Here is a 144,179-nt window from a genome sequence, read left to right as displayed (position 1 = left end):
CTCACCCCTCGTGAGATAAGCTTCTACATCCTGACATTTGTCCTCTAGCCATCCCTGCTTAGCCATTTTGCACTTCCAGTCGATCTCATTTTTGAGACGTTTGTATTCCTTTTTACCTCCTTCACTTACGGCATTTTTGTATTTTCTCCTTTCATCAATTAAATTCAGTATCTCTTCTGTTACCCAAGGATTTCTACTAGCCCTCGTCTTTTTACCTGCTTGATCCTCTGCTGCCTTCACTATTTCATTCCTCAAAGCTACCCATTCTTCTTCTACTGTATTTCTTTCCCCCATTCCTGTTTATTGTTCCCTTATGCTCTCCCTGGAACTCTGTACAACCTCTGGTTCTTTCAGTTTATCCAGGTCCCATCTCCTTAAATTCCCACCTTTTGGCAGTTTCTTCAGTTTTAATCTACAGTTCATAACCAATAGATTGTGGTCAGAATCCACATCTGCCCCTGCAAATGTCTTACAATTTAAAATCTGGTTCCTAAATCTCTGTCTTACCATTATATAATCTATCTGAAACCTTTTAGTATCTCCAGGGTTCTTCCATGTATACAGCCTTCTTTCATGATTCTTGAACCAAGTGTTAGCTACGGTTAAGTTATGCTCTGTGCAAAATTCTACCAGGCGGCTTCCTCTTTCATTTCTTAGCCCCAATCCATATTCACTTACGACGTTTCCTTCTCTTTCTTTTCCTACTGTCGAATTCCAGTCACCCATGACTATTAAATTTTCGTCTCCCTTCACTACCTGAATAATTTCTTTTATCTCATCATACATTTCATCAATTTCATCATCATCGGCAGAGATAGTTGGCATATAAACTTGTACAACTGTAGTAGGCGTGGGCTTCGTATCTATCTTGGCCACAATAATGCGTTCACTATGCTGTTTGTAGTAGCTTACCCACATTCCTATTTTTTTATTCATTATGAAACCTACTCCTGCATTACCCCTATTTGATTTTCTATTTATAACCCTGTATTCACCTGACCAAAAGTCTTGTTCCTCCTGCCACCAAACTTCACTAATTCACACTATATCTAACTTTAACCTATCCATTTCCCTTTTTAAATTTTCTACCCTACCTGCCCGATTAAGGGATGTGACATTCCACGCTCCGATCCGTAGAACGCCAGTTTTCTTTCTCCTGATAACGATGTCCTCTTGAGTAGTCCCCGCCAGGAGATCCGAATGGGGGACTATTTTACCTCCGGAATATTTTACCCAAGAGGACGCCATCATCATTTAATCATACAGTAAAGTTGCATGCCCTCGAGAAAAATTACGGCTGTACTTTCCCCTTCCTTTCAGCCGTTCGCAGTACCACAACAGCAGGCCGTTTTGGTTAGTGTTACAGGGCCAGATCAGTCAATCATCCAGACTGTTGCCCCTGCAACTACTGAAAAGGCTGCTGCCCCTCTTCAGGAACCACACGTTTGTGTGGCCTCTCAACAGATACCCCTCCGTTGTGGTTGCACCTACAGTACGTATCGTTGAGGCACGCAAGACTCCCCACCAACGGCAAGGTCCATGGTTCATGGGGGAAGATAATCATTTTGTGCTGACCATAATAGATAATTTTTCTTCTTATGTCTGGATGGTGCCAATGCCGGACCAACAGGTAATCAGTGTTGCACGGGCATTAATTATTATTGGATATTGACATTCAGAGTGCGACAGACTATCATAACGCACCAGAGAACGAACTTCATGTCAGACCTGATGAAGGAAATGTATATGTTGCTTAGAGTGAAGAAGTTGAGGACTATCCCACTACATCCGCAATTTAATGGAAGGACAGGGAGAGTTCATAGAACAACTGGGAAAATGCTTTGTTACTATGCGGATTCAGATCATTCCCACTAGTACACATACCTAACTTTTGTTCTAAATGCGTATAACCCTAAGATACGTACGACCACCTTTCGAGGTAATGTTTGGCAAAAACATGCCGTCACCTTTAGACATGATTGACAAGAATACTGACAGAAAGGGAGAAGCTGTCCATGATTTTGCAAGAAAAGTAAAGGAGGTGAGGAACAGGGTACAAAGAGCAAATATGACGGCTTTGGAAAAACAGGAAGAGGCAGTGAGACCCGTGGGAACGTGGGAAAATGGGTGATGTTATGGAGTACATATTTGCCCAAGGAAAAGACACAGAAGTTTTTAACATGGTACCAGGGCCCATGTTAAGTAAATGAAACTACATTAACAGTGAATGTGAAGCCGTGGTTACCAACAAGGGCGACGATCGTGCATGTCGGATTTCTGGGACCATTCAAGGGTGCGCCAGAGGCGATTACTAGTAAAGGTAAGGAAGGACATTAAGAGGAAAAGGCGAAACGATGAGTAACAGGAGAGGGAAGTCCAAATACCTCAGACTCATTATACATTAAGGACAAGAGAGTAATTACGTGTATTGATTTTGTGGAGTTTATTTGTAGGTGTAGCGGAGGACGTAATGTTAATAGTAGTAGGAGTAGATCTATAACTTTATTTGTTGTGGTCTTATCAGAAGAACAATAAGCTGATCGCTGTTTAGAAATAGCAGACTTCCTGGGAGAGGTGAGGTAATATGGATCCCTGTCTTCAGGTTGCCAGGCGATGGAGAAGAAGAATGCTAGCTTTGGCAGTACTGTACCTCTTCGACAGAGGCGGAGTAATGGAATTGCAGGTGCACAACCTAGACGGTGGTGTGTTATTTTCCAGACGGCCAGATGTGGTTTTTTCTTGCCACAAATGGTTTTGGAGTTTAGTATTTAATGTGCGGGGGACTACGAAATGAAATCAGGAGCCTGGAAAAAGTATTTTCAGGCGAGCAAGAATTGGCGATTAGTAGTGGAGAGCAGAGAGAGAGGTCTCAAAGGAACACAGGAACTTGCTCGGGGTATATGCACGATTAAAGGAGCAGTTTCAAGAGGTGATTGAAGTAGTTCTGTACGAGCTTGAGACAATAAAAAGGAGATGTGTAAATGCTGGGGGCAGAACAGGAAGACAGTCTTCAGGAGAGCAGAAGAAAGCAACGTGAACGAATTGAGTGAAACAGCAGAAGCCACAATAGGGTTAGCAGAAGCGAATAAGGTGACTATATACTGGTATCCCACGCAAATTATAAACTTGGAGAACAGCGTGCTGAACAAGAGATGCTTGCTCCACCATGTGACTAAGGACGTCATGGATTATACCAGGACTTCGGCTAGTACTCTGAACCGGGATCTGGTGGCAGTGCAAGCACGCATGCAGGTGTTAGGTGCAAGGTAACCCTAGCAAGGTTTTGCAGTCGCTAGGTGATAGCATCTGGGACGCAGGAGTCGAGTTGAAAAATTTGAAGGAGGCAGTTCACCAGGCGCTACATGGCCAGTTAAGTCCTGCCTAGTTGTGACTACCGCAATTTCTGCAGAGGTTGAGAATGGTGCAAGGAGAGCTGCCATAGAAATTACAACCAGCAGTGGAACCGAGTAGTCAAAATTTATAATTTTATTGCCATAGTACAGCAGTGGGTGCAATAACAGATAGCGCCTGATTGTACGTGTCGGTAAAAATGCCATTAGCTGAGAAATACGCAGTATTTTGGTGTGACACAGAGCACACTTATGCGGTAGTTGAAAAATTTATGCAAGTAGGGGAGGAAGGGGTGTTACTACTTGCAGAAGCATGGGATCGACACTTCGGGTGGGCGTGGGTAACCTCTAGAAATGTCATACGCCCAACTCGCGAGGTTGAAATGAGTAGGAACATATGCATCCTGCAACTATTTGAAGGAAAAACAGGAGAACATCTCTGCCCAAAGAAGTTGACTGAACCAAGACCCTTATGTTTCGAGAACTGGGCTCCGCTGGATATATTCAGTGTACAACAACGCCATGGTGGTTGGTAGTTGTTATGAGAAAGGGAAACTCATGGGGCAGAACGTTTGGATACCCAAGGCAGCGGACGATTAATTAACGGGACTAGGTGTGATATGGTAGGCTCTAGGTTTAATTTACTAATGGCTATGATGAGAGTTACTCTAATGTGAGACAGCCACAGCTGTACTGCCCAGGTGAACCACTAGAGATCTTATCCAAAGAGAATCTTACCTTTCCTAACAATACTTGGGACCCAGGTCTGCACCACTCCTTAAGCCAAATGATAGCAGCCTAAAAAGGCGGATACCTGTGGAACAAATGTTACAGCATGTATAGCAGTATCAGAATAGGAGACGTCAAGTATTTCTGACTTGCAGTGTCACATTTCTCAACATCATGGCGATTCTAGTTTTGTTCTGGCTAGTTTTTTTTTATATTTGAGACGACGTGGTTTAAGGAAACCTAATCCACTGGCGATGCATCTACCGGCCGATTGGAGTCGCAGGGCAAGAGATCACAAGCAGGTCGACTTATTTGATATACACTGAAGCGCCAAAGAAACTGGTATAGGCATGCGTATTCAAATACAGAGATACGTAAACAGGCAGAATACGGCGCTGCCGTCGGCAACGTGTGTATAACACAACAAGTATCTGGCGCAGTTGTTGGATCGGTTACTGCTGCTACAATGGCATGTTGTCAAGATTGAAATGAGTTTGAACGTTGTGTTATAGTCGGTGCTCGAGCGCTGGGACACAGCAACTCCGAGGTAGCGATGAGGTGGGGATTTTCCTCTACGACCATTTCACGAGTGTACCGTGAATTTCAGGAATCCGGTAAAACATTAAATACCCGACATCGTGGCGCCCGGAAAAAGATCCTGTAAGAACGGGACCAACGACGACTGAAGAGAATCTTTCAACGTGAGAGAAGTGAAACCCTTGTGCAAATTGCTGTAGATTTCAATGATGGGCCATCAGAAAGTGTCAGTGTGCGAACCATTGAATGAAACATCTTTGATACGGGCTTTCGGAGCCGAATATCCACTCTTCTACCCTTGATGACTGCATGACGGGAAGCTTTACGCCTCGCCTAGGCCCATCAAAACCGACGTTGCCTGGTCGGACGAATCTCGTTTCAAATTGTATCGAGCGGATGGACGTATATAGGTATGAGACAACCTCATGAATCCATGGACTTTGCATGTCGACTGTTTAAGCTGGTGGAGGCTCTGTAATGGTGTGGGGCGTGTGCAGTCGCGGTTACGTGCAACTCCTGTTACGCCTAGGTACGACTCTGACAGGTGACACGTACGTAAGCATCCTGTCTGCTCACCTGCATCCATTCATGTCCATTGTGCATTCCGACGGACTTGAGAAATTCCATCAGGACAATGCGACACCCCACACGTCCAGAATTGCTACAGAGTGTCTCCAGGAACACTCTTAAGAGCTTAAACACTTCCGCTGGCCACAAAACTCCCCAGTCATGAGTATTATTGAGCGTATCTGGGATGCCGTGAAACACGATGTTGAGAAGAGATCTCTGCCCCCTTGTACTCTTACGGATATGTGGACAGCCCTGTAGGAATCATGGTCACAGATTCCCCCAGCACTACTTCAGACATTAGTTGGGTCCATGCCATTCCGTGCTGCAACACTTCCGGATGCTCTCGGGGGCCCTATGCGGTATTAAGCAGGTGTATCCTTTTTCTTTGGCCTTTCAGTGTATTACTTATGTAATAGTTAGGAACAGACAAGTTGAGGTAACTGTACAGGGAAGCAGTATAGATGTAATTAAAGCAGAGTAAAGTTTCGGAGAAAGAGTTGAGGAACTGGGTCTTCTGTATGGAGGGAGGCTGTGTGGTGGCACGACTCACTATTTTAAGTAAAAGTATTAAATCTTAAGTGTGAGTGACTCCAAGTACAATGGATGCCGCCGTGGAGAAGTTCGGTATCATGACTGGCCGTCAGCCACGCTATGTCGACATTATAGGGCACAATAATAGATGTGCAAGTGAGGTGCAAAGCGAGTACAGCTGAGCGCAGTGATAAACTGCCGTGTACCGCAAAGAACTGTGTAGTGCGCTGCGGCTGATCCCGCGCGGAGGTTCGAGTCCTCCCTCCGACGTGGGTGTGTGTGTGTTTGTCCTTAGGATGATTTAGGTTAAGTTGTGTGTAAGCTTAGGGACTGATGACCTTAGCAGTTAAGTCCCATAAGATTTCACACACATTTGAACATTTTTGAATTGAGTGGTAAACAGGTCGTTGCCACCACGCTCGAGCGAGAGTCTTTGTTATGGGCGACATAATTGGACACCCGGTTTTAGAGAAACGAATAGACAGTAACGGAGTGCAAATGAGGCTGAATTTGAGGATGGGACGTGATTCGTTTCGGGGACTTGGTCATCGCTGAGTAGGCGCACCATGACACCAGAGCACAACCAGACCATGGGATGACTAGGCAGTGCCAGCAGCAGCGTTCGGTTGAAGACCAGGCTGCATATGCTGGTATACTGCATCCTCCGAGGGACTTGTTGCCACAGCCCCACTGCCCTGCTGTCTGTGTCTGATGCCGTCGACGCTGAGGTTCAAAGAAGGACTCAACGTCACAACACATGCCGCTGCCCGTCACCTGTCTGAGGGGTGTGGGTTGAGACCTGCGCACAGCCTCCTCCTTGGGCGACCTGAGCGAGGCATGTCATCGACAGTTCCTGTCTCTCTGTATCTTGTCCATGACCGAACAACATCGCTTTGGTTCACTCCGAGACATCTGTCACTTCCCTTGTTGAGAGCCCTTCCTGGCAAAAGTAACAATGCGGGCGCGATCGAACCGCGGTATTGGTTGAACTAAAGACAACATGAGCCGTGTACCTGCTTCCTGGTGGAATGACTGGAACTGATCGTCTGTCGGACCCCCCTCTGTCTAATAGGCGCTGCACATACATGGTTGTTTACATCTTTGGGCGTGTTTAGTGATATCTCTGAACAGTCAAAGGGACTGTGTCTGTGATCTGTGATAGAATACCCACAGTCAACGTCTGTCTTCAGGAGTTCTGGGAACCGGGCTAATGCAAAACCTTTTTCGATGTGTGTGTTAACATAGTGTTGATTAACAACGCCTGACGTGAAGTGGGCACAAAAATGTACATTGCTACTGTGTCTGTGAAATAAACTCAGTCTCACAAAAGGCCTCATGGACTGAACGTTGCCGAGCACTTCCTGTGCAAAACACATCCAACTTACTAGCGAATTCGCATGCAGAAGTTACAACACTATACGGAACGGTACAAAGGAACAGGTAACATCTCCAACAAGGTATTATGGCAGAAACATCACTTCAGCGGAGCTCATTGAAGCGGATAAGGATTATTTCCCAAAACAAAATGATAATGCTTGTCAGTAGTTATGCAGCAACTTCATTAATTACATGAAATATGCATGAGGTTGAGACTCAACTGAGGGTTACTAATCTTGCACTGAAATTTATTTCCATACAGACTGCACTAGACGAAAGGCAACAGAAAATTCGGTAATATGTCGTGAAAAACATGTCATAAGCAAGACACATGCAATTTAAATGTGTATCATCCCACTTCTGGTCACCAATTGTAAATGTATACTGGGTTTGGGAAAGGGGGGAGGCGGTTGTTACATATGCCTCGTGACGACAGGGTGCAGGAAGTCGAGCGGTCAGGATTAGAGAGTGGGTACCAGGGCTGCCGTTAAATGACAAAACAGGAAATTAGGTACAATAACGAGAATATATATCAATGTAAGGCGTACAAGGGGCGCGCCTAGGGTAGGAAGTTACTAGGTTTAGACCAGTCTAGGAGGTGGAACAATTAATTGAAATGGGCAACGGAAGGAGAAGCGGTTCATGTTAACTTACGTTGGTGGCCGGTCGTGAAAAGCAGGCGAAGACGTCTGGATTATAAGAGAGAGAAGCAACTGTGTTCTGCTCCGCAGAACGCTCCAGCGTCCACACACGTGATCGGTGTCCCACGATCCAACCAATGGCGTGAATTCGCTAGCAGTTTCAGCAGAGGGCTCAGGGCGTCTCCTGTCAGCAGCTCTAACTGGACAGAACTGCTTCGGTTTTGAAACACAAGCGACTTGTGTCACGTAGACACGGCGTGAATTACTCTGGGAGAATACTTGTAAAGATTTGACTGAGCCTTTGAAATACATTTTTTACACCAATTCCCTAAAATATTCCTTGACTGGCTGCCACTATGTACAGCAACTAAGGCGTAACAACAACCTGAAACTATTGACCACTGACATACACTGTGTGCTCAAAACTTGATTTGTATTCTATTCAAAATTTATCATCCGTCAGTGCCTGCTTATCTTTATTGTTATATAACGAAATTTTCTTAGAGCAGACTAGAAGGAAATGGAGGAATAATGGTTTATACAGGGTGTTTCAAAAATGACCGGTATATTTGAAACGGCAATAAAAACTAAACGAGCAGCGATAGAAATACACCGTTTGTTGCAATATGCTTGGGACAACAGTACATTTTCAGGCAGACAAACTTTCGAAATTACAGTAGTTACAATTTTCAACAACAGATGGCGCTGCGGTCTGGGAAACTCTATAGTACGATATTTTCCACATATCCACCATGCGTAGCAATAATATGGCGTAGTCTCTGAATGAAATTACCCGAAACCTTTGACAACGTGTCTGGCGGAATGGCTTCACATGCAGATGAGATGTACTGCTTCAGCTGTTCAATTGTTTCTGGATTCTGGCGGTACACCTGGTCTTTCAAGTGTAGCCACAGAAAGAAGTCACAAGGGTTCATGTCTGGCGAATAGGGAGGCCAATCCACGCCGCCTCCTGTATGTTTCGGATAGTCCAAAGCAATCACACGATCATCGAAATATTCATTCAGGAAATTAAAGACGTCGGCTGTGTGATGTGGCCAGGCACCATCTTGCATAAACCACGAGGTGTTCGCAGTGTCGTCTAAGGCAGTTTGTACCGCCACAAATTCACGAAGAATGTCCAGATAGCGTGATGCAGTAATCGTTTCGGATCTGAAAAATGGGCCAATGATTCCTTTGGAAGACATGGCGGCCCAGATCAGTACTTTCTGAGGATGCAGGGACGATGGGACTGCAACATGGGGCTTTTCGGTTCCCCATATGCGCCAGTTCTGTTTATTGACGAAGCCGTCCAGGTAAAAATAAGCTTCGTCAGTAAACCAAATGCTGCCCACATGCATATCGCCGTCATCAATCCTGTGCACTATACCGTTAGCGAATGTCTCTCGTGCAGCAATGGTAGCGGCGCTGAGGGGTTGCCGCGTTTGAATTTTGTATGGATAGAGGTGTAAACTCTGGCGCATGAGACGATACGTGGACGTTGGCGTCATTTGGACCGCAGCTGCAACACGGCGAACGGAAACCCGATGCCGCTGTTGGATCACCTGCTGCACTAGCTGCGTGTTGTCCTCTGTGGTTGCCGTACGCGGTCGCCCTACCTTTCCAGCACGTTCGTCCGTCACGTTCCCAGTCTGTTGAAATTTTTCAAATAGATCCGTTATTGTATCGCTTTTCGGTCCTTTGGTTACATTAAGCCTCCGTTGAAAACTTCGTCTTGTTGCAACAACACTGTGTTCTAGGCGGTGGAACTCCAACACCAGAAAAATCCTCTGTTCTAAGGAATAAACCATATTGTCTACAGCACACTTGCACGTTGTGAACAGCACACGCTTACAGCAGAAAGACGACGTACAGAATGGCGCACCCACAGACTGCATTGTCTTCTATATCTTTCACACCACTTGCAGCGCCAACTGTTGTTGAAAATTGTAACTACTGTAATTTCGAAAGTTTGTCCGCCTGAAAACATACTGTTGTCCCAAGCATATTGCAACAAACGGTGTATTTCTATCGCTGCTCGTTTAGTTTTTATTGCCGTTTCAAATATACCGGTCATTTTTGAAACACCCTGTACATAAGCATTTAGAAAGGGAGAAAGATTTGGAATGTCCTTCTCTTTGATTTACCAGATTTAAATTGCCGCTTGTGTCATCGTTCTTTTTTTTAGGTTACGTATTATTGAATAAAAACTACTATGTAGACAAAAAGAAGTGTTAATAGAGTGTTTTTTGACAAAAAAGTGTAAAGTGTAAAAGTTGTTCTAATAATGAAGTCACTGGTTCGTATCTCACCAATAGCAGCTTTTACAGTTTTGTTTAAATACCATGTTTATTATAAATGGAAACACATCTTAACAAACACATGTTCATATTTTTCAACAAAGAACATCTATTTGTTTTAATTACCTTTCATATACAAGGAGCGGTTCAAATGGCTCTAAGCACTATGGGACTTAACTTCTGAGGTCATCAGTCCACTAGAACTTAGAACTACTTAAACCTAACTAACCTAAGGAGCCGGCCGATGTGGCCGAGCGGTTCTAGGCGCTTCAGTCTGGAACCGCACGACCGCTACGGTCGCAGGTTCAAATCCTGCCTCGGGCATGCATGTGTGTGATGTCCTTAGGTTAGTTAGGTTTAAGTAGTTCTAAGTTCTAGGGGACTGATGACATCAGATGTTAAGTCCCATAGTGCTCATAGCCATTTGAATTAACCTAAGGACATACACATCCATGCCCGAGGCAGGATTAGAACCTGCGACCGTAGTGGTCGCGCGGTTCCAGACTGAAGCGCCTAGAACCACTCGGCCACACAGGTCGGCTACGAGGAGTGTTCAATATGTGACGCAACACTTTTTTTCTGAAAGCAGGCTGGTTTTAATCAGGAATCCGATACACCATATTATTTCCCACTCTTTCGGCTAGAGAACCATATTTTTCAACATAATCTCCGTTCATTGCGACCGTCATACGGCATATCGCTGGGGTGCCTGTATGCCAGCATGGTACAACACTATTTGTCGACGTTGCAGCCAACGTCTTGGTGCATCAATAATCTTCCCATCAGTCACGTACAGCGCGGTTGCAGGAGCTCTTGGGACGAGAGGATATTCGGTGAATGGACTGGCGTGCCCGTTCCCTGGACGTATATCCCAAGTATTGGGTACTTTAGGGAGACGTGGTACACGAGGTCGCTGAACTGAGGTCAGACTTTAACGCTCCGAACACTCCTATAGGTGGGGCTCCGCAGCCGGCGACGACTCATGCATGTGCCAATGATATCACCACGACATCGGCAACTACGGCTATAACGGAATGTGACTATTTGGCACTGGGTGTTGGTGCAGTGGCACTGCGTTCCATGGTCTCTTGAATACCGACACCTTCTGGATCTTGCCAATGGGAGAGTGCGATTTCGTCGTCTTCCACGGAAACAGCTCGTCGACGCCTGTTGTGCGGCGGGATAGAGACAAGCTGGCGTCGGATCCATCATCCTCTGGGGAACATTCGCGCCTGCATCCATGGAACCATTGGAGCTCGTGCAAGGATTCATGACGGCGAAGGTGTATTATGCCCTCGTTGTAGAAAACCTACAGCACTGCACGACGATAATATTTCCCGGCGGCAGTGGTATGTTTCAGCAAGATAATATGTAATATGCCATGTCATACGGCTACGAGTGTCATGGAGTGGTTCGAGGAATACAGTAGCGAGTTACAATTGATACACCACTGCGTCGGCTCGCCAGATCAGAACACGATCGTACACATCTGGGCCCAATCCCAATAATTTACGGGACTTGCGTAACTGCCCAAAGAAAGCAGGTGTTGACAGATGGGAAAAATACCGAACTATCAGTTTAATAAGTCACGGCTGGTCAGTGTGTTTTAGTTTACAAATATTAAAGTTTTTAAAATTTAAAGGGACAAAGGTTGCTTTGAAATGATAACGGTTCATGCCATTCACTGTAGTTCGTAGGCACCTCACGTCCTAACAATGGCTAGACCGATCCACGCCCATATTAGGACCGTGAAGATAACGGTTCATGCCATTCACTGTAGTTCGTAGGCACCACACGTCCTAACAATGGCTAGACCGATCCACGCCCATATTAGGACCGTAAATTTAGTTCCACTTTCATACTAGGAGTTTGTTATTGCAGTATTGTTTTTCTCCAAATTAAATTAACACGCTGTTGCAGTTCGCTGTAGATTTGATTATACGGCAAATAATAATTTACTACTGACCTGTCCACTGATTTCGAGAGTAATTACGTGCATCCTCTGACAGTAAATCGACTAATCAATTACTGTGGCCCTACCATGCGATGGAAACTTCCACACCGTATTTTATCAACACCTGCAAACTGTTCATTTGTTTTTGAGCGGCTCGACAGAGGACAGATGTTCCATGCGAAACCTGAACGACTGCCGTCGCCAGCATAAAAGTACTTGAAGATAACGCCTCTGCATTGTACGAAATAGCGACGCCACAGAGTAGAAGAGAGTATACAGCAAGGAAAGCTGAGAGCGGCTCCTTTGTTTTGTAAGAAGCCAAATAAATGAACCTCACTTCCAACAGAAACAGCTGTTATTGAACACACTGCAGGAGTTTCGGGGTGTGCATCGGGGCTAAAATTTTAGTTCATGTTTTCAGCAGGAAAGTGACGCATAGGCGTTACTTTAAATGAAGCCAGTAGGCTGACTGAAATTTAATTCAAACAAATGTTCTGAATTAGGCCCAGACCTACAAGTTCACTCTAAGGTATTACGTAATATGAATTATATTCGTTTAATAAATAACGCTTGATAAGTGTCGTAAAGAAACGTTTGTCCAAATTTGTCGTAAATGTGAGATGTTTTCAGTTTTTCCGTTTTGTAACTGTTGGTGTAGAATGTCGTCTTCTTAAACATTTTCTTCCAGCAACAAGTGCTACAGAAAATTACGATCACTAGTTTGAGAAACGTGCATATACTGCTTGTAAACTGTTCACAACCCCAGCAAGTGCAAATCATCAACTGTAAAATAATGAAAGCATCTAATTTTATACACGAAATTCTCGCGTACAGCTTACAATCGCTTCCTGGAAATTGTATGTAATCTCCTTTTTTTTTTTAGAGTAAGTAACGTAGAAATTGAAATAGTTTCCACAGTCGGACTCGAACTCACGGATCTTGGCTTACCCTCCACGTTCTTTCCACTAAGCCACACACAGCTTGCAAATTGGTCCGCCATAAATGGTTACTCCCTCGTCGAAGCCGCGCCGCAAAGTGCTACTTTCTTTTAAACGCCTGGCCACCTGGAGCTCCTGCTTCTGTCCCTATTATTTCTGTCCGAGCCCTATATATGCCATAAATTTGGACAAATTCGCTGATGATGAGTAGGCGCGGTCCCCTTGTGAGATGCAGACTACTTGTGCGTGGCGCACTCGGGAACCGAACTCTATTTTCTCCATACTGTGTAAGATTGGCTTTCCTGCCAACTTTAAAATTACTAACGATATGTTAGCTACATTTAGTATACAGCAACGTGCACCTAAAATGAACTAAATATACCGAGCGGTTCTAGGCACTTCAGTCCGGAACCGCGCTGCTGCTACGGTCGCAGGTTCGAATCCTGCCTCGGGCTTGGATGTGTGTGATGCCCTTAGGTTAGTTAGGTTTAAGTAGTTCTACGTCTAGGGGACTGATGACCTCAGATGTTAAGTCCCATAGCGCTTAGAGTCATTTGAACCATTTGAACCAAACATAAAGCAGCTATCGACCACAGTTTTCATTGAAAACCCTTCAAATTGTGTGCTAATAGTACTTGGAAATTAAGCATCACACTAACTACGATCCGTAAACAAAACAACAGACACTTCATCATCAAACTGCGGTTTAACATCACAATAACCGAAAGAAATCAGTTTTATACGCCAGTCGTATTCCTCAGGGTCAAATGAGAGGTATTATATACAGCAGTGGGGAAGACACGCAGATGTGAAACATGTCGTTTTTAATAATGTAAAAGAAAAGGAGAACCTCTACCAAAAAACTAATTACGGAACTGATGTAGCTTTGCTTCATTTACATAGAGGATTTTATTCAGTTTAAGGAGCTTTTACTGTTTACAGCAAGGAAATTTTCTTATGTATCGCTAACAGACACTTCGGGAACCTCTCATCACTTTCCTATGTGTTTTTTCTCTTATTGCTGCTCATTACACGTTTATAGGTTTTACAGTACCTGAGACAGCTCTTCACTTGTGGATAAGCCAACAGCTAAAACACACTGTTAATAAATTATACAAAACGTGTCCGTTCGCCATTGGCTTCAGACTCAGCTTTTTACTCGGTTTCAATAAGGCAGACTTCAAGCATGCGTACCAAATTTTGGCGCATGGATTTCAGCAGAGTTTCCATCCTGTACTCCTACAGTCTCTATTCTGTGGCGAGGCAGCGACTGCTGCTCGAGAAGGCGCGCTCGGTTCCGACTTTTCCATAGAACTAGCGGAGTGTAGGGGGTGTTACGACAACCTTGTACGTTGTTCGATGTGTCGATAGTAGTACTCCTCAGATAAAGCAGGACGCACAAAAAGCGTAAAACATGAAAAAGTGAAAATATCGTTGCAGGGGTTTTAGAATCTAATCCGAACTGCATATAAATAGCTGTTTTTCATTGCTTTCTAAGGAGACAGACAGTAACTTCAAGTCAATTCCAGAGTCTAACAACACTTGTGAGCAATAATGTGCCCACAACACAAGGCGATAAGAGCAAAGTTAAATAGCTAAGGAAGCATAGGTCTATACACTGCCCGGTCACATTAATCTCACTACCTGACAACAGTCTGAATAACCACCTTTCGCAGCGCAGACCACTGCGATATGTTCAGCAAGAGACTCAGTGGGGTACTGGAGGGTAACATCATTGATGTTGAGCCATACCGACTTCTCAGTGGAGTCGCCAGCTGCGCTTGATTTTTCGGTTGAGGATGCATGTCTCGAACGCTTCATCGAGGTGATTCTACAGATTCTCGATTGGGTTTGGTGGCCAGGGAAGTACGGTAAACTATTCCTGTTGCTCTTTGAACCATGCATGTATAGAATGAGCACTGTGAGAACGTTGCATTGTCCTGCTGATAGTTGTAATCGCAGCGAGGAAAACAGATTGCACGTAGGGGTGGACATGGTCCCCATGGATAGATGCGTGCTTGTGGTGATCCATTTAGGCTTCGAGAATGAGGTAATCACCCAGGGGATGACACGAAATCATTCCCCAGACCACAATGCTCTCTCCTCTGGCCTGAACCCTTTGCTTTGAGACATTTATACATCTACATCTACATCCATACTCCGCAAGCCACCTGACGGTGTGTGCCGGAGGGTACCTTGAGTACCTCTATCGGTTCTCCCTTCTATTTTAGTCTCGTATTGTTTGTGGAAAGAAAGATTGTCATAATGACTCTGTGTGGGCTCTAATCTCTCTGATTTTATCCTCATGGTCTCTTCGTGGGATATACGCAGGAGGGAGCAATATACTGCTTGACTACTCGGTGAAGGTACGCTCTTGACGATTCAACAAAAGCCCGAACCGAGCTGCTGAGCGTCTCTCCTGCAAAGTCTTCCACAGGAGTTTATCTATCATCTCCGTAACGCTTTCGCCGCACAAGTGTACTGTAACCTACTTCCTTTGTTTTCGGATTGCATTTCCGTAGGATTGTTCAAATGAATCTCAGTCTGGCATCTGCTTTGCCGACGATTAATTTTTTGTGGTCATTCCATTTTAAATCACTCCTAATGCCTAGTCCCAGACAATTTATGGAATTAATTGCTTCCAGTTGCTGACCTGCTACATTGTAGCTAAATGGTAAACGATATTTCTTTCTATGTCTTCGCAGCACATTACACTTGTCAACATTGAGATTCAGTTGCCATACCGTGCACCATGCGTCAATTCGTTGCAGATCCTCCTACATTTCAATACAATTTTCCATTGTTGCAACCTCTCGATATACCTCAGCATCATCCGCAAAAAGCCTCAGTGAACTTCCGATCTTATCCACAAGGTAATTTATATATATTGTGAACAGCAACGGTACTACGACACTCACCGGCGGCGCACCTGAAATCACTCTTACTTCGGAAGACTTCTCTCCATAGAGAATGACATGCTCCGTACTGTTATCTAGGAACTCTTCAGTCCAATAACACAATTGGTCTGATAGTCCATATGCTCTTATCCTGTTCATTAAACGACTGTGGGGAACTGTATCAAACGCCTTGCGGAAGTCAAGAAACACGGCATCTACCTAGGAACCCGTATCTATGGCCCTCTAAGTCTCGTGGACGAATAGCGCTATCTGGGTTTCACACGATCGTCTTTTTCGAAACCCATACTGATCCCTACAGAGTAGATTTCTAGTCTCCAGGAAAGTCATTATACTCGAACGTAATATGTGTACCAAAATTCTACAGCTGATCGACGTTAGAGATATAGCTCTATAGTTCTGCACATCTGTTCGACGTCCCTTCTTGTAAACGGGGATGACCTGTGCCTTTTTCCAATCTTTTGGAACGCTACGCTCTTCTAGAGACCTAGGGTACACCGCTGCAAGAAGGGGGGCAAGTTCCTTCGCGTACTTTGTGTAAAATCGAACCGGTATCCGATCAGGTCCAACGGCCTTTCCTCTTCTGAGCGATTTTAATTGTTTTTCTATCCCTCTGTCATCTATTTCTCGCTATACACGCCAACGGCAATCAGTACAATGGGGCACAGAACGTGATACCTCTGTAAAGGCTATCAGTCGGCACACAGTGGACGTCCTGTTGCGATGATGGCGTGCAAATTCCAGCTTTCGTCGCTGATGGAAAGCAGTCAGCATGGGTATATGAACGAGGCGCTTGTTTTAGAGGCCCACACGCAGCAACGTTCGTTGAACGGTCGTTGAGAAGACACTGTTGGTAGCCCTCTGGTTATATGAGTGGTCAGCTGCTCAATAGTTCCCCATCTATTCGCCCGTTCACATCTCTGCATCTGCCGTTCATACCTTTCGTCTATGGTCCCTTGGTGCAACATTTTTGCCTCGACGCCGGTTGTGCGTAGAGCCATTTTGCCATGCACGGTATACTTTAAACCATGGCGGCACGCGAATTGTTTCCAAACTTAACTATTTCGGGAACTTTTCCACTCTGTTCCTGAAAGCCATTTGTCATGCCGTTTTGGACGGCAGTTAAGTCTCTCCGTTTCTGCACTACGATCATGACGGCACTGTTTTCCGCGTACCGTGGACACGCTTTGTATACCTTCCACTGGTAGCACTTCCACCTGCATGTTGATGTCGAACGTAGGCAGTAGTTACGTTATTGTGTCTGGACAGTGTGCGAATATTTTAGCCCTTCAATTTATTATTCAAACATTTTTAAATGTTTTAAATGTATTTCAATAAATACAAAATTTTACTGAAAGTGAAACGGCTTTCATCACAACGCAAACTACAAGAGCTGGAAACTGGTCAATGAAGTCGGTAGCCTGTAACTATATGGTCTCTGCATTGTACAGTGACCTCAGATAGGCGCGGCCGTAGCAAGCGAACGTGGGCCTTCGTTTAACTACTCAGCTTATGAAGGTACACCAAATTAGAACTGCAGACGTCGCAATTTGTTATCATGGAGTCCGGCCCCGGTAGCGGAGTGGTCAGCGTGACGGAATGTCAATCCTAAGGTCCCGGGTTCGATTCCCGGCTGGGTTGGAGATTTTCTCCGCTCAGGGACTGGGTGTTGTGTTGTCCTAATCATCATCATTTCATCCCCATCGACGCGCAGGTCGCCGAAGTGGCGTCAAATCGAAAGACCCGCACCAGGCGAACGGTCTACCTGACGGGAGGCCTTAGCCACACGACATTTCATTTTTACAGCTTACAGGAGATGTAATTAGTACAGTTACACCCCTAATCGCTTATGTAGGATTTCCCAGACTGTTTGGTGAGGCAGGTACCCTTTGTGGGACTTCGCAACGTCAAGTTCCTTACACGATCCTCTGTCTGCTCTGAGATGCCCCCCCCCCCCCTCCACTCACTCCCCCCACCTCCCGAACGCTTTGCGTCTCACAAACGTTGGTCATACTTGAGCTCCTCGTGCCACTTCAATATGCTGTTGTAAACTGAAGGTGTGCTGTGAAATTTGCCACGTAATGCTCCATGCACGCTCACTACTGATTGGCAGTGGGCAAATTCTAGCACAGTAAATCCTTTCTTGGCCTGCCTCGCTGCGATTTTCAGGAATAACGATCTGTGGCGCCTGTCGTCTGCTTTCTAAACTTAACCTGCTCGTTATTTTAAGGAGCAGTACTATCTTATTTTTCGCTTGAGCGACGTTAGGTAGTGAAAAGCATTAACTGAATTTGCGTTCAGTGTATGTAATGCGTATACTAAATATGTATTTTTCTTTCTGTCTCGTCTCATGTCGAACGAGCAGGTTTCTAGCAAATTGATAAGGTGATCCGGTGGTGGGCTACCGAAGCACCGATCGGCAGTGCGGGTCACTGAACGAAAGGCGGCAAAGGTTCGATAGTGAGAGAACAGCTGGGGATCATTGTCAAGACATTCTATGCTGTCTATTAATAACAAAACGTTCAAACGAGATTAGGAATTATGTATCAAACTTATAACTGTCTTGAGAAAATCATTCATACACTATGTCATCAAAAGTATCCGGACACCTGGCTGAAAATTACTTACAAGTTCGTGGCGCACTTTGGCCCACCCTAGGCCTTGATGACAGCTTCCACTCTAGCAGGCATGCGTTCAATCAGGTGCTGGTAGGTTTCTTGGAGAATGGCAGCCCATTGTTGACGTAGTGCTACTCTGAGAGGTATCGATGTAGGTCGGTGAGGCCTGGCACGAAGTCGGTGTTCCAAAATACCCCGAAGGTGTTCTATAGGATTCAGGTCAGGACTCCGTGCAGGCCAGTCCATTACAGGCTGTTATTGTCGTGTACCCACTACGCCACAGACCTTGCATTATGAACAGGCGCTCGATCATGTTGAAAGGTGCAATCGCCATCCCCGAAATGCTCTTCAACAAGGGGAAACAAGAAGGTGCTTAAAACATCAATGTAGGCCTGTGCTGTGATAGTGCCACGCAAAACAACAAGTGGTGTAAGCCCTCTCCATGAAAAACTCGCCTACACCATAACACCATTGCCTCCGAATTTTACTGATGGCACTACACACGATGGCAGATAACGTTCACAGGGCATTCGCCATAGCCACACCCTGCCATCGGATCGCCACATTGTGTACCGTAATTGGTCACTCCACTCAACGCTTTTCCACTGTTCAATCGTGCAGTGTTTACGCTCCTTACACCAAGCGAGGCGTCGTTTGTCATTTACCGACGTGATGTGTGGTTTATGAGCAGCCGCTCGACCATAAAATCCAAATTTACTCGCCTCCCACCTAACTGTCATAGTACTTGCAGTGGATCCTGACGCAGTTTCGAATTCCTGTGTGATGGTCTCATAGATGTCCACCTATTACACATTACGAGCCTCTTCAACTGTCAGCGGTCTCTGTCAGTCAACAGACGAGGACGGCCTGTACGCTTTAATGCTATACGTGCCCCTTCACGTTTCCACTTCACTAACACTTCAGGAACAGTGGACCTAGAGATGTTTAGGAGTGCGGAAACCTCGCCTACAGACTTATGATACAAGCGACACCCAATCACCTGACCACGTTCGAAGTCCTTGAGTTCCGCGGAGCTCCCCATTCTGCTCTCTCACTATGTCTAATGACTAATGAGTTCGCTGATATGGAGTACATGGCAGCAGGTGGCAGTACAATGCACCTAATACGAAAAACGCGTGTTTTTGGGGGTGTCCGGATACTTTTGTTCTCATAGTGTATGTAATGATCTACGTAACGCCTACCACTGTGTGGTAAAAAAAAAGTATGTCTTTCGTAGCTTGTGTCGAGTACATCTCTTGAGTAGAGTAGCACCTCTACAACGATAAGAAAAGCAATAATTGCTCAGTTTACTGGAAATTGATAAATGTGGCACAAGTCCATTAGCGAGTGATTTTAAAAGGAATTCTTTATTTATGGGATGATTCTGAATAGTCAATCAGCATTCAAAAGCTGTTAGTGAGGAAATTCTAATTTGCGAAGTATTACGAACTTCAAGTAATATTGCTGGGTGTATTGGTCCTTGGTAACAGATTCATAATGTAACACAGAAAGAAGTGCTTTACTTGCAATAGTGACATTTTAAACCGTGACAATTAATTTCTTAAAAAATGATAGCCAGGAATCCGGTCCATAAAAATATTTCAGTTAATGATGCAAACTGTAGTTCGAAACTCTTTGTATGCAAACCAACTGTTCATAGAACGTTATGCGTTCATTAAGTCTACAACGAACTATAACATCTCTGGACGGTTACTGATGACTGATTTAATGTTCAAAGGTTTCCTGAAACCTATTAACTGGGGAGAACTGGCAAGAATGTCAAATATTAAATTCTACGGTGAAAGCCAGAAAAAATTTCTGGCAGCGAAACCGTCTCAAATAATATACGGAAATATCGAGCAGCAGTTCAGTTAAACACAATCTGTGCAGTATCGACTGCTGATGAGACCTGTCCGTGTTATTAAGAGAAAGCTCACAATTTATACTTCAACGGCAACTTGCGGTATCTTTGTGATACAATCGATTCTCCTCTAAGAAGATTAAAGACCCTACCTGATATTTGACGAATTATTTACCCTATTCGCAGTTAATAGGAGCGCTGAAATATAATAGGAAACACATAGTTTGTGTTGAACGTACGATACTTATCATGGTCGGACTACTGCTTCAAGACAGTCTTTCTATGTGTTATTAGCAAGAGGTTGAAACCAAATAAGAGAAGATTTCGCACGATATTATTTATACAGCAATCATCCTAATAAAGAAAAAGCAATGAAGAGATACAAAATAAACTGGCGATGCATCACAGGAGACGTACGTGCATGCTTTATTCAAAAGTATACTGAGTGATTCTTATTAATGTTTAAAAATCTTCAAAGCTATGTAGATGAAGCTCAGAAAAGTAATTAAATATAAGTCCCATGGGGTCCTAAGTATCGAGAAATAACCCAAAGAGAGATGACAAATATTGACCATGTGACGTCACCACATGAAGTACCTCTCCGCTCCTGCAGAGGTTGAGCCTATCAGTCTGTTTTGTCTCGTCATCCGAATTTCAGTTAAGTATTCACGTCTGTTTGACTCCAGGCATACTTGGGTGACGTTAGCACGTGGGGCTCAGGGTTCAAATGTTGTGTCTAGCAGGCAGCGATTTTTTGCATTGCATTAGTCGCCGGCCGCGGTGGTCTAGCGGTTCTAGGCGCGCAGTCCGGAACCGCGCGACTGCTACGGTCGCAGGTTCGAATCCCGCCTCGGGCAAGGATGTGTGTGATGTCCTTAGGTTAGTTAGGTTTAAGTAGTTCTAAGTTCTACGGGACTGATGACCACAGATGTTAAGTCCCATAGTGCTCAGAGCCATTTGCATTAGTCAGTTATATGTTTACATTGAGGTAAGATTTATTATTTTATTTACTGGTCTCATGGTCTTCAGTGTTTCCTTGCAAAGAACAGTACAACAAAAACATACCATATGTCATCACAAGTAAATAATTATAAGCTTCCAAATTGTATTGTCACCACTAAATGACCTACGATTTCTTTGCTAAATAGTAACTGTAAACAAAAAAAGGACAGAAGGAAAGAAATGCAAAATAAGAACAGCTTTTACTTGGTTACAGAGAGGACAATAATTCTGTAATATCTACATCTACAGCAGATAACATTTATGAAAGGTGGTCGAAATTTGCACCATTTGCTTAAATGCAAATATTGCATTTCTCAGTCATCCCTTCATGCCCAAGCCCAACAGCTGCACTTGCGGCAAGGTACATAATCTGGTGAAGTCACAAGTTCCACATTTCTCATCCGCTTTTGGGATATTAACCGACATTTACGGCTCCATCTGTGTCATATTAAATTACTAGTTTCAGTGTCGTCCACGTGGCTTCGAGAGTTTTTAAAAGTTGATAAGAATAAGCCTTCATAAACACGTACCGCACATGGCGTAGTCCATAATGCACTACTGGCCATTTAAATTACTACACCAAGAATAAATGCAGATGATGAACGGGTATTCATTGGACAAACATATTATACTAGAACTGACATGTGATTACATTTTCACGCACTTTAGGTGCATACATCCTGAGAAATCAGTACCCAGAACAACCACCTCTGGCCGTAATAACGGCCTTGATACGACTGGGCATTGAGTTAAACAGAGCTTGGATGGCGTGTATAGGTACAGCTGCCCATGCAGCTTCAACACGATACCACAGATCATCAAGAGTAGTGACTGGCGTATTGTGACGAGCCAATTGCTCGGCCACCATTGACCAGACGTTTTCAATTGGGGAGAGATCCGGAGAATGTGCTGGCCAGGGCAGCAGTCGAACTTTTTCTGTATCCAGAAAGGCCCGTACACGACCTGCAACAAGCGGTCGGGCATTATCCTGCTGAAATGTAGGGTTTCGCAGGGATCGAATGAAGGGTGGAGCCACGGGTCATAACTCATCTGAAATGTAACGTCCACTGTTCAAAGTGCCGTCGATGCGAGCAAGAGGTGACCGAGATGTGTAGCCAACGGCATCCCATACCATCACGCCGGGTGATACGGCAGTATGGCGATGACGAATACACGCTTCCAATGTGCGTTCACCGCGATGTCACCAAACACGGATGCGACCATCATGATGCTGTAAACACTGTAAACAATGACGTTTTGCCATTCGTGCACCCAGGTTCGTCGCTAAGTACACCATCGCACGCGTTCCTGTCTGTGATGCAGCGTCAAGGGAAACCGCAGCCATGGTCTCCGAGCTGATAGTCCATGCTGCTGCAAACGTCGGTGAACTGTTCGTGCAGATGGTTGTTGTTTTGCAAACGTCCCCATCTGTTGACTCAGGGATCGAGACGTGGCTGCACCATCCGTTACGGCCATGCGGATAAGTGGCTGTCATCTCGACTGCTAGTGATACGAGGCCGTTGAGATCCAGCACGGCGAGGAGCAATGTCGCGATACGATAAACCGCAATCGCGATAGGCTACTATCCGACCTTTATCAAAGTCGGAAACGTGATGGTACGCATTTCTCCTCCTTACAAGAGGCATCATAACAACGTTTCACCAGGCAACGCCGGTCAACTGCTGTTTGTGTATGAGAAATCGGTTAGAAACTTTCCTCATGTCAGCACTTTGTAGGTGTCGCCACCGGCGCCTACCGTGTGTGAATGCTCTGAAAAGCTAATCATTTGCATATCACAGCATGTTCTCCCCGTCGGTTACATTTCTCGTCTGTAGCACGTAATCCTCGTGGTGTAGCAATTTTAGTGGCCAGTAGTGTATAAATGGAAGTCTTCGAAAAGCAACAAACGTACAAGGTCGCCATACTTGTTAAGAGAAAACTATGACTGTTTGTCTTTCATGTACTAAATCACTGTTTACATTATGTTTAGTTATTTAGGTATACAGACTTTATAAAATGTTTAGTGGCCTTTGTAATTACCCTGTAAAATCGTTGCCGGCCGCGGTGGCCATGCGGTTCTAGGCGCTGTAGTCCGGAACCGCGCGACTGCTACGGTCGCAGGTTCGAATCCTGCCTCGGGCATGGATGTATGTGATGTCCTTAGGTTAGTTAGGTTTAAGTAGTTCTAAGTTCTAGGGGACTGATGTCCTCAGATGTTAAGTCCCATAGAGCTCAGAGCCATTTTTTTTTTTTTTTTTTTTTTGTAAAATCGTTTGGAAAAAGTACCAAAGTTGTCCCATGTGCGAAATTGCCCAGTTACGGTAAGTGTCGTCTGTGTAGATGCATAAATAAGAAAGGCTAACCTGGGCTTCGCAACTGCCTATCGGCAAGTGGACGACTTTATCCGATGTGTACTGGCGCCATTACGCCGTTCAGACGGACGGTGTTCACGGTGGAGCAGGGGGCGTGCTGCGGACGGCTGACGTGCGGCAGCTTGCCTGGACGGCCGGCAGAGGCGCTCCAGTAGGGCGGTCGGCTCATTTAGCGCTGGCCGGGGCCCGGGATACTTGACCGCTCATTACCGCTGCCAGGCTAATTAGTTCGACAATGGCGAGACAATGGCAGGCGGCCGGAGCGCCGCTTCAAGAGCTCGCTTACTCAAACTATTCAATTTGGGCGCTGCAGCGACGGCTGGTCCGCTCCGGCCTTGGGCCCTCCAGCCGAGCGTCTACGGCGCGCCGGTGTTGGCCGGAAAACTCGTCCATTCAGCCCCTGCGGAGTGGTATGCGCGCTACCTGGCAGCCCGGCCGGCACTACAAGTGGCCTACATTGGCAGCGCTGGCTGGCGCACCATTAAGACCCCTCGGAGCCGCCGGAATGTGCTGCGCTGCGCCGCCCACGCCGCTTGTTGAAATAATCCCTCTCCGGGTGGGCGGCGCTACACGCCGGCTAATTCGCGCAAATTGATCATACACTCGACCCGGGAGCCGGCGGCCACCGGCCAGCGGCCAGGGTGGGACGCGGGGAGCTGCGCCGTCCGCCAACTCCGCCGCGCCGCGCCGCGCTGCGCTGTTTACCGAAGTTGGCCGTCCCGACAGTCGGAAACGCACCTGCCGCGGCCGCGCGCCAATTACGGCGCGAGCTCGGGCCCTCCTCCAAAGACAAACTGCGCTGCCCGTGCGCTGCCGTCTATTACAGGGCGGTTATACCTTCGGAAAAGGCCACTTTACGAGGGAAAAGGGGAAATTTCTCGATCTTGTCCTTCACAAGATGACTGAGAAAAGTAATGAGACTGACAGTATTGCGAGCGATATGGCAATACTGTATTGTTCTACTTGAGTAGACTGGTGTGTTCATCTCTTCCAAACCCTCAGTCCGAGTTTCAGCTCCGTACAGCAATAATGTAATTTTTGTGAGCGTCATAAATGAAGTTGTGTTTTTATTGTGTGAAACGAAAATAGAACAGCGGGATTTAGAGCAACATTATTCTATCAAGTTTTTTTATTAAAATTGGGTAATTTATGAGAGTGACCTTTAAAAAGCTGAAACAGGCCTATGGGGAGCATTCCTTATCAAGAGCACTAGTTTTTCGCTGCCACAAACCATTTTTGGATGGTCGAGAACACGTTGAAGATGAATCTCGCTCAGGGAGGCCTTCAGCGTCAAAACCGAAGAAAACGTTCAACGTGTGCGTGCTCTTGTGAGAGTGTTCTTCCATGACACATTGTCAAGAAAGTGTTTTATAAAAAGGTCCTCGGAGGGCTCAAGAAAGGACGAATCGAGTGGGATCAGACTCTGTGGACAAGTGGATGCTATATAATGGTAACGCCCCATGTCACACGCCCACTTCCATTACGGAATTTTGATCTCAAAATGCATTCCTGTTGGTCCACACCTCTCTTCCCAAAATTGAAAAATGCCTTAAAAGGACGTAATTTTGGCACTCCGGAGAACATTCAAAAGAATGAAGCCGACGTGTTAAAGGCACTATCAGTTGAAGCTTTTCAGCGCTGCTACCAAAGTTGAGATCAAAGACTCCACGGGTGTACAACTGCGAGAGGGAATTAGTTTGAAGCTAACAATATTGCTGTCTGAAAAAAATACAAAAATCGGAAGATAAAAAACCAGTCTCATTACCTTTTTCACAGATCTCATAATGCTATTGAATTCTCTGCTCTTCCTGTAAATCAAAAACCAATTGCAAGTGTTCGACATACATATAGGGTGACTCCCGTGAGGTGTAACACCCACTATATTTCGGAAACAGTTCAAGATACCGAAACATTGGTTTCGGCAAATGATGGTACACACAGGGGTAAATCATTAATACTCTCTTTCTAACTGAAATGAAAAAGCAAGTATGGTTTTCTTAAATGACAAAGATTACTTATTTGACTGTATTCGATAGCTCTTGACAAGACGACCTGAGATGTACCGAGTAGATTCTGTATCTCTGGCAAAAATGACAAAACTGCGCTCTCACGTTCACACTCACACTAGGCTCTGTCATTATATGCAGCAAAGAAGACAGGCCAGTGCTACTAAGATATTTATCCTTGAGTCTTACTTCATACGACTTAGGTACAGGATGAAGTAGAATTTTAAACACGTTTTCATTACATCGCTTCCTTCTCTTTCTGTCTGTTTGGTACAAACTTTGCAACTGATTTTAGGCAATCATCAGGATGCGCTAGAGGTTTGAAATTTTAAACTTAGCTCAGAAATGGATGAGAATGAAATTCTGACTCGTTACGTTGTTGGTCTGTTCGGCAAGCTTTGAGGTTGAAAATGTTTGGTTACATCTCACATCTCAAGTGCTCTGCAGGACTATCATGTTGTGCAGGTAGTATCAGAGTGTCTTCTGTGTGATTTTTGAGCTGTCAGGCACAGCTGAGCAGATAGATGTGGTGAAAGAAATAGGTAGAGAGAGAGGGAAGGGGAGATGTGTGCAATATTTGTCATACACATACGTGGGCAAAGCTGTGGATAAAATTCTAGTTATACTGCTCCACGGAAGTTTGGAATACGATCGTAAAATGTAGTCTATGATTCTAGAGTTTTATTGATCAAGGCACTTCATGCATTATCCAGTTACAGCCCACATCTTGGATGGCATGCTTTGTGGCCATTTCCCAGTCATGTAAACATACCGCTGCCACAGCGCCACACCGCAAGCGGTCCAGTTCAAATGGTTCAAATGGCTCTGAGCACTATGGGGCTTAACATCTGAGATCATCAGTGCCCTACAACTTACAACTACTTAACCCTAACTAATCTAAGGGCATCACACACATCCATGCCTGAGGCAGGATTCCAACCTGCGCGGTTGCGCGGTTCCAGACTGAAGCGCCTAGAACCTCTCGGCCACATCGGCCAGCAAGGCGTCTAGTATCAACAACAGTTTCAGTCAGGTTGTGTTCAGCACTGCCACGTAGAGGCATGCAACACTTTGATAGTCAGGTCATACACAGCAAGACTCTGCTGATAGGTTACATGTCACTCAAAGTGGTATGTCTAAGGTGTGGAGAAAGTAAGAGGCATGTTAAATGTGAGCTACAGAGCTCGCAGTGGTCGTCCTCGCTTGGCTACACCAATACAGACGGGATCGTTTCATCCAACTGTCGTCTCGCCGGCGCCCAGCGTCAGCTGCTAGAAATATTGGAAATTACTTCTCCCAGGCAACTGGGGTTCATATCTCAGACCAAGCAGTGTGTAGAAGATTGCATCATGGTGGTCCTCATTCCAGAAGACCAATGAGAAGTTTTGTACTGAACCAACAGAACCGACGCAATCGAAGGACCCGGGCTCTTGCACGTCAGCATTGGATCATTGCACAATGGAGTAACGTCTTGTTTTCTGATGAGACCGGGATTGGTATGCGACCAGACGCTAGACAGTTTGTAGAAGTGCTTGACGACACCAGGGATGCATTTCGGAAGTCCGTCTGTTTTGGTGGAAGTGTAATGTTGTGGGCGCCAGTTATGACAGGACGGCAGAACCCTCTAATTCCCATCTACAGAAATTCGAAAAGTCATCGATGCCTCCAAGAGGTCCTACAAACGACTGTAAGGCCCTACATACTTGAAGTAGGTGACAAATTCATCCTAGTCGATGAAAACACAAAGTCTCGGTGTCTTCAGAGGAGCAATATCAACCGAATGCATTGACTAGCACAGTCCCTTGACAACAATGAAACTGAGCATTCACAGGACCTGTTGAAAGTGACCATTGCATAACGTCCAAATCCCCCTGGCAATCTTCAGCACCTCACCGAAGCTGCCATTGAGGAGTAGAACCTCATACCCCAAGATAAACTTGATGGTCTCATCCAGAGCAAGCCTCACAGAGTGGAAGAACTCATCTGTGTGTGTGTGGAGGGCATACTCACTACTAATGACTGATAATCATCATCATGAGATTAAGATATTGTTTTTGTTTTCAAGATGTGCACTTTGTTTTCTAATGATTTTTTGTAACTAACGAAAATCGTTCTTGTTTTCAGAAGGAATTACGATTAGTTTGTTAATGAGTTATTGTACAAACCTCAGTGGGTGTACTATCAGAAGTCAATGTGGTGAAATCTGTGTTATTCTAAACTTTTGTTGAGGTGTGTATATAGAAAAAATAATTTCACCAAAATGTTTCAAATGCATTAACAAACTTCACACACACCAGAAAAAATTATAAGATAATTATTTAAACAAAAATAAATTTTTAATATAAAATGTTTTTAAATTGGGCTAAAAACTACAAAATCCCATATAAATAATCCTGAAAATTTATTCTTGTGAGTTTTTAATACCTATGACAATACTTGTAAGATTTTTAACGAAAACCATGGGGTGCATACAACAGACAATAGTTAATCGAACTATTCTTGCCTTAATTGTGAGTTGCAGGCGCTCGATGTTTTTTGATACAAATATTACAAATATTGTCATACCTATTAGGAATTCACAAACACAAACTTCCAAACCATTTATATGGGTTAGAGGTGTGTATGCGGAGACGAGATACTACTTTATACTTTTTAGTCCGATTTAAAAACGTGTCATACTAAATATTCATTTTCATTTAAAGACTTATCTGTAAACTTAACTGTATATTAACTTAAAGGGTGTCAGAAAGAACTTACAAAAACTAATTCAAGTGGTCATAAATAGACACTTTTAAGCGTGGATGCTTGTAAACATTTGGAAGGCTTGAAACTTCAATACTAAGGGACACCTTGGCGCTGTCTACACTGCAGTAGCCGATTCCGGCTGCCTCGCCTTTCAATTTCAGCAAATTTCTCATATATATATATATATATAAGTGAAAATTTTCAACTGTAATATTGACAACTGTTATATCATGATACTCGCCTTATGAAAAGTTTTCAAATGCCGTTAACAAAGTATATCATTCTGTTTAAGAAAACCTTACTTGCTGCAACATCTCTGTTCACACAAGAGTTAAGACTATTAACGACACACCAGTATCTCGTGTACCCTTCCGTATTATCATTTCCTGAAAATATGTCTACGATGCCATGAATCGTTAACAAAATATCAGTTATGTCACACCTTACGCAACTCAGAAATGGACAAAACGTTGTGTCTTTTTAAATATTTTGGCTGTGACAAACGTTTATAATGTGATGTGTTTTATCCACTTGACATCATGTGCAAGAATTCAACGTAAAATGAACATGTTTTACCACAGAAAAATTTTGAGGACCTGAAGATTACAGCTATGACTGCTGAAATCGGTGAGAGGTGGCATGAGCCCCCTCTCATATTTCTATCTTACGATTCTCCTCTCTAATTGCATGCAGTGGAAAGTTGCTATTCCTTCACACGCGGACTTCCCACGCAGCGTCTCTCGTCACCCAGGTGGTCCGGTGACAGGCGGGCTCCACTGATCTCGAGAGGGTTAAGCCGACGGGTCGAGTGAATGCTTTCCAGACGCCGACATTGTCAAGAGACACGCCCGCCGGGGCCTGATGTAGCGGCTGGGCTAGAGGTTCCGTTACTTCGCAGAAACTTAGCGAAAACACTTTCTGGCGGGCTACCAGCGAGGCGTGGGAATGACTTGTGTACCCAGGCAGTTGTGGCGGGAAAATTCCCGCGCTTTCTGCAAAATAGTAACTGTGATTGGCTTGCTCAGGGCATAGCTCCGTGACGTAGCAAAATCAGCGCAGAAATTGGCGCCAAGAATCTCCATTGGTGGAATGGTAGTGCTCTGGCAATGGAGTGGAATTTTCCGCCGGTTTTCGAGTTGCTGATTGGAACGTTTAACCACGGCCACTGTCGTGGGGGCGGGAATGTTCTGTGTTCGGCATGTACGGGTGCTCTAAGGTAGTGGGCTCTCCCCTTTCGGTCGAGGACGTCGAAGCAACCAGCCATCGCCTACGGTACGCCAGATCGTGCTCTGGCAGTTAAGAAGACAGTTTGGTAATGTATGTCCGCAGCACCGGCAGATAGGGTTTTTCCTAGGTGATAATCAGAGCTCAGCAGAGCGCGCCTGTTCGTCTTTTTCTAACTTTGTTCTGTCTTGAGTACCAGCAATTAATGTTGGGTTAGTTGTGTGTCTCTCTTATGATTTGAGTAGCAAGGAATTGGCTACACATACCACTTCGTCTTAAACCTCACAATCTAGTTTAGGGACAACTTCACCTTTACAGTGTTTGTATGAGTATCCAATTTGAGCCAATTTGATGTATTGTAAATGTTTCATGTGTTTTGGTTTAGTATTTTGTGTTTAGTCTTAATAAATCATACTGTTATTTTGGACAGAACTTTCATTCTGTTAATCGGTAGAGCAAACCTATCATTCCTCACTATGTTAATGAAACCTTCGTTTATTCAACTTATTTATCAAATTAAATTATTGCAGGTGCCAAACTCTTTTCTACTCCACTTGCAGGGTTGATTACAGTCAGTTCGCGTATATTTTTTTATCCTTGTGCAAGAGCTAAAGTCGGAGTTAGAATAGGGGGGGGGGTTTAGAGCATCATTTACATATGTAGATTCTAGAATTTAGTGTTAAATACACTGCTAGCCCCGGCACCTCGCATAAAATGGCGACCCTTAGCCTCGGATCTTTCCTGTGAATCGCTGATAAGCTAGTATTATTAGTAGTAGGGACATTCAGAAACTTTTTGCATAATTTTTTTTATTAATACCCAAGTTTTTTTCTGGTAGTTCCGCGTTCAGTTTTAAGTAGCGGTGCATGATTACAGTTTTTGTTTTCAGTGTATATATTCTTGTGTTCATTGTGTTTGTGTTCCTTTGATGGTGTGTCCGTATCACATCACGCTTTGTTGGGTTTGTGTGCGGTTTCTGTACCACAACAAATAGTGCGTATAATTACAGCGTTGGAGAGGTGTTGTTGAAATTTTATGTCTATGTGCAAAAAATATATGGAGTAGGTTAATTTTATTGTGCATTTTAGATAAATTTGTTTTTCGTGAATGATAACGAGAAGTAAGGCACGACTATTGTCGAGCGAAGCTAAAACAAAAGAGGATAGCATAATGGATAAGGGGCAGTTTACTGACGGGAATAGGTTCAGAGATGAGATGGGCACATTTTTAGCAGGACAGGACGCCAGGGTCATTAATGAGGAAGGTGATTTGGACGCGATCTCAGAGCAGCGTTGCGGCCGTGATTATGATAGTGATTTAGAGGATGAAACAGAGACAGGCACACAGGTCGAGACGGTAGCAGAAGTTTATAATCAAACGAACGAGAGCAGACAGGGGCTAGCTCGGCCACGTCAGAGCTCTAGCGCCCAAGTGTCCAGAGTTACATCGCCCACGTTTGAAGAGGATCAAAAAGATGACGTAAACCCAGTACTGAGCTTCCTACGATCAATGAAAGAAGAAGCTGACGAACAGCGTAAGAGGGAGAAGGAAGAAGAGGAGAAACAACGTAAGAAGGAGAAGGAAGAAGAGGAGAAACAACGTAAGAAGGAGAAGGAAGAAGCTGACGAACAACGTAAGAAGGAAAAGGAAGAAGATGAGAAACAACGTAAGAAGGAGAAGGAAGAAGATGAGAAACAACGCAAGAAGGAGAAGGAAGAAGCTGACGAACAGCGTAAGAGGGACACTGAGGCAATAATTTCGCATATAGGGGAAATTCGTGAGGAGTTACTAACAATAAAGAAAGAATGTGGAGAAGCAAAACAAATGTCAATGGCTGCACAAAAAGTAGCATGCCTGGCCAAAACGGCAGCAATAGGGGCAATGAAAGTCGCGGAAGCAACTTCTAAACTCGCAGGGCGCTTGCGACGTACAACACAATCCCACTCAAAATCCCTATCATTCTTAAAAACCCAAGGTAATATCGCGGTTGCGAACACCACGAAACGAATGGAAGAAGTAGAGAGTCGGATAGCAAAACTAGAGCAAAACGGGAACACGAGCACTGCGCGTTCGGATACCAATGATGGAATACACAGAATTGTGTCTCCGAGGAAAAACCCGCCGTGCTCTAGCCCAATGACCGAGTGCGGAACTGACAATGCACACGCAGAAACAGCGAGTAATAGCTCCAATAATTATAGCCCACTTAGGAGAGTGAATTCTGAGTGCCACTTCCACTGTGATACAGTGGTAGCACATTACAGTTATCAGCAAGATAGAGCAGGACACTCAGCAGACGTGCAAGTATCGGAAACGAGTGACAACACCAGTGCGAGGATCAGACAGGATTTTGATCACAATCACTTCCCGTCGATACTAAAATTCCAGAAGTTCAAAGAAAATGGAGGGTCGATGCATCCGAAGAGCTGGGTGATGCAGTTCACAAATTCATTACCGGCATCATGGCCAACCCAGGCAAAATTGGAATTCATGTGTGGACACATCGAAGGCCAAGCCGCGGAAAAGATGCGGGGTGTGGCAGCGACGTGTCGGACTTATCAGGAATTTGTTGGTGCATTCCTGCGGACCTGCTGGTCAAAGGAAACGTAAGACAGGATTAAAGAGGAAATAATATTTTGTCCTGAACTGGAAGTGTCCGGGCATAGGAGCGCAACCAAATTTCTTGATGAGTTACTCAAGAAGAATCAATTTTTAGATAGTCCATATAGCAACGGAGAAATCATTAAATTTTGCTTTTCCAAATTGCCAGTTAGGTACCAACAGACACTTGTCGGGAAGTGTGGATCTGACATAGAAGCATTCAAGAGTCTATTGCGCGAACTCGAAGTAGTCTTTGATAAACAAGACGCAAAGGACAGGAAGAAAGGGCAAAGTAACAAATACCACGGGCCAGGAAGGGAAGACGACAACAGATCGCATAATCGCACTGGTCAGTTAGGAAACCAGGGTTACGGAAGTCAAGGTTACGCTATTCAAGGTTATGGAAACCAAAGACACGGAAACCAGAACGTCAGGGAGCAGGGTCAATCTAGACAAGGAATCTGGGATAGGAGGAATAACGAACGGCAAAGCGACCGTAATTGGAGAGAGCGAAACCAAGGACAACAGTGGAACCAGGAGATTGAAACTAGACCCGCAAATCCTAATGCACGTCAGAGGAGGGGGAGCTTAACAAGGGATTGACGCCAGACTAGTGCGAACACAGGCCGCCGGAATTTCGCACGTAATCTCGGACCTGGCCAACTACGGATGATACATTACGAAGATTTATCAGAAATCCTGCTCGAGGAACATTAAGCAACTCCTCGACAAGATCGGCAGCCTCTTATCACAGTAGCAATAGCTGAAAAGAGTATGAATGCGATAATAGATAGTGGAAGCTACATAACAGCAATATCGGAGGCAGCATACAAGAGGTGCTCTCAGGAGATTGACTGGCCTGTCCTATCGGTTAAGAAAACCAAAATAAAAGGGGCATTAGCGGGTAAATATACGGAGGTCACCCAACAAACAAGACTGGAATTCTCCTGCCAAGGACACAAAATAGAGTCTAACTTCTGGATCGTGCCAAATCTGGCGATCGACATGATAATAATGAAGCGATAGTTGATCTAGGACGAGGTGAAGTGATTTTGAGGAAAGGGAATCCCGTCCACATTAAGTTCGACGACCAGCTGATCCCAGCTCAACTACCGTCTAACTGTGTGCGGATAAACTATGCGTGTCTGAAAGACAGAAAGGAAGAACAGGTCGACGTTGCGGGTAGGGGAAAGGACACGGATGAGAATGAAGTCGGAATAATGGGAGAAATAAAGGAGAAAATAGGAGAAAAAGTGAAAGCAATAAAGAATATAAGGTGCGACCACCGCAAAGAACTTCATAAATTACTAGTAGAACATGCGGAGGTCTTCCTTCCCAAGACAGGATCAATAAAGAACTTCCAATATGAATTTCGTGTACGTCCGCACAACCAGTTTCGTGTGCCACCCTATCCAATCCCCTTGGCATATCGACAGAAAGTAGCAGCTGAAATTACGCGAATGCTGAGTGAAGGAATAACAGAACCTATGGCTTCAGCCTATAATAACCCGTTAAGAGTAGTCGAGAAGGCAGATGGTAGTATTCCTTTAGTCTTGGACTCGCGACAAATTAATACCATAATAGAACCCGAAACAGACAGACCGGAACGATTAGAGGAACTCTTACAAAACTTCCATGGAATATCAATCTTCTCATCAGTTGATCTAAAATCGAGTTTCTGGCAGATCGAGCTCCATCCAAATTGCAGACAGTACACAGCCTTTTTAGCATTTGGAAGATGTTACCGGTTTCGTCGTCTACCATTTGGTTTGAATGTTTCATCTGCTGCATTCATTCGGGGGCTGGACGGCATACTAAGCGATAATTTGAAACGTCATGTCACCAGCTATGTGGACGATTTGCTGATCGCGAAGAAATCTTGGGGAGAGCACAATGCGGTCCTCGGTGAACTCCTTGCGACATTCAAGGAATACGGAGTGACTATCAATATCGAAAAATCGAATTTTGGGGCGTCCTCTGTCAAATTTCTAGGACATATCATCACGGGTGTGGGCATTGCGCCAAATCCCGAAAAGATCGAAGCGATTGAAAAGTTTCCCATTCCTACGACAAAGAAGCAGTTAAGGGGGTTCTTGGGGATCATAAATTTTTACAACCGCTTTATACATGTCAAAACTCAGAGCAGTCCTAGGTTGCATCAACTTACAGGAAAGAAGATTCCTTGGGAATGGGATGAGGCGGCCGAATCCGAATGGAAAGCATTAAAATTCGCATTATTACAAGCACCCATCCTATCACACCCTAATTTAGCAGAAGAGCTTTGCATAGTAACGGACAGTTCATACTCAGGTCTGGGTGTTATGGTGTTCCAAGACTATGTACATGAAGGAAACAGGGTGTGGAAGACAATTGCGTTTGGTAGCAGAGTACTAGCCAAGAGTGAGAGGAATTACTGTGTAACCGAGTTGGAGGCGCTGGCTATTGTATGGGCGTTTGAAAAATTCAGATACCTTCTGTTTGGTCGCAAGACGAGGGTCTACACAGACCACAAGGCACTCGAGTTCTTGATGACTGCAAAGCTTAATCACAGGCGGCTCATTAGGTGGGCATCATATCTGCAGCAGTACAACTTTTCGATAGAATATATCCCCGGCAGTCAGAACATTATTGCAGACGCCTTATCACGGTCACCGATCGGATTTGAGCACAACATGGAAGAAGATCTGGAGGAAAATCACTAATGCCTTTTCTATATGCAGAAAGTAGCCTTTGAAAATTTTATTACCTGTAGTATGCAGGACATCAAGAAGGAGCAAGACAAGGACCCTGCCCTAGTGTTATTGAAACAGAAATGGATAGACAGAAGACACGCCACCATCAGGCAGTTCTACCTCTTGCGGAAAGGCATAATTTTCCACCGAAATTATGCCAATGACACTGAATGGGGGGTATGCATCCCTGAACACCTAATAAACAAGGTTATATGGCATACTCACCTCAGCTATGGACACTTCGGACCACGCAAGTGCAATCTCAAGCTAAGGACCATGTGTTACTTTCGAAACATGGAGCGTCGAATACGGAGGGTACTGTCGGTGTGTAAAGACTGCCAAAAGGCTAAGCACACCACTGTGAGCATGCAGGCACCATTATACCCAATCGTACCGACCAAATTAAGACAATTAGCAGCAACAGATTTGATGGGACCTTTGCCAAGAACAAGAAGAGGATATACTTACGTATTAGTGTTTGTTGAACTAACGTCCAAATACGTTACCTTTACGCCACTGAAGAGGGCGACAGGACGAACTGTATCACGAGCCCTAATCCGGGATTTCCTACCACAGGTTGGTCATGTGAGTAGAATTATTTCTGATAACGGGCCACAGTTTAAGTCAAAAACATGGAAGGAGACGTTGCGTCGATGTAAAATTGATCCCATTTTTATATCTTCACACCATCCGAGCTCGAATGCTGGAGAACGGATTATTAAGGAACTCGGAAACTTGTGCCGGTTGTACTGTAACAAACAGCACACGACATGGGACGTTTTCCTTAAAGACTTCCATGAGGTGATCAATGAGGCACCCCATGGGATAACAAAATTGGCACCCATTACAGTACTGAAAAACCGGATTCCTAAGGACTTGATAACCGAGGTCGTAAACTCCCCACCAAGGGCGCGAACGCAGCACCAAGCCATAGTGGATTTGGCTCTCAAGAGGATACGGGCTGCAGCAGAGGTCAGGAAGAGGCGTGCCGACAGGGGAGCTCGTCTACGTCACTTCCAAATTTGGACAAAAGGTGCTCGTGAAGTCTTTCCGACTTTCGAACAAACAAAAAATGAAATGCCAAAAATTCTATTCTGTTTACAACGGCCCGTACCGTATAAGGAGAGCAGCTCACCACAATGCTTATGAATTGGAGACGCTGAAAGGAAAGAAGTCCATAGGACTCCACCACATCTCTCACATAAAGGAGTTCGTGGAATAGTAGTAGTGTAAGTGGTGTACATAGTAGAATGGGCAAATACATGAACCTTGCTATAGTAGTAGTGGAAGTGGTGTACATAGTAGAATAGGCAAATATATGAACCTTTCTTCGGGGAACAATAATCGTTACATTAATAGATTGAGATTGCTAAAGTATTAACACGCTGCGTTGTCTCGCATAAGAATTTACTGCTGCTATCCTTTTTTTTCTGTTCGCGACTTCCAATGTCGGTGGAGTAGGAGACACTATCTTTCCATGATGCAATGTTTTTGCCCTTTCCTATCTGGTGTCCATGTTGAGGGATAATGATGAGTGACGAGATGTCGCACAAACGGGCGCATACAAGAGCGTGCTCTTAGAAGCGTTCTGAGAAGTCGTGATACGCTCCATAGCGGCCACAACCAGTTCGTGAGACGTTCATACCAATGCTTGCAGGCACGCGTCAGTGCACTGCAAGATTGTGGTATATTGCGTGATTTCGAGGATGAACATGTGCAGTATAGTTTTTACAGTGATGCGCCAGCATCGTTGTCTTGCAAGTCGGGGTGAACCTGTGAGCGTTTGACTCCAATGGTGCCCTAGGGCCTAGACGGTAGAAATGCGGGCATAAAGCCTACCATGCCAATGTGCTGGTTGGGGATTTAGCGTGCTGCTTGTGACTGTCACAGATGAATAACCAAGGAATTATACTTGGAAATTCGTGACATACTGTGTAGCTGATGTGTGGTGGGCGAAGGAATCCTCAACAGGAACCAGTCCTGGCTTTGTCATATTACATTGCCTCTGGAAAGGTGTGCTTTGATCGCGAATACGGCATAACATAGAAAAAGAAGTTGCAACTATAAATTTATTGTCTTGTATAACCATGGCTAACCCAGTCTCTGGAGTTTCAGTGAGGCGTAGTGAGAACTCGGAGGCCATGTCGTACGGCGCGCACATCACTGTCGTCAATAGCGGCGAGCAGCGAGACATCTCAGCGTAACAGGAATTATGTAAGAGTGTTGTATAAGGCAAAAAAAAAAAAATAATAATAATAGAGAGAGTACCATATACTAGGATAAATTAAACTTTAGGATTTTACAATAACTAGATCCTTAATATTGTGGCGGTTTTCTACCACAAGTGTTTGGCGCGCGCCTGTTGAGATGTTATTTTTCAGGTCACCAAACCACAGACCCGAGATGGAGGGACGACGGGCGAGCGAAAGTAGCATAGTTGCATGTTCTTTATAGCACAGTAAAACTTAGACCTGCATAACAACATAATTTAATTAAAAGACATAGAATGTAGATCGTTGGCAAATGGTAGTCAATTCTTGAGCATGTCTACTGTCGATCTATATAATTAATAGTAATATTAGTGCGGGCCCGCACATTTAGTTGTTCATCCATTACATAGCATCAGTTATCACACACCATGTACAATACTGAGATCGGTCTCCACACATATATCAAAATAAATTATTTCCATGTCTAGATTAGATGTTATAATGATAGCTACAGATAAATAACTATAAAATTAAAATAAGAGTGTCTGAAATGACAGACCATCAATGTGTCATTATGTAAATTTATTATAACATAGAAGGTCATGGGGAAAAGTTAGGCATAAGATTTTTGTAAGAATTGTGCAGATGACGGGGATCGAGGCAATGCAGAGGCCAGCCGGAGCAAAAACAAGAGGTCATCGGCTACCTGCAAGAAGTGAGCGTCAGCGCGCCACCTGATGTGAAGGGCGCGAGAGCATCCGGTCCTACAAGCTGTCAGTCACCGGGCCGTATATCTGAGGGATTAGGCGGCAGACAGCCCTCGCCGGGCCACAAACGAAAGTGAGGCTGGCCTTTGACCCTGACACGCGACCCACACGCGACAGCCTGCTAGCTCTCCGGACGCGGCAGCCGTTTGGAGGGATTCCCTGCAGCAGACCACGTTGTCGTGAGTACACGAAGAAGATCACATATCGTGTCAGAACCTGCGCCTCATGCGCCTCAGGACAGAAAGGGACGCTCTATACTCACCTGTTTGGGTTTTTACAACTCACTAGCATTGGCCGATCTGCATACACAAAGCAGTATCGTGCCACACTAACAAATGTATGGTCTCATTTCTAACTTCTCCTCTCTATTAGAGAGCAGTTTTAGCAATCGTCGCTCCTAGTTCGATCCTGTATGGATGACCTCACACACTTGTGGAGTCACTTCACGTGCCATCATCCCTCGTCGAACTGCAATATTGGGAAACGTAAAGTACTGTCCAGCGAGAGAAGAGACCTAGACTAGTGATGTATCCCAACAAGTAGACCTCAGAGACAATTAATCGACGTGAGGAGAGCCTATCACTGCGTCTTCCTACCGTACTGCCGTGATCATATGCGTGGGTGTTGGTGCAATCTCAACAGAGTACTGCAGATGCTCCAGCACACCCTATTGCCGTTGCAACAACGTAGCAACAACACCCGACGTTTAGCCCTATGTGATGTCAGTACTGTGGAATTTGTGAAGTGCTTCGAATATTTCTAACAATGTGATTTAGTGCCTCATTCTGAGCACAGTCATGAACTTTGTGCAATGTGCACGCACAACTTGATGCCACATGAACCTTGTTTTTTTTCTTAAATTTCTTTCTCTAATGTTGTTTTTGTAATGTATGTTATACCTCGTATGTGTTTGTGTTTTACACTGTCATTCTTATTACAAATTGCTGTATTGTTCTCCACACCATGTTTTTTTTTGTATTTTGTATTTATTGTTGTGTGTATGCAAACAGTGTGCCTGAAGTCCCCATAAACTGAAGCAGATACCACCACTGTCATTGTGAATGGACCATCAGTTCAGGGAACATTTTGTGAAGGTTATTCTTGCTGCTGGGAGACAGAATGAATCGGAGGTTGTAACTAGATTCTGAAAGCTCACAAAGAGATTGTTAACTTAAATAGTATCATGTGTGAGTGAGTTCAGGTTAGTTTCATGATTCAAATTGTTGTAAAATCTTGGGCATTTAATTGCGGAGCACTACAATCTGATTGTAAGGAATAAACTGCTCCATATTTGGCTCACATGCCCGGGCCATATTTAGAGCGTGAATGTCTGCGTGAATCGGTGTTTGGAAGGGGCTCCCTGGGTATGGATGTGTGATGTGAGTGTTAGTGTTCCATATTAAGAAGGTGAAGTTGGCTACATCATAAATAATCCTCCCTCTATGAGCTGCATTTTTCGGTTGCAGTGATTCTTTTGTAGAGTGCGGGATGTGGAGTCAGTTTGTAAGATTGTTCTTGGGTGACTGACTCACTACCTTGCTCCTAAGTGAGCCAACCGCTCACCAATTACAATCTAAAATGGCGTAGGGGCAATGAGAGGTGGCATGAGCCCCCTCTCATATTTCTATCTTACGATTCTCCTCTCTAATTGCATGCAGTGGAAAGTTGCTATTCCTTCACACGCGGACTTCCCACGCAGCGTCTCTCGTCACCCAGGTGGTCCGGTGACAGGCGGGCTCCACTGATCTCGAGAGGGTTAAGCCGACGGGTGGGAGGCAGTCGAGTGAATGCTTTCCAGACGCCGACATTGTCAAGAGACACGCCCGCCAGGGCCTGATGTAGCGGCTGGGCTAGCGGTTCCGTTACTTCGCAGAAACTTAGCGAAAACACTTTCTGGCGGGCTACCAGCGAGGCGTGGGAATGACTTGTGTACCCAGGCAGTTGTGGCGGGAAAATTCCCGCGCTTTCTGCAAAATAGTAACTGTGATTGGCTTGCTCAGGGCATAGCTCCGTGACGTAGCAAAATCAGCGCAGAAATTGGCGCCAAGAATCTCCATTGGTGGAATGGTAGTGCTCTGGCAATAGAGTGGAATTTTCCGCCGGTTTTCGAGTTGCTGATTGGAACGTTTAACCACGGCCACTGTCGTGGGGGCGGGAATGTTCTGTGTTCGGCATGTATGGGTGCTCTAAGGTAGTGGGCTCTCCCCTTTCGGTCGAGGACGTCGAAGCAACCAGCCATCGCCTACGGTACGCCAGATCGTGTTCTGGCAGTTAAGAAGACAGTTTGGTAATGTATGTCCGCAGCACCGGCAGATAGGGTTTTTCCTAGGTGATAATCAGAGCTCAGCAGAGCGCGCCTGTTCGTCTTTTTCTAACTTTGTTCTGTCTTGAGTACCAGCAATTAATGTTGGGTTAGTTGTGTGTCTCTCTTATGATTTGAGTAGCAAGGAATTGGCTCCACGTACCACTTCGTCGTAAACCTCACAATCTAGTTTAGGGACAACTTCACCTTTACAGTGTTTGTATGAGTATCCAATTTGAGCCAATTTGATGTATTGTAAATGTTTCATGTGTTTTGGTTTAGTATTTTGTGTTTAGTCTTAATAAATCATACTGTTATTTTGGACAGAACTTTCATTCTGTTAATCGGTAGAGCAAACCTATCATTCCTCACTATGTTAATGAAACCTTCGTTTATTCAACTTATTTATCAAATTAAATTATTGCAGGTGCCAAACTCTTTTCTACTCCACTTGCAGGGTTGATTACAGTCAGTTCGCGTATATTTTTTTATCCTTGTGCAACAGCAAAAGTCGGAGTTAGAATAGGGGGGGGGGGGGGGGGTTTAGAGCATCATTTACGTATGTAGATTCTAGAACTTAGTGTTAAATACACTGCTAGCCCCGGCACCTCACATCGGTTGTCTTGAATAAAACATATTTTGTGCTATCTTGGATTTTGAATGATCGAGTGCTTCAGACGGTAGGCTCGTTTCCCGTCAACTGTAGAGTGGAAATGGAAAATGTTCTAAGTACCATATCTCAGATGGTGTATCTCTATTCGTACATAACTGATTGATATCGAAAAAATGGGCAAGATATTCGGATTACACAGAACTGTGCTGCTCTCCATAGCACTATAAAAATAATGAGACAAATTAGACAGTCAGTACTTTATTAAGAATGTTCCAAGTGCCATCCCATGAAACTGGATGTCAATGAAGAAAGCTTTTGTTACCAGTAACACTACTGCTGAGGAACTAAATTTTAATCGTGCCAAGATAAGTACAGAAATAAAACACTAAACTTTTAACTAGCAGAACTGTAGTAAACAAGAAAAATTTATCTCCTCTTTTACATTTTGGAATTCGAGAGGGAAGCACAACTTGGCGCAAACGCAGTGCACCGTCTGCTAAAGCATGTTTGCAACGTTTTCTGCATTATCTGGCACCTGGATCAAGTCTAGGGTCATGAAACAGAGTAACAGAACTGAAAACGCGTTTTGTGAAAACGACGCTAGCGCATTTTCTATTGCGGCTCTTCAGCTAATCTCACAAAGCGCGATGTGAGAGCACTACTCAACTTACTTTTCAACACTTCCCACAAAAAAAATACTTCTGAATGCATCACATGCGATGCGTGAGGTCAAAATACCTTGATACACAAGGGTTGCCCAGAAAGTAAGTTCCGACCGGTCGCAAAATGGAAACCACAGTGAATATCAGAGACATTTTATTTGCAAGAGTTAGCTAAACTTTCCAGATACTTCTCTACACAGTCGCCAGCACCATCGTCATAGAAGGCAGCCACCTGTGCTTTCTGATACTTCTATACGCTGGTGTATAGCGCGTAGCCTGCGCCCAAGTGTTGTCTTCGTATCCAGCGTTTCATGTGAACAGAGATGACACTCAGGACGATACAATTAGGGCTGTGTTGTGTGTGATCGAACACTTCCCATCGAAAAGGCTGCAGGAGCGTTTTCACTGCCTCTTCAGAGTGCGATTGAGAATTTCCATGAAGAAGGAAGTGCGTGGCAGTTGTGTTAGGTAGGCTGCATTCATTAAGGTGAATCCTCTCAGCGGGCCCTCCTACTTGGCGGCAGACATAGTTGTTCTAGGCACCTATAATCGCTCACAGTGCGCTCACAACTGAAAAGAGCGTCTTGATGCGATCGACTACCCAACACATCTGTGCAAAGTTTCATCGGATTTTCACTGTGGTGTCCATTTTGCAATTGATCCGAACTTACTTTCTGCACAACTCATGTATGTATGTGTGTTTGTGTGTGACTGTGTGTTTGTGCGTCAATCAGTTTCAACCAAACCTGGTACACAGACTGTGCGTTATTTGGCAATCAGTAGTCTAAGGACTAGAGTCTCCTAGCTCCCCTAGGCGTGGAGATATGAATGAAAACGTTTTTTTTCCACTTTTGAATATAGGTTACCCAGCACAACAGAAGTGTTGTATGAGTAGTATTGTCACACAATGTAGGGGCTGCGTGTCTGGATGGACATGGCTGAGCAGATAGAAGTGGGAAGAGAAGATGGATAATGAGGTGGGGGAGGATGAGCTGTACAGAGAAAGGGGGAGGAGTAGATGGACAGAGAGACGTCACATGTGCTGGACTGCTGTTCAAATCGCTCGCCAATATTTTCAAAGTCTTATAGGCTTCAGATACTTATTTTAAAGATTATATGTGTTAATATTTGCAGTAAAAGTAACTTATTGGTGGATTTTCATTCATCTCAATCTTTCTTTTCTGTTTTATTGACTCGAGAGGTCTGTTGTTCGGAAGTTGCATATGTCGTTCATCGAAGTCGGAGCAGTGTGTTTACATTTTGTGGCGTTCGGTTGCAGCTGTAGCGGTTCTAAAGCTAAGTACTGACAAAGTTGTCCGTGCGCGATATTAGAATATTAAATTTAGTAGCTTTTAATCGTTCATCTAAATATTAGCTGTGTGTTTACATTTCGGGGAGTGCAGTTGTAGCTGTAGCGATTCTTAAGTTCTGACGAAGTTGTTTGTGCACTGTTAATCGGTTTTTAAATTTAGTAGTTTTCAATGGTGTCTCACGCTGTTTCCAGCGAAATAACGGTTTAATAAACTTTTTGAGGCTTTCGCCCACTGTGTTTTATAGAGCTGTTTGAGCGTTGAAGTCATTTACTAAATTTAGTACGGCAGTTTTCACTGACGTTTCTCTTCGTTTGCAGTGAACTGTTTCACTAAAACTTACGTTCACTTTGTTTAATTTCGTTGAGTGTTCCAGTGGTCGCTTGGATTTTTGGTTTTAGATCAGAAATTGTGCGAAGTTTTTGTGGTATTGCTATTAGTTGCGGCCTAGTAGTATTATTAAAAGTAGTTGCTTTCATAATAGAGAGCGAAATTCAAGATCAGTATTGTTACTTCTTTAAATAATTATACTGTAGTAACTAAACTGAGGTAACGTAGACATTTATTTTTTTCAGTAACTGTTAACAATTTACCGCGAGTGAGAAGTGTGGGCTTTGTTGTAGGTTTGGGAACAGTGGGTTACGGTGTGAGGTTTGTTCAAAGTATTTTCTTTGAGGGGAGTGCAGTGGGAAAGCTAGTGGACATTCTGGCGAGTTCCTCTCCTGGAAATGCAGAATTTGTAGCAGAAATAAGTTGTTAGAGAAACAGGAGCGTAAGATCTGTGCCCTTTAGTTGCAGTTACCAAAAGGAAATGAGGAACTAGATAAGTTGAGGAGAGTGAAGGACGTTGGGGAAAGGGAACTGGCAGTTGGTAAGAAGGCAGCTAGGAGCGGTAGATATTCAGATACTTGTACTTTACATATAACCAGTAGATTTGACCAGCTGTCAAAGTTTGGCGGAGAGGTGCCTCTTGTAGCTGTAAGTGTAGGAAACATGCAGCTGTCTTCAGCTATTAGGAAGCCTAAGTCATTCGCAAATTCTAACTGAAAGGAAAAGGTTCTGGTCCTAGGTAGTTCGTGTGGCAGAGGTGTGGGCCAGGAGCTACAGGAAATGTTGAGGAGTGAGCCCTAGGTCACCAGCATTGTGAAGCCAAGAGCAGGGTTGTCTCTGGTGACTGACAACATGGGGGAGTCATGCAGGAATTTTACGAAAGAAGATCAGGTAGTTATTGTGTGTGGAGCTGAGAATAGTCGTGATGGGGAAGGGGAGTATGATGTAGCTGTCGACCTGGTAAAGATAGCTACTCAAACTCGTGGCTCTAATGTGCACTTCATGTATCTGTTTATGCATCATGATCGTCCTCATCTCAGTGCTGCTGTTAGATGTGTTAACATGGGGCTAGAGAAGGTCCTGATGGCGAAGGGCGTGGTTCACATTGCAGTGCTGCCAGTTGAGTCTATCAGTGGTTCAGTAGGTATGGCAAGTGGAGACAGGGAAATCTTGTAGGTGACAATGTAGTGCGCGGTGGTGGGATCACTCGTGGGAAAATTCCTGTAGTAGTTGGTGTTACAGCTGCACCTTTTTTTAGACTGAAGTCAGCTGATAGGTATCCATGCCTCTGCTTAAAGGAAGTTTCTCTAACAAAGGAATCACCTTCAAGAGAGGGCAGGTATCCAAGTAGTTAAGGAATTAGAACATTTCGTCAAAATATAAGAGGTATTAGAGATAAAATTGTGAACTGCTTATAATGTTGACTCTGATATTATTGGTATATCGGAGCACCACTTAAATAATTTGACAATTCAGGGGATTCGTTTAGCAGGATACAGATTAGCTGGCTGTTTTTCAAGGAGTTCCTTGAGGACTGGGGGAGTGGCCATGTACGTAAAAAACAGTACTCCATTTGAGTCCGTAGATGTATCTCGCCACTGCACTGAACAGGTATTTGAATATTGTGCAGGAGCAGTTGAATTTAGTGGAACTAAATCCCTAATTATTGCTGTTTATAGGTCCCCTGAATCTGACTTCAGAGCGTTTCTGCTCAAGCTAGAGAGGGTCCTCGGTTCACTTTATAGGAAGTACCAAAATTTGTTATATGTAATAACTTAAATATTAATTTTGTATGTGATTGTGCAAGAAAAAGGATGTTGGAAGAACTCCTAAATTCATATGATCTGATTCAGGCTGTATTTTTTCCAACCAGTTTGCAGGGAAACAGTGGCATGGTCACAGACAATATTTATGTGCATTCATCTTTACTAGATGGACATCCTGTTATTAAAAGGGTGAATGGCCTTTCAGGCCATGATGCACAAATTTTAACACTAAAAGATTTTTTTATTCAAACAACTCTTTTACAGACTATGTAGGAAAGCTAATCCAACAGCAACAGAAAGTTTTTTGAACCTTGTAACGGACCAAGAGTGGCAGGATGTTTATACGTATACATACATGACAAACATAATGCTTTCCTTTACACACTTCTCATGCTCTCTGAAAGCTGCTTTTCATTAGAACGTTCTAAACAGGGTAATAGCAGTAAACGGCAGCCCAGGCGACTGACTAGTGGGATAAGGATATCATGTAGAACAAAGTGGGAATTATATCAAAATGTTAGAAGTGGTCACAATTGAGCTACAGTAATCCCAATACAAACAGTATTGTAAGATGCTTAAAAATGTTATTAGGAAGGTGAAGAGTATGTGGTAGGAAAAATGGAATACCGTAGCTAATTCACAGGATAAAGTTAAAACAATATTGTCACTCGTGAAGGAAGTGTGTGGTCAGCAGCACAAGGTCGACGATGTAAAGTCTGTTCGTAGTAAAAATATTTCTGTTACTGATAGGTCAGATATATTTACAGTATTTAACAATCGCTTTCTGAGAATTGCTTGTAAATTAAATAAAGACTTAGTTCCTACTCTCTTGGAAAATGCCTTTCCGAGATCGTTGTATGAAATAATCCTCTGTGATACTGACAAAGGGGCGATTGAGTCAATAATTAAATCACTGAAGACTAAGGACTCTCATGGGTATGATGGAGTGTCCAGCAGAATATTTAAGTACTGTGCTGCACACTTTAGCCCCGTACTTGGCCATATTTGTAATTTTTCCTTTCAGAATGGTCAGTTTCCTGAACGATTAAAGTACTTAGTAGTAAAGCCGCTTTATAAAAATAGAGAAAGGGAAAATGTAGACAATTTTAGACCTATTCCTACGCCATCAGTGTTTGCTAAAGTTATTGAAAAGGTTGTCTATGTAATGAGAATTGATAATTTTGTTTCACTTTATTTGCTGTCAATTGTATAGTTCGGTGCTATGTTCTCTTTCCTCTGTAAGGTACTGGATGGATTAAACTGAAGGCATCCTTTTTGATTTAATTAAGGCATTTAATTGTGTTGTTCATAAAATATTGATCCAGATGCTGGACCATTATGGAATACGGGGATTAGCTCCAAAATTGGTTGACCTCTTACTTTAACAACAGACAGCAAAAGGTCATTGTCCACACTGTTGAGAATGGCTATGATGTGGAGACTTAGAGGGGCAATGTCAAATGGGGACTGTCCCAGTTATCAATGCTGGGACCTCTCCTGTTCCTTATTTATATATATGACATGCTCTCTAGTATTATAGGTGAATCTAAAATATTTCTCTTTGCTGAAGACGCTAGCTTGGTAGTAAAGGATGTTGTGTGCAACACTGGCTCTGTTTCAAATAGCGCAGTTCATGACATATGTTCATGGCTTGTAGAAAATAAATTGATGCAAAATCACAGTAAGGCTCAGATTTTACACATCCTAACACACAGTTCAACAAAACCCGACGTTTCAATTTCGACGAATGGGCATATGATTAGTGAAACTGAACAGTTCAAATTTCGTGGTGTTCAGCTAAGTAGTAAACTTTCATGGAAAGCCCACGTTCAGCATCTTGTTCAAAGACTTAATGCTGCCATTTTTACTATTCGAATGGTATCTGAATTAAGTGATAGTTCTACACGAAAAATAGTATTAGCTTATTTTCATTCGCTTATGACGTACGGTATTATATTTTGGAGTAACTCTTCCAATTCTCAAAGGATATTTTTGGCTCAGAAACCAGCGGTCCGAGCGATAAGTTGTGCAATTTCGCGAACCTCTTGTCGGCCCCTGTTCACTAGTCCGGGTATTTTGACATTGGCTTCTCAATATATATATTCTTTACTGTTGTTTCTTGTATCACCTTATTCCCAAGAATTAGCAGCTTTCAGTCAGTTAATACTAGACATATATAGCACTTCCTTAACTCTCGTGGAGAAAGATTTGCAGTATACTGCTGCATCCATTTTCAACAAATCGAAACTGAGTAGTTTCCTCATGAACCACTCCTTTTACTCTGTCTGGAGGTTCCTTGAAAAATTAAGCTGATTCCTGTGTCATATTGTTGATTGTTGATTACGTTTACATGAACTTATGGCTTGTCTTTTTTGGGTTCATAAACATTTTATTCTATCTGTTATTACTTTTATGTCGTAATTTCATGTACTGACACGTTCCATTACCTTGGGGTTTTGCGCCTCATTTTGCTCCGACGGAACTAGACGTGTAAGATAAATTAAATAAGAAAGAGGTGTTGCGCAGAGAAAAGTGAGAGGGGGGATCTAGAGAAAGAATGGGAGGAGTGGATGGACGGAGTTAGGAGGGAGGATAAAACTGATGGAGGGAGGGGGGAGGAAACGATGGTAAGAGAGAGGGAGAGAGAGGTGACAGGCAGAGAGAGGGGGCAGTGGTGGAGGAGGAGATGTTAGCAACATGTGTTCCGTATGCACATATCAACAAAGCTGTTAATTTGCCTATATTACTAAACTGTTGCAACGTTGCACGATGCTCATTTCAAGATGTAGGTTGCCTATGTAACGGATTCCACTCAAAACAAAAATTTTATTTTAACATTTCATATAATTGCCGACCGAATTTAAAAATGTAAAATGCTCTCATAATTTACTCCTCAAGAAGTATAATCGTATGGTAAACGTTTAACAAGGAAGTATTAGAAGTTGTGTGTATGTCCTGAGGAAGTCTAGCTCACGGCGCACAAATTACTCAGATTGTATTCATCCAACACTAGAGCGTGAGAGTAATTAGCGGCTTTCATTAAACTTTACACATAATTTCAAACTTTTTCTAAACTTTTTGTCGCTGACTTGCTCTCACATATTAATGAAAGGGACAAAGTTTATCTCTTACTACATTTTCGCTGTTCGTACAGTAACACTTCAGCATCAGGCATCACGTTTGAATTTATTATTTCTCTACTACCATCTCTACTCGCAGAGAGTATCCACACAGCTCACTGAATGTACTTGTAAGATTATTTCATTTTACGGCATGTAGTTGAGCAGATATGACGTCATAAACATTGCCGACCTGTATGGCCGAGCGGTTCTAGGCGCTTCAGTCCAGAACCGCGCGACCACTATGCTCGCAGGTTCGAATCCTGCCTCGGGCATGGATGTGTGTGATGTCCTTAGGTTAGTTAGGTTTAAGTAGTTCTAAGTTCTAGGCGACTGATGACCTCAGATGTTAAGTCCCATAGTGCTCAGAGCCATTTGAACCATTCATAAACATTGAGGTGGTTCAAAAACAAGCTTTTAGTACAATGTTCGGTTCTTTAAAAAATCGAGGGTGGGACTGGGGATTACTGTTTTCAATTAAACGACTATAGTTTAATGTTAATCAATTTACACATCGATATAAATGTGCCAATAACTTACTAAATACTCGTTATTTGACATTGTCACATCAGAAGACAGCTGGTGTCTCATCTTATAAAGTATGGATAAAAATGGTTGATCAAGATCTTGACATAGGTTTTTTACCTACATGTTGCAAACACTTCGACTTTTCATATTCTTTCTAGTTTTTATTTTAACATTTCTCTCGTGATTCTCGTTTTCATATGTTTTTGCCCTTCCACGTCCAACGCAATCCGGTTAAATCAAAATATTACGGAGACCTGCTGAAAAGTAATGCCCTCGAATTCTCTGTGTGCCAACTCTTAAAGCTTTTTAAATAAAGTAAACGTTATTAACATGCGACACCTTTTACTTCATATCTGTACCTCTCTGCCGCTAGAGGGCTCTGAGTTGTATCGTGTAAAATGAAGATGTATAACGTAACTATGTGTGAAGCGTGGCTGTAGCCGAGTTCTGAATTCGAAGAGTTCGTTGAGACATGGAACACCGTCCCCTTCAGCATGTTAATGCCAGACCATTCACGAGTGCTGCGGCATCTACAACAAGCCGACGGCCTGGGCTCACTGTCATCGATCATCCTCCCTAAGGTACACGTTGTAGGACTTCACAATGACAGTGATGAGACGGTGCAGGCAGAGGAGAGGTTGTGGCTCCGTCAACAAAGTCAAACATTTTACAGTGACGTTACCAACAAACTGATAATTTGTTGGGGGAAATATGCTCGTCGCAAGGACTTTTACGTGGAGAAATAAGTAAAGCTTTAAGGGTTTTGACATAAAAAATTCGGAGCCATTACGTCTTAGCACGCCCTCTTATAAATGTTTCTTTGCATGTGAAAGAGAATGACAGTCTGTGTGAGTCCCAGAATGCTACGTCAACATTACGAAGTGTTATATCACATGATTCATATTTTCAAAAGCTTTAGATCCTCAAGAATAAGGTTATGCTGGGGCCAGATAAAAAGAAACTAAAAAAAAGAAACAACTTTATGGCAAAATTAGTAAAAGTGATCAGTCAAGTGAAATCTTTCCGCATAGTAAAATAATTACACTCCTGGAGATGGAAAAAAGAACACATTGACACCGGTGTGTCAGACCCACCATACTTGCTCCGGACACTGCGAGAGGGCTGTACAAGCAATGATCACACGCACGGCACAGCGGACACACCAGGAACCGCGGTGTTGGCCGTCGAATGGCGCTAGCTGCGCAGCATTTGTGCACCGCCGCCGTCAGTGTCAGCCAGTTTGCCGTGGCATACGGAGCTCCATCGCAGTCTTTAACACTGGTAGCATGCCGCGACAGCGTGGACGTGAACCGTATGTGCAGTTGACGGACTTTGAGCGAGGGCGTATAGTGGGCATGCGGGAGGCCGGGTGGACGTACCGCCGAATTGCTCAACATGTGGGGCGTGAGGTCTCCACAGTACATCGATGTTGTCGCCAGTGGTCGGCGGAAGGTGCACGTGCCCGTCGACCTGGGACCGGACCGCAGCGACGCACGGATGCACGCCAAGACCGTAGGATCCTACGCAGTGCCGTAGGGGACCGCACCGCCACTTCCCAGCAAATTAGGGACACTGTTGCTCCTGGGGTATCGGCGAGGACCATTCGCAACCGTCTCCATGAAGCTGGGCTACGGTCCCGCACACCGTTAGGCCGTCTTCCGCTCACGCCCCAACATCGTGCAGCCCTTCTCCAGTGGTGTCGCGACAGGCGTGAATGGAGGGACGAATGGAGACGTGTCGTCTTCAGCGATGAGAGTCGCTTCTGCCTTGGTGCCAATGATGGTCGTATGCGTGTTTGGCGCCGTGCAGGTGAGCGCCACAATCAGGACTGCATACGACCGAGGCACACAGGCCCAACACCCGGCATCATGGTGTGGGGAGCGATCTCCTACACTGGCCGTACACCACTGGTGATCGTAGAGGGGACACTGAATAGTGCACGGTACATCCAAACCGTCATCGAACCCATCGTTCTACCATTCCTAGACCGGCAAGGGAACTTGCTGTTCCAACAGGACAATGCACGTCCGCATGTATCCCATGCCACCCAACGTGCTCTAGAAGGTGTAAGTCAACTACCCTGGCCAGCAAGATCTCCGGATCTGTCCCCCATTGAGCATGTTTGGGACTGGATGAAGCGTCGTCTCACGCGGTCTGCACGTCCAGCACGAACGCTGGTCCAACTGAGGCGCCAGGTGGAAATGGCATGGCAAGCCGTTCCACAGGACTACATCCAGCATCTCTACGATCGTCTCCATGGGAGAATAGCAGCCTGCATTGCTGCGAAAGGTGGATATACACTGTACTAGTGCCGACATTGTGCATGCTCTGTTGCCTGTGTCTATGTGCCTGTGGTTCTGTCAGTGTGATCATGTGATGTATCTGACCCCAGGAATGTGTCAATAAAGTTTCCCCTTCCTGGGACAATGAATTCACGGTGTTCTTATTTCAATTTCCAGGAGTGTAAATCTGGTATTTAATAACATCTGACGTAAACATATGCGAATGCTTTGGTCGACTTGAACTAGCCGGCCATGTTGTGTTCAGCGAGTCTCTGCACTCGCTTACAAAAGCAGACGTAACATGCAGTGTTAAAGATCGCAGAAGTGGCTTAAATTTATTGATAGGTTGAACAAATATATTTTTGCTCACAGTACTGAAAGCTACTGTTTGTACCGACAGTAAACAAGTGAAAACCATTCCGAAGTCTCACACACACTGAAAGGTGGCTACACTGAGTCACAGCGCCAGAGATTGCGCCAAAGAGTATTATTCAGCCGCCTCCACTGGCAGTAGTAGTTCAGAGAATGTCGAGGGCAGTAGTAGTTCTGAGGTTGCCGTGGGCAGTGCTTGTTGAGAGGATGTCGATAGCAGTACTAGTTGAGGGTATGTCGTGTGCCTTTGTTCTGTTGGACGACACAGCAGATGCTGTTTCATGGGGATATTGTAATGATCACAGTGTATTTTTCGTCAATATATATGAAGGTAACAAATTTTTTTTTATTTCAAATTTCCTAAATAACAATGACTCTTGGTCACAGGTTCAGTCAACAAAGCATCTGACTTGTGTTCATGTATTAGAGTGTAATTCTGGTTTCTATGTGCAATTATAGTATTTCTGGTTTTTTTTAATTACTTCATTGTAAATGCCGTTTAAAATATCTTGTCGTATTGAGGAAGAATCGCGCCAGATGTGTACGTTGAATCACACTTCCACACACAGAACAGTTACACTTGTGCTTTGTTGTTGCGTAGCTTTTATAGTTGCTGGGGACTTAATTAAATAATTGTGTTAACGGAAATTTCCTTTCATTCTTTATTGTTATTCTATGCAGTCAGATTGCGTACTAATACTACTCAGGGCCAACCGGTTACGAGACTTCGTAACCGGACATAACAGCGACTAAAATATATATTTTCATTAAAAAAATAATTAAGCCCCCATGCAACACGCACTCTCGACTTATACCGAAACACGTGCTTTCGTCAGCCAACGCTTGTCTGATTGAACGGTTAACACTTGTGTCAGGTCAGTGGGTACATGAGAGTGTTGTACGTAGAGGATAGGTGTCTAGGAACACGTGAAGTTACCTCGCCGGTGCTTTCGTCAAGTGAACGACTTTAGAATCACGTGGGGGGGATGAGCACTAGAGACCGACATAAGCAGTTTCCGTCATTTTCTACAGTTTTTGCTTTTGTTAGACATGAGGTTGTGTTTGGTTCAGCATCTGTAAATATTTCGCGTCCGACACATTTACGTGCTTTATAACGTAGTAAAACTAATTGGAATGTAGAGTCCTGACAAAAGTTAGTCAGTCCTAGAGAAATCATTACAAGTATCCTTTAAGACCGTGTAATTCCGACTCTGGACTGGATAACCGCCTGGATTCGGTTAAGAAGTGAGCCCACAAGTTGTGCAGCCACGTCGCATTCCCGCTAAGCCATTCTCTTAATATTTGATCTTGCATTTCCAACAAATTGAGGAGATGCTGATATCGGCGTTTCACCAGCGGTTCCAACACGTCCCACAGATTTTCTATAGCGTTCAAACCAGGTGACTTTTCAGGCCAGTCGTAATAGAGTGGGGGAGTGTTCAGAAAACAAGTCACATATCCTTCCAAACCGATGAACTTTGATGCTGTCGTCTATACATGTCTGTCTGAACGAGGTTCTCTTGCGAGGTGACCGACCGCAAATGTTTATTGCATGCGGTTCCCGTCTCAATATTCTCTCGCTGAGAGGTTGGGATGGACCTTCATTCAGTCACTGCCTGTAGCAATTCCTCTCAGGTTTGGAAGCGCTTTTGGTGCACAAGCCGTGAAACCGTGTCCGGTTCCTCACTCAAGTCCTTCCCCGACCACAGTTACGATGTGTTTCATGGTTACATGTGCTACATCAATACTTGTGGAGATGTTGGACAGTCTGGCGTGAAACATCAACACGTCCAGCAACTTCATACGACCTATGACCATGGGCACGGGCAAATACAATTGACACTTTTTTCCACTCTGTCACGTCCTTACATTTACCCATGTTTACGTACAATATCCGCATGAAACATAAATGTCTCAATGATCGCTACTGCCTTCTGCCCACGTAGAGACAATGCACTGGCGGTTGCGCGCGTGATTCAGTCGCTGCGCCATCTGGAAATGCTTAACCATTCATCTTTAAGTGGAGCTTTAGGTCGCAATGACAATAAGTAATTATCTGGATCTCAAGGGCAAATTACCTACACAATTTTTCATTTAATTACTTTTATTTTCTGAATGAAATCTAATAAAATAAAATAATCTGGAATAGTATATGGATATATCCAACTTGAGCGTGAGGACGCCAGAGAAAGCCGTGCTGTCACGGATTAGGAACGAGTTGCGAGAAGTCTTTGAATAAGACAGGTATATCTCTGGGCTGACCTCTTCTTTTGTGGTCGCTAAGCCAAGGCAGACGTCACGGACTGTGAGTCGTGAGTTGTCAGTTAGCGGAGCAGTATGAAGATGGGGGGTAATATCATCTTGTAATATGTATAATTGCTATTGTGCATTCTGTTCTGAGGTTAGAGGTAAAAGTGTGGACTTCCATGAAGTGCAACAATAAGTGAAATACAGAAAAGAAAAATGCGTATCAGAAATTATTTCGAGTTGTGTCGCGAAAGAGCCTTACGGAAAAAGAACTCTGCAACAACAAAATGAAGTCCATTTAACGGGATGGCGACCGAACGTCTGCACAGAATCTTAAGAACAATTCATACATCATCTCTTAGAAAAAATAAGAGATATAAGGACTGCTATAACTGATTTGCAAAACTTATAATAACAATAGGAAACAGTTCTGCAAAAGAAAATAAGTACTCTGTGGGAAGCCGGTTTAAGTACCCTACGATTGGGAACTTAATGATGGTAATGCATGACAGTATATACATGTATCACAACTTCAAATTTAACGCATTTGAATATAGACATGCACGCTCATTTATATAATTAAATAACATCTCCTTGCCACTCATTTTTTATAATTTAATTACATTTTTATTAGATCCTACTAAATCCGTGGGAGCACATTGGGGTGACTAGTTTTTTGTTTGGTAAACTTACAGTTAGTTCTCCAGAAACAGAATTTTGCAATGGTTAAAAACCTTTTGAAAAAAATCTTTAGAGCTATTTACATAACATATGGAAAGTTAACTGATACGTCGTTTTTACCTTGAAATATGATGAGGTTTCTTTCCATGGGACATGTGGGTCTTGCAAATGAACTGAGCTTCTTTACTTTTACTTGTCCTGAAAATGGAAATTTAGAAAATGTATCTAACTTGTAACTCGTTTTTGATAATTCTTCTGCTTATTTTGATTTCACTTACTGGTTATTGCCGTATATAAAATTAAAACGTAACAGATAGACCATTAAATACAGTACTAACAAATTTCTCGTCTGCAGCACTTTTAAGTATCAACAGAATATTTGTTCCTAGTTATATGATCACGTTCTACCTATGAATATGTTTCCACACTTGGAAATAAAATCTTAATTTTCCCTAGTAATTTTTGTATTTTTGGAAAAACGACATTAGTACATAAAATAGAATGCAACCATTTAAAAATGTAATAAGAAAATATATTAAACTTCTACTACAGAGCTGGCTAGAGTCGATAGTCTGAAGAGCGTACAAAGGTACACCACTCTCCGCTACACAATGGCGTCAGATGTTATGTACGAATAATACTCACTGCTGTAAATTATATTCACCGAAACTAAACACAACCTTTAACAGTGATAACTTTAGTGTGACGGCTATTGGACACAGTATCACTTGATCGACATATTAGCAGCTCGACTTCCTTCAGGCTCTACTGATTCAGTTCTAGGGAGACGAAAAGCCAACATAATATGGGCTCTCTGTACTGGAATTCAGGATACGTACCGGAGCAGTATAAAGACGAAAGCTGCATGACCCTATTTAATTACGCGCAAACACAAACAACAATTTCAAAAGGCATTTCATTTCGTTTATAAAATAATCAAGTATACTTTAAGAGCAAAATTAATTATCTGACGAAACTGCAGCTTAATGTTTCAAATTCGTCCATAAAAGTTAGAAAAATGCATTGTTTCTTATAATATATACTTGTAAAGTGGGTGTATCAAGACACCACCGTGACACACTCTACTTGTCTACTAACGTCTATAAGAGGGTACACGGAGATCGCTTGTCACGGAAACTACGTAAGTGAATGTATAATTATCACTACAGCTTTTTTTTCTGTAATTACAAGATTTACAAAAATTCATGCTATCTACGCAAATGTCCTCAGATAAACTTTAATAAACAGTCTGGATGAATAGTCTGCAGTTTCAAATTGCCCTGCGAATACCTACAGTGTCGGATATCTCCATATTCATTGTTACACACGCCTGTGAGAATTTATATAATGCACCCAAGAAAAGGTACTATTGATCTGACGCCTTTATTTTGGGCGCAACAGACTGGCACAACTCAGAAGTCCGTTGACCGCTTACCTTAACTGACTGCTATCTTTGCTCCGTGCTCTGACGGATTTCACGTTTTTCTTAAGATTTAGATGACTGGGAACAGGCGCGTTTCTGTTGATTGCCTGACGCCTCATCTCAGACTAATGCTAAGCAACGGTGCCGGTCGCTGCAGAGACCCTGTATTGTTGAGAATTAAGGAAACTATCTAGCGATAAATAGTACGGACGTAACTACGCTGAGACGATGCTCGCGAGCATAAAGCCGTTAGGAAATTTCTGACTTCACTTCCTGCTACTTCTCGTTGAGGAGCCATTTCGTCACGTCAGTCACAAAATAGGTTCTGTGATATTTCGGTGACGTGACACTTAAAGTAGAACCAATCAGTAGAAAGAACTTTCCCTACGTTACAAGCGGAAACTTGAGACCTACAGAAAATAAGACGCCATATTGTATTTGTCGTGTTCAGTAGTAATCCATCTTCGGTGGGTCTTATGTTATACCGTTTACCGCCTGATATATGCTGCTTCCTGAGTACCAGCCCATTGAATGTCTCGAGATCGAATCGTTATTGGTACTACCTGTTGTAATAAAATGACGGGAAACGTGATTTTGGTGGTTAAAGAATTTTCGTATTTAGTTATTAGAGCGTTATAGCTCGGATGTTATGAGAGTAAGCCGTTTTAAGGCAACGACACATTGAAAACTGATGAAAATTCTGTCGTTCTTGTTAGCATCTGCCGGCCGCGGTGGCCGTGCGGCTCTGGCGCTGCAGTCCGGAACCGCGGGACTGCTACGGTCGCAGGTTCGAATACTGCCTCGGGCATGGGTGTATGTGATGTCCTTAGGTTAGTTAGGGGACTTATGACCTAAGATGTTGAGTCCCATAGTGCTCAGAGCCATTTGAACCATTTTTTTGTTAGCATCTGTAATAACATTTCGGCGATTAAAGCCTTTAAAACACTATAAAATTAACTTCAAAGTCACGCTACAGGCTAGTGCAGTAGGTAGGGGTACTGCATTGCAGAACTGAGGGTAGATCGGCAAAGGTTTCTAATCCTGCTGTATCTAATATTTTTTTCAGCTTTGCGTTTTTAAAAGGTTGTGGGACTTTCTAATGAAATTAATAGAAATAATCTCTGTAATACTTGACGTTATGTAAATAAAAGTATGTATCCAGAATGAGATTTTCACTCTGCAGCGGAGTGTGCGCTGATATGAAACTTCCTGGCAGATTAAAACTGTGTGCCCGACCGAGACTCGAACTCAGGACCTTTGCCTTTCGCGGGCAAGTGCTCTACCAACTGAGCTACCGAAGCACGACTCACGGCCGGTACTCACAGCTTTACTTCTGCCAGTACCTCGTCTCCTACCTTCCAAACTTTACAGAAGCTCTCCTGCGAACCTTGCAGAACTAGCACTCCTGAAAGAAAGGATATTGCGGAGACATGGCTTAGCCACAGCCTTGGGGATGTTTCCAGAATGAGATTTTCACTCTGCAGCGGAGTGTGCGCTGATATGAAACTTCCTGGCAGATTAAAACTGTGTGCCCGACCGAGACTCGAACTCGGGACCTTTGCTTATAAAGGCTTATGTTCTCTATCAGGAATTGAAACGTCCCCTCAGAAAAATTATACAAGACTGTGCTTAAACTGACAGACAGTATTTTTTGGCGCAACGCAATCTGACTTTCAAAAATCCTTACAAAAGAATGGCCCTGACTAACATTAACCTATACCTTTCACAAATCACTTACCTCACAAAAATCTTCGTTACTCGAACTACTGCAATACAGCGAGCGCCAGTACTGCCAACTAAATAAAAGATTCAAACTACGGAAGGCACTAACTACTAATAGGCATAGTTAGCAAATGAAAGATTTTAATAGAGAACAATCAATGTATTTACCTTAATAGTCCTGAAAAGTCATAATATATATAGCAGTTCATGACATCCAGTCTTACAAATTTCAAAATTCCGCCATTTCTCTCCCCACATCCACCACTGCTGGCGGCTCACCTCCAACTGCCCAACGCTATGCGCTGTTAACATCCAGCTGCCCAACACAATGGCAGACAACAATGCAAACTAGCCACAGACTGCACACAGCACAGCCAGTGATTTTCATACAGAGCGCTACGTGGCGTTACCAATAAGAAAACCTAAACAGCCTACTTACAGAATGAGTGTTCAATTTGATGAGCCTTTATAAGCTGATGTCCTTACTGACTGGACATATAGCTTCCCTTTTTATATCATATCACATGTTGACGGATACTGAAGTTCTTATTTATGTATATCACAGACGAAGCGACATCACTGGCATTTGGGCCAGGGAGGAAATGCGCATTTTAATAGAGCTATGCACAAACCAAATTGCAAATATCTGCTGAAACACCAGAGAAAATATAATTGCGCAGGCTTCCACTGCCAAAGTCAGTCGGCATAAAAGTTTTCTGGGTATGGTACTGCGTCATAATGTATAAAACAAGTGCTGCTGGAGAAAAAGCAACGGTTCGGCCACGGTTGCAGCGGCCTTCTTCTGGGTCTAATGGTGCGTTCTAGCTAGCCAGTGTCCTTTATATTGTGTTGTTACTGCTCACTGTACATGCCATTACGTCATAATTTTAAAAAGGTAGTTAGTGTCATTGGTCACTTAAGGGAGAAGGAGACGGAAATTTATTTCAATACGTTATTGCGGTGGAGAGGGAACGTAACCTCTGTTGGCTCTTTTGTTGTGTGCCATGACTGGTGATCACCGTCGAATGAGAAGTTGCTGTTTACCAAATGCTTGATATGGGCCTCGCGGCGGCAGTTACTCGCGTTGACTGCGCGGTCTGTTGCGCTCTGATTGCTGGCAGCCAAGATGGGGCAAGCCTGAGTCCAACTTCCCTGTTCATGTTATTACGGTGTTTAAGTACTTCGATGGCCTCGCTGATTTTGCGTTTCGTCATAACCGGCTGCTTTACCAACAAACAGGCTTCGCGGAATTTTATTCCTTTTCCGCAGTCTTGCTGATTTTCTGCCACTGCAGATTTGTTGTGTTGCCATAGACAAATATAGAGCTCGTGTTCCCGAATGCGCGTTGCTATTGGCCTACCGATCTCGCCGATGTATGCCTCTCCACATTCGCTTTCCACCTTGTAAGCGCCTGCACTGTATAACGCATCCACCTTGTCCTTAGTGTAGCCTAGCACGTCCTGGATCCTACGACCACTACAGAAGACAGGCTGCAACCCAACGCGGCGAAGGTGTTTGCCTATTCGGTCAGTAACGTTTTTCACATAAGGTAAGCGCACTGTTGGCTGCAGTTTGTCTATTTCTTGCTTATCTTATTCACAATAGAGATTACGTTCCCCCTCCACCGCAATAACCTATTAAAATAAAGTTCCCTCTCCTTCTTCCTTAAGCGACTAGTGACACTAACTATCTTTTTAAAATTATGACGTAATGGAACGCTCAGTGAACAGTAACAACACAATATAAAGGACACTGCATAGCTAGAACGCACCATTAGACCCAGAAGAAGGCCGCTGCAACCGTTGCCGAAACGTTGGTTTTTCTCCAGCAGCGGTAGTTTTATACATTATGACGCGGTACCACACCCAGAAAACTTTTATGCCGACTGACTTTGGCCGTGGAAGCCTGCGCAATTATATTTTCTCTGGTGTTTCAGCAGATATTTGCAATTTGGTTTGTGCATAGTGTAACTGGAGTCAGTTTAGACAAATAGTGCTCATTACGTCTGTCATGCGACTCCCAGTGTGGACGGAAAGCGTCGGTTTGTTTTCTGTTACAAACTAAATGATTTTTAAAGCGTAATTTTACGTATCAGTTCGATAGAGTGGTCCCAGATGAGTTTAGAGGGATATTTGTTCTATTGATACGGGTTAACAGAGACAGTAAAACATGAAGAATAAACAGCAATTCAGAAGCAAAGCAGTAGGGCTGCGTTCTTGGTGACAGCAGTAAGCAAGGTCCAGGGCGATGGTGTCGCTGCTCGAGTACTGGATTTTCTCGCAGATAAATGGAATATCGTACTACTAGACTCATCTGAGACCACTCTATAGAACTGGCACGTCAAATTCTCTTTTTAAAAAAAATTTGTTTGTAACGGGAAACAAACCGACACTTCCCATCGACACTGGACGTCGCATGAAAGACTTGAGTATAGGGGCAGGCGCCCACCCGAGAGGACGCGTAACACCGCTGCAGGCAGCAGCAGCAGCAGCACTTGTCTGATAAACAGTCAATTAATTTGGTCCAGGTTTTTTTTTCACTTGCTTCTGCAAAGAATTGTACTACGAGGTGCGACAATAAAGTAATGAGCCTGATTATCTTTGAAAGATGTGGCAACCCTGCAGGCTTGCATAGCCACAATATCTTTGACATTGGTCTATAAGCTGCTTCGATGCAACTGCTCAGTCGTGAGTTGTGCTGTAATAAGTTAACACGTGTTTGTGTCTCTCGCCACGGAAATGGAACCACATAATATTGCGCAATGGTATGCCATTTCTTTTTGCGTTAAACTGGGTGAAAACGCGTCGACAACTTACGGTACGCTTCAGAAGGCTTTTGAAGAGGAGGTTATGTCAAGAGCTCAAGTTTTTCATTGGCATAAAATGTTTAGTGAAGGCAGAACGAATGTTGAAGATGAAGACCGCAGTGGACGACCATCAACCTCACGGATGGATGTCAACTTGGACAGGGTGCGTGAACTCGTACGATCTGATCAAAGATTACCCGTGAAAATGATTGCAGAAGAACTGAACATCAATCGAGAAACGGTTCGTCTAGTAATAACTTTGATTTTTCAGTACGATCCAGAGACAAAACGCCGAAGTTCGCAATGGTGCTCAAAGAGATCACCCAGACCAAAAAAAGCTCGCATGTCGACGTCAATAGATTTGTGCAAAAATGGTCCCCAAAAATCTCACACCACAACATAGTGAAACACGGGAAAATGTGGCAGCCGATCTGTTAGAGCAAACGGAAATCAATCCAGAATTGTTGAGTCGTGTTATCACTTGCGATGAAAGTTGGATTTTTCAGTACGATCCAGGGACAAAACGCCAAAGTTCTCAATGGTGCTCAAAGGGATCACACAGACCAAAAAAAGCTCTCATGTCAAAGTCAAAAGTGAAATGCATGCTTGTGTGCTACTTTGATTGCAAAGGAATTGTTCATAAAGAGTGGGTGCCTCCTGGACAAACAGTTAACCAATATTACTACAAAGAAATTTTAGAAAGATTTCGTAAAAGAGTTCTTCATGTCCGTGCCAACATTGCTGATAACTGGATTCTGCATCACAATAAAGCGCCATCCCATACCGCTCTGTCAGTACAACAATTTTTAAGCTCAAAGCAAATTTCAGTACTACCACAGCCTCCTTATTCACCAGATATAGGTCCGTGCGACTTTTTTCTATTTTAAAGAGTCAAAACTGCGGTCAAGGGACACTATTTTCAAACAACACAAGATGTCCAAAAAGCTGTGACGAGAGTTTTGGAGGATATTACAGAAGATGAGTTCCAGAAATGATACCATCAATGGCAGAAGCGCAGGAAAAAGTGTGTGCAATCAGAAGGGAACTACTTTCAACCAGACAACACTAAACGTGACTAAAGCGGTAGGCAACATTTTTTTTCACATCAGTCTCATTATTGTCGCACCTCTTATATGTGAGTATTTTACTGTGTAGACTGGTGGTTAGAAAATTAATCATAGTTTTTGTTTTTGCGTAAGTCTTGTGAATATCCTTGCATAGGGCGGATTCCTAGACTAAATTTTACCATCGCCAGAAACTCCGGCATTCCTCTCTTTTAATTTTGTGCTACTAGACGGCATACAGTTTAGGTCAGTGCATTCTGATTTCCATATTTATCTAGTGCAGCAACTTTTTGGTAAACAGGGTTTCTAATAACAGGTGTCTGTAAATACATCAACTTATGTAGAGAAATGTATTTCTGTTTAACAGTGCACAGTGAGAAACCTGCACAGAAATTTTTAATGTTACTTTATTCTCCTATCGTATATTTTGTATACATTTCAAACACAGTAGCGCCATTTGAGACCTTATATCTATTTTATACACAGTATGATATGGCTAGGGGGCTGCGCTCCTTGTGAGTGGACACAAGGATGAGAGAGGACAAGTTACTCTCTCACATATTTCTCGTATACGGAATATTATTAAAGATTTTGTTGCAACCTTACACACCTTGAGCGAGACTCTAGAAAGTTAACGGCCTGAGGAGACGTTGATGGAGCCTAGCAGAGCGCTAAAAGCATGAGATATTTTTATGGTTATTAGCTAATAGAAACGACATGTTGGAAGTTGAAAGCAATTGGCAGCAAGCCTGTCCCGTAGTCAATCTTGCTGAACAGGCCCACAGCCGTCCAGGGCAGACAGGGCAGCCCTTCGTCGAGACACGTCTCCAGCAGAACAATGCCGAGCTACCTGCCATGGCGCCAGTGGAATGGTGGGCTGGGGGAAACAGACTGAAAGGACGCATCTACACAGAGGAGTCGTACACCGGGTATTGTGTGCAGAGCCACACATAATAAAAATTCACCTGTTTTCATGTTCACAGATAGTGCATGTAGGCCAGTGAACTACTACCCCAGCCGCACTCAGTTGTATAAGAAAAATCCAGCGTCTGAGAAACATTTGGAGATACAATCTTTATTACACCTTACAGCTAGGTTAACAAGCTCCAAGGCACAGGTGATTTAGATAAAGATCTTTAAGACTGTACCTGTTCGCTTGTTGCTGTCGGAAGCGACACAACTTCAGAGATAATCATCTTCCCCCTCTGTGAAAACTTATAAAAGTTTCGTTTTTTTCCAAAGAAACAGGGTTCCTAACTCTTGCCCTGGTTCGACATGAGTTTGTGCTGTCGTGTGGGAGGGGAGATTTAGCGCCTCTAGACACCTGTGACTGGCTCAAGAAGGGGTGAAGGTGGTGTTGTTAGTGTGCTTTGCTGGAAAGAGGTACGAAGCTCTTGGGTGTGGGACTTTGATGTGGAAGCACTGCTAGTCGAAGCTCTGGCATGTGTGGTTGGTACTTTGGACCTGTCCTAATACTGACTTCACGTGTAACTAGTTTCGACTGGAGAGCTTGTGTTGAAGTTCTTACTGTACCGACAGCGTGACTTCAAACATCTCGGACTACTCATTTGCTAGGGGCGCACTTATTAATTTCTGGTTTACTAGTCTTGACGTTTGGTATCCTTGTGCGTTCTGTCGTATAAGTGAGCCAAATTGGTCCTTGGCATGACCAGAGAATAGGTGTGTCACACACTGAAATCTACCATGATTACAGGACTCGTGTAGAGAGTAAATTGCTATCTGTCTGGCTGATCGCTAGGTTGTGAGATTTTTGCATTTATTTCGTGTCCATGATTAATTCACAGGTGCTGCCTCACATCTCAACTCCACCGGACACATCTCGCCAGCTGCAAGTTACATCGCTGCATGAGGCAAACAAGATAAAGTTCTGCTGCTCCAGCACTGTCAGGGTGCACAGACCTCAATCGCCACTTGCTCTCAACTGCACCTATGTAGTGAAACTACAGTAGATTTGATCAATCAAAGTCTGTTCAGCGTCAGATCAATTCAGACTGCATTATCCACATTCTTAGGGCCAGAGTACTTGATTCACTTCTGACACCCAAGATCCTTGTCCATTGTACTCTTAAACCACCTGTTAGTTGTTTACAGTATTCAATTACTAGCCTGTTTAGCATAATTTATGTCTGGTTTAATAAAATAAATGTTGTTAGTAAATTTTGCTTCATTCTTAATCATTTATACAGTCCCCCCAGGATTACCTTTCAAGGAGAGTTGGCTGCTGTCCATAAACAGCTGGAAGCTGCTTTGGCTACCGTTGACAAGCTTCTAGCTAATGCTCAAACTTTCGGTGACATCGTGGCTCCAGTGATGAGACCTGCGACACTTTGATGCCACTGGAATCCCCTGGTGGCCCAGATGTTGCTCTGGCTTCTGATACACAACATCTGAACGGTCCGTCCCCACTCCAGAACAGGCGGCAGACAGTGGTGGGTTCACTCGTTACTGGGCGGAAGGCGAAAGACGGAGCAATCCGTGAGGCTGGCTCCCTACGTCGTAATAGGTGCTACCCAGTGTTGATGATAACTCTGAACCAGCATGGGATGACTCTCCTGTTGGGCTAGCGGTCGATTTTCCTGCTCAGACTGGACAAGTATAAAGGGTGGGTGTGCTTATCACTGGGAGCTTCAATGTTAGGCAGGTGATGGAGACCCTCAGGGAGATAGCACGCAAGGCGAGAAAGAATTCTAGTGTGTATTCGGTATGTTTGCTGGAAGGTCTCACCCGTGATGTGTAGGAGGCCCTGCCGGCGGCTATCGAGTGCACTGGGTGTAACCGGCTGCGTGTAGTGGCACATATCGGCACGAATGACGCCTGCAGCTTGGGTTCTGAGGCCATTCTCGGATACTTTTGGCCGCTGACTGATTTGGCGAAGGCAACTAGCAATGCACGCAGGGTCCAGGCTAAGCTGTCTGTAGCATCTTACCCAGGGCTGATCACAGTCCTCTGGTTTGGAGCAGAGTGGAAGGTCTAAACCAGAGGCTCAGTGGCCTCTGCGACGGTTGTTGTTGTTGTGGTCTTCAGTCCTGAGACTGGTTTGATGCAGCTCTCCATGCTACTCTATCCTGTGGAAGCTTTTTCATCTCCCAGTACCTACTGCAACCTACATCCTTCTGAATCTGCTTAGTGTATTCATCTCTTGGTCTCCCTCTACGATTTTTACCCTCCACGCTGCCCTCCAATACTAAATTGGTGATCCCTTGATGCCTCAGAACATGTCCTACTAACCGATCCCTTCTTCTGGTCAAGTTGTGCCACAAACTTCTCTTCTCCCCAATCCTATTCAATACTTCCTCATTAGTTATGTGATCTACCCATCTAATCTTCAGCATTCTTCTGTAGCACCACATTTCGAAAGCTTCTATTCTCTTCTTGTCCAAACTATTTATCGTCCATGTTTCACTTCCATACATGGCTACACTCCATACGAATACTTTCAGAAATGACTTCCTGACACTTAAATCTATACTGGATGTTAACAAATTTCTCTTCTTCAGAAACGCTTTCCTTGCCATTGCCAGCCTACATTTTATATCCTCTCTACTTCGACCATCATCAGTTATTTTGCTCCCCAAATAGCAAAACTCCTTTACTACTTTAAGTGCCTCATTTCCTAATCTAATTCCCTCAGCATCACCCGACTTAATTAGACTACATTCCATTATCCTTGTTTTGCTTTTGTTGATGTTCATCTTATATCCTCCTTTCAAGACACTGTCCATTCCATTCAACTGCTCTTCCAAGTCCTTTGCTGTCTCTGACAGAATTACAATGTCATCGGCGAACCTCAACGTTTTTACTTCTTCTCCATGAATTTTAATACCTACTCCGAATTTTTCTTTTGTTTCCTTTACTGCTTGCTCAATATACAGATTGAACAACATCGGGGAGAGGCTACAACCCTGTCTTACTCCCTTCCCAACCACTGCTTCCCTTTCATGTCCCTCGACTCTTATAACTGCCATCTGGTTTCTGTACAAATTGTAAATAGCCTTTCGCTCCCTGTATTTTACCTCTGCCACCTTTAGAATTTGAAAGAGAGTATTCCAGTCAACATTGTCAAAAGCTTTCTCTAAGTCTACAAATGCTAGAAACGTAGGTTTGCCTTTTCTTAATCTTTCTTCTAAGATAAGTCGTAAGGTCAGTATTGCCTCACGTGTTCCAATGTTTCTACGGAATCCAAACTGATCTTCCCCGAGGTTGGCTTCTACTAGTTTTTCCATTCGTCTGTAAAGAATTCGTGTTAGTATTTTGCAGCTGTGACTTATTAAGCTGATAGTTCGGTAATTTTCACATCTGTCAACACCTGCTTTCTTTGGGATTGGAATTATTATATTCTTCTTGAAGTCTGAGGGTATTTCGCCTGTTTCATACATCTTGCTCACCAGATGGTAGAGTTTTGTCAGGACTGGCTCACCCACGGCCGTCAGTAGTTCCAATGGAATATTGTCTACTCCGGGGGCCTTGTTTCGACTCAGGTCTTTCAGTGCTCTGTCAAACTCTTCACGCAGTATCATATCTCCCATTTCATCTTCATCTACATCCTCTTCCATTTCCATAATATTGTCCTCAAGTACATCGCCCTGCGACGGTATCGGATGCGAATTTCTCAACCTCCGCTATCGGGTGCAGAATTTTAGGGTTCCCCTCACTACGTCAGGCGTGCACTACTTGCAAGAAGCGGCTACTATGGTAGCGGAGTACATGTGGCGAGCACATGGGGCTTTTTTAGGTTAGGGAACCCCTTCCTTGGCATCAAAGACGATTTGCCACACTGAACTCATAGAATCTTGGTCCTCGCAGATCAGACGTGGAAATGATTAATCTGATTTCAGTAAACTGCAGGAGCATCCAAGGTAAGGTCCCAGAATTAGTATCGCTTACTGAAGATTATAATGCACAAATAGTGTTGTAAACTGAGAGCTGGTTGAAACCAGACGTCAATGACAACGAAATCCTAAGTTCAGATCTGAACGTTTATAGTAATGATAAGCTAGTCGCCAATGGTGGCGGCGTGTTTATTGCAATAAAAAACTACAAAATCTAGCGAGTTTATCACCGATTCCAAATGTGAATTAATCTGAGTGAAACTGAGTATCAAAGAACTGTCAAAAATGGCAATCGGATGCTTTTATAGACCACCTGTGTCAGGATCTGTAGTTGTAGAGCGCTTCACACAGAAATTGCAGAATATCGTTAGTAATTTTCCTGATCATGCAATTGTAACAGGTGGTGACTCCAACTTGCCAGGTATAGATTGGGAGTGTTATGACATCAAAGCTGGTGCCAGAGACAGCGATTCGTGTGGCATTGTTATGGATGTCTTATCCGAAAATTACTTGGGCAGTTAGAGAACCAACACGTGAGGGTAATTTTTTAGACTTTCTGACAACAAACAGACCTGACCTTATCGAATCAGTTAACATAGAGGAGGTATCAGTGATCATAAGGCTGTGACATCATCTATGACGACGGGTCCTTCAATGAATGTTAAGAAAGGTAGGAAGATATACTTGCTCAGCAACGGTGACAGGATGCAAATTTCAGGATATCTCAGCAGTCAGCATCAAATATTCGGTGATGAGGACGAAGATGTGGAGAACAAATGGAAAAAATCAAAGGCATCGTTCAATATGCCCTAGACAAGTGTGTTCCGAGTAAGGTTTTAAGGGATGGGAAAGATCCACCACGGTTTAATAGCTGTGTTAGAAAAGTGATAGGTAAACAAAGAGCACTTAATCTCAGATTTAAGAGAAGTGAAAACCTAGGTGACACACGAAAGCTGAACGAAGCGAAAATGAGCGTGAGGAGAGCAATGAGAGAAGCGTTCAATGATTTTGAAAGAAAGACGTTTTCAACCGACCTGAGTAAAAACCCTAAGAGATTTTGGCCATATGTAAAACCAGTAAGTGGGTCAAAATCATTCATTCATTCTCTTAGCGACCACACCGGCACCGAAACGGAAGATGACAGAGAGAAGGCCGAAATACTGAATTCGGTCTTCCGAAGTTTTTTCATCCGGAAGATCGTAACACTGTCCCTCCTTTCAATCGTTGTGCGAACGTCGAAATGTCAGATATTGGGATAACCGATTGCGGAACTGAAAAACAGCTACAATAGTTTCGTAGTGGAAAGGCTTCAGGACCAGATGAGATACCTATAAGATTCTGCAAGGATTATGCGAAAGAGCTTGCTCCTCTTCTAGCAGTAATTTATCGTCGATCGCTTGAGCAACGAAGGGTACCTAACGACTGGAAGAAAGCACAAGTCATTGCCGTTTTTAAGAAAGGCCGTAAGACAGATCCACACAATTATAGACCTACATCGTTGACGCCAATGTGTTGTAGAATTATGGAACATGTTTTATACTCAAGAATTATGACGTTTTTGGAAAATGAAAGTCTCCTCTATAAAACTTAACGTGAATTTCGCAAACAAATATCCTGCGAAACGCAGCGCACTCTGCTCCTCCATGAGACCCACAGCGCAGTGGACAACGGTGCTAATGTTGATGCCGTGTTCGTTGATTTCAGTAAGGCATTTGACATCGACCCGCATTGCCGTTTAAAGAAAAAAAACGAGCTTATGAAGTATCGGACCAGACTTGTGATTGGATTGAAGACTTTCTTGCAAATAAAACTCAACAAGTCGCTCTTAACGGAACAAAATCGACAGATGTAAAGGTAATATCTGGAGTACCACAGGGAAGTTTTGTAAGTAGGCTGTTTAGGTTTTTATGTTGATAACGCCACGTAGCGCTCTGTATGAAAATCACTGACTGTGCTGTGTGCAGTCTGTGGCTGGTTGGCATTGTTGGAATATTCGCTATTGTAGTGTTGGGCAGTTGGATGTGAACAGTGCGTAGCGTTGTGCAGGTGGAGGTGAGCCGCCAGCGGTGGTGGATGTGGAGAGAGGAGTCCAGAGTTTTGAGAGCACGATCTAGACGTGTGTCCGCCAGAAAAAAAGAAATTTGTAAAGATGGATGTCAGGAATTGATAGACGTATATATACGGTGACTTTTTAACATTATTAAGGTAAATAAATTGTTTGTTCTCTATCAAAATCTTTCATCTGTTAACTATGCCTATCAGTAGTTAGTGCCTTCAGTAGTTAGAATCTTTTATTTAGGTCGCAGTATTTTTGCGCTTACGGTATTGCAGTGGTTCGAGTAACTAAGATTTTTGTGAGGTAAGTGATTCATGAAAGGTATAGGTTATTGTTAGTCAGGGCCATTCATTTGTAGGGTTTATTGAAAGTCAGGTTGCATTGCGAGAAAAATATTGTGTGTCAGTTTAGTGATGATCAGAATAAGTAAAGAGAGAACTGTCTGAGTACGTTTAGTTTTCTCAGCTGTCTTTGTATCAAATAACGAGGAAGTTAAGAAACTTCCTGGCAGATTATAACTGTGTGTCGGACCGAGACTCGAACTCGGGACCTTTGCCTTTCGCGGGCAAGTGCTCCACCAACTGAGCTACCCAAGCACGACTCACGTCCCATCCTCACAGCTTTACTTCTGCCATTACCTCATCTCCTACTTTCCAAACTTTACAGAAGCTCTCCTGCGAACCTTACAGAACGAGCACTCCTGAAAGAAAGGATATTGCGGAGACATGGCTTAGCCACAGCCTGGGGGGTTGTTTCCAGAATGACATTTTCACTCTGCAGCGGAGTGTGCGCTGATATGAAACTTCCTGGCAGATTAAAACTGTGTGCCGGACCCAGCCTCGAACTCGGGACCTTTGCCTAGGTCCCGAGTTCGAGTCTCGGTCCGGCACACAGTTTTAATCTGCCAGGAAGTTTCATATCAGCGCACACTCCGCTGCAGAGTGAAAATCTCATTCTGGAACGTAGAAGTTAACCAGCACAGTAATTCATAATTTTTCCAAGGGGACGTTTCAGTGTGATAGGACCGTTGCTGTTTACAATAATACAAATGATCTAGTAGAAAGCGTCGGATGCTCTTTAAGGCTATTCACAGATGATGCAGTTGTCTGTTCCAAAGTAGCAGCGCCAGAAGGTAGTAAGAATTAGGAGAACGACCTGCAGATAATTGATGAATCGTGCTGGCTGATCCTGAACACAAATAAATGTAGCATATTGCGGATAATTAGGAAAAGAAATCCGCTACTGTAGAGCTACGCTATAGATTACAAACAGCTGGAGGCAACGTTTGCCGTAAAATATCTAGACGTAAAAGAAAATCTTTGGTAACGGCTTTCTGTATATGGCCTTAGAGAGTCTGATGGTAATCACAGGCTGGTCCAAATCGGTAACTATACTTGAAGCATTTTTTTTATGGTGGTCGCAAGAAAATGAAAGAAAGTAGTTCGAACAATTCCGATATCATTTCCCTCTGTTTTTCCATTGCCAAAGGAACTTTGAGAGTAAGCGCTTTCTCTCAAGGAACATTGAACTGTTTTCATTATAGAAATTCAGGTCTACCTAGTATGGAAAAATCTATTATTATTTTTTATGCCCAAAAGTCTTTCTGCACCTTTGTGGCACCATCAGTGGGTACTTATCACTGCGATCTTAGTGTCTAGATTTTTACGCACTGGAAGACAGTATTTACATTATTCTACAGCTTGGCGTAGTTGAACTGATGAGTTTGAGTCAGTAAAAATATGTACCACGTTCCTGTATGCGTTTCTACAACATGTAAGCATGCAGATGAGTTTATATGCCACAAAATAGTTACGTCAAACTATAGATTAATGGAAAGATTGTCATAAATCACGTAACTAAGGGATATGTTTGTAACATAAATACCCTCCTGTGATGGGACAAAAGCGTTTGAAATAGTTTTGGGCATGAACAAGAATAATACGTGTTTCAATAACAAATTTCCATTATGTAATATCTTCAAACGAAATGTGCAGTTGCTTACTTCTCAAATTAACGCCTCTACTCAGGTTTCTCTCATCCCATTGACCTAGGAGACGTACATGGAGCTCGACAGTTATAGTTTTGCTAAGTGCAAGGTAATCACTAACAGAAAATATTTTCAGTCCAAGAAATCTTTCCGTAAGGTAAAATCGGCTTGCACCACTCCCGGGCAAGTGTATCGGCTTCCACACGTTGCTTCGATTTCCGTTCCGTTTCTAGAGTCAAGCGGCACTGTCCCCAAAGTAAACAATATTCAAAACATTCAGTAACATTTCATTTCCCAGTGCTGAGTGCTCGTCCCGTTTGTTACTGTAAATGCTAAAGTCAGTTGGTACGTCAGAGAGATATCTGGGAAAATGTGGCGCAAACTTACCACTATGGGCAAAATCTATTTGGGTTTTCATGCCATAAGTGTGAGAAATTATCTGGTAGTTCCCCGATGCCACAATTGTGGCGATCTGGACCATATACACAAGCACTACGAACGAAAGCCGGCTTGCTACAGGTGTAAGATCATGTAAGAAAAAATTGTGGTAGACCTGGTGTGTGCATCCCCTGCACGTGACGAACAAAGAAGACCTGCAAGACCACTGGAAGGAACTGTCCTAGCTACAGGATGTTAGAGCAGAGACTTATCGCTAGAATCGACTATGGCTGAGACTACATCTGAGAAACACAGGAAGCCTAAGAGGAAGTCCTCGAGCAAATGGAGGAGGGACGCAATGAGGGCCAGCAGATTCTGATAATTTTTACAAAAGTTCACCGAGTCTCGCACTCGGAAAGTGGAGATTAAGAACGTATGTATTCGAACTGACCCCTGTGGTCAGGAAGACGCCCCCTCTCCTTTAAGCCGGGGACAGAGGTCCTCAGAAGATCGGGAACGACCAACGGGACATCCTGTGGTAGGGAGTCGACCAGTGATGGGGCAGAATGATGTGACTTTAGGAGAGTGAGTGCCGGTAAATATAGTGAGCAGTACAAGTAGGTCAACAGACTCACCCTCTCGGAGAAGTTTGGGGATGGACGCTGTTAGGGGTATCCAAACTAGGAACATGTGATACAACTAGCTCGTCTGGAGTAGCCGGCCGTCCTCACTACAACTCTGAGGCATGTGGTGTGTGTCGGCCACGAGTACGGCAGACAGGTCACATTTTCGGTAATCGAGGCTGTGGGCGGGATACAGCTCAAGATAATGAATATCCCCACTGACTTCGGGGCCCTGCGAGACTTAGTTAAGAAAGTAGTTGAAAGAAGAAGAGAAAATTTCGACCTGGATGAGCTATACAACCAATCTGTCCTAACAAATGGAAGGATGGCACATGATTGGAGAGAAAATTGGCCAGAATCACACATTCGCACATACTTCCAATGACGACTAAGCTTAATATAGGACAGATAAACATGCATAATAGTAAATCTGTAATGCAGGTGCTGCAGTCATGGACTGTGCGGCTGGTCCCGGCGGAGGTTCGAGTCCTCCCTCGGGCATGGGTGTGTGTGTCTGTCCTAAGGATAATTTAGGTTAAGTAGTGTGTAAGCTTAGAGACTGATGACCTTAGCAGTTAAGTCCCATCAGATTTCACACACATTTGAACATTTTTTGGTAATGCAGGAACTTTAAAGAGTGTTGGAGGAAAAGAGCATGGACGTGCTCTGTCTGCAGGAGCTGTACTCCATCACTGGGTGGATCCATTTCACGGCGGCAAGTTGGCAAATGATTTCCAGTGAAGCGGAGCCAAAAGCAGCAATTGTAGTCATAAATTAGACGCTGAGAGTCACTGTCCTCTCACAGCTTTCTGACGACCACTGCAACGGCCTGGAACTTCAGTCACCTGTTGGGGTATTATACTTCATTAATATGTACTTGAGACAAACTGACGAGTTTTTAGATAAGCTCGTCCAAGTGGCCATGACGTTGCGGGGGCGTAGATTCATTGTGATGGCGAATATGAACGCTAAGTCACCCCTGTGGTTCAGTGGCACTTGGGACGAAAGCTACACTGGTGGAGAGGGCGACGGTACAAACATTGACGTTACGTTAGTAACTTCAAACCTTGTGAACAAAGTAAAGGACAGGATGGTCTTGGATAAAATTACCACCAGCATAATAATTTAATAACGTTTTCATTGTGCTTAACTACAATATAGGACTAATTGGGACCGTCTAGTGAGGGAGGTTCTTTTTTTAATGGTATGGCCAGGGACCTCCGTTCACCGGGTGCCGGTCTTTCAACTTGACGCCACTTCGGCGACCTGCAGTCGATGAGGATGATAGCATGATGATGAGGACAGCACAACACCCAGTCCTGGGCGGAGAAAATTCCCCGCCCCAGCTGGGAATCGAACCTGAGCCCAGAGGATTGACAATCCGTCACGCTGACCATTCAGCTACCGGGGGCGAACTAGCGAGGGAGTGCGACATACCGACAATGCCGGAAGAGGAGTATGCCGAGGAACTGGTGAGAGCAGTTACCAGGGCGGTGAAGGCATCCATACCAACCAGGAGGAGAGCCGTAGTGGCTCATGGTCAGCTGAACTAGGGCAGATGCGTTAGTCTGTAAGGGGGACGAGAAGGTACTACCAGCGAAGTGTGGTCTGGGAGGAAAAGGAACGATGGTTGCATTTACATCGAGAAGCGAAAGAACAGTTTCAAATGCAGCTACGGGCAGTCACGTTAAGGAGCTGGGGAAGGTGTGTATAGAGGCAATTGGCTACCAATCCATGGGGCGCCCTGTACAAGTTGGTTTGGGAGAAAATAAGATCACCAATGGTGTCCACCGTCAGGGATGGGAACCGGATGGCTTAGGTTAGGTTAGATTAGGTTAGACCTAACCTAACCTAACCTAACCTAACGACTGAATCTTGGCGGCGGGGGCGCTGAGGTCCTCCTCTGGGCCCTGTTGTCTGATGACAACGAAGAGGATGCCTCTAATGAGCAACGTCAAATTAGGTTGGCGGAACAGCATGAATACGAGAATAACACCTGGTCTATTCCTTCTCGGAACAGGAAGTTGCTAGGGAAATTAAAACCCTGAAGGGGGGCAAAGCTTCTGGCCTGGAGTGGTGCAACTCCTCATCCTCCACTGGTGGCTCCTCTCATTAAGTTGTATAATGTTTGAGGCAGGCTCAAGAAATTCCCCTCTATATGGAAAAGGGCAAATGTGGTGATAATAAAGAAAGGTATAGACAAAAACCCGAAAGAGGTAAAATCGTGTAGGCCCATGTGCTTGCTGGACCAATTGGGGAAACTTTTTGAGAGGCTGCAGGCAGACAGACCGACAGCACACCGTGTGCTGTGCGTGATGAATGACAGACAGTTCGGCTTTCGGTCGGGGCGATCGGCATCTGACGTAATCACACTGGTGGGGGAGGTCTATGACTCAGTCCCGCACAAGTAAATAGTCGGTATCATGGTGGATATCAGTGGCGCCTTTGGCGACCTGTGGTAGCCTTCGCTCTTCTCCTGCCTGCTGGAGGAGTGTCCAGGGCCGCTATATGGCTCTCGTAGGAGCTATTGTGAAGAAAGTGGCGTCTGGCTATCGTTCCCTAGCGGGAAAATTAGTAAGAGCATAACAAAGGGTTGTCCACTGGGATCTGTCCTGGGGCCACTCTTTTCGGATGTTAACATGGAACCTCTTCGAGACAGCTTGAAGAGTAGTGATGATTTGCTGGAGATCATAGCCCATGTGGACGACCTCCTCCTGCTGGTTGGCGGGCGCAGCAGCGAATATTTTGAGCCAGAAGTGGTAAGGCCCATGTCAATCTTGACGGCATGATGCTGCAGAGCTGAAACGACAATAGCACCCAGCAAATCCACTTACCTACTATTAAAAGGACAACTCATTAGAAATCCTACAGCCAGAATAGACGCTTCGCCAGTTACTCGGCGCCGCGAGGCCCGATATTTAGGAGTAGTCGTCGATGAGAGGTGGAATTATGCGACACACATTGACACTGTGACACAGAGGTCACTGGAAACACTTAACAATCTAATTGGAATTGGCCATAAACGTTTTCACCAACCAGCGGATCTAATAAAATTGTGCCATAAGAGCATCCTAACTGCCATTGTAGGGTACGGTTCAGGAGCCTGGGCACACAGGATCACGAGCGTCATGCCTGCCATAGCCGTGAGAAGGGTGCAGCGAAATATGCTCCTGCGCTCTGTAGGGGAGTACAGAACGACTACTGGGGGGGGGGGGCACTGTTAGTGTTAATGGGACTCTGTCCGATTGACATAAATATCAGGGAGGAGGCAGCTAGGTACTGGCTAAAGAAGGGGAAAAGAGAGAGAATAGTCCACGTAGGTGATAAAGCCGAAATCGAAAGGAGGGGTGAGGAACATGGCAGGATCAATGGGATGGAACTAGGCACAGAACTCGTGAGTTGTTATCGAGTATCAAGGAGCGCCTGCAGCTCAGGTATTTCAAACCAGCACTTTCTTACTGGACATGTACCGTTTCCGGCATATCTCTGCCGGTTCGGGAAGCGGGCTGCACCATCGTGTGACTGTGGCGCCATACAGGGCACTCCAGTCCATGTGGCGTACGAGTTGCCCCTTTTCGATGACGTTGCATCACAACTAAGGCAACAGTTACCCAATCGCGACAGGCACCATCTGCTCTGGCAACAGGACATATTCCAAATTCTAAACGAACTATCAAATGGAATCTCAAATAACGTAAGGGAATTCCAAAGGAACAACCAATATTAGTATAGCAAACCAATCTAGATTCCATGCACCCATACTGTTTCGCAGGGGCGTGGACTTGACTAGCTGCCTCACGGCTGGGATCCGTCACGTCTCGGATCAGCGGGAAGGTGCATAACCCAGCGATCTTGACAAAGCACCAAACATGGCATTTGTAATAAGTATAAGGTTAGATGTGAGTTCAGATAGGATAAACTGTTAGTACAGAACAGCAGAGAATACAAGATCTTGGGCCATCCTGGTGCCAGAGGCATTCCCACTGGGATTAGCTCGGTGGGCACGGACCATAATGTAGGTCTGTACATAATGCTGGTACGCCTGGATCGCTGCAGGTAGTGTAGACTAGTTTAAGTACTGCACAACGTAGTATACAAATAGAAACAGACATCAGTGAATTAACCTTGTTGCTAACTTAGCAAGTCAAAGTAACATGTAGAATCAATAACAATAGTAAAACCTAGAGACGCCCATAGTGGATTAATAACAGCCACGTACAACCTGTAGTAAATAAAGTAGCTGCAGTAATTGTAATGTAAATGTAGATTTAGGACCCACTAATGTAGTTAGGTAGTGGGTTGATTATGTATCAGTTGTTGTTTTGTTTAATATTTTTTTTAAATGAAGTTTCTTTTAGTCCGAAATTAAACAAAGTTCTTCCACAAGTGAAAAATAAACAATAGTTCCCCAGTGGCGAACAAAATTAAGTTCCAGAATCAAAAAATTATTAAGTTCCTCAAAATGCGAAAATAATCAGTTGATAAGGAAGAACACAACACTCTTCAAATGTGAGCAAAATCATGAAGTGTGAATACAGTTAAAGCTAAACGTATATCAAGCTCCTTAGGTCTTGGGTTTCAAAATAAACAAAGTCCGCACTCCAGCTTTAAGTCCCGGAAACAAACACTTACAAAATATTTTGCAGAAGAAATTCCGACCTTTAAACGTTATAGAAAATTTTCTAAGTCTGATAAGGATAGAAGCACAAAGGAAAGGCTTGACGCCAGTCATGTGGACTCAAGATGGAGAAACAGTCATGCTGTCGTGGAAGATGGTGGAGGAGTTCATAGCGAGGCGTTGCTGAAATCTTCCTTACTGGTGCCTTGGTGTGATGGAGCAGCCGAGTATGTGAGAAGAAAGACTCGTTGTTGAGCGCCATTGCAGATGATCTGACATACTGTTGCACCCATGTGAAGAAGGCGGAACGTGTCTTCAAGTTTTCTGTGGATTCTAAGGTTACAGTGGCCACTGGGGTCAGAGCATCATCTGGGCGGGTTAAAGAATCTTGGAGTCATGTTGTAGGCGCTGTAAGCAAACCAGGAGCCACGCCCATGTATATGATGGCAGCAGTCACGTACTGAAAGGGGACAGTGGGTGCTAAGAGCAAATATTAGAGTGCTGTTTATGACGATGCTTACTCCACCGGTAGGAAGAACTATACAGTGGCAACTGCTAGAGGTTTAGTTGAAAACAACCAACCGTGTTTGTGTTGATGTCGAGTTGTTTTCGTTCGACCTCCAGGGTAGCGTCTTAGCAGGACGGAACTACGTCAACCAATGATACATGATTTTATGGTTGGTTGCTGTGTCGATGGCGGTAGCCTGGGGATACAGCAATATTAACACTGTTGATAGTTTTGTGAAAAACAAATTAGTCAACAAATGAAGTAGGCTATATTCACTGCAATGCAGTTACTCTACGGCTTGTGCTGGTTCCTGACTCGATAAAAGTGCCACACTCAGGGATGATCTGGAAAAGATGGCGTAGAACATCAGTTCCTATAAAAGGCTGCTTAAATTGTTCTTACCACGCTTGCCTGGTGTTTAATGATGAAATATTCGATTAATAAGCATTCTTAAAATACATTTTCACTCTAGATCACTTGAGGAGGCTAAATCAATTATGAAAAACATGTTTACATAAGAAATAAAATAAAATTTAGTTGCAAAAGACGGGGGACATTATTTCTTATCTACAAGATGAACAGCGTTGAAATAGGAAATGGAGAGATATGAGAGCAAATATGTAAAAAGATCTTACAATGTTGGGTTACAGTCGCGATGGTCCTGTGTTGTCAGTTCTAAAGATAGTAGACGCTCGCTGCATCGCAAATTCGGAGGTACTTGTTGACATTTTCGCTAACAACTTCAGGTCAAAAGTTGCAGCTAGAGATGAAAGACATGCAAGAGTCAGACGATAGGTGAGCTATACAACAACTACCTGCGTTGAATTGCGGCTACAAAATGAGTGAAGCATTATGTCTTCCTTTCCCTTAGTTGAAATTTCTACAACACTATCAAAGCGACATCGATAAAATTTGCAATGACAGATGCAACCATTACACACTGATTTATTTCCAGCCATAGTGGCTATTGTTGCTAAACTGAGAGAGTAAAATAAATGGAAAACGTCATAAGGAAATCCGTGTACTTCTTTATAGCATTTCCATTAAGCTATTTCGCTTTCCGAAATACCATCATAAGGGCTTGGGTTGCTAGGTAGGGATCTACGTAGTGATGTCAACATATCAGAAATGTTTATCAGTGAGGGTGTCATCTTTGAAAACTGTCTATGTTGAACATGTGATACTTACTATTTTGTGATGTCATACACAGATGGAAAAAAAGATGACACGGACGAATCGTTCGAATGCGACGGAAATCAGTAGATGTGATGTACATGTACAGACAAAGATATGATTACAATTTCAGAAAAATTGGATGATTTATTCAAGAGAAACAGCTTCACAATTGAGCAATCAATGAAGCGTTGGTCCACTTCTAGCCATTATGCAAGCAGTCATTGGGCTGGACGTTGGTTGTAATTGGTTGACAGAGTTGGTGGATGTCCTCCTGGGCGACAGCGTGCCAAATTCTGTTCAACTGGCGCTTAAGATCGTCAAGATATCCAGATCAGGTGGGGAGAGACCTAGTGACCTTGCTGCTCAATGTAGGGTTTGGCATTCATGAAGACACTCAGTACAAACTCTCGCTGTGTGCGGGCGGGAACTATCTTACTGAATTATAAGGTCTGAATGGCACGCCGGTACGAAGAATATCTTCGATGTACCGCTGCGCTCTAAGAGTTCCAGGGATGACAAGGAAAGGGCTCCTGCTATGAAATGTCCTGCCAGACCATGACTCCTGGTTTCGGGTCATACGGCGAGCGACAGTTAGGCTGGTGTCTCATCGCTGTCCAGAGAACCTGGAATTTCACTGACTGGAGTAGAATCGTCTTCAGTGATGAGTCCCTCTTCGACTTGAGCCCCAATGACCAGTCCTGAACCGCGGTGGGATTCCAGCCCGACAGACGCCTGCCATACGGCCCGACACCAGGAGTGATAATCTGACCTGCCATTTCATTTCATAGCAGGACCCCTTTGGTTGTTCATCCGCGGCACCCTTACAGCACAGCGGCACGTCGACGATATCTTACAACCTGTTTTGTTGCCCTTCTTGGCAAGCCATCCTGACGGACATTTCAGCAAGGCATTGTCCACTCGTACACGGCGAGAGTCTTCACTGCTTTTCTTAGTGCTCTAAAAACCGTATCTTGGCCAGCAAGATCACCGAATTTTTCCCCAATTGAGAAAGTTTGGAGAATTATTGGCAGGGGTTTTGACGACTTAAGGCACCAATTGGACAAAATTTGGCACGTCATTCCTCAGGAGGACATTCAATAGCTCTAGCAGTCAATGCCAAGTCGAATAACTGCTTGCATAACGACCAGAGGTGGATCAACGTGTTCCTGATTTGCTGAATCTGTGAAGCCTTTTTTCTTGAATAAATCATCCGAATTTTCAGAAACTATAATCATTTCTTTGTCTGTACATGTGCATCACATCCACCGATATCCATTCCATGCGGATAATTCCTTCGTGGCATTCACTTATTTTGTAGAGCATGTATTCTTCTATAATCATGCAGATATTTTACCAAATTTTTGCTACTCGCTGTTAAGGGTTCAGTATAATTACTACGAATATCAGTGTTGGCGTATTCACATCCCAACGAAGGTTCTCGCATAACAACAGGAAGCCCTACTGCAAATGGTTCAAATGGCTCTGAGCACTATGGGACTTAACATCTGAGGTCATCAGTCCCCTAGACTTAGAACTACTTAAACCTAACTAACCTAAAGACACGACACACATCCATGCCCGAGGCAGGATTCGAACCTGCGACCGTAGCAGCAGCGCAGTTTCGGATTGAAGCGCCTAGAACCGCTCGGCCAAAACGGCCGGCTGAAGCTCTACTAATGATAATTCGAAATGTAGACTGGCATACAATGCTTGACAAAAAAAGTGACGTATGCGAAGTCATGATCAAATATCAGTGTAAATTCGTACTTGTACACAAGCTCTTGCGTATGTAAAGGATTAGAGTTGCATACCGCCGTTACAGGTAGAACAGACATCAGACAGCGCTAATGTTGTTCGAGTTTAGCGTTGTGTCGAGGCCTGATAGGGCACACAGACGTTGGGTGATCGCTGTGAATGACACGGAGACAGCGTTATCAGGCATCTGGCAGAGTTTTAAAGGGGGGGCTCATTGTAGGTTTCTTTAATCTCGCTGGTCGAATAGTGTAATACCCTGATCAGCGGGGCATTCACTAGGGACGGTGGATTGATTCAACATGGGAACATGAGGGCAGGCATACCCATCGTCAAGGTCCCGGTAGACCACGTTTGACCAAATCAAGGGAGGATCGTCGTATTGTGCACCAAGAGCAACATTACCCCTTCACGTCAGCACCAGCCATCCCAGAACAGGTACTGGATTCTCTGCAACTTTGTTGTCATCCCGCAGCATTGGTCACCATTGGCCGGAGACAAGCAGCAACCAGACCAGGGAATTACCGACGCATGCGTAGGCTGTCATTAACAACACAAAACAGACGGCTGTATGTGGAGTGGTGCCATGATCAGAAAACATGGACTGTTGATGGACGGCGTCGAACTGTGTTCAGCAATGAGACTTTTTTCTGCTGTACATTGCATGACAATTTCGGTGAGTATGGGACGACCTGAGAAAGGCTGTCATTCTTCCGATGTTTTGGAGAGTCACAGCGGTGTTGTTCCTGCCGTCATGATGTGGGGAACCATTGGGCATGACTGACTGAAGGTCCTCTGACGGCACAACAGTACGTCACAGATATACTGCGTTCTCGTGTGTTGCCTCTCAAGCGTCAATACAGTGTTGCCATTTTTCAGCAGGACAATGCTCATCCAGACATGACACGTTTTTCTATGAACTGTCTACATAATTTGCAGGTACTCCCATGACCAGCAAGATCCGCCCCCTACAGAACGTGTGTGGGACCAGCTTGGACGTCTACTCCGTACCCATGCCAGCATCCATATATCAAGGACCTGTTAAAACAGTTGTGGGCCCGTTGGCCCCTGAAGAGGTTACAACGGCTCTAAGGCACGCTTCCCAATCCAATCAGAGCATGCATCAAGACCAGAGAGGATGCAACGTCATATTGATAAGTTAGCTCATACTGACAAATTTGTTGTAAATTTGTCTTGATTTTGTAATTACTGAAATAAGTTACAGTATGCGTTCAACCTGTGAAGGTTCATTTTGTTTCATCATGCCCTTCTAGGCGCTTCACTTTTTTTTTTTTTTGCAGGCGGCGTACAAGGATAAGTCAAATGAAAACCTGACACAAGGTTAAAAAGTAAGTAAACTATAATTTCAAAAGTAATCACAATTACTATTAATACATTTATCCCATAGTGAGACAAGGCGATCAATGCCTTCATGGAAAAATGTTAACCGTTGCCTACGGATCGCGAAAGGCTTTGCCGCAGGGGTAACACCGGTTCCCGTCAGATCACCGAAGTTAAGCGCTGTCGAGCTGGGCAGGCATTTGTATGGGTGACCATCCGGTCTGCCGAGCGCTGTTGGCAAGCGGGGAGCACTCAGCCCTTGTGAGGCAAACTGAGGAGCAACATGATTGAGAAATAGCGGCTCCAGTCTCGGAAACTGACATACTGCCGGAAGAACAGTATGCTGACCACATACCCTTTTGTATCCGCATCCAGTGACACCTATGGGCTTAGGATGACACGGCGGCCGGTCGGTGCCGTTGGCCCTTCATGGCCGGTTCGGGAGGAGTTTAGTTTAGTTTTGCCTACAGATCCATAATTGTACCCACAAGTGCACCTCTACATCCAAAGCAAATCTACGGCCACGACTGTCTTTCTCCATGATTCCAACAAATTGGAAATCACATGGGAAGAGATTGGAACTTAATGGAAGATGTATAAGGGCTTCCCTTCGAAACTCCTGCAGTGTATTTGAAACATTTTGCGCGTGCCCACACGTCGTTCCGCTGTCTCCCCTCGCGATTTCCATATTTCTGGAGTCCTGAAGAAATACATCCGCGGCCATCGATTTACTGCTCAGAGGAAGAGGTGCTCGCCTGTATAAAATCATGGTTCCATACTCCCATTAAAAGTCGTTATTACGTGATGATACAGAGTTGCATATCTTCAGCTAGGTAAATAGCTATGTAAATGCGTAGCTGTACATGTTGTTGTTGTTGTGGTCTTCAGTCCTGAGACTGGTTTGATGCAGCTCTCCATGCTACTCTATCCTGTGCAAGCTTCTTCATCTCCCAGTAGGTACTGCAGCCTACATCCATCTGAATCTGCTTAGTGTATTCATCTCTTGGTCTCCCTCTACGCTTTTTACCCTCCACGCCGCCCTCCAATACTAAATTGGTGATCCCTTGATGCCTCAGAACATGTCCTACCAACCGATCCCTTCTTCTAGTCAAGTTGTGCCACAAACTCCTCTTCTCCCCAATCCTATTCAGTACCTCCTCATTAGTTATGTGATCTACCCATCTAATCTTCAGCATTCTTCTGTAGCACCACATTTCGAAAGCTTCTATTCTCTTCTTGTCCAAACTAGTTATCGTCCATGTTTCACTTCCATACATAGCTACACTCCATACATATACTTTTAGAAACGACTCCCTGCCACTTAAATCTGTACTCAATGTTAACAAATTTCTCTTCTTCAGAAACGCTTTCCTTGCCATTGCCAGTCTACATTTTTTATCCTCTCTACTTCGACCATCATCAGTTATTTTGCTCCCCAAATAGCAAAACTCCTTTACTACTTTAAGTGTCTCATTTCCTAATCTAATTCCCTCAGCATCACCCGCCTTAATTCGACTACATTCCATTATCCTCGTTTTGCTTTTGCTGATGTTCATCTTATATCCTCCTTTCAAGACACTGTCCATTCCGTTCAACTGCTCTTCCAAGTCCTTTGCTGTCTCTGACAGAATTACAATGTCATCGGCGAACCTCAAAGTTTTTATTTCTTCTCCATGGATTTTAATACCTACTCCGAATTTTTCTTTTGTTTCCTTTACTGCTTGCTCAATATACAGATTAAACAACATCGGGGAAAGGCTACAACCCTGTATCACTCCCTTCCCAACCACTGTTTCCCTTTCATGCCCCTCGACTCTTATAACTGCCATCTGGTTCCTGTACAAATTGTAAATAGCCTTTCGCTCCCTGTATTTTACCCCGGCCACCCTCAGAATTAGAAAGAGAGTATTCCAGTCAACATTGTCAAAAGCTTTCTCTAAGTCTACAAATGCTAGAAACGTAGGTTTGCCTTTCCTTGATCTATCTTCTAAGAAAAGTCGTAGGGTCAGTATTGCCTCACGTGTTCCAACATTTCTAGGGAATCCAAACTGATCTTCACCGAGGTCGCCTTCTACTAGTTTTTCCATTCGTCTGTAGAGAATTTGCGTTAGTATTTTGCAGCCGTGACTTATTAAACTGATAGTTCGGTAACTTTCACATCTGTCAACACCTGCTTTCTTTGGGATTCTTCTTGAAGTCTGAGGGTATTTCGCCTGTCTCATACATCTTGCTCACCAGATGGTAGAGTTTTGTCAGGACTGGCTCTCCCGAGGCTGTCAGTAGTTCTGATGGAATGTTGTCTACTCCCGGGGCCTTGTTTCGACTTAGGTCTTTCAGTGCTCTGTCAAACTCTTCACGCAGTATCATATCTCCCATTTCATCTTCATCTTCATCCTCTCCCATTTCTATAACATTGCCCTGAAGTACATCGCCCTTGTATAGACCCTCTATATACTCCTTCCACCTTTCTGCTTTCCCTTCTTTGCTTAGAACTGGGTTCCCATCTGAGCTCTTGATATTCATACAAGTCGTTCTCTTTTCTCCAAAGGTCTCTTTAATTTTCCTGTAGGCAGTATCTGTCATACCCCTAGTGAGATAAACCCCTACATCCTTACATTTATCCTCTAGCCATGCCTGCTTAGCCATTTTTCACTTCCTGTCGATCTCATTTTTGAGACGTTTATATTCCTTTTTGCCTGTTTCATTTACTGCATTTTATATTTTCTCCTTTCGTCAATTAAATTCAATATTTCTTCTGTCACCCAAGGATTTCTACTAGCCCTCGTCTTTTTACCTACTTGATCCTCCGCTGCCTTCACTACTTCATCTCTCAAAGCTACCCATTCCTTTTCTACTGTATTTCTTTCCCCCACTCTTATGCTCTCCCTGAAACTCTGTACAACCTCTGGTTTAGTCAGTTTATCCAGGTCCCACCTCCTTAAATTCCCACCTGTACATAACGGGATACATTAGTGCAGAGAAACAGTTCTAAAGTGGTTGTTGCGATCAGCAAAACTCTTAATGTTCATCTTGTTTTGCCATTATTATTGTGGCTCTGAACATCGTCCTCTTGTTGTCTAGGGGTTGAAGTACGGATCCAGGTTTTAAACATAAGTGAAGATACTTATTCACATTTTCATGGTATTGTGTTTTATTTCCTATCCATACATGGCAAAACGTGGAACTTATGCAACAATTTTCTGGATATTGCTAAAAAGAGTCTGCGCAACATAAGTTTCTGGCTTATTGGCACCGCAATGGAGGTCCTTGCGTATAAACAGAAAGCTCTGTGACTTGGAAATGTAGAGTGGCAAATTAAAATGCTATAAAGGCAGTAGACAGGTGTTTTTTATTGAGTTCTCCATTACCTTTTGAATTTATGAGGAACAGCGAGATCAAATTATTAAAAAGAGAACAGTGAAAAGCGGAGAAAATTTGATCTACATATTTAGTCAGTTATTTCGTCGTCTAAAACCACTGTTCAAACATACATAATACGAAAAAATGAGCTATAATTACCAGAAAGTGTACATAAAGGAACAAAAATTATAAACCTTTGTATATTTTTCGGTAATGTTTGTTTACCCTATTTCTTGTGCAAGCGAGAAAAAATGGTTCAAATGGCTCTGAGCACTATAGGTCTTAACATCTCAGGTCATCAGTCTCCTAGAACTTAGAACTACTTAAACCTAACTAACCTAAGGACATCACACACATCCATGCCCGAGGCAGGATTCGAACCTGCGACCGTAGCGGTCGCGTGGTTCCAGACTGAAGCGCCTAGAACCCCTCTGCCACGAGCGAGAAAGTGTGATCTAGTCATGCTGAAAAATAATAGCATCAGGACCATGTTTCTTTTACCGTCACCGACATTTCCATCTGCATCAATACTCTATAATCAGTATGAAGCAAGTGGCAGAGGTTAATTTAAATATTCCCAATACGTCGCACATATCACCTCACTTTTGCCCACAAAATGTGTACTGGCTTGGATGCAAGTAATAGGCAGAGACGCAAACTACAAAGATATGACTATAATTGATTGGTGATTTTTCTGTTATTAACGTTGGAAGTGCGCCCCTTTGCTTTCTTTATGCCGCTAATACCCGAACGGTGAATGCCTCTGCTTTTCACAGCCCGATGCGGGACAATTCACCGGCGACAAATCGGTTTAGCTAAAATGACACGCGAGGAAAAGAGCGCAGAGGCGGTTTTCTTTGTTGGTTCATTTTCAGAGACGGCCTACATCCTGCCAAATTATCAGCAGAAGCAGGGCAGGGGTGTCGCGAGTGTGCGCCTGGCATCCTTTGAGGGTGGAAAAACTGAGGAGAAACCTCCCCCTTAGCAACCTCCCTGGAATATTTCAACGACCGTCTCCGCGCCGTGTAAAACAAACTGCGGTATTTCGTTATTATAAACGTATTCATTATCAAACAAAAATGTATGTTGTAAAGAAGTTTCAGTTTTTTGTTAACTGGTTTCGTTGGAAATAACGATGCTTGTTAGTGCTGGCGCGTGGAACTCCACTTTAGAGCGAGAACGAGGGGCAGAATCCATTATGACGGCTGCTGGAATCGTCCTAATGAACCCGCCACATGGTACAGTCGCGTCCACTGCCTGTGTGGCTGGCGGCTGCACGCAACGCACGCACCCCTCCGCGGCTGCGGTTTACCTTTTTCCACAAAAATACGAAACATCTAAGGGGGGGCGTGTCCGCCGCTGGAAAACTGACAGCCTTTAATTCTCTCTGCGCAACTACAGGGGAAAAAAGTATGTGCGTTAATTGCGCGCACAGGTCACTTTTTCCACTTGTTTTCCTTTATTCTTTTAATGAACGCGTCAGTCATTTTTACAAGGCGTTATCGGGCACGTGTGAAGCAGCTGAACATTAACTGCGTCAGGAAGTGTCTTGTTCACTCACCTGGTGGTTTTTGTAGGTGAGCACGTAATCACGTAGCTGTCGTAGATCGTGCAACGACACAGATATTCGTCGGTCAGTGTACCATTCCTACTCGTGGTGGCTGAAGAGGAGCTGACAACTCACTGAAGACTAATTATTAACTGAGCTGTTCTCTAATTTTTGATACTACAGTTATATGCTGAAATCCTATGAGGACAGTACGTTCACCGGCCGGGGTGGCCGAGCGGTTCTAGGCGCTACAGTCTGGAAGCGCGCGACCGCTACGGTCGCAGGTTCGAATCCTGCCTCGGGCATCGATGTGTGTGATGTCCTTAGGTTAGTTAGGTTTAAGCAGTTCTAAGTTCTAGGGGACTGATGACATCAGCAGTTAAGTCCCATAGTGCTCAGAGCCATTTGACAGTACGTTCATTTTAGAATTGATGATACGGCTGAAATAAAAAATTCTGTGTAGTTTGCGAAAATCACTGGTTTCATATCTGCGAAAAAAACGGGGAACACCAAAACACACAATGAGATTATTGGAATACCAGTGTTCCCTTGTTTTTAATTTCCGTAGGATTTCAGTATTCTTCTTCCACCTCTCTCACACATCAGCAAACCATTACTGATCGTTTTTTTATAACATGGCAAGCAATCAGCAGTATGAGAACTGTTCTTACTGACATTTATTCTGAAGTAAGTTATCTTCGACGACGCGAAATTGCAAACATAGTGGAGTATGTAGTGCAGTTTTTAGATGCCTCTTAAACCAAAACTTGGCTGTTACTTAATAGTTTATTCCACTTATTTGATACTAGTTTGCATGTTCAGTAATCCCAAAAACCGTTGCTACAAAGTCTATTGTTGTGATCATCTTGGGATAGAAGCTCGTACTTCCCGTGTTTTCTTTAACAATACATAAATTTTTGAGTGGGGTCTGCCTTTACCAAACGACAATTTTGTTTTTTATCCCAAACATGTTTCACTGCAGTTGCAGCATCGTTAGTGGGCCTTTCTTTTGTGGCTGTTAAAGATAAAGAATGTTCTTTTCTCTTTGCATACAGGTAAATAATAGTTTTTAAAATCGTAATTACAGGTTTTTGAAGAAACGCATAAAATTATGAATACATACCTTATTACCACATGGTAATTATTATGTTTCTACAGTGACTGTTTCCTTTCATAGTTTCTCATCTGCAACCACATACACCTTACAGTAGACAAATTATTTAAGCCAAAATTACGATTTGAAAATTGTTATGGCTATGACTGAAATTAATTAATTCTGCGTGGAAGGTTATTTGCGTGTGTCAGTGTGTTTTGATTTACATTATGTTTCCCTTACGTTTTCTTTTTTTTTTTCATCTTCTTCACTGTGAAGCACTATATATTAAGCTGTCACTCTTTACCAGCTGTAAAAGCAATGATTGCGGACAGTGGAACAGCTGAAGGTGTAAAAACAAGGAGCCTGACAGCAGAACAGTTGAAGGTGTTCCTGGTGGTTGTTGTAAATCTTTCAGAGGTGTCTGTGCATTATGTTTGATTTTGTTTGTGTGTATGTGTGTGTGTGTGTGTGAGAGAGAGAGAGAGAGAGAGAGAGAGAGAGAGAGAGTAAGGGTGAGAGAGAGGCAGTGAGAGATACAGTAGGTTTGAGGATGTTTGTGCGTGTGTGTGAAAGGGGGGGGGGGGTATCTCTATAGGTTGGTGTTATCTAATAATTCTATGACGGCAGAGAACAGATTTCCATTGCAGAGAGTTGTGTACTCATTTATCACTTGTTTTTCTTCCGCTATGAGTTTTTGTATTTGATAATTTTCTTCAATTATTATTTTTGTGGGGGCTGTTGCTGCATTTGAGAATTTTCAAATCAGTATTGATGTGTGTTGGATTGTGTTTCTTGTACGTAAGGTGTTCAGCAAATGTGGAATGACAGCTATTCTGTGTATCTGGTTTAAAGGTTTTGTTGTGGGTGTTTGTTGTTCATGTGTGCTCATTTGTGTGTTCTGTGTGTTTGTAAGTTGGTGAGAATGTTTTTGTTTTTGTCTCTTGGGTGTCCTTTTTAATTTTGTGTTGATTTTGTCTTTCAGTTTATCTACAGTGTTTGTGTAGTATCCATTCTCTACAGCTATTTGTCTGATTGTGTGTAATTCATTCTTATAGTTGTTTTCAGTGAGTGGATTTTTGTTCAGTCTGTGTATATATTGGAAGCTGGCTAGTTTGTGCGCAATTGGATGACTAGAATGCTTGTGAATGGCTGTGCTGGTGGTGGTCACTTTCCTGAATATGAAGAACTGGTTTTCGTTGTTGCGTCTGTATATTGTGAGGTTAAGGAAATCTATCATTTTGTCATATTCTGTTCCTATGGTGAAATTTATTTTTGGGTGTACTTTGTTTGTATCACTGTGGAATAACTGGATACGACTGTGTGTTTCATTTAGAAGGCATATGATGTCATCTACATAACGATACCTATATTTTATCCGGTATTGTTTGGGTCTTACTATTGTTTCAAATATTTTATTTTGAATGTGATTGAGAAAAATGATGGCAGTGGGTCCACTGAATGGAGACCCCAATGGAACCCCGTCTTCTTGTGAGTAGAACTGGTTGTCAAATGAGAAAGAGGTTTGCTTTGTGATTAATTGTAGAATGCTAGCTATTTCTTTCATGTGGGGTTTGTGAATTTCTGCTTGTTCTTCTAATTGTTGTTTGATGATATTGATGGTTTCTTTGGTGGGGATATTGGTGTACATGGATGTGATGTCAAATGATGTGAGTGTGGCTGTTGTGGGTATGTTGATGTCTTTGATTTGTTGTATCAGCTCTTCAGTGTTTCGTATGCTTCTGTTATTTGTCTATATGTAATATTTCCGAAAGTATGTGTGCATTTCTCTGGCTAAATGGTATGACAATTTCACGAGTGTACCATGAATACCAGGAATCCGGTAGAACATCAAATCTCCGACATCGCTGAGGGCGGAAAAAGATCCTCCATGAGCTTGACCAGCGACAACTGAAGATAATCGTTCAACTTGACGGAAGTGCAACCCTTCCGCAAATTGCTGCAGATTTCAATGCTGGGCCATCAACAAGTGTCAGCGTGCGAACCATTTAATGAAACACCTTTGATACGGGCTTTCGCAGCCGAAGACCCACTCTTCTACCCTTGATGGCAGCACGACGTAAAGCTTTATGCCTCGCCTGGGCCCGCCAACGCCGACATTGGACTGTTGATATGAAGATGGTATCTGTTCTTTCGGACATCTCCGAAAGAACAGAAACCATCTTCATATAGTTAAGGCTAACCGGCCATTGATCTTCTTGTTCTGTGCTGTCGGCCTCACTGGGAGAGTGCAAGGGATAAATCCCTCCAGTCGCACTATCCCGTGTGCCCTTGGTGGCTCAGATGGATAGAGCGTCTGCCATGTAAGCAGGAGATCCCGGCTTCGATTCCCAGTCTGGGCATACATTTTCAACTGTCCCCGTTGATGTATATCAACGCCTGTCGACAGCTTAGGGTCTTGGTTTGATTATCATTTCATTGGACTGTTGATGTTGCCTGGTGGGACGAGTCTCGTTTCAAATTGTTTCGAGCGGATGGACATGTACGGGTATGGAGACAACCTCCTGAACCCATGGACCCAGAATGTCAGCATGGGGCTGTTCAAGTTTGTGGAGGCTTTATAATGGTGTGGAGCGTGCGCAGTTGGAGTGATATGGGACCCGTGATACGTCTAGATATGGCTCTGACAGGTGACACACACGTAAGCATTCTTTCTCATCACCTGTAGCCATTCGTGCCCCTTGTGCATTCCGACGGACTTGGGCAATTCCAGAAGAACAATGCTACACCCCACATGTTCAGAATTGCTACAGAGTGGCTCCAGGAATACTCTTCTGAGCTTAAACACTTCCGCTGTCTACCAAACTCTCCAGACATGAAGATTATTGAGCGTATCTTGATTACCTTGCAATTTGCCATTTAGAAGAGATCTCTATCCGCTCGTACTTTTCCGGTTTTATCGACAGCCCTGCAGGATTCATGGTGTCATTTCCCCGAAGCACTACTTGAGACATTAGTCAGGTCCATGCTACCTCGTGTGGCGGCACTTCTGAGTGCTCGCGGGGGGGAGGGGGGGCAACAGGATCTTAAGCAGGTGTACCAGTTTCTTTGTGCACCAGTTTGTTTGACTCTTTACTGTATTTCACTTTGTAATGACGATACGGAAATTTGGCAACTAATTAACCCATGCTTATGGTTAAACAGAGTCGCAGAGATCGACGATGATTATGTGATCCACCCGCAGTTTCACCTTATGTCCTTATTCCAACTGCTTTGGATCACGTGGTCATAGTGCATTTCCTTAGCAACGTCATCTGCATGCTAGGTTCGGGGTTGGTGTGTGAGCTGTTGGAATGAGTGGAAAGCGGAAGTTGGCCTCTGTTTACATGGTAACTGCCATTAAGGAATATCTCTAAGGGCAGAGGCTTCAGGGCATCAAGTACCTGGTGTCCGGCGCATTGCTTGGAGCCAGAGGGAACGCTATCGGAGGAATGCCCCGGACGTATATTAGAACAGAGAACTGCGTCTGTGGAAACGACTACGGGACTCGCCAGAAACACAGAGAAAACCGATGACTGGATTTCAGTTGGCCAATTTATGCTTTTCGCGTGTTACATTTGGGCTGCAGATACATGCAGGCCATTATTTGCCAAGAGCGGGCATTCCTGGAGTGCTGGTTGGAAAATAATCTATTTAGATTACATCTTTCTATATAATTTGGGTGATGCATCGTTTTCTGCCCTATGGGCACGGAAGGCGATGCTTTGGCTTGGTTCATTCTAAAAAAAAATTACCGTTGGTGAGAGCAGCAACATTGTTGGTTAACTTTCATTGGACGGAACCCGGCCCGATAGCTGAATGGTCAGCGTGACCGACTGCCGTCCTAAGAGGGCCGGGTTCGATTCCCCGCTGGGTCGCGGATTTTCTCCGCTCAGGGGCTCAGGGGCTGGGTGTTGTATTGTCTTCATCATCATTTCATCCCCGTCCGGCGCACAGGTCGTCCAATGTGGCGTCGAATGTAATAAGACCTGCACCAAGGTGGCCGGACCTGCCCTGTAAGGGGCCTCCCGGCCATTGACGCCAAACGCTCATGGCCATATATATATATATATATATATATATATATATATATATATATATATATATTGGACGGAACAGCTGATTTATTCCTACGACTGGCGGAGAAGGTGTTCGGGATTGTAATACCGAGCTCTTGAACTCTGGATCGAGGTAAGTTGGAGTGACTTCATGGTAGGCACTAATGGAGTGAAATCGTCTGGAGTTTGGCTTTCATTTAGGACCTTTCGTCCACACTCCGGGCATAGAAAATCTCACGCTGAAGACCGGCAGTGGCAGAACGACATCGGCGAAAACGTGCATCTGGCCGTCTCGTAACTTAAGGCTGCGGCTTCACCCGTGGTGGCAACGCGTGTCACACAGTTGCAGTTCGGTGCAAGTGGTGAGTCGTATCTGCAGCGCGGGGTTTCAACACAACAGTGAAGTTTTTGCATTCAGTCGGTAATCGTCATTTCATACTTGCAAACGTTCATACAGCAGACGTATTGGAATAAACATGAGACTTGGTATAGCATCGTAGACAGAATCGGGTAACCACTTACGCAGCTAGCCTCAGACGGTAATTCCCGTGGCTGTTATTTAAATACAGTGTCTTTTCGTCTATTTATTCACCTCCTTCTGATGCGGTCTTGCCACCCATCTTGTGTACCACGAGATTGTATCAATATTTGTTTGTTATAGAAATACGTTGTTATCCAATTTTATTTCGTGATGTCAAGCTATTGTACCCTGTGAGCCACATTTGGATTTAATTAATAAATACAATGTTTGAACTGGACTATGAATTCAGCTTTAGTACTTCGTAACTTCATCTCGTTAGGTATTGTATATGTAGACGTCGACGCAGTAACCCAATTACTTCGGATTTGGTTAATCTCTTTTTAAATCATCAGTCATCATTAAAATCAGAATTATACATCTGATCGGTAGTTCGGATCGTGGGTCGTATCTGGCTCACGCAAGTCCCAGGCGCAGGGGAATCTTTGTATCCGCCATTGGTTCGTAACTTGGTTGGGGACCTTGTAAACAACATAGATCGAACCTAGGACAAACTTGGCACGCTTCCAATGTTCCACCGATACGCCAGTTGTTTTAGTGTCGTGTCAGTTTATTTGGGGAAGAGACAAGATTTAAGTGAGTTGAGTCGAGAATACCTACTGCGCTGTATAATCACATCCAACAATTATTTACATGAAACTTCCTGGCAGACTAAATCTGTGTGACGGACCGAGACTCGAACTCGGGACCATTGCCTTTCGCGGTTAAGTGCTCCATCACTGAGCTCCCCAAGAACGAGTCTCACCCCGTTCTCACAGCATTACTTCTGCCAGTACCTCGTCTCCTATCTTCCAAACTTCACAGAAGCTCTTCTGCGAACCTTGCCAAATCTCATTCTGGACTTATTTACTTGTCTATATTGTAGTGGTCTAGTTACTACTGTAGGAGCAAACATTAGATACATTACGAATATGCTGTAACATTTTTCTCCTGAATACCTGTAAATATCATCTGTATTGCGTGACAAGTATCGAGTATCCGTAAATTGGAAGGGAACAGTTGTTTAGCTATGACTGTAGTAACACGAAATGGAAAATTGATGGCACAATCATCTGGAATACAGAGACAAAGGGTAATAAGGCGTTCTCCTAAATTGTACTTTGACCGACTGGTCCACAGCCAGTAACGGTGGTTATGAGCCGATTTACAATATAGCCTTGTGACTGGTACAAAATAAAAATTTTCATGTTACCAGATCTCAGTTTTTCAAATTAATCAGTTTGCTCCCAAGAGACGAACTGTACGTGGCGTACGTGTGGAACGAGTTGTCGGCTGTATAGAAACAACAGTGGTCTAAATAAAAAACGAGGGCTGTAAAAGATTAAATAGGTTGCCATGCATCTTTTATTGCCGTTGGCTTTTTTCTCCTTCACATCAGTTGTAAACACTGCCGAGTCACTGCAAACAACTTCACCGAAAAGAGAAAGAGAGTGCAAATGAAGATAGACTTTGATGTCGAGCCTCTTTTCTGCATATTGTGTTCAGCATATTCTTGACCTATGCAGACAGTGTTCCCAACAGACTGTCGTGACAAATGCTAATATGCGTATATCTATAAAGAGTTGACACAGAAACAGAATAATTGACAGCGGTTCTATTAGAGTCAGTAAATACAATGATTTAAGGTAGCATGCTGTGGGTGTAGTATGAGCCAGTGTGAAAAAGGTGTATTTGATTTTTGTTTTTGTGAGCATTGTGTGTTGTTTCCAGTTCTGAACTGGGTAGATAAAATTTATGGCCTTGACAAGATGGTTTCATAAATGCAGTGCGTGCAAGTACAGGATTTTCTGTGGAAATGCCTTGTAAACCTATGGAACGATTAGGTAAACTCTGCGAAAAACTGAACATGCACATATATTTGTAGATTCTGGATGCCAGTATGTAAACTAAAACTTCTACTCCGCCCTTATTTAATGGACATCAGCGAGCGGATATTCTGTAAGAGGCGACTCCGACGCAGGTATATAAGCACCGACATTTAGGCAAGGGATTAGTGTATGATTCGTGTCTTTCGGACGTGTGTGTGGCAAAAGCGGAAGCGTCATCTCTGGCGACGTTCTTACCAAATGCATCCAAGCAGGACCAACGTGCTGTTGTTGTTTTTTCGACTGCTGAAAGACAAAAACCGGTAGGTGTTCATCGGCAAGTGAAGACTGTGTTTGGGGTAGCATGTTTGTGGCACGCCACAATTGTAAAATGGTACTCCACGTTCGGTGCTGGTCGGGATTCGACAATGGGGGTCCAGTTTCATCCCTCTTCCATAAGATACAGCTGCTAAAAAGGCTTGATAATACCCAGAATCTAGATGAGAAGGATGAATTTTGCTTCGAATGGCTGCTTCTTGCTTGCTATGGAAATTGATTGAAACACGTATATCTTACAAATAAGTACCAGGTATCCAACGTGTATGAGCATTCCGTGTCACAACCACACACCTGCCAAAATTCGAGATGCAGAACCCTAATTATTCACTTCACATGTACATTGTTGGTGTAGGTGAGAAACAGAATAAGCAAGGAGATGTGAAACGTAAAGCAATTGGACTCTTCTACTTTTTCAAAGCAGCCAGTCAGCATCCCAAACATATAGATTTACTGCTATTCTCCGAAGGTGAGAAGCATCACTACGTCTGAATCAAAAGGATTTTCACCTATTTTCGTCCCAACTGAGTGAAATTAAGGGGACAGACGTTTTTGACAAAAATGCCTCAATTCCTTAACTAAGCATAAGTATTTAGAAAAACATCAATTTAATTGCTCGAGCCAGGAACTTGTACCTGTGGTAATGCCCGCTGAGGATAAAATGTTCTTAAAGTTTAAGTAATCCCACTACCTGGAACGCTGGTTGTTCATTCTTTACACCGACATTGACTGCTTACTGCTTCCTGTGCTACGTTGTGAATGTTATCCCACAGCCTCTCGCAACACTTTCACAGAACGACGTATACCGTAAGTACTGGCCTATGAAGTTGTATACACACATGACTTTAATCTTGACAAATTGACATCACGCGTCAGGATTACTCCTACAAGATGATCTTTGAGCTTGAAAAACTTGCTCTGAATGTTGATGTTCTTTATGGCAATAACATTCCAGAGTCCTAGTCACAGGAGAATGATGCCTTACACAAGCAGGCTGTCGAACATTAAATTTGTTGGCTGCCATTGGACAGAAAACCAGAAACTTCACATTAACACTATTTCCATCTAACGTAGGAGTTCCACAGTGCGGCTTTCAATGCATGAATCTTGAAGTGCATGCCACCAAGACGCATTTTCATTTTCTTCCCTAATTTGAGAGGGAATGACGCTCATTTTCTTGTTGAGCTCTTAGATATTTAGGCTTGAAGAACGATAAGGTCAGTGTCACACCTGACAACGTAGAGAAATGCATTTCGTTCTACAAAGGTATCATGTCTAGAATATTGCTCTGATTCTTGGATTCATTACGATTCATGCACACATTTCTTCACAAACTTTCTGAGACAATGTGTTCTGAAGATATACATGTCATTGGGCCACATATGTTCATGATAGAAAGTTTCAGTTTGTCAGGAAGAACGAGGTCTTCCCATATGAATACCTGTATTCGGTGGACATACTCAGTAAAACCATGTTGCCTGATGTAACTGCATTCACCAGCAAACTCACAGGCGCAACCACAATGGATGCAGAGAGTAGGCCATTGCATTCGTGGAACACAATATTAAAACAGACACATAACGACATGAAATTGTTAAATGATGTTGATACGTCGATTTTTTTAACATAGGGTTCTTGGAGGACTTTGCTCGTCCATTCACAGCTACACCAAGGTGAATTACGTGCAATTAGGGAGGTATACTGTCCATCTCACGATATGAGCTACATACATTACTGCGTGTAAACAATCTTTATGGACACGCCATGCAACAATATTTGCAATTTGGAGGCTATCCTATGGATGTCCAAGGATGAAATTATCATACTGGAAAATGAGATCGAAGATGTGGTGCCAATACTGGTAAGGGATATGTCTTGGAGGTAGACCAGGAATATCCTATAAATTTTCATGCCGACTACAGTGAATTGCTGCTTTTTCTGGAAGGCCTAGTCCCGTGAAATGGTTCCAGTCCCAAGCTGATGACAACTCTGTGGAGTAAGGAAAGATACGGTTTGCACTATAGAAACCAACAATATTTCATAATGAATGACCTGCAGTGTCCCCTTAGACCGTCGTCCCTGGTTGATGGAGTACGTTGAAGTTAATACCGAAATGAGAGTCCCTGCACGTTTCATTCTGAAAAAAAGATTTTTATAAATTAATGCATAACACAGTTTTCACAAAACCATCGAGGATTTTAGAGATCATCACCAGATTTATTTAGTTTACCATTGGGTTGCGCGTTGTGATGCATGAGATGTTATGCAGACCACTATCTTGAATGAAGGAATAGTCGCTATGGGGATTGCTAAGGTTTCAGGGGAGTTTATGAAGCTTGTCTGTATCATTAGTGTGTGTATTATGGACCTCTCAAAACTCTACAAGTACCGATTCTACGACGAGTTTTCAAAACAACGCCACTGACTCCAGTCTACTTTATATGGATACAAACAGCTTCATCTATACGTGAAAGGCTGCAGTGCATATAAAATAATCAGGTGCAATGCAGAGGAATTTGACACGTCTGGATGTGTGGCCAATAATCCTACTGGCATAACACTGTACAAGAACAAGAAGACTGTCGGCATTATGAAAGGCCAGACAAATGGCTAACAATTTGTGGAGTTTGTGGGGCTCACATCAAAAATGTATGCATACCGTATAGATGCAGTGCCATCCTTAGAAACAGGCCAAGGGTGTACACATGATCTTATGATCAAGGACTGTAAAGAGTGCCTGCTCGGTGGTGGTGATGCACCTCCACATATGGTGCACCAAGTAGTATTTCGGTTACGTGGCCATGAGATCCATACTGCAATTCAACTGAGAGTTGATCTGTCACGCCATGATAACAAATTCTTCATCTGGGTGGATGGGACCAGGACCCTCCCGCTTCTGTGCTTGTGTGTGTGTATGTGTGTGTGTGTGTGTATCTGTGTGCGTGCGTTGAGTAGATAGGTGAAGCGATGGTCATAGTTGTGTGTACGTAGTTATGTATGTGAACGACTACACATTATGTATACCTGCGAATAGTACGTTATTATGCGTGCAGATAAACTTTTTTCACACTATTTATGTCAACGTGTGGTTTTTTTCTTCTACTTCCCCTACATCCACTGGTCGCCATATAATGTAAGTATACTATATAAAAAGCCATAGTCATTTTGGTGTAGCTAGCCGGAGTGGCCGAGCGGTTCTAGGCGCTACAGTTTGGAACCGCGCGACCGCTACGTTCGAAGGTTCGAATCCTGCCTCGGACATGGATGTATGTGATGTCCATAGGTTAGCTAGGTTTAAGTAATTCTAAGTTCTAGGGGACTGATGACCTCAGCAGTTAAGTCCCATAGTGTTCAGAGCCATTTCAACCATTTGAACCATTCTGGTGTATCACAGCAATCAGCTGCTGTAACGTAAATATTGTATATAAAAATTGTTCGTCTCCTGTCTTAGTATGATTTGCCTCTGCATATAGGCGATCTGTTTTTAACAAAAAAAGTACCGGTATTGTTAATGATAGTAAACCATACGTCATTCTGCCATATCAGTGTTGTATCGGTAAAAGACACTGATTATTTCACCACAGATAACTAGTGAAATAAAAATTGTATCTGAGGTCTCCTAAAGAAATTATCTAGGCCCTCTGCTGTTCTTAATTTGTATCAACTATGTAGAAGACGGGCTGAGCAGCACTCTTAATATTTTGCATGTGATGCCATCACTTACTGTTTAGTAAAGACGTCAGGAGACGAAAACGAATTACTAAATGTTTTAGACGTGGTATCTGCATAGTGCGAAAAGCGGCGCTTGACCCTGAACATTGAGAAGTGTCATGTTGTTGGTATGAGTACTAAAAATCATCCGTTAAATTCCATACACTTGATAAATCACACAAATTTAAAGGTTGTCGATTCAACTAAGTACCTAGTGATTATAATTATGAGCAACATAAATTGGAACCATCACATAGAGTATGTTGCGTGAAAGTGAAGCAAAGGCTGCGTTTTATTGACAGAATATTTAGAACGTGCCACATATCTAATGAAGAGACAGCCTACACTACACCTGTCCGTCATCTTTTGGAGTACTGCTGCGTGATATGAAATCCTTACCGAATAGGACTAACGGAGAACATCGAAAAAATTCAAAGAAGGGCTACCCGTTTTATATTTTCGCGAAATTGGGGACAGAGTGTCATGGGTATGATTAGCGAACTGGAGGGTCAGTCACTAAACAAAGGCATTTTTGTTGCAGCCAGATATTTTCATGAAATTTAAATTACCCACTGTTACTCCAAAGCCCAAAATATTTTCTTCACTTTCACCTACATTAGGACAAATGATCATAATAATAAATCAAAAGAAATAGTTCACATGGGAATATTCAGAAATTCATTTTTCCACATGCAAATGAAGAGATTGACTCTAAAAGTAGTTCGATGACCCTCAGGCAAATAAGTAAGTCGTAGCTGCAGAGTAACCATATACATGTGGATATGAGTAGATAAACATTGGTGAGTACCTAACCATGATGGAACTGAACAGTATCCAACATGAAACTTCCTGGCAGATTAAAACTGTTTGCCAGACCGAAACTCGAACTCGGAACCTTATGCCTTTCGCGGCCAAGCACTCTCTCAATTGAGCTACCCAAGGACGACTCAGACCCGTACTCACAGCTTCCATTCTGCCAGTACCTCGTCTCCTGCCTTCCAAACTTCACAGAAACTGTCCTGTGAACCTGCAGAACTAGCACTGCTGGAAGAAAGGATACTGCGGAGACTGGCCTTAACCACAGCCTAGGGGATGTTAGCAGAATGAGAGTTTCACTCTGCAGCGGACTGTGCACTGATATGAAAATTCTTGGCAGATCAGAACTGTCTGCCAGACCCAGATTCGAACTAGGGATCTTTGCCTTCCGCAGGCAAGTGCTCTACCGACAAAGCTACCCGAACACAACTCACGATCCGTCCTCACAGCTCCATTTCTGCCTGTGCCTCGTCTCCTAGCTTCCAAACTTCACAGAAGCTCTTCTACGGTAGAACACTTGCCCACGTAAGGCAAAGGTCCTGAGTTCGAGCCTCGGACCGGCACACAGTTTTAATCTTCAAGAAGTTTCATATCAGCGCACAGTCCGCTGCTGAGTGAAAACTCTCTTTCTAGTACCCAACATTCCTTGCAAAATATGACTTGGAGGAACATAATAGACGTAGATCTAGTGGATTAAAGGAAGAATAGGAGGCTTATGGAGTGGCTACTGTACGACACATCGACAGGGAACATTAGAAGACAGCTGCACCATTGTTTTGACACACGCCTGTTCTTCCTCAACATATCAATGCTTGGAAATCCACCGAGCGAGGTGGCGCAGTGGTTAGCACACTGGACTCGCATTCGGGAGGACGACGGTTCAATCCCGTCTCCAGCCATCCTGATTTAGGTTTTCCGTGATTTCCCTAAATCAAAAAATGGTTCAAATGGCTCTGAGCACTATGGGACTGAACTGCTGTGGTCATTAGTCCCCTAGAACTTAGAACTAGTTAAACCTAACTAACCTAAGGACATCACAAACATCCATGGCCGATGCAGGATTCGAACCTGCGACCGTAGCGGTCTTGCGGTTCCAGACTGCAGCGCCTTTAACCGCACGGCCACTTCGGCCGGCTTCCCTAAATCGTTTCAGGCAAATGCCGGGATGGTTCCTTTGAAAGGGCACGGCCTATTTCCCTCCCCATCCTTCCCTTACCCGAGCTTTTGCTCCGTCTATAATGACCTGTTTGTCGACGGAACCTTAAACAACACTAACCTAACCTAACCTTGGAAATCCAGCACTCCGTAATATAACTTTTCAGGTATGTTAAATGCATGAGTTACTGGCACACTACTCTAGGCTGTAAGCGGCAGGCTACTTGCGGAAATTTCAACCCCAAAACTGACACAACACGTTGATCTCGAACCTAATGTGTTAATAATGTTGGGAGCATACTATCTAGAATCGAGAATGTTCCATTCAAAGGTCCAGGAAGTTAAAGTTACTAATTAAGTACGGTGATACAAGAGATATAATCAAAAACCAAAACAAAAATTCATATATCTGGAACGTAAAATAGCTACAAAAAAAAAAAAACTTCCCCTTCGAAGTAGTTAGTGAAGCCTACACTTACTAATAGTGCTCAGGAAACCATACCTATGCGAAGAACAGACGAAGACAAAACGATGGTGTCTGTACAGTAGTTAAACCCTACCCTCATCATGAAAAATGAATCTGGGAACAAAAACTAGAAATACACTCCTGGAAATTGAAATAAGAACACCGTGAATTCATTGTCCCAGGAAGGGGAAACTTTATTGACACATTCCTGGGGTCAGATACATCACATGATCACACTGACAGAACCACAGGCACATAGACGCAGGCAACAGAGCATGCACAATGTCGGCACTAGTACAGTGTATATCCACCTTTCGCAGCAATGCAGGCTGCTATTCTCCCATGGAGACGATCGTAGAGATGCTGGATGTAGTCCTGTGGAATGGCTTGCCATGCCATTTCCACCTGACGCCTCAGTTGGACCAGCATTCGTGCTGGACGTGCAGACCGCGTGGGACGACGCTTCATCCAGTCCCAAACATGCTCAATGGGGGACAGATCCGGAGATCTTGCTGGCCAGGGCAGTTGACTTGTACCTTCTAGAGCACGTTGGGTGGCACGGGATACATGCGGACGTGCATTGTCCTGTTGGAACAGCAAGTTCCCTTGCCGGTCTAGGAATGGTAGAACGATGGGTTCGATGACGGTTTGGATGTACCGTGCACTATTCAGTGTCCCCTCGACGATCACCAGTGGTGTACGGCCAGTGTAGGAGATCACTCCCCACACCATGATGCCGGGTGTTGGCCCTGTGTGCCTCGGTCGTATGCAGTCCTGATTGTGGCGCTCACCTGCACGGCGCCAAACACGCATACGACCATCATTGGCACCAAGGCAGAAGCAACTCTCATTGCTGAAGACGACACGTCTCCATTCGTCCCTCCATTCACGCCTGTCGCGACACCACTGGAGGCGGGCTGCACGATGTTGGGGCGTGAGCGGAAGACGGCCTAACGGTGTGCGGGACCGTAGCCCAGCTTCATGGAGACGGTTGCGAATGGTCCTCGCCGATACCCCAGGAGCAACAGTGTCCCTAATTTGCTGGGAAGTGGCGGTGCGGTCCCCTACGGCACTGCGTAGGATCCTACGGTCTTGGCGTGCATCCGTGCGTCGCTGCGGTCCGGTCCCAGGTCGACGGGCACGTGCACCTTCCGCCGACCACTGGCGACAACATCGATGTACTGTGGAGACCTCACGCCCCACGTGTTGAGCAATTCGGCGGTACGTCCACCCGGCCTCCCGCATGCCCACTATACGCCCTCGCTCAAAGTCCGTCAACTGCACATACGGTTCACGTCCACGCTGTCGCGGCATGCTACCAGTGTTAAAGACTGCGATGGAGCTCCGTATGCCACGGCAAACTGGCTGACACTGACGGCGGCGGTGCACAAATGCTGCGCAGCTAGCGCCATTCGACGGCCAACACCGCGGTTCCTGGTGTGTCCGCTGTGCCGTGCGTGTGATCATTGCTTGTACAGCCCTCTCGCAGTGTCCGGAGCAAGTATGGTGGGTCTGACACATCGGTGTCAATGTGTTCTTTTTTCCATTTCCAGGAGTGTAATAAAATGCAGTGTCCAGCGCCATCAAGACTATTGTCATGAATACCATACCACACTGTCAGCGATGGACGTCACTGTCATTTTTCAATTGTAAGTTCTAGTCTGTTATTCCCAGGGGCGGTTTATGAACCCCACTACACGAAACACGGCACGGAACACGAGGCACGTCCATTGTCGACAGTCTGGTGTGGTATTCGTGATGATACTTTTGTTGGTCTGTACAGCCTCTGAGAGACAATGAATGCGGTGGGATGTGTGCATAGCTGCAAACTTATGTTTATCTCATTATTTCAACCTAGGATGATGCAGGATGGTGCGGTATTTTCGATTTATGCACTGCAGGGAAAAAAGTTGTACACCTGAAAAGATGACGTAGGTTTGATTTGATGATGACATATTCCACCTGGCTGAACTGATAATGGTTGCAACGTCGTCCAATAACAGATAGTGTAGTGGCTTAGCTACCAGAGCGCTATCTGCGTCTACCCTTTAATAGGCAATGCATGCAACCAGAAGGCTCAGTATAATGCAAACGCGTGAAGCAAGCAGGTAACCGTGCCATGGAGACGCACTTGTACTTCCTACAGCCTACTGAGTGAGTTTGATGGGGGTCAAATTGTGGCCTCCCCCGTGGAAGGATGGTTCTTTCGGAGAATTTATACGCAAGGTAGACGTTCAGTGCGAGTTGTACAATGATACTGGTATCAGTGGGCACGTGAACATTCTCACACTATCAGACGAAGTTCTGAACGTCCATGCAGCACAGACACTTGGCAGGATCGTCGTATTGTAAGAGTGGTAGTGGCAGACAGTCAGGCTACCACTGTACAGACGAGTAGGCTTGTAAGCCCAGACCTGTCAACATGGACATTTGCGAACCTATAATTATTAGTGGTGGGACTATGAGCACGCACACCTCTAGCCTCTCTTCCACTCACCCCATAACCTCATTGTGCATGGCTCGACTCAAGCTGACAGAGGATCACTTGAATGATGGAATGGTGCACCGTAATGTTCAGCAATGAAAGTAGATTCTGTCTTTTTGCAAGCGATGGTCGTCTGCATGTACGACATAGAGCTGGTGAGCACTGTCTGTAGAATGCATTCATCCACATTCGTCCACACTGGCCCCATGGCCTCAACCCAGGCCTTATGGTTGGGTTGCGACAAGCGACAAGCGTCATTCATCTTTGGTGTGTTGTGGAGGAGACGCCAAACAGCGCTTGGTACGTGCAGATAGTCGTTAGACCCATTTTTTTCTGTTCCTGTAACGGGGTGGTGATGTGTTGTTCCAACAGGATAATGCTCGTCCACACGCCTTGCATGTGAAACTCAACGTGCTCTACAAGGCGTGCATCAACTTCCCTGACCAACACAATCTCAGAACTTGTCTCCAATCGAACATATGTGAGATATAATGGTACGAGAAGTGACTCATGCATCTCGTCAACCAACAATTTCGTGAACAGGTCGAGCAGGCGTGGCATCACATATTCCATGCCAGTATTGACCATCTGTACGATCGTCTGGATACCGCAATCAATGCCTGAATTGCCACCCGTGGAGGCTACACCACGTCTTAATATGGGTGTTTCAGTATGGATCGATACCTGGTACCTCAGAACCGGTTGTGTTATGTATGTGTAAATGTAATAATTTCATGTATTCCATATGCACTGTTCCATCATGAGTGAACTGGAAACCTCTAAAAGGTAGTACTAATTTTTTTATGGCAATATATGACTTGGAAGTTAGGGGGACCATTTTTTTAAGGATTCCGTGAGGTTTATGGTTTGACTTTAAGATGTCATGTTTGCACACCTACGGAACATGGAGGCAAGATCACGTCTTTTGTAGCAACAGGCCGTGTCTGCACCACTTTTACAAACCCTTTGTGTGGTCCAGGTTACATTATGTGTGCACAGCTTGCACAGCAGTGCGATCTGTTTAACTGTAGTCCACTGATTCTACCCACAAAGAGAGGATCAGTCTGGCCACAGGAGCCTACAACACCAGCTCCATATCCAGCCACAGCACTGAGGTGGCTATGCCACCATTTACCATTTGAAGATAGCGCATCAAGGTGCGTCAGGCATGTAGGCTCTTCACAGTTTCAGAAATATTGGAGTACCACACTGTTGGTGTGCTATTGTGGAATAAGCTTTCACTAACATTGTGAGCGGCGTGGGTGCTATTCTCTCATTCTGTGCAACTGATTAATCTGAGATGTACCCTTACCCTGTGGCTCCTGCAAGAAGCAATTTCCACCCCCACACTACTACAGTAAATGTCACAAAAATTCACAAAATTTCTTACGTAACTAGTGGGATACTTGGGTACTGGAGTAGTGCTAGTTAGTGTAAGAAAAACAAGAAACTAACGAAAATTATTATTTATTTTTGCAAAATTCTGAGAAATCACAATGGCACTTTTAGTTACGAACTGAACAAGTTATTTCCTGGTTCTTTTCGGAATGTGAAGTTACCTCTTAAGGATAGGATTCGCTAATGAAATTTCTATACAAAGTTTGAGATTGTTATTGACTTTGCAGAATGGCTGAGAGCCGCACCTACTCAACTTGAATAATTATCTGTTAGAATGTTGCTAGGTACAGTCAAGGCTGTCGCATGTGAAATGAAGTGAAGTGTACTGTTCTGGAGGACGTATTGGGCTCGCAAGAGCTGTAGCACACAATACCGTAAGCTACGATGACTGCTGTCTGTGCCACTAGCTGCTGACAAATTCTATTTGGATTGACCTTTGCCAATCAAACTCTCCCTATGCCTTGATGAAGTCAAGGACTCCTATTCGTCCCTAGTCTAACTATTGGTGTGGTACACCGGTCAGATAACCAGTCCACTGCGATGCCACTTAAAAATTCGCTCGCAGGCGTTTAGCTATAACTCTGTCCATTCACACCGCACAATAAGTGTGGCGGCCAACACCGTGAACAACACTTGATCGGAAGAACTCACTATAGAGTCGCACTTCGATTCGCTCTCGACAGAGGTGCTCTCCCAGTGAAGTACTGAGGAGAGACTTGTTCCTTGCTCTTTGAGTACACGTACGAGCGCACACGCTCTCGTTACGTGTTCTTGCTCCAAGAGCGACAACAAAACGGCCCCTCTCCACGCCAGACGTGAAGGGGTATATCTTTCAGTCTCTTCCATTACTCCTTCAGCTCAAGGCGTCAGGAATATCGTCTGCCAATCAGCATTGCTCTTCTAAAGCGGGAGAATGATGTTTCGTTTAAGGCGACCAATCTGGAAATCTGTAGCATCGGCGTTTGGCGTTTGATGTCTCCCTGTGAAAATCTCTGAAACTGCGTGCTATATTTGTAAAGAATTTGTAGGCTGGGTGCTCCGACACAATGTAGCGGAATTTGCTTTTAAGCCATACAGGGGGTCGTCCTTTCACTCGGGCAAACGCTGTCTGCTCTACAGGCGGTCACCAGCCAACGTAGATAGGTTGGGACCAGCCTCCTGGTGTGCGGTTGCTCTCCCGAACTAGTAGCTCCTATGACCGTCGTCTCTGGAATGTATGTGTGTACGCCAGCCTCGAGTATTTCAACCACAGTGCACTTACTTGTTATTTGCATATCGTTTACATGAATTCATACAACATTGGCTTTATCTTGTCGAGTTTGGTTTCAAATGAAGCGTCTTGACGTGCGGAATATGATTGAGAGGGTGGAATATGTAAGCAATGAAGGTCAGGTGACCACGACGTCTTAAATACCTCCCTCCTTCTGAAAAAATTTTTGTCCGGGGTTTGTCAATGACAAAGTCAGGCAAAAATTGTTCTTTTAGAGTTTCCAATAAACTTTTGTCAGCCATTCTTACAATTTTTTCTAATGATTTCTTTATATCTATTGTTTTTATTTTTTAATTCTACAATTTATGTTTTGTTGTTAAGCAAATATAGACTTTACAAAGGTTGTCATTCTTTGTCGTTGCCAGTTCGTGTCTCTGTTTTTCTTTTTCATTTCCAAAAATTGTTTTTAGAATATTAATTTTTCTAAACTCGTAAGTGTACAGTGTATTATGTCTTGGTCTGGTTACCTCTTTTCTTCAGTTTGCGTAAATGTTCGCAAAAGCTCTGTTGTGTTACTTTGTTTTATTTATTTAGGCATTATTTTTTTCTTTATGAGTCACTTTTTTTTGTAAGAGTGCAGAAGCGTTTCCTCTTAATTCTAGCCTTGATATTAATATTATTACCCCAAAAAGGTGTTTTTGAATGTTACTTGAAGGAGAAAAATCCTGCACAAATCCTTTTCTAATTGTACATATAAAAGAAATAAATAGAATTTCCATGAGTTTGTGGGATTATATAACTATACTAAGTTTCTTTACAAAATGTTTTAAGGTATCTATAAATTATGGACTTTACATACATAATAAAAATAATTACTTTTACAAAAAAGGAAAAAAATATTTTTACAAACATATCATTTTCTTAACTCTACATTTGTATTTTATTAGTTTTTTTCGTTTTGTGCTGCTTCAGTTTCTGTGCTCGATGACTCATTTGTATGGGTGTCACAACTCATGAGAGAAGCACTCTAGCATGCGATGCCGGGTCTTACTTGTTGACATTGTCATCATGGAGTGGTACTTTTAACCGATTTTGATGACTGTGGTTTACTGCATAAACAGTGATGTCTTGGTACTCCTTTGCTGTCACACCTGGGACAGTATGGCAGTTTGATGATTGTAGTTGACTACCGACGATCATCACCCAATATTGTGCTGTGACATCTTGGTACTTCACACCTGGTTCGGTATGGCAATTTGGTGATGTGGTAGGTAGAATACTGTTCATTTTGCTGAATTTAATTCTAGATAATGTTGGTTGGTACTACTTAATATTCCGTTTGCCGTTCGCTTGTATTTGTTTGACGATTCAAGGTTTATTTTTTGGAGAGGAGGTTGTAGTAGTTGCCATGCCTCAAAGTTCATGGAAAGACGTTTGTAGCAATTTGTTTTGTAGGATAGGAGAGAAACGTATCTTGCTGTCTTCTGCCCTTCTTGATCTTGCATCTTCTGTTCTTCTCTTCTTTCTTGCAGTCTTCTGTTCTTCTTGGGTTAGGAATATGTGAATTTTAGTGTAGGAGTGATATAGGATTTGTAGGATCTGACTGCCTTTCCAAATGTTACTTGATGAGTTTGTAGATCTTGTCGTCTCGTCGTATTATGATTCTCCCCACGCTCTTCCGTTGTGTAGCAGTGTCGTGACATATGAAATATCCATGCTGCACGTTGGCCTCCTGAAGTCGAACCTGGTTTGCAACCTGCATTTCCAGTGTGGCGTTGGTCTTCATGTTGTTGTTATTGCCCTAAGTGCTTTCTCAACATGTCTGTACCCTCTCCGTCGCTCTCTCGAAGCATCTGGTGTTAAGGGAGCTGCTGACTGGTGTTGGTGGCGATGTCCCTCTGACGTGTAGAAATATTTACAATTTTTGTTTTACATATATTCGTTATTTACAGAAAAACTCTGATATCATATAATGCAAAAATTTTCTGATAGTGGCAAAAATTATTGTATATATATGATTTCTTTTCTGGATTCTAATTATGTCCTACCACTTCTTCATTCTTTTAACTTTTGTGTACCATTTATTGTTTGTGTGCAAGTTGTACTGTACTTGATACTACAAGAGATTGTTAGTGTGTATTGTGTCTCTTTTTCTTTTAATTAATGTGTTATTTTGTTAATTTTTAATTTATTTTTTGATTTAGTGGTTAGTATAAGATAGGGCGGACGTTCGTTTGCCTAACCTCTCCCGTATTTTTCACGTCAATTTTTACGTTTTGCAGTATTTGGTGGCCTAACTTCTACATCTGGTTTCTCTTTGCTGTGTTGTTCTTGTCTCTGTGGACCATAATTTCCTCGGTAATTATTCGCGCCCTGGTCTCGCCAGTTGCTGTTTCTAACATCGTAACCTCTTTCAAAGTACCATTGACCGTTGGCATTTTGATTCCTAAACCCATATCCTCCACTGTATGAGTGTCCATTACCGTTCATATTTCGGTACCAAATATTCTGGTTATCGTCTCTATGCCAATTGTCTGCATTGTGCTACAGTCCTTGTCTGTTAAATTGCCTGAAATTATTGGTGTCAGGATTACGGTTATTATTATTGGAATATTCGTTCCTAGTCCTCTCCTTTTGCTGTTCCCTTTCCTTTCTTTTTTCTTTCACCTCACACTCTTTAAACATAAATTCAAGTTCCCTTAGAACCTCTTTGAATTCTTCGGTATTTACATTTTTTCCTACTGTCGCCTGTAGATACTTTACCGGTAATTTCATTCTGCATAGACGTATCAGCTCTACGTTACTGTATTGTTTGTGTAGGCATTGATTCTTTTTATCCATTGTATCAAAGAATTTTACCACTCTTTTCTCTCCTGAGTTTTCATATGGTGTCATCTGAAGTAACTCGTATTTTATTTTGTTTTGCTCCTCCTTTGACCAATACCTTTCGAGAAATGCTGTTCTGAACTATAGGTAAGACGTACAGGCAGCCGCGATCTTTTGCATCACCTCTGATACTGCCCCTGACATGTGTGCACAAATGAAGTCAAGTTTGTGAGCTACCGTCAAGTGGTTTGGTAAAACTGATCGATGAATGTGCATGCATGCAAGCTACCGCCTTCTTCCTTGAAATGTTGAAATTTTCTAACTATAAGGAAGTGGCCTGTATCATATCTATTCATATATCCGGTTTGTGGCTGATTCATGGACTCAGATAATCTGCCACTGCTTGCGTCGTCGTTTTTACTCTCTGGTAATCTACTGCCTGTCTGCCTATTCTCAATTTCCTGACTCATGTCCGCGTCATATCATATCATTGGTGAACAAAAGTGTTGTTTGTGTGTTTCTACTCACGTCGTTCGCGGTATAGTACCTGTGCTGCTATTATGTTGTGTCATTGGATGTAATGATTCAGTCGCCTGTCTTTCAATTGGTATCGGCTGAATGTATGTGTTCCGTTTTTCTAGATACTGTGCCTGGCCCTGTGTCATGTATTACTTTAATCAGGGTTTTCTGTTTCGATTTCTGCGCGAATGTTACGTCTAGCTTGGGTTCTACTTGAACTTTCTTAGACGGCACGTGTTCGTGTACTGAATTAATGCTTGACGTGCCAGTTGTATCGCTACAGGTGTAATCGGTCTCGATCTTTTCTTCGATAGTTTGTATCAACTCTGTTCGAAGCTTTTCAAACTGATCTTTGTTTTCAAGTTCTATTTTATTCATCCGATGATCATATTTTTTCAGTGCAACCTTTGCGACCTTGCTTTGAATTGCTTGTTCTTCCGAAATTTGTATTGCTGTTCGAGTGGCTTTTTTCGTAAAACGCTCCACCTTTTTGTCAACGTTTGCGAAGTACAATTGGACCTTGTCCACGTCAGTGCATAATTGCTGCTGACCTTGTGTTAGTACCTGAATTCTTTCTCTAGATTCTTTCGCGTCTTTGTTTATCTGAGTGATCTGACTATCAATTCTGGCGATCCTGCTTTTAAGCCGAACACAGGGTCGTCCTTTCCCTCGGGCAAACACTGTCTGCTCTACGGGCGGTCACCGGCCGACGTAGATAGGTTGGGACCGGCCTCCTGGCGTGCGGTTGCTCTCCCGAACTAAAAGCTCCTGTTACCGTCGTGTCTGGTATGTAAGCGTGTACGCCAGCCTCGAGTATTTCAACAACAGTGCGCTTACTTGTTATTTGCATATAGTTTTCATGAATTCATACAACATTGACTTTATCTTATCGAGTTTGGGTTCGAATGAAGCGTCTTGATTTGCGGAATATGATTGTGAGGGCGGAATATGTAAGCAATGAAGGTCAGGAGACCACGACCTCTTACAATAGTCCACGACAAAAACTGCCGTTTTAAATTTTTAGAAGGTATGACACAGGGGTACTTGGTGTCGGGTAAGTATCAACCCAAATTAAGGGGTGAAACTGACTGCTACACTGGTTACTGAAGAGCCCCATAGACTTTGTGAGTTACGTGAAAGACTTCACAACTATATATATTAAAATTCCATACTTCACGAAATGTTAAATGAGCATAACACTTAGTATTCTCAGATGGGTCTAACAGTAAGAATGATTTGGGTACCCTGTGAGTTTCCCTGATTGTTCCACCCAAATCCATCTACGAAATGAATAATCTACGTATGATGCTGAATTCTACACAGTAGTGGGGGCGCTAGTGCAGATGAGATGTATTAGGGTTGTGAAATTCCTTGTTTGTTTTGACTTACAGATTCCACAAATACTACAAAGTAAAGTAATTCAGGATGTACAGGACGCCACTTTCTACGTACCAATGACTGGGAATGATATTTCAGTCCACTTGGTACCAAGGCGCTCGAAAATTCAAGGAAATGGGTTAGTAGACATGGCAGTCAAGGAGGCATGTACAGAAAATTTTGTGGTTCAATGTGCAGTCCCTCCGTAGCCAGTAAATTCACCAACTCCACCGTAGCGTACCTGCTTCTCGAGACAAAGGAGTCCTTTACACTGTCCACGTATAGCACACAGTCCTATGATGAAAGGCTTCCTATTCCAGAGAGACGGGTCGCTATTGAGTGATGCTTATGGCATAAAAATCACAGTGCAACAAATCAAACAATGGAAAATCCAGGATGGAATGTAACAATTGTATAAAAATGAAAGTTGCTAATCACCATATAGCAGAGAGCAGGGTCGCAGATAGGCACAACAGAAAGACTTTCACAATATAAGACTTCGGACAACAAGCCCTTTGACGAAAATAGACGACGCACACACACACACACACACACACATACACACACACACGCACACACACACGACTGCAGCTTCTGGCAGTGTGGCTTCAGCTGCAAGAGACTGCAGTCATGTGTGGGTAAGTTGCGTGTGTGTGTGTGTGTGTGTGTGTGTGTGTGTGTGTGCGTGCGTGAGTGTTGGTTCAAATGGCTCTGAGCACTATGGGACTCAACTGCTGAGGTCATTAGTCCCCTAGAACTTAGAACTAGTTAAACATAACTAACCTAAGGACATCACAAACATCCATGCGCGTGGCAGGATTCGAACCTGCGACCGTAGCGGTCTTGCGGTTCCAGACTGCAGCGCCTTTAACCGCACGGCCACTTTGGCTGGCTTGCGTGAGCGTGTGGGTGTCCTTGTCGTCTATTTTCGACAAAGGCTTTGTTCACCGAAAGCTTGTATTGTGACAGTCTTTTTGTTGTGCCTATCTGTGACACAGTATCTCCGCTGTATGGTGACTAGCAACTATTTATTAGTATTCTCAAATGGTTCTAGCAGCAAGAATGACTTGGTTGCCCTGTAAGTTTCCCTGATCGTTCCATCCAAACCCATACTACAGTTACAATAGTGCGACCACCTGTCAGAAGGCTGAATAATCATCTTTCGTGGTGCAGACCGCTGCGAGATATGCAGGAAGTGAGTCTGTTAGGTTCTGGAAAGCACCGACGGGGGGTGGATTCATGCCGACACCAGTGCTATGGCCAGCTGTGCAAAATTTCGCGGTTGAGGATTCATGGTGCCACCAGCCCATTCGAGAGGTCTCACAGATTCTTGAGCGGGCTTAAATCTGGGGAGTTCAAATGGTTCTGGGGAGTTTGGTGGCCAGAGGAGTAGGGTAAATTCATCTTGGGGGCTGTGTGTCACATTGCGCTGTCCTGCTGGCAGATGCCATTGTTCCGAAAAAAAAACTGCATATAGTGATGGACATGGCCCTCATGGATAGATGCGTGTCTTCCACAATAACGAGATTACCCAGGGAATGCCACGAAAACATTCCTCATCCAGCCTGTACCCTTCCGACGATTGTTGTAATTGTTTGCTGTCAGATGTTTCACACTGTTGGAGGACAAAACGTGAATCATCTGAAAACGCCATCTGTCGCCGCAAGTGGTGGTTCTGTTTGCGGTAAAGGCGTGTCAGTTCCAACATTTGTCACCGATGAAGAACGGTCAGAATGGGTGCATGAACCAGGCGCCAGCTGCGGAGGCCCGTATGTAGCAACGTTCGCTGAACTGTTGTTGAGAAGGCATTGTTGGCAGTCCCTAGGTTCACATGGCCGGTCATTTGCTCAACAGGAAAATACACTCCTGGAAATGGAAAAAAGAACACATTGACACCGGTGTGTCAGACCCACCATACTTGCTCCGGACACTGCGAGAGGGCTGTACAAGCAATGATCACACGCACGGCACAGCGGACACACCAGGAACCGCGGTGTTGGCCGTCGAATGGCGCTAGCTGCGCAGCATTTGTGCACCGCCACCGTCAGTGTCAGCCAGTTTGCCGTGGCATACGGAGCTCCATCGCAGTCTTTAACACTGGTAGCATGCCGCGACAGCGTGGACGTGAACCGTATGTGCAGTTGACGGACTTTGAGTGAGGGCGTATAGTGGGCATGCGGGAGGCCGGGTGGACGTACCGCCGAATTGCTCAACACGTGGGGCGTGAGGTCTCCACAGTACATCGATGTTGTCGCCAGTGGTCGGCGGAAGGTGCACGTGCCCGTCGACCTGGGACCGGACCGCAGCGACGCACGGATGCACGCCAAGACCGTAGGATCCTACGCAGTGCCGTAGGGGACCGCACCGCCACTTCCCAGCAAATTAGGGACACTGTTGCTCTTGGGGTATCGGCGAGGACCATTCGCAACCGTCTCCATGAAGCTGGGCTACGGTCCCGCACACCGTTAGGCCGTCTTCCGCTCACGCCCCAACATCGTGCAGCCCGCCTCCAGTGGTGTCGCGACAGGCGTGAATGGAGGGACGAATGGAGACGTGTCGTCTTCAGCGATGAGAGTCGCTTCTGCCTTGGTGCCAATGATGGTCGTATGCGTGTTTGGCGCCGTGCAGGTGAGCGCCACAATCAGGACTGCATACGACCGAGGCACACAGGGCCAACACCCGGCATCATGGTGCGGGGAGCGATCTCCTACACTGGCCGTACATCACTGGTGATCGTCGAGGGGACACTGAATAGTGCACGGTACATCCAACCCGTCATCGAACCCATCGTTCTACCATTGCTAGACCGGCAAGGGAACTTGCTGTTCCAACAGGACAATGCACGTCCCTAAGCTTACACTCTACTTAACCTAAATTATCGTAAGGACAAACACACACACTCAGGCCCGAGGGAGGACTCGAAACTCCGCCGGGAGCAGCCGCACCGTTCAGGATCGCAGCGCCTCAGACCGCCCGGCTAATCCCGCGCGTCCATTCGCTCAACAGTTGCACAACTATTCGTCTATACACGTGTCCGCAACCGTCGCTCACCCTTCTGACCATTGGCGCACCACAGTTTTCGACAGCGCCATTTCTCCACACACGTTATACTTTAACCACAGCGACTCGCGAACAGTTTACACACTTACCACTTCGAATGTTCTTCCGCGCTCGACCCGAAATCTAATAATCGTGCATTTTTGGTAGTCTTCAAAATCTTTCCTTTTCCGCATCACCACAACGACTGTCGTGTTTCCTCATTCCCACCATTGCTGGTGCTGCGATCTGACGGCTCAGTAGTTATCGCGCGCCCACGTCGAATACAGGCTTTGGTTCAAATGGTTCAAATGGCTCTGAGCACTATGGAACTTAATTTCTGAGGTCATCAGTCCCCTAGAACTTAGAACTACTTAAACCTAACTAACCTAAGGACATCACACACATCCATTCCCGAGGCAGCATTCGAACCTGCGACCGTAGCGGTCGCGCGGCTCCAGACTGTAGCTCAAATGGCTCTGAGCACTATGGGACTTAACATCTGTGGTCATCAGTCCCCTAGAACTTAGAACTGCTTAAACCTAACTAACCTAAGGACATCACACAACACCCAGTCATCACGAGGCAGAGGAAATCCCTGACCCCGCCGGGAATCGAACCCGGGAACCCGGGCGCGGGAAGCGAGAACGCTACCGCACGACCACGAGCTGCGGACCCAGACTGTAGCGCCTGGAACCACTTGGCCGGGGTGGCCACAGGCTGTGGTTACATGACTGTGGCTGGACTGCATAGCTATGTTTTATATTCATAGGACAGCGGAAGATTTATCTTTCAGATCTGTCCTCTATTTTAGCTGTCAGCGAGGCAAATATGACAACAATTCAAGATTCGTGAAATACCCAGCCAGCGTCCGATCAGGATGGTTGGCTCATTCATAATTCCTTTTAACGATCAGCCACACATAACTTCATGTACCATTATTTTAACCTCCTTCTTGTACTACTGAAGTCTTGAAGATGTTTCATGACGTCTCACAAAAGTTACAGTCTTTAATAGTTTCTGCGATAGTATGAATATCCCAATGTATGTGGCTAAAATGTTGATATGAGTGCAAATTTAACGAAGATTACGAGGATTGAATTTCACATTTTTCTAAAAGTTTCATAACTACAGTCCTCTCTATTTTTGAAATAGCGTTAACAATATAGAGGCCAGAGCCATAGCCTCAACGGTTGTCAGGTTAGCATCGTGAAGAGTGCGGTGTCAACGATGTGTCAGAAGTGCTAGTATGATATTGTTGATACACAGTTGTCTTGTCTGAGGTGGCCAGCAGCCACGCAAGCAGGTGTAGCCATGCAAGGACGGCATGGGCTAATGCCTGTGCGTCTCTTCGTCTCCAAAGACGTCAAAGAAGGTTAGCTCATGGAACAGCCATAGACACGTATACGAAATGAAATGCAATTTAGTGTGGCATTATTGGCACCGTCCGGGTGCAAGCCATATTTTAGGTGACACCAAATTCGACAGCTTGCGCGTCGGTGTTGATGAGATGATGACAACACAACACGCAGTCCACGGGCGAAGAAAATCTCCAACCAGGCCGGGAATCGAACCCGGCCCCACTGCTTGGTAGGCGAGCATGTTACCACTTGGCTAAGCAGGCCGCCTGAACATATACAAAGGGCGGTAGTATTGCGTACACGAGGTATAAAAGGGCAATGCATTGACATATCTGTCATTTGTACTCAGGTGATGTATGCGAAAAGATTTCCAACGTGATCATGGCCGGACAACGGTGATTAACAGACTCTGAAAGCAGAATTATAGTTGAAATTAGACCAATGGGACATTCCATTTCAAAAATTGTTATGGAACGCAATAATCCGATATCCAAAATGTCAATATTGTGCCCAGAATATTAAATTTCAGGCTTTACCTCTCACCACTGACAACGCAGGGGCCGACAGCTTTAAAAAAAAACGGTTCAAATGGCTCTGAGCACTATGCGACTGAGGTCATCAGTCGCCTAGAACTTAGAACTAATTAAACCTGACTAACCTAAGGACATCATACACATCCATGCCCGAGGCAGGATTCGAACCTGCGATCGTCGTGGTCGCTCGGCTCCAGACTGTAGCTCCTAGAACGGCACGGCCACTCCGGCCGGCGACAGCTTTCGTTTACGACCGAGAGCAGTGGCGTTTCCGTAGTTATCAGTGCTAACAGACAAGAAAAACGGCTTGAGATAACCGCAGAAATCAGTTAGGAGAGTGTGACTAAGATACTGGGCTATGGCAGTAGACGATCGACATGGCTGTCTAAGTTAACTACACGACATCACCTGCAGCACCTCTCCTGGGAACGTTACCATACCGGCTGGACTTTACACGACTGGATAACCGTGGCCTGGTTAGATGAGTCCCGATTTCAGTTGGTGAGAGCTGATGGTAGGGTTCGAGTGTGGCGCAGATCCCACGACGCCATGGACCAAAGTTGTCAACAAGGCACTGTGGAAGCTGGTGATGGCTACATAATCGTGTGGGCTGTCTTTACACGGAATGGAATGGATCGTCTGTTGGGCTACTTGGAGACCATTTGCAGCCATTCATGGACTTTATGTTCCCAACCAATGATGGAAATTTTGCGTTTCACTGTACAGTGTCACCGGCTCACAATTGTTCGTGAGTGGTTTGAGAACAATCTGGACAATTCGAGAGTGTGATTTGGCGAACCAGATCACTCTACATGAATCCTATCCAACATTTTGGCATGTTATCGAGAGTTCAGCTCATGTACAAAATCCTGCACCGGCAACACAGTCGCAGTTTTGGACGCATATAGAAGCATCGTGTCTCAATACTTCTGCTGGTGACTTCCATCGAATTTTTGAGTCAACGCAACGACAAGCCAGTGTACTACAGCGGGCAAAATGAGGTGTCCCAACATTTCCCCTTCGTGGGGTCTGCGCCACACTGATTCCCTACCATGAGCTCTTACCAACTGAAATCGGCACTCATCGGACCAGGCAACGGTTTTCCAATCTTGTAGGATCCAGCTGATATGATCAAACGCTCAGGAGAGGTGATGCAGGCGATGTCATGCTGTTAGCGTTAGTGTCGCATCAATTTGTTGTTCTTGTCCTCTTAAACCCATATATTGTCTTGATTCATTTCTTACGCGCTAGCACTGTCGCTCATGAATGCCCAGTTCCGTCTGCTAACCTGTGATTTATTATCTCGCATATTGACTCATTGGTACACAAACCAATGGGCATCTGATGTGCAGGTTACTCAGAATGTTATACAGATTTTCGTTTAAAACAGAAGCAGACGACACAAATCGCATTCAGAACCATTGCGACAATGGAAGTCGCAACACTTAAGGTCGTAATATTGTGACGCTGTTTGTCACGATATTGTTGCACATGCTGAAGCACTTGCCCCGCAATGAATCGTCGTTCTTGTGACGCTACGAATTCGTCTAGAAATTGTAGGAAATCGTGATTCAGGATACTATTCAGAAAAGTTATATTTCGGGTTAGCAGCACTTCTAACGGCTTTTCCGGCCAACACACCACAGCCTGTGTTCAGTCGAGCATAGTCGTACCGGAGACCGTAACTGAGAGACGGAACCTCGTAATTCGCATCACTTAATTGCATTCCGCTGTTCCGTAATTCCATTCTTGTCAGGCCCTTTGGCTTCCACTTTTCATAACAATTTATTAGTACTACTTCGGGCGAAAACACTGGGTAGACCCAGTGTTAGCCCACTATCTGAAAATGAGGATGCGAGGCTAATAATTCCTTTAAATCTCATTTAGGACGTGTGGGATCGGTTCTGTAGAAGCATTTCAGAACGTTTACAAGCACAATCACCCAGCAGCTGACAACCTCGCTGACGAAAGAATGTAACTTCCTGCCAAACGAACTCTCTACCAACCGTGCGGCCGGCATGCAACCACTTTGCAAAGCACGCATTGCCGTTCGTGGTGTTGAAACAACCTATTAAGAACCAAGTTCCGGTTTCTTGAAATGTCCAGGGGACCACATGAAACCCGGTGACTTTAGCGTAATTACTTACTTTGAATAAAAGTCTAAATCTGTATCTCCATGTATACTCCGCTCGCCACCAAGCGGTGTGTGGTGGAGGGCACAATTCGCGCCAAAGTCATATTTCCCCCCTCTGTTCCACTCGCAGATCGCGCGAGGGAAAAACGACTGTCTGAGCGCCTCAGTACGAGCTCGTATTTCCCTTATCTTTGAATGATGATCATTACGCGATTTGAAAGTTGGTGGTAATAATATATGCTCCACATCCTTGGCGAAGATTGGATTTCGGAATTTAGTGAGCAACCCCTTCTGTTTAGCGCGTCGTCTATCTGCAAGTGTGTCCCACTTCAAACTTTCTATGAGATTTGTAACGCTCTCGCGATGGCTAAATGTACCAGTCATTAATCTTTCCGCTCTTCTTAGGACCTTCTCAATCTCTTGAATCAGACCCAACTGGTAAAGGTCCCATACAGACGAACAATACTCTAAGACTGGATGAACTGACGTATTGTAAGCTATTTACTTTGTTGAAGGACTGCATCGCTTCGGGATTCTTCCAATAAACCGCAATCTAGAGTTCGCCTTACCCGTTACTTTTGTAATCTGATCATTCCATTTGAGATCATTTCGAATAGTCACACCCAGATACTTGACTGATGTTACCGCTTCCAAAGACTGATCATTTATTTTGTACTCATATATTAATGGGGATTTTCGCCTTGTTATACGCAGTAGGTTGCACGTACTAATATTGAGAGATAACTGCCAGTCGTTACACCACGCATTTATTTTCTGCAAATCCTCATTGATTTGTTCACAACTTTCGTGTAATACTACTTTCTTGTAGACTACAGCATCATCGGCAAACTGTCTAAGGCCGCTGTCAATACCATCAACCAGATCGTTTATGTAAACTGTAAAAAGCAGAGGACCTATTACACTGCCCTGGGGCACACCTGAAGTTACTCTTGTTTCTGTTGAAGTTACCCCGATCAGGACGACATACTGCTCCCTGTCTGTTACAAAACTTTCTATCCAACCGCATATGTCATTGGCTAGACCGTAAGCACGCACTTTTTGTAGCAAGCGACAGTGCGGAACTGAGTCGAACACCTTTCGAAAGTCGAGAAATATGGCATCAACCTGCGAGCCGGTATCTAGAGCCTGTTGTATATCATGCACAAAGAGGTCCAGCTGTGTCTCGCATGACCGCTGTTTGCTAAAACCGTGCTGGTTTCTGCAGATGAGCTTGTCAGAGTCTAGAAAGGTCATTATGTCCGAACACAAAATATGTTCCATGATTCTACAACAAATCGATGTCAGTGAAATTGTCCGGTAATTATGTGCATCCGATTTTCTACCCTTTTTATAGATTGCTATGAACTGGGCCTTCTTCCAGTCCCGTGGAACTTTCGGCCGTTCCAATGATCTCTGATAGATGTCGGATAAGGATGGTGCTATATTTGTAGCATATTCAACATAAAATCTTACGAGGATACCGTCTGGGCCAGTTGCCTTTCTGGCGTCTAAGGATCTTAACTGTTTTACAATCCCAGATACACTAATCACTATGTCAGCCATCCTTCCGTTTGTTCGATAAATGAAAGGGGGAATGGTGCTGCAGTCCTCTATCGCAAACGAGTTTTTGAAAGCTAGGTTTAGAATTTCGGCCTTCTGTTTATCGTCATCAGTTACATTACCCGTACTGTCAACAATAGAGGGTATTGAATTATTTGTAGCGTTCATAGATTTTACGTTCAAATGGCTCTGAGCACTATGCGACTTAACTTCTGAGGTCATCAGTCGCCTAGAACTTAGAACTAATTAAACCTAACTAACCTAAGGACATCACACACATCCATGCCCGAGGCAGGATTCGAACCTGCGACCGTAGCGGTCGCTCGGTTCCAGACTGTAGCGCCTAGAACCGGATTTTACGTACGACCAAAATTTTTTGGGGTTATTTTTAGAATCTGCCGATAAAATATTGCTTTCAAATTCGTTAAAAGAGTCTCTTATTGTCCTTCTGACAGCTGCTTCCATTTCGCATAATTTCTGTTTGTCAGCGGGGCAGTGACTACGTTTAAAACGACTGTGCAAAATTCTCTGCTTTCTCAGCAACTTCCTAATATGTTTGTTGTACCAAGGTGGATCCTTTCCCTCCCCTTACTTTTGCTAGGCACATAATTCTCTAGCACATGGTGGACAATACCTTTAAATTCCGTTTTTTTTTTTTTCACCTTCCGCTGACATAGAAACCACAACGTCATTATGGTCGCTAATATCTTCTTCTAGATTAACTTCCTCAAAAAGATCAGGTCTGTTTGTCGCCAAGATATCTAATTCGTTCCCATCTCGAGTTGGTTTTCTAACCAATTGCTCAAGGTTGTATGTTGAGAGCGCTCCTAGAATAACTTCACACGAATCTTTACTTCTGCCCCCTGTGGTAAACGTGTAATTTTCCCAGTCAATGGATGCTAGATTAAAGTCTCCACCTATAACTAATGGATAATTTTGATATTTACTTCCTATGTACTGAAGACTTTCCCTGAAACGCTCTGTTGTGGATGCTGGTGGCCTATAAAAACATCCTAATACAATGGTCAATCCTTGTCTTATTGACAGCTTTATCCAGACTATTTCACGGTCCGACACAGTATCGATCTCAACTGCGTTTAAACAGGTTTTAACTGCAATGAACACACCACCTCCCATAACATCAGTCCTATCCTTCCTAAACATCGTCCAATCTGAGTTCAAAATTTCACTGCTTTTTATGACTGGTTTCAACCAGCTTTAGGTACCTAATACAATATTGGCATTGCTACTGTTAATTTCGGAGATTAACTTGGGGATCTTGCGACAGACCCTTCGACAATTTACTAACATGAGATTAAGCATATTTAAATCCTTGGGAATGACCTTTTTAGGCGAACTAACAATTTTTACAGTTGGCACACCCACATCAGTGTCAAGAACTCGTAATTTTTCGGGCCAGTGGTTTGTTTCCCATGGGGGGGAACGTAATCTAAAAAAAAACCCATGTGCACGCCACAAGTACTGTGCTACCCATGTAGCTGCTTCCTGTGTGTAGTGCACCCCTTATCTATCGAGGGGCGTCCTATAACCTTCCACTCCATAGCGTAGTCTAGGAATCTACAACCATTTTCGTCACAGAGTCGACGTAGCCTCTGGTTTAGATTCTCCACTCGACTACAAACCAGAGGACCCTGGTCCACCCTCGGTACGATGCTGCAGATCGTCAGCTAGGCTTCCACTCCTCGAGAGACAGTGGCCGCCTTCACCAATTCAGCCAGCCGTCGGAAGGACCCAAGAATTTCCTCGGAACCCCGACTACAGGCATCGTTGGTGCCGACGTACGCAACAATCTGCAGCTGGCTGCACCCCGCACGCTCGATAGCCGCCGGATGAGCCTCTTCCACATCCTGGACAAGGTCCCCGGAAGCACACCGAGTGAACGTTGGACTTCTTCCCCGCCCTAGCCGCTATGTTCCTGAGGGGCTCCATGACCCGCCTAACATTGGAGCTCCCAATAACTAACAAACCCCTACCCCCACGTGCCTGTCCGGACCTTGCTGAAGGAGCAGCCACTATCGTGTCTGATCCGGCTCAGCCTCCTCCCCCCCCCCCCCCAGCATGATAGCACACTGAGTCTATTAGCAAAGTGCATGGGATTTGGCAGGAGCCTGCTTCCCCCACGCAGCGTTCGCCTTGAGGCTCGAGACCTCGACACAGTCTGCCACCCACACTGAGGGCAGAGTGGCCCAGCCGGCTCAGTCGCACCTGAGGTCGGCTCAGTGTCGCTTTTGCTCGCCTCATTGCCTCTTTATTCCAGTTACCTTCTGTACTATACTGTATCAGTTCTTTCTGTGTGGTCCAAGTTTCATCGAGCTATGTTACTTGGTAGTGGCACATCATGCGAAAGTTACTTTCCTGCTTAAGTTTTGCACGCCAGTGCTCTTACAAGCCACAGACATCTGAAGCCTAAATAGGATTGTAGTTCTACTTGCTACCTTCTTTTAATATGACACCTGCGACGAATTCGGGCTACTGCAATCACCTTTGTTATTAGAGTATCTGTATTGTTAATTTTTGTGGAATAGAGACACACTGCTATGTTAACCCTGAGACTGTGTATGCTTATTAGTTAGTTACCGACTATGGTATTAAACGTGACTCGACTTAACTGACTGATTGCCTATTAGAACACCAATCACACGAATAGGCAATGGAATGAAGAAAAGATGCCTTCGATGATGTACATTGAAGAGCCAGATACACTGGTACACCTGTGTAATATCGTGTAGGACCCCCGCGAGCATGAAGAAGTGCTGCAACACGACTAACGTCTGAAGTAGTGCTGGAGAGAATTGACACCATGACTCCAGAAGGACTGTCCTTAAATCCGTAAGAGTACGATGGGGTGGAAATCTCTTCTGAAGAGCACGTTGTAAGGCATCCCAGGTATGCTCAATAACGTTCATGTCTGGGAAATTTGGTGGCCAGCGGAAGTGTTTCAACTCAGAAGAGTGTTCCTGGAGGCACACTGTGGCAATTCTGAACGTGTAGGTTGCCGCATTGTTCTGCTGGAATTGCCCAACTCCGTCGGAATGCACAATGGACATGAATGGATATAGGTTATCAGACAGGATGCTTACGTACACGTCATCTGTCTAGACGTATGTAAACGTATGAGGGGTCCTATACCACTCCAACTGCACACGCCCCACATTATTACAGATCCTCTACCAACTTGAACAGTCCCCCGGTGACATGGAGGGACCATGTATTCCTGAGGTCGTCTCCATACCCGTACACGTCTATTCGCTCGATACAACTTGAAACGAGGTTCGTCCGGCCAGGCAACATGTTCCCAGTCATCAACAGCCCAATGTCAGTGTTGACGGACCCAGGTGCGGCGTAAAGCTTTGTGTAGTGTAGTCATAAGGGGTATACGAGTGGGTTTTTGGCTCCGAAAGCCCATATCGATGATGTTTCGACGAGTGGTTCGCATGCTGACACTTGTAGATGATCGAGCATTGAAATCTGCAGCTGTTGTGTCCCACATCAAACTCACTAAAATTTAGACAGCCTGTCATTGTAGCAGCAGTAACCGATCTAAAATTTGCGCTTGTTAACTTCTATAGGCGTTGCCGACTGCGTGTTTGCATGTATCTGTATTTGAATACGCAAGCCTATACCAATTTCTTTGGTGCTTCGGAGTATACACTCTTATAAATCGCTCGAGAAACTCATTAGAAATAAATGTGTCTAGGATGAAAGCAATGAACAATTGCAATTAACGCAGAACAATAATGACAATTCTGTTTTTCAAAGAACACCCCACCCAGCAGTAGTTATGAATTTAAGTCATCTGAATATATGAGGAAAACTACGTCGACGCACCGTATATGTCACTACTCGCATACCACTTTCCAATTCATACGTATGAAAGAGAGTAGTGTTATTCGTTAGTACGACCCTGACTTTCATTCGGCCACGACTCCGTTATGTGACATTTAGCTAACTAACGGGTAAAAATTGAGGCAAGTTGCTTCAGTGTAGCACAGTATAGGATTCAAATGTCTTAGCTAAGTGAACTGAACAGTGATGATATTATTAATAGGCCAAAAGTTCACGTAATGTAAGTCTTCAGAACAGAGGAGCGGAATTGGGATTATGGGCCGATTAAAAGTCCTTGGGATAACTTAAATACTAAATTTCAACATATTCTCCTGGTCTTTGAATTTTCGTAAACAGTTCGGATTTGTAAATTATAATGTTGCTCTACTGTAACCAGAAACAATGAGTGCAGATGTGAGACTCATTGAATCTTCATGCGCAGTTCAGTTTCACAGACACGATCAGAGTGGAATACTATCCCGTGACCAGCGATCGTCTCCACTGGTTACAGCATAACAATGTTATCTAGTTACAGAAAACAATTCTAATTAGCGCATTCATTTCAAACATACTTTTTTCATCCCTTAGGGCCAAGCGAGTTACTTTGAGTTTCCATAATCTTGTTATTTAAGTTCTAAATATTATTTATTATATAAACACAAAACTGCTGTATTTATGAAATTAAATATTCCGCAGATATTTCACAGACTTGAGTACAAAGTTGTAAGTTGCCAGTCCTTTTGAATCTACACACATTTTTCATACGGAATTATGAGTTCATTTTACGCTTTGAAATATGTATCCCAATACCATGAGTAAGACCCATCGAAAGGTAGAGCTGACTTAAGTACCCGTTGGAAATGGCAAGCTTACTCACGACATAACGAAAACAAGGAGAAGTTGGTCGGAAATAATACAATTCGATATTGAGTACGTGCTTGAACTGTGAACTATATACTATGTGACCTCAAAGTAAGTATACTAAATCGCGCCTTATAGGTCCGAATTGTGGAAAGACAAATGCTTTTGTCGTTTGTTGCCCTCATTCCCTGATAATACGAATTATTGAGGTTGACTGGTGAATGGGCTTAATTGCGATTATGTCGTATCAGCACCAGGATACTTCGGAGAACTGCATCCCCGTCAACTCATTTAGACTGCAAGCTGGGAATGCGTGTTCAGTGTAACCCTGATCAAATTCTACGTGATCGTAAGAGACACATTTAGAAATCGCTTGAAATCATAGCCCCGTGTGAGAGGTATTTGTAAGTCACTTGAATTTACAGATGCTTTTCGCAAAGGATGATTCGAGCCACCCACGTGTTCTGAAGCAACTGAAAATGAGAACAGAGACTACCACATTCTTCATGTGAAATATGTATATAAATAATGACTTGAAAAGGAATGATTTTACATAGCATGAATGCTATCATGGATCCTAATCATATGAATACGACTGAAATGCTCGCACCTTGCTTCGTTATCAACATTACATCGAGTGTTGCTGGTTGAGGAGGTTTTCCGGTCTAGGAGGTTTATTTCATGCTCATGTTCAACATTTTTCTTGCAAAGAAAAGTACGTACCTGAAATACTACGTAAAGAATTTTTCTCCGCTAAATTAATCAGCCTATCCAGCACGAAATGGCGGCCAAAATACCTCTGCGCTGAATGCGTAACTAAGCTGTTCGCACGGCCGAGAGTGAAGCATAGGTCTGCAATCAAAATTATAGAATTATCAGAATCACACTCTATATGACATGAATCTAAATCCTACAAGTGAATTTCAAAATGTCTACCAATTGTAAACATAGGTACTGAAAGTAGACCTATTTTGTAGCCTCTAAATACAAATAAATAACAAATATAATGAAAATGTTTTGTTCTAGACGTTCACGCGACAGTAAAAAGCACCTGTTTTATTAGGTCCAAATGGATTACTTTCACACTCGAAAAAATTTGTCATGGAGAACAAATCAAAATTAATGAATTCAGTGCTTCACTGTTGTTCTGCGTATCTGCTCCAACCCATCTCTCCATCAACGTCAACAATAGCTCCGATAACTTCAGTGATCAGTGGTGGCTTACGATTAGTAGTATCCAGCGTCTCGTTCATCTCAGCTTGCTTCCATTTACACCAACTTCATGCTGTGGATTGTCATTCATTGAACTCAGGTGACAAAGTGTGGGGTGCGTACTGTAAGACCTTCGGTACACACACCATCAGATTATTTGACTTGTCGCTCTAAAGAAGTAGGCGAGTGTCAGCATTATGTCTCGTGGTCTTATCGTGGCCTGTTTATTTTTTGCCGTTAGGTCAGACGATAGAAATGCCACTTGCGCACTTAGAGTAGCAGATTGACGGTGACCAACTTTAAACAGAACTTGATTAATTTTCACACACATTTATTAAAATAATAACAACAAAAAATAACTTAACTTGATTCTGGATGCTATTTACAATTGACAATCAGAATTTCCTTTGGTCTTGGTACGTTAATATTATTCTCACACATCTCTGATACTTGACAAAGTGTCTATACATTTCTCTTCATGGCTATGTACAGGAATATGATAATCTTATTAGGCGCAGACTGAAACTTGACTACAGACTAATGCAGACTAATGCAGACTGGTACAGACTGGTGCAGACTGACTAATTGGAGGTCTGTACACTCGTTATAATGCCTCGTGCATTCAGGTATCACTGCGTGAGTGTGATCCGCGAGGAGAAAAGGTTCTACGTTAGCAGCAATCTCATTGGCTGCGTTACATATTAATACGCAGATCGGCGGAAGCAGAATTTGGTCCGTCTCTAAGACAGCGCCATCTCGTAGTGCGGAGACGGACGATCGCTGCGCCTGCGCTGTTGTGCTTAGCGGGGCGCACTCTAGTGGGAATGTTGTGTACGTGCTGACTACGCGGAACTATGTACACAACACAAAGTGTCACCATAGCCCCCTTTTTTATCTCATTTTAGTCGAAAAGATACATTTCAGACATCTGTTGGGCGAGCATAACGCCTTTATAGATATTTTCTTAGACCTGGAATGTTATAATAGCTTTACAGGAATAGTAAACGGCCTTAGCCCCGAGAGCGGCTAGAGTGCGCGCGTGCTCGCTTCTATTGAAACGTGTTTCAGGTATAATTAATAATTTCGCAGCAAAATCGTTTTCATCACATATTACTAATGCTACAAGTCGAAAAAATTTATTTTTGAAACGTCGAGATCGGAAATCCCCCTGTATGTTCACATATCAGACTCAAGGCAAGTAGCTGGAATCCTGCTTGCTGCAACGTTATGGCTATAGCGGAGGACAACAGTGTGCTTTTGTGTTTCAAAGCATACTGGAGCTGAAACAAATCCTGTTGCCCAGCGGTGTCCTTTGACGGTTCAGGTCAAAGATTTGGCCTCGCGATGAGATGAGCCAGCCTTCCTTGTTTTTGGTAAAGGTTTGATGTCATGGTGGTCAGAGGAGATTCGTCACTGAGTTACCGCAAATCAACACGTTACGATACAGCCTCCCTTCAACTTCATTATCGCAACGTTATGTGGCGTTACATTGAAGAAATGTAGCAATGGTTGCAATGGTTGCACTTGTAAGTTGAAAGGTGACACAAATTATTCTTTAGGTACATCGTTCATGAGTTTCAGGATTTATCAGTGATTAAGTTTGCAGAACGAATGACATACTTACAGGTCCATCATTGGCCTCTCTTATCTGAGAAGAAAGCAGAGTGTTAAGCAAAAGGCAAGCAGTAACAAGCCACCCAGCGGAGTGCTAACGCAAAAGCAAATGTCGGACGAAAAAAATAGAAGAGGCGGTTCCTGTTTCCTGGACTGGACTTTCCAGACCAAATACGACAGCACGTTACAGTGAAAAATTTGTGGACATCTGAATTTTATAATCGTTCAAAATGGCTCCAAGCACTATGGGACTTAACATCTGAGGTCATCAGTCCCATAGATTTAGAACTACTTAAACCTAACTAACCTAAGGACACTACACACATCCATGCCCGAGGCAGGATTCGAACCTGTGACCGTAGCAGCAGCGCGGTGACGGGCTGAAGTGCCTAGAACAGCTCGGCCACAAGGGCCGGCTTTATAGTGGTGAGTTAAAGCAAGAATGAGAATAGAATAAAGTTGAAGGCTGCAGGCAGAGCCTTTGGTGAAATAGTTGAGTATATTGTTCCTTTGAGAAGTGTATTTGTTTGAAAAGTTACGCGGAACCGACGACTAGACATTTGTTGTTGTTGCGTTAAAATGTATTTAGCGTATACGAAGCTCATATAGCAGCTAGGGCACCTACTTGGAACAGTTTTCTTAAAAAAGCTAAGAGAATGTGTTGGATCTCATTAATATTAATTATTAAGTGGAAATATTATATATTCCTTCAGTCACAATATCCTTGAAGGAACTTTCCTATTTGGTTATTGTGTTCTGCTTTTTACTGTTTAAAATTCTCGCAGTAAAATATTTTATTACGTCAGGCTTATTATTTATAAAATATTCATATTACCGACTTCGCTATGTTATTGCCATTGGCATATGTGGGATATTCATAATAAAATATTTCGTCCAAAACTTAAGAAAGCAGTTCTGCTTTGGACGAAACACTTTATTTCCTTATCTGTTGATAGCAATCATATGTCGAAAAAGATAATGTGAATAATTCATAATGTTTAGCAAACTAGACATGATAAAAAACACGCTGATGAAAAAATTGTGTCGCATAGCATCCATGTGACACTATAATAATCCTTACGACAAACGTTTCTCCTTTTCCAAAGAACAATTAGAGCAGGGGAAATGGATGTGATACCAATCTAGCTTTATTAATTAATATTCTTACAAAAATTCTATGTAAATTCCTCGGAAACGGGCAAGATTTTCAGGAGGTTTGTCTTGACTGTAAAGAAAATGCCGGAACTGGTTAATCCCGCACAGTTATACACAATAGTTTGCCTTGCCTGTAAAGCAAGTGACGGAACTGGTTAACCCCGCACAGTTGTACGCAATAGGAAATACCTCTGCTTCACTAATAACTTGGCTGGTAATTAGCAACCAAGAATCTATAATCGACTGGAGCTAAAACAGAAAGTATTTTTCCACAATGTCACACACACACGCACACACACACACAGCACAGACACATATGGACGCACCTACGTATGCATGTAGATTAAATTTTTCACATGAACAACGGACAACGTTGTCTGAAAATTAATTTGAAATGGTTTCAATTCCGCTGTCCAGGCCAAGATTCTCGCTAGGTTTCTCTTTTTTTACCAGGCGAATATCGTACCAGGAAATACGTTTCCAAATACTCCCACCGAGGATTCCGTTTCCCCCTCAACCTGTCCACTGGTGTTTTGGAAGGAGTGAAGCTCTACAACGACTCGTTCTACTGCGACGAACTAGTATCATCCTCATCAGACACTAAACTCAAGCCGACCGGAGTGACCGAGTGGTTCTAGGCGCTACAGTCTGGAACCATGCGACCGCTACGGTTGCAGGTTCGAATCATGCCTCGGGCATGAATGTATGTGATGTCCTTAGGTTAGTTAGGTTTAAGTAGTTCTAAGTTCTAGGGGACTGATGACCTCAGAAGTTAAGTCCCATAGTGCTCAGAACCATTTGAACCAACTAAAGTCAATGTCTCGTTAACAAAGCCATACTTCTCTGTCCCTCGGCAGCGTTACCGTTTGGTTGTAGTTCCTGCAATGCATTTCACTGATAACGCTTTCTAAGATTCATATTCTTGGGTCAATTTTTGGTATTTCCTCGTGTGTGTGTGTGTGTGTGTGTTGGGGTTTATGGGCGCTCAACATCGAGGTCATCAGCGCCCTGACACACATTAAAAGGAACGAATGTGGAGAGACCTAATAAAACGGAAAAACACATTCAAGGAAAACAGGAAAAGAGGGAAATTACTACATAAGAAAGTGGAAGGGAAAACATAGCAACAAGAATGAAACAGGAATGTGTCATTGGCTGGCCACTTACAGAAAAGATGGGCGAGCTTGGCACACAGTGAGCAAATTAAAATCCGCTCCCTAAAATCTTTGTAAAAACATTTGACAAGGCACAGAACTTTAAAACTTTAACCACATTCGTCCGAGTGTTGCCTAAAAGAGTTGGCAGGTCCGCTGGCAAATCAGCTGAGGCCCGCTGGTCAGAAAATAAAACACAATCCAGTAAAATGTGGCTCACAGTGACCTGGACGCCGCAAGCACCACACAATGGAGGGTCTTCTCGCCGGAGCAGGAAGCCATGCGTCATAGGGCTGTGGCCTCGTGATATTACCTTCCAGGAAATGTTTTTGTGGAACTGTTGTGTCGAATTAGTTGTCCAATATAGTATTTCTTTTAGTATGTACTAACTAGATTTCCTTTGAGCCTAGGAAGTTTTATGGTTCTTCTCCATATCTACATTTCTTTTTCTTCTGTTTTTTTCCCTTTATCTTGTTTCTCTAGAGTCCACCCTCCAAACGCACAGCAACTTTGCTTTTAGTTTTTATTACAGTTCGGTTGTCAAGTGCTATTGTACATCCCAAACAGAAAAGTTCACTTGCTAGTCATATCATTTTATTTTCTATCTTATTCTTTGACCTTATTATCCTGTTCAGTTTCTCTGTCACGGTTATTTTAGTCCCGGCGTATTTTCAGTTTGACTTTATCCAAGACACCAGAAACATTTTAAAATCTGCTAAGACTACTACATCACCATTATATCACGAGTAGAGATTGGAAACAAAAATACTCCATGATAAAATCTTCTCTGGTTGACAGCCGAGTCACTGTGTTGTTCTCCAGCAACGTTTCAGCAAGTTTCTTACTTACCATCTTCAGTCGAAGATTAATTAAGTTCGCCTGAAGATGGCAAGTAAGGAACTTGATGAAACGTTGCTGGAGAACAACACACTGACTCGGCTGTCAACCCGAGAAGATTTTACAATCGAGATTCGTCAAGAAAGCCGGCATTCTCATAAAAAAAATACTCCAATTGGACTTTGACGCCTTTTCTAAAAATATACTACCACGTCTTTCATTTCTATTTCGGCAATCAAGTTTGAACGAATCTCTCTATCAGCCTTCTTAGGTTTGGCCATCATGCTCTTCGCGTTTTAATAAAACAACTTCCTTCTGCAGGCTAAAGTAGTCTGTACTGAAGCAGTTGTGGAGTGGACTTTGATTAATTAACTGGCCACCTCGTCGGACGCCAGTTGCTCCACCGGAGAGCACTGTAGTTGCAAATCAGCGCGAGGTGAGGCGGCCCGGTCGCTTATCTACCTCGGTATCCGCTTTGCACGCTCAGATACCCATCTCCCCTCGGCAGCACCGCGCACCGCGATGGATCAGCAAACGAGAAACGTATCGGCGTAATGGCTGGCGAGGGAGACGCGTAAACCCTGCCGCGCGCAGGTACAGTCGCCTCCCAGGGTGCACCGCGCCGCGCCGCGCGAGAGACCCGCGCTGTCTCGACATAACTCCGGGCCGTGCCGTCATAATGAAGCTATCGAGGTGGCCGCCGCTCGAGCGCCCAGCCTTAATGAAACGGTACAGCCAGCTCTGCCGTCACTAGACCGCACCACGGCGAGGTCTGCCGCCTATTTCTCAGCCTCTGCAGCACAGTCCTGAATACAAGACAGGACAAACGTCTACAGTGAAAGTAACAGGACACTCGCTGAACATATACAAGTGGAAAATATGTTAAATGTAGACAGATCTGGATGTGCAGTACTGTGATGTTAGCAAACGTATTCCAAACCTTTTTATACACTGTCCAGCCATTTTAATGCGACAACTCGTCAAGACCCTGAATAACCACATTCTGTAGCGCGAAACATTGCGAGACGTGCAGAAACAGTGTTAGTGAGGTTCTGGATGATACCGCCTCGGATGATCCGTTCCGCGAACGGCACAATCGTGGTGTTCCCACAGATTCTCGATTAGTTTTAAATCCGGGAATTTGGTGGTCAGGGCAGTACGGTAAGTACACTACTGGCCATTAAAATTGCTACACCAAGAAGAAATGCAAATGATAAACAGGTATTCATTGGACAAATATATTATACTAGAACTGACATGTGACTACATTTTCACGCAATTTGGGTGCATAGATCCTGAGAAATCAGTACCCAGAGAAACCACCTCTGGCCGTAATAACGGCCTTGATACGCCTGGGCATTGAGTCAAACAGAACTTGGATGGCGTATACAGGTACAGCTGCCCATACAGCTTCAACACGATACCACAGTTAATCAAGAGTAGTGACTGGCGTACTGTGACGAGCCTGTTGCTAGGCCACCACTGACCAGACGTTTTCAGTTGGTGAGAGAGCTGGAGAATGTGTTGGCCAGGGCAGAAGTCGAACATTTTCTGTAACCAGAAAGGCCTGTACAGGACCTACACATGCGGTCGTGTAATATCCTGCTGAAATGTAGGGTTTCGCCGACATCGACTGAAGCGTAGAGCCACGGGCCGTAATACCCCATACCATCAACCCGGGTGATAAATCACTGTGGCGATGACGAATACACGCTTCCAACGTGCGTTCACCGAGATGTCGCCAAACACCGATGCGACCATCATGATGCTGTAAACAGAACCTGAATTCATCCGAAAAAATTCGTGCACCCAGGTTCGTCGTTGAGTACACCATCACAGGCGCTCCTGTCTGTGATGCAGCGTCAAGGGTAACCACAGCCATGGTCTCCGAGCTGATAGTCCATGCTGCTGCAAACGTCATCGAACTGTTCGTGCAGGTGGTTGTTGTCTTGCAAACGTCCCCATCTGTTGGCTCAGGGATCGAGACGTGGCTGCACGATCCGTTACAGCTATGCGGATAAGATGCGTATCCTCTCGACTGCTAGTGATACGAGGCCGTTGGGATGCAGCACGGCGTTCCGTATTACCCTACTGAACCCACCGATTCCATATTATGCTAACAGTCATTGGATCTCGACCAACGCGAGCAGCAATGTCGCGATACGATAAACCGCAATCGCGATGGGCTACAATCCGACCTCTATCAAAGTCGGAAACGTGATGGTAAGCACTTCTCCTCCTTACACGAGGCATCACAACAACGTTTCACCAGGCAACGCCGGTCAACTGCTGTTTGTGTATGAGAAATCAGCTGGAAACTTTCCTCATGTCAGCACGTTGTAGGTGTCGCCACCGGCGCCAACCTTTTGTGAATGCTCTGAAAAGCTAATCATTTTCATATCACAGCATCTTCTTCCTGTCGGTTAAATTTCGCGTCTGTAGGATTTCATCTTCGTGGTGTAGCAATTTTAATGGCCAGTAGTGTATATCCAGGTTCTCCTCTAACCACGAACGTACACTGTGAGCTGTGTAGCGCGTTGCATTGTCCTGATGGTAGATGCCATTTTGCCGAGGAGAACCGAACTGCACGTACAGTAGGACGTCGGCCCCTGGGATAGGTGCATACTTGTGTTGATCCATCGAGCCTTCCAGAAAGAGGGGATCACTCAGGGACTGCCCTCCGGCCTGAACCCCTCCCACATTATTGCAGTGTGTCCGCTTTCAGACGTTTCACGCAGTACACGCCAACGGCTATTGGTACATAAAACGTCATTCGTCTGAAAAGGCACCATGGGGCGACTTAGTGGTTGTCCATCTGCGATATTGGCGTGCAAATTCCACCCTTTGTGGCCACTGAACAGCAGTCAGCATGGGTGCATGTACAAGGCGCCTTCTGTGGAGGCCCATATGCAGCAACGTTTGCTGAATGTCGTTGAGGAGACACTGTTGGTATCCCTTTGGCTCGTCTGAAAGGTCAGCCGATCAACAATTGCACGGTTATCCTCCCGTACAAGTCTCTCCAGCCGTTGTTCACCAATTTTCTCTGCCTCGTGATGACTGGGTGTTGTGTGATGTCCTTAGGTTAGTTAGGTTTACGTAGTTCTAAGTTCTAGGGGACTGATGACCTTAGAAGTTATGTCCCATAGTACTCATAGCCATTTTTTGCCCACTTCAAGGGAGGATCGCCGTATTGTGCACCAAGCATATTGTCACCCTCTACATCTACGTCTGCCATCCGAGAACACGTAATGGACTTCCTGCAATATAGTGTGTGATTATGCAATACTGGTCAGAGGCTGGCAGCAGCCAGACTAGACAACCACCGTATCATGCTTAGACATGCCATTAACACAACACAAAGTACTGGGTTTAGAACTGTACCCGTGACCGGGAAGTCAGGGATGCAGATGTGTTCAGTGTTGAATGGCAAAGCTGAAGTACCCTGGATGACCGTCGTCAACCAGTAGGGCGGCGACCTGGGTGGAAGTCCTATTCTTTCAAAGTCTTGGAGAGGCAGAGTGGTGTTACTCTTGGCCTCATGGCACGAGAAGCCATCCGTTATGACTTCATGTCACGATTGGTACTGACTGAGGGAACGCTGACGCCACAACGATACATCAGGACATCTTGCTCCCTCACGTTTTACGGTCTCGTGTGCCATTTCCCTACAAGACAATTATCGTCCACACTTGGCACCTGTTTTTATGAACCGTCTTCGACATGTTAAGGTACTCCTGTGGCCGGTAATACCTTCAGCTTTGTCCCAGATAGAAAATGTGTGAGACAAGCTCGGACGGCTATTCCCTCCCAGTGCCAGGATACAGGAAATTAAGGACCATTTACAACAGTTAGTTTCCAGCTTACCTCAGGAGAAGGCACATCTGTTTTATGACACCTTTCTCAACCGAAGTAGTGCATGAATCCAGACCAAAGGAAGTGCAATGTCAAAACAATAAGTCAGTTCATATCGCCAAGTTCTTTGTAAATCGGAATCAGTGGAGAAACAACACATACCATAACCCATGAAGTGTTATTTCGTTTCCTTCTCTCCTACTAGATGCTTCACATTCTCTGTCAGACACTGTACGTCTTCTACATGAATAAAAACGGAAACTTTAGGTAATTTACGCAAAAGACTAGAAAGTTCTTATTTTCAAAATAACTATCTGGTTTTAGAAGGGTTTCTACAACTTGTACAGAGAGCAGACTGCAATTGTAACAGTCGCAGGGCATGACAGAAAAACAGTGGTTGAGAAGAATGTAAGACAGGGCTGTGGCCTATCACCAACGTTGTTAAATCTGTATATCCAGCAAGTGGAAAAGAGACCATGGAGAAATTTGAAGTGGGAATTGAAGTTCAGGGAGAAAATATAAAAAGTTTGACGTTTTCTTGTGTGACTGTTATTCTGTTAGTTTTCTCAAAGCGCTTGTAAGAGCATTTGAACGGAATAGATAGTGTCTTGAAAAGAGATTCTAAGATGAACATAAACGAAGGTAAAACGCGGGTAATGGATCAGGGTAAATTAAATCCCGCGAAGTTAAGGAAATTAGATGAGGAAATGAGACACTAAAAACAGTCGATGAGCTTTGCTGCACAGACAGCAAATAACTGGTGTTGGGCGAAGTAGAACAGCATAAAATGCAGCACAAAACACATCACTAAAAGTGAGAAATTTGGTGACATCGAAAATAAATGTAACTTATGGGAAGTCTTTTCTGAAGGTATTTGTATGGAGTACAGCCTTGTATGGAAGTGAAACGAAGACGATAATTAGTTCAAACGAGAAGTGAAAAAAAGTTTATATGGTTCTGTACTTCGGTCAGTAGAGATGGAACCCTTATTGGACCACTTTGTTGTTCGTCTGTCTAGCTGGCTGGCTGTTCGACCATTGAAAACAGTTTCTCACAGGAACGGGTACAGGTACTAAGTTGAAATTTATGTCACATATTGTCTATGATCCTGTCGAGGTGTAGAAATTTTAACCTTCTAAGTCCATGGAATCAAAATATACTGCCATTTATGTTCTTCAGTTTGTTACTTGAAATCTCGCTCGTCAAAACCTAGAGGGTATCCTATTTTGCGGGCTATAAGATGCACTTTCTTCTTAAAAAAATTGTCTGCGAAAATCAGATGCGTCTTATACTACGCATTAACATAAAAATGTCCAGTGTTAGACTTAAAACTACAGCCACTCTTGAAAATGGCCATACATTCGATAAAGTGGGAAACCTATCTCTATCTGGCAACAGAGGGTTCAACTGGCAGCAGCAGTGCACCGATGCGACGAACATGAGTTGCGGGGATTCACAAGCTTGTTCTCCCTCTAGCCCCGCCACCACATACCCAGAACTGAGCGGTAGCCAGCTCGCATTGATGCCGTTTTTTCTTTGGCATTTTGTCACAATCGAGTGGCATCTTATATCTCCCTCAGTTACTACCATAACGAGTTGCTGACTTGGCAGCAGCAGTGCTTATTGATACTAGTACTCCTGTGCCATCTTTAGTGTGACCGCTATATTTCCGTGTGGTGGTGTGTGTGGCAGTCAGTCGGTTGGGACAGAGCAGCAAGGAAGTCTCTGCGGTGCGGGGTCAGGCTGGGACTGCTGGTAGCATGCACTTGCTGTCAGATTGTGAGGCGCTAGCTGTGAGAGCTACAACGTTCATTGCCCACCGAACCTGGACACTGAAGTTGAGTGATCATTAACCTGTTATGAAACCTCAACTGCTGTGACGTCTCTTTGTTCATTGCTGGTTGTTGCTTCGTGGGCCATTCCGGCTATCAGCAACGTATGGTATGAAACTTTGAAGTGCACTAGCGGTATTTTCTGCCTTGTGACCGTTAACGCCCCAGTTACCTGCCCTGGTCGTTCGCGTAGTTTCTTGGCAGTGTGCTTTTCCTCGCTGTGTTGATGCTGTCTGGCACGGCGTGTAGTTCGGCAGCCTTTTAATTGTTTGTTTATATTTTTTTTTCGTAGAGTGGTTATTGTGCCTTGGCTGGTTTTTAGACGCAAATTTTGAAGACGTAGTGCTGCTGGTATCTTCGTCCTCGGCTGATACTTTCCTTTGTCGTGTCGTTGTCAGATGGAAGGGAATTGATTAGGTTGTTGGTCAGTCCTTCAGCCATCCCTGGGTAGGGTTGCCATCCGATTATTTAACCTTACTGTGGGCTGCCTGTCTCACCTTACTTTACGTTAGAGCTACCTACTCAGGTCGACCCTTGGAACACTTCTGAGCGCCACTGCTCTGTTGGTTTTACATCGAGATTTTTATTTTAGTCTGACAGCACTGTGCGAGGCCTTCACTGTCTATTAATTTAGTTTGTTTTAATTTTAAAATAAGGCCTTCAGCTGACTTAAATTAAAATTTGAAGATTGATTTGTTTAAAAAATAAATTTTGAAAGCTTATTCTATCTGAAATTCTTGTTATGCAGGCCTTAAACCCTCAGTTGTTCAATATCCAGTGTGTGGCCTTCAGCCGAGGTTTTACATGAAATATTTTTAAGATAAGGCCTTCAGCCAACTCAAATTAAAATTTGAAGATTGATTCGTTTAAAAACTAAATTTTGAAAGTTTGTTCTATCTGAAATTCTTTTTATCCAGGCCTTAAGCTCTGAGTTGTTCAATGTCCAGTGTGTGACCTACAGCCGAGCTTTTACGTGACATACTTTTAAGATAAGGCCTTGATCCCTATTAAATTAAAATTTAAAGATTCATTTGTTTAAAACGATTTTTCTTAAAAATTTGCTCTATCTTGAATTCTTGTTATGCAGACACTAAGCCCTGAGTTGTTCAGTGTCTTTTGTGTGGCCTTCAGCCGAGTATTTATGTGAAATAATTTTTAAGTAAGGCCTTCAGCCGCGTGTATTCCTTAAAGCAATATTTTATAACTTGTGTTCAGGCCTTCAGCCATTGTTGTTTTCCGTGTGGCTTTGGGTCTTCAGCCTAGGAGGTATCTCACGATTTCTTAACTAGGCCTTCAGCCATATTGTTTTTATTTTGATCCTTTTAAGGCAATGTGTAACTAAGTGGTTCTTAGGAAAATAAAAGTTTGTGTGTTTTTGCAACAGACAGTAACTGACTACCACCCCCTCCATAACCATAGCCTGATCCGCTCTATTCTGCGAAACCAGATTTTAAGAACACTGTCCAGTGTGTGATGCGTCATTGAAGTCTACGTTGCCAGTGAACTAGAACTTAACGTGATTTGTGTTAACGATAACAGTAAAATAATTTTTTAGCAGCTAGTTTGTTGTTGTTCTTGTGGTCTTCAGTCCTGAGACTGGTTTGATGCAGCTCTCCATGCTACTCAATCCTGTGCAAGCTTCCTCATCTCCCAGTACCTACTGCAACCTACATCCTTCTGAATCTGCTTATTGTATTCATCTCTTGGTCTCCCTCTACGATTTTTACCCTCCAACGCTAAATTTGTGATCCCTTGATGCCTCAAAACATGTCCTACCAACCGATCCCTTCCTCTAGTCAAGTTGTGCCACAAACTTCTCTTCTCCCCAATCCTATTCAATACCTCCTCATTACTGTGATTTCCCTAAATCGCTCCAGGCAAATGCCGGGATGGTTCCTCTGAAAGGGCACGGCCGACTTCCTTCCCCATCCCTCCCTAATCCGATGAGACCGATGACCGCGCTGTCTGGTCTCCTTCCCCAAAAAACCAACCAACCTCCTCATTAGTTACGTGATCTACCCACCTTATCTTCAGCATTCTTCTGTAACACCACATTTCGAAAGATTCTATTCTCTTCTTGTCCAAACTAGTTATCGTCCATGTTTCACTTCCATACATGGCGACACTCCATACAAATACTTTCAGAAACGACTTCCTGACACTTAAATCTATACTCGCTGTTAACAAATTTCTCTTCTTCAGAAACGCTTTCCTTGCCATTGCCAGTCTACATTTTATATCCTCTCTGCGTCGACCATCATCAGTTATTTCACTCCCTAAATAGCAAAACTCCTTTACTACTTTAAGTGTCTCATTTCCTAATCTAATTCCCTCAGCATCACCCGATTTAATTTGACTACATTCCATTATCCTCGTTTTGGTTTTGTTGATGTTCATCTTATATCCTCCTTTCAAGACACTGTCCATACCGTTCAACTGCTCTTCCAAGTCCTTTGCTGTCTCTGACAGAATTACAATGTCATCGGCGAACCTCAAAGTTTTTACTTCTTCTCCATGAATTTTAATACCTACTCCGAATTTTTCTTTTGTTTCCTTTACTGCTTGCTCAATATACAGATTGAATAACGCCGGAGAGAGGCTACAACCCTGTCTCACTCCTTTCCCAACCACTGCTTCCCTTTCATGCCCCTCGACTCTTATAACTACCATCTGGTTTCTGTACAAATTGTAAATAGCCTTTTGCTCCCTGTATTTTACCCCTGCCACCTTTAGAATTTGAAAGAGAGTATTCCAGTTAACATTGTCAAAAGCTTTCTCTAAGTCTACAAATGCTAGAAGCGTAGGTTTGCCTTTTCTTGATCTTTCTTCTACGATAAGTCGTAAGGTTAGTATTGCCTCATGTGTTCCAACATTTCTACGGAATCCAAACTGATCTTCCCCGAGGTCCGCTTCTACCAGTTTTTCCATTCGTCTGTAAAGAATTCGCGTTAGTATTTTGCAGCTGGACCTATTAAATTGATAGTTCGGTAATTTTCACATCTGTCAACACCTGCTTTCTTTGAGATTGGAATTATTATATTCTTCTTGAAGTCTGTGGGTATTTCGCCTGTCTCATACATCTTGCTCACCAGATGATAGAGTTTTGTCATGACTGGCTCTCCCAAGGCCGTCAGTAGTTCTAATGTTGTCTACTCCCGGGGCCTTGTTTCGACTCAGGTCTTTGAGTGCTCTGTCAAACTCTTCACGCAGTATCGTATCTCCCATTTCGTCTTCATCTACATCCTCTTCCATTTCCCTAATATTGTCCTCAAGTACATCCCCCTTGTATAAACCCTCTATCCTCCTTCCGCCTTTCTGCCTTCCCTTCTTTGCCTAGAACTGGGTTGCCATCTGAGCTCTTGATATTCATGCAAGTGGTTCTCTTCTCTCCAAAGGTCTCTTTAATTTTCCTGTAGGCAGTATCTATCTTACCCCTAGTGAGACAAGCCTCTACATCCTTCCATTTGTCCTCTAGCCATCCCTGCTTAGCGATTTTGCACTTTCTGTCGATTTCATTTTTGAGACGTTTGTATTCCTTTTTGCCTGCTTCATTTACTGCAGCTAGTTTAGTAATGGAAAAAATAAAAGGTATTCGTATGATGCGGGCTATAAATTGAAACTTACCGCATATGCAGAAGAACATGGAAACAGAGCACCTCAATGGCATTTCCGCCCTCCATCAACAGAAAAACAATTCATGATTGGCGGGCTAGTAAAGAATGGCTGAAAAAATGAGAAAGACTGAATGTCAAATAGAAGACTGAATGCAACATGGCCAAAACTGGAAGATGGCTTATTGAATTGGAATCAAGGACACCGTCATAGTGGCATTGGAATTAGTTCGAAAATGATTCAAATACACGCTCGTAAGCTAGTGCTACAGTGGAACGTAACAGACTTTAACGATGGAGTCGGCTGGTGCTACAGCTTTATGAATCTCCATGAACTCAGTAACCCAACCAAAACCGAAATATCTGAGAAAATGCCATAGAATATTATCTTTCCATCGCTTTATTATTCAACATCGAAAGAAAACCACGTGTAACAAAGCCAAATAGCGAATGTGGACGAAAGTCCTCTGGCATTTGATGTGCCTAGCAACACAACTGTTGCCGTGGAAGGTACTGAAACTGTAACTATAAAGACAAGTGGTAATTGAAAAATGCACTACACTGTTGTCCTTTCATGTTGTGCTGAAGGTACTAAACTTAGTCCAATGATGATTTTCAAGCGCAAAACAATAGGAAAAGTTTCCGAAACACCACCAGGTGTTGTTGTTCACGTACATGACAATGGCTGAATGGATGACGCTGGTATGAAATTATGGATTAACAGACGGTGGGAGAGAAGGAATGGTGCTTTACTGAAGAAGAGAGCTCTTCTTCTCCTACATCAGTTTAGTAATCATTTGAAAAATTCCACGAAAGAGAAACTGAGACAGTGAATTACAGAGATTGCTGTTATTCCGGAAGGACTTACTTCACAATTACAACATCTCGATGTTCCGGTAAATAGCCCATTTAAAGTGTATATGAGAAGCGAATGTAACAAATGGATGGTGGATGTAATCCAACACGAATTCACGCCGAAGGGAGCTTTAAAACAACCTACAATCAAACAAATGTGTCAGACAATACAACAGTCGTGGTGTGGAGCGAGAGAAGACGTTATTTTTAAACCTTGCAAGAAGTGCGGCATAAGTAACGCTCGCGATGGCAGTCAAAACCCTCTTATTTATAAAGAGGACAACGATAACGACAAAGAGGAAGAAGAAGAAGAAAGTTCAGGTGACGATTTCGATGGACTTTACACGCCAGTTCGGTTTTATAAACTAAGATTTTTTTAGTTAGCTTTGCAGTTTGATGATAAAAATGATAACAATGTTATTTTTTTTAAAAATTGCCCATGTGGCACAAAAGCCACTACATTTAAACCCCAGGGTCCTGCCCGTCATGAGTTCGACCATCTAGGTGATGCTCCCGAGCAGGGTCTAAGTCATTCACAGCCTTGTAGTTCACATCGTAACTATGACACAGCCGCTAACGTCGCCCCGGGGTCTGAAAAAACAACTGCTGGTTAGCTGCCCACGCCTGTGGGAGCCAATACTCTGCCACCGCCCCTGTAGGTTCGTTCGCCGACGCATCTACGGCCGCCTTCTGCTCTGATACCACACAGATTTGTGCTAGCGGAATCCGCCAGATGCCCGCTACCGCTCCCGAACCACTGGTATAGGTCCTGGCAAGGGTCCCGAGTTCGAGTCTCGGTCCGGCACACAGTTTTAATCTGCCAGGAAGTTTCATATCAGCGCACACCCCGCTGCAGAGTGAAAATCTCATTCTGGAAACATGCCCTAGGCTGTGGCTAAGCCATGTCTCCGCAATATCCTTTCTTTCAGGAGTGCTAGTTCTGCAAGGTTCGCAGGAGAGCTTCTGTTAAGTTTGGAAGGTAGGAGACGAGGTACTGGCAGAAGCAAAGCTGTGAGGGCGGGGCGTGAGTCGTGCTTGGGTAGATCAGTTGGTAGAGCACTTGCCCGCGAAAGGCAAAGGTCCCGAGTTCGAGTCTCGGTCCGGCACACAGTTTTAATCTGCCAGGAAATTTCACTGGTATAGAGTTAGACACTAGGCGACGCCACGACTTGTCGCAATGCGATAAGATGCTAGTGACCACCTCATGCCCACGGCAGAGCAGCGTCCAGTGTCCCAGGCGGCGCTGCCGAGTCGGCGTGGGTCGGTATGCCCGTGTACGCAGCTCGCCTTCCACCTGCGTATGAAGCGCCGCTGGTCTCCTACTTCACCTGACGCGCTGATGAGAAACATTGCGAGGCGACGCCGAATCGTGACGGAGGCGAGGACGCACCCGAATGACTGTTGAGGTTTCATGGATTAATAGAGAGCTGTTGTTGTCTGCAGCTTCCCACAACGTCAGTCATGTCTCCGAAGCCATAAAAGAACACAGTACGCCACAGGTGGATGTTGAGCTCATCTTGGCACACCAAGACCTCTCCTACCAACAAGTAGCGGTCTTCACACATCTAACCCATAAGAATATTTATACCAGGAGCCGGATGGTTTGGAAACGAAGAAGGAATGCTTGATTCTGATGATATAAGACTTCAATGGTGATTCACTTGGAACAGCAATATATGTCAGTAACAGCGCAGGCTTTTGATTTTCACTAGTGGGTTCCGTACAACCTGGTATCTTTATATCCTTTGTATCCTTGTATTATTGTTTTCTTGTTTCCTTACACGACTGTAGCCTTGTTGTTCACTTAGACACAGTTGAGTTTGGAAAAGGCCCAAGACACAACCATTAACTCCGATAACAGGACTCAAAATAAATTACTAGATCGCACAGCCCCGTTCACAGGGTCACACGATGTAATTTGTTGGGTATGCCAACAAAAAGATCATTATGCAAGCCAATACCAGGAGTGCACCTAGCCTAGATGTGGGAACCCCTGGGTACCTAGGGGTCTTAGGAATAGGCGAAAATAAGCGTAAACTTTTATTGTAAGAAGAAATTTCGGAAACTAGAGAGAGTATTGTAAGTGGCACAGCTTAGGTAGCAGATTAGAGGAGCTTTCAGATTGGGCATATGTGAGGGGGAATATGTGAATAACTGGAACGTAACTTGTTTAGTAACAGGGCAGATACAACAAAATGTCCTGTCTTTACGTCATGGACACTAATCCAAAGCTGCTATATGGTGGGGCACCTATGGATCAAGGTAATCCATTAGCCCTGAAATCATCAATTGAACCGCTCTAGGTCTGCCGCGATAAAAATGCACTTCTTATCAAAAAGTCCACCAAAGACATCTGTTGAGATTTTTGTCCGTACAGGGGAAAGTATCAGGTGCTACAGTGAGTTTTATGAAGTTTCGAAGTTGTATGAAGGGCACCGGATGGTGGATGATAGGTGGTTGCGACTAAGGAAGTAAGTCCGTTGTATCAGTGAGTGTATGAAGCGGAGCCAGTTGAATACGTGTAGTCTCTCGGAATAAGAGATAGCTGTGAGCTTAAATATTAAGGATCATACGATACTAAAGTATTATGTGCATTTTTTGATGTGTTGTGAGGGTCAATGTGTTAGCAAGACGTCTTCACTGAGTCATAAAGCTCCTCCCAATTACTATGACTGAGAATGTGACAGTAGTAATGCCGCCACTGGCTTCCTTCGTTCTAAGGCTTTCATTACTTGTTAGGTCATAGTGATAAGGTGACAGTTTTCTATGCATGTAGCTTAACTAAAAGATAAGTATAATGTTGAGTGAGTGCCTGGTCTTTTAATGTTGGCACCAGAAAGTATGTAATTGTTTGTGTAAAGGCATGGTACAACTTACCGTTACATCTGAGACTTCTTTCCAACTTATTGGAGTTATGTGATGTATGTAATGGGAGGGTGTAGGAGTTGGAAATATACCATGCAAACAGGAAGTGGTTAGAACGTCTAACTGATACCCATTCTCTTCACACGATGCGGAATTACTTAGCTTTTAGCGGTATTAAAAGTGAGAGTGAAGTGAAAAAAGTCCAGACAGGGAGCTATGGACCAAGTGTAACTCTAAGTGAACTGGACGATACAAAGCGTAAATACTTATAAATGAGTCGGTACATATGATACAGGACTCTGGAGGCCTGAATTTTTCTTAGAGGGAAGGAAGTGCAATGGCAGTAGGCACAGCTACAGCCACAGCCAAGTACCAATCGGCAGTTGCCGCCACTGACCTGACACTGTAGCGTCCAAAGATCCATGGCACTTCTGTGTATCAGATTACCAGGTGCCAGTGGCCTGGGACGTCGACTAACCTCCAGTAACATTCTGCGGTTCGACTTACTGCCGTGTGATAGACGGACAGCGGTCACAAACCTGTTAAAGAGTGTACCGTGTGACAAAGGAAAGCAGCCCCTCCATGGAGTGAACACTGGGCCACTGACCTAGCCTGTCACGAGGTTTATCGCCTGAGCAATTCCGCTGCCCCCAGTCTGTGTGAAATGCAGCCTTGGAGTTTACACTGTAACTGTGACGCGGCCACCAATGGCACCCCAAGGGTCAACCAGTGGCTGACAGCCCACGGCCTTGGCAGCCAACACTTTGTCGCCGCTCTACAGTCCGTTCGCCAATCTACCTGCCGCTGCCTCCTTATCTGAAGCGTCAAGGACACCTACTGAGCTTCACAACGTCGGAATCCGCCACACACCCACTGCTACTCCCCAGCCGTAGGTACAGAGTTTGACTCTCGGCAGTGCCCCGGTCTGCCGCAAAGGTAAAGAAGCCGCTAGCTGCCTTGGGCCCGCAACGCTGTTGTATGCAGTGTGCCAGACGCCGCTGCCAAATCGGCATGAATCAGTCAGTATTCCTGTGTAAGCATCTTGCCTCCGAGCTGTGTGCGAAGCGCCGCTGGTTGCGTGCCTCGCCCCCAGCGCCGAGTGTAAATGTTAGAAGGCAACGTCTAACCGTCTCAGAGATATTAGGCCATCCAAATGACTGCTGACATTCATTGGGTTAATAAAGAGCTGTTTATGTTCACATGCCGCTTGTTCGCAGCTTCCTGCAACGCCACGCCCGTCTCTCAAACCATCAAAAGCACACAAGGCGCCCCTGGCCAGAGTCGATCTCATCCTGACACGCACCAAGAAGGTTCCCAGCAACCAGTAGCGCTCTTTGCAGTCCCAGTCCATTACAGCTGTAAGACATATGCTTTTAATTGTAAAAATTCTTACAAAAATAATAAAAGTTGCTGTCAGTAAAAACAGCCACGTGACTGGACATTTTAGGAGAACATTGAAAGAAATCAACGGGTCAGGAAAAATATCGGTTTAATGGCTTGGTTACATCTGTAATGAAAATGAAACTGAGACAAGTAGCATATGTAGCAAGTGACTAAGTCGTAGGTGGACCAGCGAAATACTTAGCCACTCTGATAGAAATAAGGAAACACTGATGCAACTACCTAATGGAAGACGGCTTGATGACATTACAAACCGTGTAGGACCAATAAGGATGTGTATAACTGAAGGCTGTAATTAAATGGAATATTTTGTGGGAGGCCTTTATCATCAAAGGGTCTGAAAATTCTGATGTCGATAATCATAATGATTGTCCGTTCTTTTTTCTTGATGTACAGCACTGATCTGCCAGTAACCATGAGAGAGGATTCAAAAATTTTTGTCCTTACAAATGACACAAGCTATAGTGTAAGATGAGGAATATAATGTAAACAATGTATATAATAAGACCATTTTTAATGTCAGTACGTTCAAATAGTATATAGGGTGTTAGGGGTATAAGTGCAAATATTGTGATCATTGGTGGTACCTTTATATCTATCCGCTCCAGTCTGTTAGTTGTTTTTCCTCTAACAGTCTCCCTAAAAAAAAGTCACATAATTTCTGGCATTCCCCAAGGTAGCGTTATAGATCCTCTGTTGTTCCTTATTTATTAAACGATTTGCGAGACAATCTGAGCAACCATCTTAGGTTGTTTGCAGATGACGCTGTCATTTATCGACTAGTAAAGTCATCAGAAGATCAAAACAAACTGCAAAACGATTTAGAAAAGATGTCTATATCTTGCAAAAATTGGCAATTAACCCTAAATAACGAGAAGTGTGAGGTCAACGACATGAGTGCTAAAAGGGAACCGTTAAACTTAGAGTACACGATAAATCAGTCAAATGTAAAGGCCGTAAATTCAGCTAAGTACCTAGGAATAACAATTGCAAGCAACTTAAATTCGAAGAAACAGATAGAAAATGTTGTAGGGGAAGGCTAACCAAAGCGTTTTGTTGGCAGAACACTTAGAAAGAGACTGCCTTGTCCGTCCTCTTTTGGAGTGCTGCTGCGCTGTATAGGATCCTTACAGGATAGGATTAACAGAGTACACTGCGAAAGTTCAAAGAAGAACAGCATTTTTTGTATTATCGAGAAACGGGGTTCAAAAAATTGTTCAAATGTGTGTGAAATCTTATGGGACTTAACTGATAAGGTCATCAGT

The sequence above is a fragment of the Schistocerca americana genome, chromosome 5 (genome assembly GCF_021461395.2).
Source record: "Schistocerca americana isolate TAMUIC-IGC-003095 chromosome 5, iqSchAmer2.1, whole genome shotgun sequence".
NCBI classification, from domain to species: domain Eukaryota; kingdom Metazoa; phylum Arthropoda; class Insecta; order Orthoptera; family Acrididae; genus Schistocerca; species Schistocerca americana.
This window is presented reverse-complemented; position numbering follows the sequence as displayed.